Below are 144,179 nucleotides of genomic sequence, written 5' to 3' on the forward strand. Positions count from 1 at the left end.
GGCTCCTGGCCGCAAAGCAATGGAATCTAATCGCATGCCATTCGAGAGTGGGAGTGACTGGTTGTGCTTAAAATGTAACTACAAAAACTTTGGCTCACTCACCATATGCAGAAAATGCTTGGAACCTCGAAATAGAGAGAACCCTAACTTAGTGTGGAGACCCAAAAGGTCCAAATCGTCACTCCCGATGAGGTTTGATGTTTGGACGTTCCAACTTCTGTAGTGGAAGAAAGAAAAAGAAATCTTAAGAGCTGTCTTATTGGGAGTTTGAAATCTGGCTCCTTGCTTTTAGAAGATGTTTGGGCTTGGGCTAAAAAGTTCTGGGGCCTTCCGAAGTTGCACAATCCTTTCGCTATTAGCACAGTGGACATCTTATTTCGCTTTGACTCTGAGGTCCAAACCACCTCTATTCTCCGACGAGGAGGTGAGGCTTTTGCGGGATATCTTTCCTCCCTCCAGCCCTGGTTCCCGGCATATAATACGGGGGCTAGAACAATTCGGTTGCGGTTTTATGACATTCCACTTCATTCATGGTCTTCTGCCACGGTGGAGATTCTTGGTTTACATCTGGGTCAGGTCCTTGAGACCCAGCTTTTAGGAATCACACTCATTGTTTGGCCTTTGCCTCTGCCCTGGTTATTTCTCCCTTGTGGAAATCCATCCCTCAATCCATTAATTTAAGGGTAGAATCCACCATCTATTCGGTGGGAGTTAAGGTGGTGTCTGAGGATAGCATAAATTCTCTTGAAATGTCGGTGACGGGAGAATCCAATAGTAAAGACAATTTGCCACTTTTTGAAGGATCCGATTAGATTCCCATCGATAAAGGCTCACCGACGGCGGTCTGCCCACCGGAAAAGGTGGCAGTGGCCATTAGGCCCGGATCAGAGCCGGTGGTGGACCCCATTTCAAATTTTGAATTGCCCACCTACCCGCCTGCCCCCTTTGAGATCGCCCCTGTCTCGTCAGAAAGTAGGGAGGCTAAGCTGAGGGGACCTATGAGTCCGTCTAATGTAAGGATAGCACCAAAATCAGTATTGGCAGCTCCATGTGGCACAAAAGGAAAGGCGGGTAGAAAAGATGTTGTGGATTCTTTTAGCTTAAAGTCGGCGAAGGAGCTGAAGGCTTTAAAATTAAAAAATAGGTTCGTTAAGGCTGGCAAGAGTGTTGATGTAAAGGGTACACATTCGGTAAAGGCAAATTCAGGAGAGGTCTCGGGCAGGACAGTCGCATCTTGGCTACCCGTGGCGGCCTATCAGTACTTAACAGGAAGATTAAGCGTTTGTATCGAAAGAAGGAAGTCAGAAAGAAAAAACTTGGGTCCAAAAATCACCATTACCTATGAATCCTGCAAAACTCGCCTAGTTCAAGTATGTCTGGTAATGATCGATCTGAGGATACAATTAATCCAACTAAGGGTGAAATTACCTTGGTAAATAGAGACCTTGACCTCCTAAAAAACCTTAAATATAATGAAAAGCTTGCGAGGAAGGAATCGCCTACCCCTGGTGAGGTGTTACTTTCTCCTCTTAAGAAGCAATGGATGAAAGAAATGGCAGAAGTTAGTCGAAGCTAGCGTTTGTCTCCTTCCCAGACCACCTTGAATAGTGAGGAAGAACTTCACACGCACCTTCGCAATTTGCCCATTTTCAACAAGACCTTAGAAAAGGAAAGGCGAACCCGAAGGCGTTTGTGGGAGGAGGAGAAACATCTGGCGATCTTAAATCTGGAAAATAGGCGCGAGACCCTGGGTGATGACCCAGGTCTGGGGCGAGGTATCCCAGAGGTGGAGGATGGTCAGCGATTAGTGCAGCCTAATGAGTCCAGTAGAAATGACAGGAAATGGTGTTTTGTTATCATCGACTCTAGAGGCACCTAGGCACCCAGAGTTGGAGGGTTTTAATGATTTGAGCAATTGGAGATGTTTTTGGGATCTCTTATCATGAGGACCTAGGCAAGACTAGAGAAATGTTCCTTGCAATGCAAGCCAGAGTCGCAGAGGAGAAAATAGAAAGAGTCAAGGAGGCTAAAACAGAACCTGGATTACGAGATTAAAGGATCTTATCTTGAGAGGTTGTGTATTGCTTTCCAAAGATCTTATTTAAGGAGAATTCATTAGTTGTGGAGCAGAGTATTTGACTTTTGGTGGAACACTAATTAGACATGATGCTTCTTATTGTTTTAATTAATAGAGCCAGGTTGGGAAGGAGATGGTTGTAGGAAGCCGGGAACTCAGTATGGAGGTGGTGGAAATTGTGACGCTGGTTTCAGTCCTATAGGTTGGTGTAAGGTAATTTGCTAGAATGAATGATCGCAGGGGTCTCTGCGCTAGGTAACTCCAGATCCCATGGTCTTTCGCTAGTCAAGGCACTTTGGTCTGGGAGTCCCTCTTATTGTGATTAGTCAAGAAAAAGGGAGGTTCAGAAAAAGGGTCTTCAATTCTATTATTTTCTTCATTCCTTCTTAGGCTAGGGTTTGCCCTAGAACTTTTTGTTCGAATCTATGTAATGCAGGCTGGGACTCCTTGTCCCCAATGTAATTTTTATAGTTTCAATAAAATATGTCGTCTTTCAAAAAAAATGGAATCCTAGCGATTTGAACCCAAGACATGCTGCTATGTTCTAAGTTGACTTGTGCTTTGAGCCTCATTGAGCTCGAGATGAGTTTTACGCCATTAAACTTTTGTTGTAATCCTTTATCTCAAACATTGCACCCATTTGCTTTATTTTGACATGGTATTCAACTTAAGGAGGATAAGGATTAAGGATGTGTTTGAATTGCTAGAAAGTGCTAGAGTTGGTATCCTATTCTGATTCCAGCGTTTGATTCAAACAAAAAATATGAACGGAATCAAAGGGCAGAATGACACCAGGGCAGGTTTAAAGGGTGGAAGGGGGATGCTAGAATATGTTTTGTGTCCCAAGAGTTGGTATTCTGATTCCGAAAGATTTATTGAATTTTTATTTTTGGATCCATTCCATTTCCAAGGTGATTGGAATAGGAATCAAAATAGAATACCAATTTCGATTCCTTATCCCGGCAATCCAAACACAGCCTCAAGGTAATCTTTTTTTGTGATTTCAGATATTAAATTGCTTAAACTTTTCTACCAATATCCTGCTCTTGTCTTTGTTTTAGGATGCAGCTGTACAACCTTCACTAGTGATAGTTTACTTTGGGGGTAATGATGCAATGGGACCACATCCATCCGGCCTAGGCCCTCATGTACCACTTCCAGAATACATTGAAAACATGAGAAGGATTGGTAGTCATCTCAAGGTAATCTTTTTCATATGAAAATCACTGGTAGAATAATTTGTAATGCATATATTCTAACACATCAACATGTTTAACTATCAGGGCCTTTCGGAAAAAACTCGCATCATTTTCCTTAGTTGCCCCCCTGTCAATGAGGAAAAACTTCGCGAAACGACAAGGTGTTGTGATGCATCCCTATTCTTTTCATGCTTATTTTAGTTCAAGAATTTTAGTTTTGACTCCTTTCTTTTTTACTGCAAAATCAGTGGTTTCTTCAGCGAGCTAGTTCGGTCAAATGAAGCCTGTCGAAGATATTCAGAAGCTTGTATAGAGCTGTGCAAGGAGATGGACTTGAAGGTCATTGATCTTTGGACTGCAATTCAAAAGAGGGATGATTGGAGGACTGCATGTTTTACGTGAGTTTGCTCTCTTATTAATGATAGATTCAATATTTTGCTCAATCCTCTGGCAATTTATCCTTTTTATCCTCTTTGCTAGCATCCCTATTCATGCAAATATATGACTTAGCTGTTGCAATCGAACATCATTTATTGATGGTTGCATTAGAGTTTGTTTCTTTCTCAGTTAAAATCATAACTGCTCTTCCCTATTTTTTTCCCTCTTTCCTTTATGGCAGTGATATGCATCTCTAGATTTTCAAATTAGTTTAGGATTTACTAGGTAGGACTTCTATATTATTTTATTCTACCTTTTTTTTATTTTTTATCGTGCATGTCATGTGTTATGATCTATCACATTGATAGATCATGGAAGTACAATCAAATGACACTGTTAATTGCCACCAACCAGCTATAATCTCGACGCAAGCTTATGTATATCCCGAGTCTGTAAGAGCCCCCAAGCTCTGCCTCATTGGCTTCTATTTTGTGCATCTTCACAACATATCACTGCCTAAAGAGAAACTTGTTGGAACGAACATAGATGGATGGTCAGGGCCGCACTAGCAAAGAAGAACTACGATGTAAAAAAAGTGTTGAGGTAGCTAATAGAAAAAAAGAAATATTGATTTGTTGCATATTTATATTTATTTATATTAATATTTATATAGCTTCTTTTTTTTAGCCCGAAATTTATCTAGGGACCCGGGCAAGCACCTTAACTTTTATTGAAAAGGTCAAAATATACAGGAGGTGGACGACCCACCTTACCGCAACACCCAAAAGTAAATTAGAATGACTTACATCGAATACTTGGAAGACCCAAGGCATCACATCTTAAAGCACCCCCTAACTTTAGTATTTATATACCTTCTTACTGTAATTCTATTTTTCATGATTCGCAGCTACAATTTTCCATAAATTATCCTTCTATGAAGTAATATTAAATCTCAAAATATATTTTTCCACATTATATCTCTTGACAAACTTTTATGCCTTGTTTTTCAGAGTTATCATATTTGACACATTGTAGCTGTCTCTGATGGCTCGCACGTGGTCACGTGTGTTACTAATCTCTAACCTGTTGGGAAAGTTGCCTTGTTTCCCAACACGGGAAAAAGAGGGCGGTAGAGAGAGAGAGAGAGAGAGAGAGAGAGAGAGAGAGAGAGAGTAGGGTTTTTCTTCTTGGGTTTTCTTCTCGAGTTTTCTCTTTGGTTTTCTCTCAGATTACTCTTGGTGTACAATCTTGGATGAGAGAAGCAAGGAAAGGGTTGCGGGTTTGTGGGTTTTGCTTTAATCCATTGTAATCCTTGTATATTGTTTTTCACGTAGTGGAAGATCATGTTCTCTCTTGTGCATGAAGGCATATTGTCGAACCACGTAAATCTCGGTGTTCATCTTGTGGTTTGTGTTTACTTTTATCTTTTATTTTAATTTGTGTATAATTGGATCAAATTTGCCCGACGGATTTTCTCAACAAGTGGTATGAGAGCTCAGGTCGGAGCGATCATTGAGGCCGGTGGAGTAATTGTGGTTGGATCACGGCTAGATCGATCTTTGAGGGTAGAAAGATTGTCTTAGAAATTCTCGTTCGAAGTGGAGCTTCACATTGAGGGTGATACGAGATGGCGGTAAAATCGAGTTCTACCCAATTCCACATGGACAGATTTGACGGAAAGAGTGGTTTCATCCTTGGCAGATGGGGGTGAAGGACATCCTAGTTCAATAGAGCCTGGCTACTGTGTTGAAGGGAAAGGATGGGAAGGCGGAGAAGATAGCGGATATCGAGTGTATCAAATGCTATCGTCTGGATAGGGACATAATGGCTAATGTTCCTAAGATCTCGATAGTTGGGTTTCTAGGTTGTAGATGATGGCGAGGTGACAGTTCTTGCGATGGGGGGCGATCGGCGATTGATTGGGTGAGTCAACGAATTGGTGCTATACATGTGCATTGGTTGTGTTAATCGAGTCAGGTGGAGTGATCAGAACGAGGATGATTTGATGGTGTGTAACTGGTACTTCAGAAGGCCAATGAGGGTTTGCAGCGACAACGAACCGGTGGCAACATCAACGGAAAATCTTCAGGTGGTTGGGATTGGGCAAGTTGCCTTGTTTCCTAACTCCGATTCCTTTTTGTGGGAAACTAAATTAGCAGGTATTGCTTATAGGTTTATAGAAAACCTAGATATATAAAGAACACGACCAAAAGAGGGTGGTGGCGTGAGAGAGAGAGAGAGAGAAGAGGGTTTTTCTTCCTGGGTTTTCTTCTCGGGTATTCTCTTGGTGTTTTCTCTCGGGTTACTCTTTGTGTACAATCTTGGGTGAGAGAAGCAAGGAAAGGGTTGCGGGTTTGTGGGTCGGTTTTGGTTTAATCCATTGTAATCGTTGCATATTGTATTGTTTCCCTCATAGTGCAAGGTCATGTTCTCGCCTGTGGATGCAGGCATCTTGCAGAACCACGTAAATCTTGATTTTCAACTTGGGGCTTGTGTTTACTTTGATCTTTTATGTTAATTTGTGCACGATCGGATCGGATTTGCGCGGCAGATTTTCTCAACGTGACCATCACAGAAAACATTCCTACAAAGACTTGCTTCTCAAATGACCTTTGTAGCTACTGTCGAAGTTGAACTTCCTCTAACCTACAAAGCGGTGGTACTATGTCATGCATTTTTTACGTATCATGATATTCGTCAAGGCAATTTGAATTCAACTCACCGCAAAAAAAATAAAAATAATAAAGCAATAAAGACTCTTTCAACACAGTAATTCTATATCAAAAAACCATAAATCTTGAAGCATTCCACGCATTACACTATAAATATCTATTGCTTTTCTGCACAGATGACCGGGTGTCAGTGTTTGACCGCACGGCAACTCTATCCCTGCCCTACACAGTCTCATGAATGAATTTGGGCCCAATCTCAAAACTGTATATCCCATTTAAGGTCCATGCTACCAAGGGAAAAGCTATGATTCAATGTAGGGCAAGGTCTCTTTTGCTCTCCAGGAGTGCCTCTATCTCCATAGAAGTTGCGTAAGTTGGGAGTTGGAAGTTGGAGCAATCACAATTTCCTACATCGGCCTGTGCATGTTACAGTTACTAAGGCTCTGTTTCTTTTGACGGAAAATGGGCATAAAATTTGTTTTATGTCTATTTTAAATCCAAAGAAACAGAGCCTAAGGAAAAATATCCACCTTTATTTCATAACATGGCTTGTAGAACCTTGAGAAAGGATCTGAACTGGGAGGAGAGGGGAAATAGAAGATAAAAAAGAAAGACAAGAGTTTAGGGTTAGAAACCAATGTTGCTGGAACACTAGGAGAAGATGAGAAACATGTTCCAGTAACGGTTTATTTTTTCAAAACATGTGAAACGCATTGGAAATGCTAGAGAAACATTGGGGAAATGTTTGTGAAACGTGTCGAAACGGCCTATGAAACGTTCATGAAACTTGCCGTAATTGTGGCTATTTTCATTTCTCCCTCTGGAAACCATGCTTACTGTTACTCAAGATTCGAGCAAATTAGCTTTGCTAGTCTTATCTGTGTTCATTTTGCTTAGATAATTCTATGGTTTGTCTTAGATTAGCAATCTGGAAGTGATTACTATTAGTGGAGATTAGACCAATCTTTCACCACCGTTCCTGCAAAGCCAACAATGATGCTGTGGCATGAGCACTTCTTGTTCCCGTCTGTTGCTCGAGTCTATTATATTCTAATATATAATGTCTCTACTTCCATCTTTATTGCCTATACAAAGCAAATTTGAGTATTCCATTCACATTCAGATTGTTATTTTGATTTGTTGAAGCCCTTTTCTACATTTTGGTTTGAATCAGTGAGTGAATAATAATGTGCATAGTAGATGAAATAGCAATTTATTTCTGAGTTGGAGCTTACAACTACTACTTTTCAGCGATGGCGTTCATTTTTCTGCTGATGGGAGCAAGATAGTAGTAGAAGAGATACTTAAGGTCCTGAAAGAAGCCCAGTGGGAGCCCTCTTTGCACTGGAAGTCGTTGCCAACGGAATTTGCAGAGGATTCACCATATGATCTTGTTGCGTCTGATGGCGAGACCACCGTCAACATATCTGAGTGGACTTTTCACAGGGAAATCCAATGGGACTAGAATGTAAGAATCTTCCTTCACCGCCCCTCGCCGTAATGTGGTTTCTCAGCATGGAATTATAGAACTCCGCATGATCAAGGGGATTCTAGAAATGGATTTATGAATCGATGATTACTTATTATCTTGTTGTTTATTAATCATTTGATGAAATTTATTTGGCACAGACATCGGTGCTTGCACATGGAACTCAGGGGTAGAGGATTAAATGCTTCTTAAGTTTAAAAGTTGAATGTAGACATTTCCATCTTTCATATTTCTTCATTTTCTCAAAAAAAAATTGTCATTTTAGGCTGAGAGGTCAGGCCAGGTTTGGAGCCAAACCCTGATGATGTGAATCAGGACTTGTTCCACTAGCATATTTGGTTGTTCATTGGCCAGGAATAGGAAAAGAATATCACAAGAGGACCTATTTCAATTGAGACTTCAGAAATATCTATGCTTCCCTAGGCAAGAAACCAAAATTATAACTAAACTAAAAATAACTACAAATCTAACACTTCGAATAATTAAGATTCTAATGCAAACTCTCTTTCCCGGCAACGGCGCCAAAAAATTGTTTGTAATATTAAATAACTGCAAGTGCACGGATCATGTAAATACGGGTCGAACTCAGGGAAGAGAAATCTAGTTGTCAATCCTATTCTTGTACCGATTAGAATACTAGCTATGATATAATGTTGCCTGGAATGGACTCAGGATTTCCGTGGACTTGACCTCGGAGCCAACACTATATATAAGCGTATATTCTAATCAATCTAAGAATCAAATTTAACTAAGATCTTTTTAATTTAGGCAAAGTGTACCAAATTTTAATGATCTCTTTTAACTACTTATCTAATTTAATTAGAAAACTAAATTATAAGGGCTTAAGTAAATTGGAAAATTGCAAAAGTAATTTGGAATAGTGTAAAAACCTTAATTCAATATAAAATATTACTTAGGGTTAGAATCCACCATGTGTTTGGATTAAATTGATTAATTAAAACAACTCTTGAATTGGGTTGAAAATTCGATTAACTTGTCAATAAGGAATAAGATCAAAGGGATGTCATTCCTTATAAGTAATTAATCAAATCCTCTCTCCAATTTAATATAATTTTATAGAACTTTATATTTGTTAATCAACAATCATTCATACGAAAGGGGAAAGCCAATGGCATGAATGATTGAGATTTTCCAAACACATAATCCTACACAATTTTTCAATTGAGTAGATTGATTTAATTATAAATATTTCTCCTTCCCCATGGCTTCAACTAAACCCTAAGTAATTAAGATTTAGTTATTCATGAAGAAGTGAAGAAAAATAAAAATAAAAGAGATAGATGGGAGAAGAATTGCCATATAGAACTTGAAAGGAAATGAAACAAAAGCAAATTACTTCTTCACTAACTTGAATTGAAACAAAATTACATCAAATTGAACTTAAAATAAATAACAAAAATTAAATAGAACTTAGTCTTTTTTCTCCTCCAACTTTGGCCAAATCCTCCTCTTCAAGCTTTAGTGTCACCTTGGAATGAACGGTGGATGATTGATCCTTGGTTGAGAGTAGAAAAGAAAAAGAGCATGAAAAAGAATAAGAAAACCTAAGAGAAAGAGAGAGCTTGAGAATGGTGGAGAGAGCTAGAGAGAAAGAGAGTGTGTAGAGAGAGGAGAGCATGGGAGAGAAAAAAAAACTTTTTTTGAGAAAAGAGGGTATATGGAGAGAGAGAGAGAGAGAGAGAGAGAGAGAGAGAGAGAGAGAGAGTGAGAAGAAGTCATGGGCGGAAATTAGAGAGAGGTATATAAACGAGTTTTTTTTTTCAATGCAACCGACCATCCTCTTCTCCTTAGCCTTGTTCGTTACCCAATTGTATGTTGCTGAAGATAGAAAGTTGCTTACTTTTTCAAAGTCCCAAAACAGCCCAATCACTTTCTTTTTATAAAATCTTTCCTTTTCTAACCATCTCTTACCGTAGAAACCATACAGTATCTTCTTAGTGGGTTGTCAAAAGAAAACAAGAGATACTGAATGCTTGACAATTCTTATAATCGAAAAATAAGGAAGTTTTCCTTTTACTTCTTTGACCATAGAAAGAGAATGATGACTTTCCCCTTTGCATGGTATAAAGAAAAGAAATGTTCAAGCTACTGTCCAAAATAGAATGGGTCGGTGGGCTATTTCGCTTGCATGGGATGATAACCCAAAATTGCTATTATTGGTAATATTACCTTCCTTGTACTTTTGCATGGTAGCCTTTATATATAGAAAACATCTTGCATGGTAATTTTCAATATTTAGAAAACATCCCACACACATACCTACTCCACTTTATTCCTTTGCATGGTAGTTTCCAATATTTCCCCCCTTTTCATGGTATCCTATATGACTTTCTAATTTAAATCTAGATGCATCGTCCACATCTTCCTAGCGGGCCCCACTTTGAATGGTTTTCTTGCTTTCTTATACAAAGTTTCCATAACTGCCATTTTCCAAACCCAAGTGGGTCCCACCTCATATGCCAAAACGTGTAATCCAAAATGACCGAACCACCTTTGACCCAATTCAATAGCCCATTAAGTTGATATCCACAACCCATTTTCCTAATTGAGAGTTGCCAAAAATTGCCCAAGAAAAAGAAAGAAACGACACTTGCTTTCTTATATGTGTTCTCGGAAATCCCATGTTTTAAAAAACTATGCATGTATGCATGTCATAAAACTCATGCAAATATAGCAAGTGATTAGTCAAAAATTTCCTTGGATATTCGGTCATTTCTCCATCTTGAAATAGAAACAGTGAGACACCTTGCTATCTTCTCATCATGATGTCACAATTAATCCACCTCCAAATTGGCCGAACATGTCTCTTTCCCAAATTTAATTCATTGCATATTAGTGGACCCCACTATCTACTTCCACCTCCCCATTCAATGCATCACCATGTAGGGACCACCATTCGGTCAACATCTTTCACAAACCCATTTTCATTTGTATTTAAAAATTGATATTGGCACCACTACACCATACAATAAATTAATGTGGGTCCATTATCATGGGTGAATTCCATGGTGTAATTCAATCTAGAAACTAGTGGGCCCACTTAATGCTGATCCAAATCGTCCAAGTGATGGCCACAACATAAATGGGTTGCCCTCCAAAACCGTTCTCATGGGCTGATCTAGACCACTCAATTGATTGATCTAAAATGCTCCATCTAAACCATTTTCATAAGCTAATCCAAGCCGTCTACTTTATAGCCCATCATTTAAATTAGTTGCACTCCTAAAATGATTTTCCAAGGCTTATTCGAACCAACCAATTTATGAGCCACAATGGTGGTGATTCCATAGTTGTTCCATACTTGAATTTTCTTTGGAATTTCTTTTCTTTAGCTCTATTTTCTGTGAAAATCCAGAAAAATCCCTGAAACACCAAAAACAAAGAAAGTACCTTAGTAGTACGGCTCTAAACATAAAATATGCATGCTTTTCCTACCTACTATTCACACATAAATGTGCTCATCAATAGTGTAACCGAGCATGCAAGGCAAAAAAAAAGAATAACCTACTTTACTTGCATGGGGTGGATAACATGCATACAAGTGGCAGCATGGACATTTGATAATAGAAGTTCGATTTTTTTTAGTAACAAACGTGGGACCCACTTGCTTGTTTAAGGATTTTGCAAAAATTCAAAGTACCTTTCAAGGGTAGTCGGTCAATATGGGAAAGCTAATATTTTAAGAATTGTGGCCCATGTGAAGTGGGGACAGCAACTATCCAAATCATTATATTACTAATCCTAATCAATTGCCCATGTGGAGTAATTTCTAATTAGACAATCCAAATAAAGGAATGATGTCATATGTACACGCCATGTCATTAGTGGGAATAGCAACTAAGTTGATATGTTTGAAAAGTTAAGGAAATATTGCCATTTTAAGGGCATTGCAAGTTTGCAAGTTGATTATATATGAGGATAGTTACTACCATATTTGTTCCAATAAAAAATTCTTGACGTCTGCAACTGGAATGGCAATTTGAAATAAACAAGCAGGGGGCTGAATTGATTTTAAGAACAATTTATACCTTTTTGGATTTAAGTTTTGAACCTAAATTGATTTTACTTATCTTGATTAGATTTTGGTTAGTTCAAATAAGATCAAAAATAAAATGAATTGCCAAACCAAAAAATAAGAATGAAAATGCAAGACAAAGAAAGAACACATCGATGTACAGTAGTTCGGGCAAAGCTCTACTCCACTCTTCTTAAGATCGTCCTTAAGGATTTCCACTATTGTGAGACCTCCACGATGCCCGGCTCCGAGGCGATTACACTCTCAAGGGATATTAAATGAGGATGCCCTTGACACCTTTACACCGACTCTCCTTCTTCGCCGAGTTCTAAGCGATACTCCCTAGGGTATTAAGATAGGATGCCCTAGCCACTTTTACAAGAAAAGAAGATGAATAGCTTGGCTTCTCTTGAAAGCTTGATGCACGTTGTAGTCCCTTGAATGTTTCTCCAAAATAGGTTGCAAATGAAAGCCTAAATCCAAACTCAATTGATTTGCAAGTGCAAGGCAAGTTTGGGGAGAAAATCAAATTCTTTAGCTAAAATGAGTTGCAAGTTGTTTGAATGCTTAAGGAGGATTTTCCAAATGTTCAAGAGAGGAGAATAATCCTCTTGAATGTGTATTTATAGCCTCTTGACAAAATATGACCGTTTGGGGTTATAAAAATCAAAAACTAATTTTTAATTCAAAAACCAACGGCTCTATTTTGAGTTGTCGCGACGTTCTCGAAGTTCCGAGAACCATTCTCGGAGTTCCGAGACAAATTCTCTGAGTTCCGAGAGAACGGTCAGAAGAAGAAAAATTCTACTGGACCATTTCTCGGAGTTCCGAGAAAATTTCTCGAAGTTCCGAGAGAATGGCCAGAAGTTGTGAAAAACTACTGGACCATTTCTCGGAGTTCCGAGAAGCCTAAAAATCAGCAGACTCTTTATATTTTTGTTGCTATTTGATTTTGGGCTTTTGGAACTCAATTCCTAAGATAATTTGGAATGTTATGAGGGTCCCAACATGTTGGTCCACCACATAATCATTCACTTAACCATTTTAGTTCTTAAGTGGTTTTTAGAAACTATTTTGAAAACCTTACCTTGACTTAGAAATCTAAAGAGAAAAGGCGTACAATGAAATCTAGGCAACCTTGAACTTCTCTTTAGTCTTAGTCTTCAATTGGTCTTCCATCTTGTGTATGCTTGCTTGAGAGATAATGTGAGCTCCACTTAGCTCCTTTGACTCTTGTTTGGTACATCTTCAAGCATGACCATGTGGAGTGTTGGTTTCTTCAATGATCAACCTATCTTAACACAACACTTCAAGGCAAATTGATTAATATTCAAGAACATAATCAATTATGTTTAGAATCCTCAAAACAAGATAGGAGAGTAGACCCTTGGGCTTACAATCTCCCCCTTTTTAATGATGACAAACAAAATTGATTATGAGGTGTGTGTGTAGTAACATGATAGGCAAGTGAATGCAGGAACTCCCCCTCAATATATGCACAATGATAAATGATAACAGTTAAAAGCATATAGTGCATATAGGCAAGTGAATAGATAATCAATTTCATACTTCTCCCCCTTTTGTCATCGACAGAAAGGGCGAACTAAAATGTATAGCAATAAGGAGTGAATGAAGATTGAGTTAGGTACTCCCCCTAAATCAATGCTTATGGTATAAGATATGTAGCAAAGTAATGCACATATACCTGTTCATGATCGAGATGTTGACATATTGTCAAATTGTTAGGTATTTTAATTAAGGTGAAGGTACCTCTCCATCTTAGAGAACTAAGAAGGCTAAGAGTACCAATTGAGTGATTTTTAAGATTAATGTTTGACATCTCATTCATGCAGATACTACCAAACAAGGATGATATATATATATATATATATATATACTTTATAGATAAGCTGGTGAAAGGCATAAAGTATTTATTTTGCAATTTCTTTTACTTGATCTGCACTCCAAATGTTCAAGGCACTTCGGATATAACATATTCTATCATCACTAAGGGGTTTTGTAAAGATATCAGCCAATTGTTCCTCAGTGCTGATATATTTTAAGCAAATATCCCCTTTTTGTGAGTGGTCTCTAATGAAGTGGTGCCTAATCTCAATATGTTTTGTTCTAGAGTGTTGTATGGGGTTCTTTGTCAAGCTTATAGCATTAGTATTGTCACATTGGATGAGAATATTTTCTATTTTAATTCCATAGTCCATCAATGTGCTTTTCATCCATAGGACTTGTGCACAGCAGGCTTCAGTTGCCACATATTCTGCTTCTGTTGTGGACAGAGCTACTGAATTTTGTTGCTTGCTAAACCAAGAAACAAGAGATTTGCCCAAGAATTGACAAGTCCCACTAGTGCTTTTCCTATCCACTCTACATCCAGCGAAGTCTGCATCTGAATATCCAATGAGAGTAAAGGCAGTAGATCTTTCATACCATAGTCCCAGACTTTAGGTTCCTCTTAAGTACTTGAAGATCTTCTTGACTGCCGATAGGTGACTCCTTTGGATCCGATTAAAATCAAACACGGAGATAGACAGTAAACATAATGTCTGGTCTGCTGGCTGTCAAATAGAGTAAGCTACCTATCATACCCCTATACATCTTTTGGTCCACAGATTCGCCAAATTCATCATTTTCTAGCTTAGCAGTTGTACTCATGGGAATTCTTGATGTCTTACTGTTTTCCATGCCATACTTCTTTAATAACTCCTTTGTATATTTTTCTTGATTTATAAATATCCCATTTTGGTATTGTTTAATTTGGAGTCCTAAGAAGTAGGTTAACTCACCCATCATGCTCATTTCAAATTTATTTTTCATTAGAGTTGCAAATTCATCACACATTTTTTGATTTGTTGAGCTACAAATGGTGTCATCTACATAAATCTGGACAAGGAGGATATCTTGATTTTCTCTTTTGATAAATAATGTTTTATCCACCTTTCCCATTTCAAAACCTTTTTTCACTAGGAATGTGCAAAGCCTCTCATACCAAGCTCTAGGAGCTTGCTTTAATCCATATAAAGCTTTATCAAGCCTGAAGATATGATTTAGATGTTTGTAGTCTTCAAAACCTGGAGGTTGCTCAACATACACTTCCTCTTGGATATAGCCATTTAGGAAGGCACTTTTGACATCCATTTGATATAGTTTAAATCCTTTATGAGATGCATATGCTAAGAGTATCCTAATAGCTTCCATACGGGCAACAGGAGCAAATGTCTCATCATAGTCTATTCCTTCCTCCTGATTGTACCCTTGGGCTACAAGCCTAGCTTTATTTCTAGTGATAATTCTATTTTCATCCATTTTGTTTCTATACATCCATCTCGTGCCAATGACTGGATGATCACTAGGCCTAAGCACTGGCCTCCACAATGTGTTCCTTTCGAATTGACTCAACTCTTCTTGCATAGCCATCAACCAATATTCATCCTTTTCGGCTTCCTTGATGGACTTAGGTTCTAATTCGGATAGGAACGCCAAGTTGTTCCTCACACTTCGATAGTATGATCTAGTTCTTACCGGCAATATGGCATCACCTAAGATTTGGGATTCAGGATGATCTACCAATATTCTCATATCCCTAGGTAATGAGTCATCATCTACACTCTCAACTTCCTCTATAGGTAATGTATTACTTGTAGATGCATGGGAATGAGCATTTGTCTTAGGTAAGAGATGTTCAATAGGTTCATCTTCATCATGTGGCATTTTTTGAGGTGTTGGCTCTCTCTCATCAAATGTCACATGCATGGATTCTTCTACAACTAGGGTCCTTCTATTAAATACCTTGCTATGTGTAGAATACCCTAAGAATATGCCATCATCCGACTTCTTATCAAATTTGTGTAAGTTATCTTTAATGTTCAAAATGTAGCACTTACAACCAAACACTCTAAAATAGCTTATATTTAGTTTCAAGTTTTTCCAAAGCTCATAAGGTGTTTTCTTAGAAATTGGCCTCATATATACCCTATTTATGATATAGCAACCGGTAATAACCGCCTCCGCCCAAAAGTATCTAGGGAGATCATTCTCATGCAACATCGTTCTAGCCATTTCTTGGAGGGTTCGATTCTTTCTTTCTACAACCCCATTTTGTTGAGGTGTCATAGGTGTGCAGAAAAATTGTGTTTGATGCCATGTTCATTACAGTAAGTGTCAAATTGTACATTTTTAAATTTTGTTCCATGGTCACTCCTAATGTAAGATATGGAAATACGTTTCTCATTTTGGACTTGATTACACAACTTAAGAAAATTTTCATAGGTTTCATCTTTATGTGCTAAAAATATGACCCATGTATATCGTGAGTAGTCATCTACAATGACAAACACGTACCTCTTTCCACCTAGGCTACTTGTCTTCATTAGTCCAAAAAGATACATATAAAGTAGTTGCAAGGGGTAAGTGATTGAGATCATATTTTTAGGGGTAAATGAGCTCTTCAATTGTTTGCCTAATTGACAAGTTCTACAAATGTGATCTTTGGTGTACATGAACTTAGGCAATCCTCTAACAATGTCTTTTGAGGAGAGGGTTGAAATGAGATCCATTCCGGCAAGACCCAATCTCCTATGCCATAACCAAGAATCTTCACTAATGGCATTAAGACAAGTTACGTTTTGGAGTCTAAGATCATCTAGCCCAATAGTGTAAATGTTATTGTCTCTAGAACCTATGAATTGCACTTTTCCATATATCTTATTTTTAACAATGCATTTGTCGGGCTTGAAGACTACTTCAAAACCATTGTCACACAATTAACTAATGCTAATAAGATTATGAGATAAGCCATCAACATAAAGTACATCATGTATGGGAGAAATAGAGTTACCTATGGTGCCTTCTCCTTTGACTTTTCCTTTCTTATCATCTCCAAAGGTAATATCCCCACCATCCTTGAGTGATAGGGATGCAAATTGAGTGAGATCTCCAGTCATGTGTCTAGAGCATCCACTATCAAGGTACCATGTGTTCTTCTTGTTATGGCTTTTAAGGCATACTTACATATGAATAGGCAAGTGAGATCCCTTAGGTACCCAAATTTTCTTAATCTTGTTAAGTTCATTTATTTTCACTTTAGAGTTTAATTTGATCTTATCTTGTTTAGCATACATGCAAGTAACTTTATAATGTCCTTCTAGACCACAATAAAAGTAAGTTTTAGTACTACTAGAAGAAGCCTTTACAAATTTACTTTTATAGTTTGACATTGTAGTATTCCATTTATGTCCAAGTCCACTTTTATCATGTGACAATCTTTGAATATCAACAAGCCTATCAAATTTTAGTGAACCATGTTCAAAATTTTCAAAGAGTTTCTTTAACTCATCATGTTCATGAGATAGTTTACTATTTTCATGCTTTAGCTTGTTGTTTTCAATAGATAGTTCTTGTCGATTTCCATTTAAAATCTTGATGGTAGCATTTAAATCATAAATTTCAACTTTATATTGTTCATTTTCATTATCTAAAAATTCATGATCTTTCTTTAACCAACCAAATTCCTTTGTTATGCTAGAAAGAGAATTTTCAAGAGATGCATTTTTATCAAGTTCTATTTCAAGTTCATCATGTGCATTTTGCTAGGAATCAAGAACTTCTTTTAAAATAATAACGTCATTTAAAGTACTTACCTCTTGATTGTCATTTGTTGAGGCCATGAAGCAAATATTTTTTGCTATCAAGCAATCTTCTCCATCATTTGGTTCACCTTCACTTTCATTGTCCTCATCCCATGTGGCGGTCATTCCTTTCTTGCCTTCTCTTCTCTTGAAAGGATTGTTTGAAGTAGGCTCATTGTTGAGTGGACAAATGTGTCCAAGTTTCTTGCATCCGTAGCATCGAGGTTGAGATGATCCGTCACCGAGCTTTTCTTTCTTCTTGAATGGAGGATTGGTCCTTCTATTTCTCATGCCTCCCATATTCCTTTGCAAGAACTTGATCCTTCTTGTTAGGAGGGCTACTTCATCTTCCATGTCTTCCTTTGCCTCTTCATTATCACCTACATTGCAAGCAAAAGCAACATTTTTTCCTTTTTCAATCTTATTTTCAATTTCGGGTGCTTTTGTTTTGAAAATCATCTCATGGGTTATCAAGGACCCTATTAGTTCATCTAAGTTTAAAGTGTTCATATTCTTAGCTTCGGTGATTGTGGAGGTTTTGGATTCCCATGATAAAGGTAGGGATCTAAGGATTTTGGTCACTAAATCTCTATTTGAAAATTATTTTCCAAGTCCCCTTAGTCCATTTACAAGGTTAGTCAATCTAGTGTACATGTCGGCAATAGTTTCATCGGGTGTCATTTGAAAGAGTTCATATTGCCTAAATAGATGATTCATTTTAGATTCTTTAACTTGGTTGGTTCCCTCATGGGTAACTTCTAAGGTGTCCCAAATTTTATTTGCCGAATTTAAATTTGACACTCTATTGAATTCTCCGGGTGACAAAGCACAAATTAGGGAATTCATGGCTTTGGCATTGTAGTTTGAGGCTTGTTGTTCGGCTTCGGTCCAATCATTTAAATTTCTAGTGGGTAATGTATATCCACTATGAATGGCTCTCCACATTTGGTAATCTTGGATTAAAAAGTTTTTCATTTTGGTTTTTCAAAATCCATAATTTGTTCCATCAAAATAGGGTGGCCTAGTGTTTGAGTATCCTTCATGGTGTTGATGGTAGTTTGTCATTTTTAGAATCTTTTCTCTAGACCGGTTAGGGTTTTAAATAAAGTAAAGACTTGGCTCTGATACCAATTGAAATAAACAAGGGGGGGTGAATTGATTTTAAGAACAATTTATACCTTTTTGAATTTAAGTTTTAAACCTAAATTGACTTTACTTCTCTTGATTAGATTTTGGTTAGTTCAAATAAGATAAAAAACAAAATGAATTGCCAAACCAAAAAATAAGAATGAAAATGCAAGACAAATAAAGAACACACCGATGTATAGTGGTTCGGGCAAAGCCCTACTCCACTCTTCTTAAGATCGTCCTTAAGGATTTCCACTATTGTGAGACCTCCACGATGCCCGGCTCCGAGGCGATTACACTCCCAAGGGATATTAAATGAGGATGCCCTTGACACCTTTACACCGACTCTCCTTCTTCGCCGAGTTCTAAGCGATACTCCCTAGGGTATTAAGATAAGATGCCCTAGCCACCATTACAAGAAAAGAAGATGAATAGCTTGGCTTCTCTTGAAAGCTTGATGCACGTTGTAGTCCCTTGAATGCTTCTCCAAAATAGGTTGCAAGTGAAAGCCTAAATCCAAACTCAATTGATTTGCAAGTGTAAGGCAAGTTTGGGGAGAAAATCAAATTCTTAAGCTAAAATGAGTTGCAAGTTGTTTGAATGCTTAAGGAGGATTTTCCAAATGTTCAAGAGAGGAGAATAATCCTCTTGAATGTGTATTTATAGCCTCTTGACAAAATATGACCATTTGGGGTTATAAAAATCAAAAACCAATTTTTAATTCAAAAACCAACGGCTCTATTTTGAGCTGTCGCAACGTTCTCGGAGCTCCGAGAAATTCTCGGAGTTCCGAGAAAACGGTCAGAAGAAGAAAAATTCTACTGAACCATTTCTCGGAGTTCCGAGAGAATGGCCAGAAGTTGTCAAAAACTACTGGACCATTTCTCGGAGTTCCGAGAAGCCTAAAAATCAGCAGACTCTTTATATTTTTGTTGCTATTTAATTTTGGGCTTTTGGAACTCAATTCCTAAGATAATTTGGAATGTTATGAGGGTCCCAACATGTTGGTCCACCACATAATCATTCACTTAACCATTTTAGTTCTTAAGTGGTTTTTAGAAACTATTTTGAAAACCTTGCCTTGACTTAGAAATCTAAAGAGAAAAGATGTACAATGAAATCTAGGTAACCTTGAACTTCTCTTTAGTCTTAGTCTTCAATTGGTCTTCCATCTTGTGTATGCTTGCTTGAGAGATAATGTGAGCTCCACTTAGCTCCTTTGACTCTTGTTTGGTACATCTTCAAGCATGAGCATGTGGAGTGTTGGTACATCTTCAAGAACCTAATCAATTATGTTTAGAATCATCAAAACAAGATAGGAGAGTAGACCCTTGGGCTTACACAATTACTAATTCAACAAGGGACCTCGCTGATTTTGGAATGTGAGCAATTCTTATTTTGGAATTCCATATTTGAAGAGTAACTACTTATATCATGTGCTAAATGGTAACTCTATTATGGAGAGAAAGAAGACTACCCATATATACACAGTGAAGAAAAAAATCATTTTTTCCTCTCCAAGCTGGTTGGGCTATGCAACCATTATATTTTTCTCCTCATTCTCTTATTCTCTTTTCTCTTACAAATCTAATTCTTTGACTCTCCATTCTCTCTTTCTCTCTACTCTCTCTCCCCTCATACTCCCTATTCTCTCTTATTCACTCTTGCACTCTCTCTTGCTTTCTCTCAATTTTCTCATTTTTCTCTCTTCAACCAAGGATCAACCATCTAAGGTTCCACTCTAAGGTGACATCAAGAGACGGAGAAGGACAAGTTGGCCGTTGCTCGAAGGAGAAAAAAACTAAGTCTTCTTTATTTTTATTTAATTTTGTTTCAAGTTGATGTAATCTTGTTATAAGAGCAATTAAAGAAGAGTTTTTTTTTCTTTTTTTATTTATTTAGATGGATATGTTTGTGATCTACATTAATTTCTGGGATTCTTTTCCTTTCTCCATGAGCAATTAAACTCCCTTGCTTTGGGTTTAGATAAAACTATGGGAAGGGGAAAGAATTTTGATTAAAAATCTTTTATGATGCAAATATAACGTACGTATATATAGGTTATATAATTGCTCTATCCCAATCATTCATGCCACCGGCTTTCCCCGTTCGTATGATTGATTGTTGATGAAGTAGATTATATACTCCTATATATTGTTTAAAACTTGTTAGATAATCGATAACAACTAATGAAAAATGACATCTTTCGATCTTATCTTCCATAGACCTTGTTTATCAATTATATAATGAGTTAAAGCAAAAATTTGGTTTAATTAATTATCCCAACCGGAACCATGGTGGATTCTAGCCCCTAAGTAAGTTTTTAATCTGTCTTTTATCTCTTAAACAAATCTTGCTTTTAGTTGTCTTTTAATTCTAAGTTTCAAGTTTGATTTCAAATCTGATTTTTCCGTTTTAATGCTGTTACAGGTAAACGACCAAATCAGGAAAAATCATAAACATAAAAGTTGTAGATCTTTTAAAATCCTTCGAAATGAGTACTTTAAGGTTAAAATTCGAGTTCAGATGAGTGAGATATGACTGCTTTAGTAAACAATGTTTTTAATTCCAGATTCTAAAATTCAGATTTTAGTTTTTGATTTTCTAATTAGAATAGTTTTAATTTGTTTGTTAATTAGAACTGATTTCTCTCATTAATTAGAACTAATTTCCTTATTTAGTAGGTACTTAATAGAATCATTAAATCTTTGGTTCATTTTGCCTAGATATAGAAAATAAAATAATAATCAAATTAAAGTTAGTTTCGATATTTGTTTTGTTTAAGGAGTAAATTTATAGTAAGTTGTTGGCTCCGAGGTAAATCTACGGAAATCCTGAGACCCATGCCAGGCAATAACTTATTATACTTTTATTTTCTAAATAATATAAAGATAGAAAGTCTATATCATCTTCCCTGAGATCGACCCGTGACTGCATATGATTCGTGCACTTGCGGTTATTTTATAAATCAATCAATAATGTCTCAGGTGTTGAATTTTATAGTAGCATTGGTGGACTTGGTAATTTTTTGAGTTTGCATTGTATGTTTCTGGTCATGTTATTAGAATTGGTTGCCTTTAAGAAGTGATGTGTGTAATCTTTACAATTGATATCAGTCATTAGTTAAGTAATGTTATTATAATTAATTGGTATTTTTGAGAATGTTAGAAATGAGATTAGGGTTAGAAAGAGATGAAGAAGAAGAGTGAAGGATGAAGAGTCTCCCCTAGGGAGTTTCCATGTAAGATGATATATATATATATATATATATATATATATATATATATATATAATGGGGGCGAAGTTTCTGAGATATCGCGCAACCTGAGCAACCCACTATAAATACACCATCTCCATATAGTTTGAGTAATCCAACCCATTCATTCTACAGGACCTCACATAGATAGGGTGTTCCTAAGAAACCATCTCCATACCAGAATCCTAACCATTTGATCTATAGGAGCCTAATTGCTAGCCATCCATTTCAAAACCTCCACAAATCATAGCACATAACCCTAATCATAACCATAATCCTACCTGTAACGTACATAATGAATGGGTTAGATGAGTCAAACAACCATGGGAGATGGTGTTTTTAGAGGGTGCAATTTAGATAATAGGGCATCGCGTTCTCCGAAATTCAGCAGCACAACTGCGCTATTTGGACGTAGGGACTTCGGGATTGCTTAGATTTCGGCAGAATAATAGCGCTATTATAGAAAAATAGCTCGTAGTTCTGCGAAATTCGACAGAATAACGGCGCTATTTGAAGGATGTCGCTCCGAGTCTTCAAAAATTCGGCAGAATGCTGACGCCTAGTCTGAGTAGCCTATGAATTTCTCTACTTTCTCTCTTCTAAAGAAAGGAAACTAGGGTTTTCTGATATTCAGAAGGGTTTTTGAACTGAAAAACCAGAAAGGGGGGAAAACTAGAGGTTTTAAAACTAAAAACCAGAGAGAAGTTAAAAAAACTTAAATCTTAAAATCTTTAATCTGATTTTTACTCTTACCCCCTATTAATAGGAGGACGGATCCCAAATTCGCAGAGTGCGAAAATTTCGCACTTTGCGAATTGGGACCTGACACTAACATGTCAGTGTGAGGTCGGCAAGGTTTTGAAAAATGTGATTTTTTCGTCTTTTTTACTTCAAAAAATGTGATTTTTCGTCTCTTTTGACTGGTTTTCGGGAAGTTTCGGCTGACCATAACTCCTCCGTTTGGACTCCGAATTACAAGCGGTCAGATCCATTAGATTCCTCGTTCTGAGGAGATTCCAATAAAACTAATATCGGTGGTTTTCAGAATACGAACTGTTTTTGGGTAAAAACGAATGCTTTTGACCCAAAGCTAACTTCTCAGTTGAAAGGTCGTGTGGAGACGGACCTTTTGGCCGTACCGTGGAAGGCGGGATACCGTGTAAAGACGGGCTTTTGTTTCACCTCTTGGGTAAATTTTGTTTTTAAAAAGTATCCTAATTCATAACCTAGAGAGAGATTGAGAGAAAGACTACAGGTGCTCTAGGACTCGTCATGACACTCTTCCTCGCGACAACCTATCATTAGTTCCAGCTTGACAAAATTGGCTGTCTACAACAAGGTGCAACCCTCTTCGAAGGTGGGACACATTTCTTGAAGACCAAAGCGAAAGACATGATACTAGGGATCCCAGTATGTTGATGCTGCTTTAAGAAGGTTCCGGTCTATTTGGATAGATTTAAACAAAGAAAATGTTTGATCATGGCAACAAAGATGGTTGAACCATACGAAGCTCTTCGACTCACTATAACTTCGAACCCATTCGGACATCATCTCTGCAGTTATGGTCTGTTCCATACAATACCTATGCACATATTTTTATTTATTTACATTTCCTTTTTCTTTTACACGGCCTGTACTAGGCTAAATACAAAGCAAAAGTGGTAAAAGAAAGGAAATCGGTGTTCTTTGCCTCTTGTGCAGACTGATTCAACGTCCGAGAGTCAACATCCTGCCAGCGACCTCTCTCTGCAAGGCGAGGTAGTAGTCTTGTGACACCTCGTCTACTCGGGCTGCAGCAATGCTGAGTATGGGGATGATGTTTCTCTTCTTCCACTTGGAAGCAACTTTGTTAGCCTTCCACTGAGTGAACACTAGTGGTGGAGATAACTGATAGAGAGAACGCCAAACTTCCTGTTTAGCTTCATACTGGCGCATGATGCAATCTTGAATGTAGAAGGAAGTCTTTTCTAAGGCAAGAATTTTGACATGATTGGACTTATGCGTGGTTAGCGCAGTGGACGTATACCCATCTATTTTCCAAAATATGTCTTCAGTGGTTCGGGTGCCTAACCATGAGATCCATTCGAATTCAGTATCGCAGCTCTGACCATAGGCCCAAGCATTAAAGTTGAAGAAGGAGATGTTTATCTAGATATTGGGATAGAAATACCAAGTTTCAGACTTAGCCATATGTATAGAAAAATAGGACATCCTAAAAACGGAAGACTTGAATCTCTAGAAACTGCATCTAGGCCATTAAGGGTTTCACCTAAAATCATAGAAACAGGATTGGCTCCGTCAGAGATTTGATCCATGATGCTGAGGATACTAAGAGAAGCTATCACGAAATTTTGAGAAGTGAGGTACTAAGCGCACCCAGAAAACAAAAGGGCACTGTATCGATGCATCTGATAGATGGAATCTTCTAAGTCTTCATCTGGGCAAAAGGCACGGATGAGGAAGTTGATCAATATACCATCATGATTTTGAAAAGTGGCAGGTCATGATGATCCCAGCAAAATAATCGTTTGACAGATGCTCGGTATCGACCCGTGAGCGTAGGCGTAAGCATAGGCTCGTCAGGCGATTCCCTTAAGAAGACGCAAAATTCTTCAAAAGTGGGACACATCTCTTCTGTGCCAAAATGAAAAACATGATACTGAGGGTCCCAAAATGTGGCAGCTGCCCTAAGGAAATCCCAATCTACCAGGATAGTAGACAAGAGATGAATGAAGTTTTCATTGGGATCAATCATCCACTCGAGGTGTTTAAGACTTTTGGGAGAGTAGAATCGCTGCATCCATTAAATCAACTCTCCTGAGTCCATGATCTACCTACACAAGCAACAGAGAACATAAAACACGGTAAAACAAATGGTAAACCATTCGATAAAACATTTGTTTTGTTTTGTAATTTTTACAAATTTCTCTCACATTTTGCACTAGTCTTAGACATGCGAGGGGTTGAGAGCAAAGTCTGCCCGCGAGGTCTGTGACTTGAAAAACACCCCTGAAAAGATTGAATTTGATTAGGGTTTAGAAAAAGATCTAATCTTGTTTGAGATGACAATGAGACAGAGGTCTGACATTTTAATCATGACAAAGGTCGAGTTGGGCTTATCCTCACATGAGAGGATATATTCCTTTGAACAAAGCCCAGACGCTTTGACCACGGAAAATGGTCGGGATAAGTTTGTCTTCTGATGAGAAGACAGATTGATTTGAGCATAACTCAGGAGTTGTGACCATGATGATGGTCAAAACAAGTCTATCCTCACATAAGAAGAGAGGGTTATTTGGGCAGAGCTTCGCTGCTTTGACCATATTGATGGTTAGAACAAGTATAATCTTTAGAAAAGATTAGTTAGTTTTGAGTAGAGTTTGGACACTGTGACCATAACAATGGTCATGACAGGCTTATCTTCATACGGGAAGATAGGTTGATTTGGACAGAGCTCCACCGCTTTAACCATATCGATAGTCAGGAAAAGCCTATCTTTATATGAAAAGATAGGTTCAAAGAAGGCGGCGACCAAGACAGTCAGGACAAGTCTATCGGAAGATAGACTTATCAGAGAAGAGCACTGCCGTCTTGACCATAACAATAGTTAGGACGGGTCTAAACTCGCTAAACAATAGAGCCAAAAGAGGTTGTGACCAGGATGGTCAAGACAAGTCTATCTTTATACAGAAAAATAGATTTATTTGAGCAGAGCTTCGCTGCTTTGATCATAAAGATGATCGAGATAGAAGATGAATGGGGGGGTCAAGGTTTAAAAGAGAAACAATGACCTTTATTTTAAAAATATGGGGACCATAATGTGGATCTTTTGGTCAAGCGTGTTAACCGTAAGACGAACACTCTTCCAGGGTCCTATGGTTGCTTATCCAAGAAAAATGATGGTTTGGGTTTGCAACCATGACTCTAGACAAAACAAAGGTTTGAAGTAACCCCTAGTTTTGGGTAAAAAATGAATTGTGACTGATGCACATCGGGCTAGGGTAATGACATCCCTAGCAAGAATTGAGGGAACTCTGGGACACCTTTCTAGACTCGCTGGACATGCCCAACGTGGGCCAGAGGTTTTGTGTATCCTTAATTGGGAACATGCTCACATCTCTCGATAGGAACAAGTTTTGGCTTTGCCTAATTCTAAGCTCAGCATGCCTTATGTGGGCATGGTATACATCTACGTGCGTATACTGGGCTTATACATTGTGATGAAGGCTTGAAGGTCCCTCTTGCCGAAATGGGTGAACAACCCTTACCAGGAGGCCTTGGTGCGGCGAGAAGTTCAGTACAGTTTCGTTTTAACAAAGGCGAGGTGCAAAGAGGTGGTGCTTTCATCTCAAATGGAACCGTGACAAACATCAATCCGGGTAATGACATCCCAAACACCACCCATCCAGACCAAGCGCTAGTTACTCCCGAGGGTAGTAGGTATGCAAAACATGGTGTGTGCAGTGTTTGACATAAAATAAATGGGTAAGCCTAGGTGCCTCCTGGGGCATTTTCGTGCGATTGACGGTAGTTTTGAGCATTGGCTCTTGCGATCTTGCAGAACAAGCATATGGTACTGAAAGTAAATCTAACACTTGTTTTATTTTGCTCATGAGGAGCATCCGTAACTTGCGAAGTGTTCGCAACTTACGATTGCCCATGAGTGCTACATCGGGTTAAGGCTAACCTTGATAAAGGCGGAAAAAGCAGACTATGAAGCTCAAGTGCAAATTTAAAATCTTAAACTTGAGATTGAAACCCTTAAGCGTTGTTTGGATGAGAAAACTTGCCAAATAGTTAAATTCCAAACTGAAGCAAGCTCTTCCAAATGTTATGAAGATGAGAAAAGTGAGTTTTTGAAACAAATAATCCATCTTCTTAATGAAAATGAAAGATTAAGATTATGTCTTCTTAGTTTTTAAAATGGTGATAAAATTATTGACATAATCTTGAAAAAGGCTAGTCAAAGGCATAAAAATGCATATTTTGATAAAACTAGTCTTGCAAACCTTTCTATTAGATGCCATTATTGTGGGATCCATGGCCACTATCAATTTCAATGTGCATCTAAGATTAGAGATAGTGGAGGAACCAAGACGGCTTAGGTTCCCAAAGCCCCCACATGATTCTACTCATATTATTATCCTAGTTTAGGGGCTTGCACTTCAATTTGAATATCTTTTAATTAATTTCAAATGCCCAAGGTTCTTCTTTGATTTGATTTATCTTTTCCTTGGCAATTTTTTTATTATCCCCAATACATTCTTTTTTGTCTCCAAATACATGGAGAATTGATTTATGGGGAGCTTGTATATGCTTTACTTATAAAACACATTTTGTTTATTACCCTCCTTGTTTAAAATTATTATATATAATAAGGGGGAGTTTAGATTTGATATATTCCTTGACTAAAGGGGTGTTTATCTTGCATATTGTTATTCCCTTATGTTTAACTCGCACCCCTTCTTTTCGTTGATGACAAAGGGGGAGAAGTTTTGGAACTATGTGCTTATACGTGGAAATTATCTTGTGTATTGTCATCATCTAAAAGGGGGAGATTGTTAGCCCAATGGATCTCACCTTAACAATCTTATATGTTTTGATGATTCCAAACACAAATTGATTTGTGTTGTTAACTCTAATATGCTTGATGTTTTAGTGCTTGTTTTGGTAATCCAATTTAATCAAACACTAAAGTCAAGGAAAGCATGGATCATGGCGTGAACCTATCTTGAAGATCTATAGAAGCCAAAGTAAATATGAAGGCTTGGAGTACTCATGAAGACCTTTTGGAGCCAAAAGAATAAAAAAGATGATCCATGATGACAATGAAGACTTACAGAGATGAAGTCATTGAAGATATCTAGTAGTGTTTGTCAAATCTTAGAATGTAAAAGTTCAATACTCAGCTTAGGATCTATTAGAGACATCAATGAGGCATTAATAAGGTCCTAAAGAATATAAAAGGATAAGGAAATAACACATGGACCCAAAGTCCAAGTGCCAAAGTGAGCCCATATATGAAAAGCATCAATTTGGCACTTGCATGAATGACCATTGGACAAAATCCAATGATAATCAGCTCAAAATATTTTCAAATATTTTTGAAAATATTTTTAACAGATAGATCTCCGTATTCTAATATTCTTAAAGCACAAGAATGTCAAAATCCGATAAGAAACGAAGGAGATATAAATTTTACAAGTTAGTAACTGTAATATGAAAACTAGTTAACGAAATTCTGAGCTCAGAATTCCGTGGAATAACATGGAATTCCATAGAGGCTTCTGGTCCAAAATAAAAAAGGAGTAACGGACTCTATGCGTAGCTTCCGTAATAGCAGTTAGGAGCCCTATAACAGCTAGTTGTGGTCTTTCTTGCCTATATAAAGGTCTCTAACCTTCTTAAATTTGATTCTAACACTCCCTAAGCCTCATTTGAATACATATTGAGTTAAAGAACATACTTGGGACTTTTTTTATTCAAAGACAAGGATTGGATTAGGGGCTTTCATTATACTTCTACATCAAGATTGTAACCCTTTGAAAGGGATTTAAGCTTTCATTCTTTCTTCATCAAAGATCGTAATTAGGCGAGTGTTCGCAGATGCATAGGCTTCTCTGCATGGTGGGGATCGCCACCAAAGTTAAAGCGGTTGGTTGTATTTTTGGCACCGATCTTCGCCGAAGTTAAGAATATCCAATAGTGAAGCCATCAACTTATTTTGTTGGTGGAGTGGACTGGCCTCGTGGGTTTGAGGACCAAACCACTTTAAATCTTTGGTGCACTTCTTCTTACTCTCTCTCTATATTTCTTGCACTTAGATTCATCTTTCTTGGTTTAATTTGTGAATTGATTTTCTACTTCAACTTGGGCTAAAATTGGTTAGTTGTTTTAGAAAGGGTAAAAGTTTTTTAGACACCCAATTCATCTTCCCTCTTGGGTTGCCACCATCATACTTGGGCCTATCGTTGCATTCTCAGGGTCCCACCTAGTCCCTTACCTAGGTGTGCCTAACATTCCACCACCCTTCCGCACCTGCTGTCCTCGGCTGCTCACTCTGTGATGGCTTTCACTCTGGCTTTTTCCAGGTACCTTTTTCAAAGGTTGCCTCTTTCGTGGCGACACACTCAATGGCAACTTCACTATGGCCGCTTCACTCTGACTTTTTTCCAAGTCGTCCTTTCTTGGTAGTCCTCTCCACAGGTCGCCTCTTCTGTGACTCAAACACGGGATATGGTGGTTACTCTGTTACCAAATGTCAAGCACCTTACCAATATGCCAAGAGCTTATGGAACACGTAGTGCGGGGCCCTTTAAATCTGTCCTATACCAGGCTGGTCCTACCTAGTCCATGCCTAGGCAGGCCCCCACTCAGGACCGTAACAATTTTCCTCCAAGACCCCTACATTCAAACATGCCTATCTTTCCATCAGTTCAATCTTTAGTTCAGTTTGCATACTAGCTGCATCTCTAGTGTAACTGAGATCAAGAACATGATTTAAAAATGAAAGAAGGTTCACTCTGCAACTAGCTGCATCTCTAGTGGAACTGAGATGAAGAAAATGATTTAAAAATGAAAGAAGGTTCACTCTCCATGAGCAAGTGATTCAAGTGGAAAACTTAAACCTGTACGTACACGCATGTAGCCCAGCTAAGACAATAAATGATGAAACACTTTAAACATCTATAAACCAAAATTATATCACCATTCAATCAGTAGCAAATACAATATCCGGTTAGAATTCAGAAACACTCGTTAAATTTAATACTGTTATTAAACGTTAGTAAATGATGCTTCGGTGTTAAAAAAGGCACAAAGGGAGATTGGATCTCAACCATGCAACTGATCCAACCATTAGATTTAGTAATCCATCCGATCATACCTGTACTAATGCTGACAGAAGCACCCTAAGATTTTATATGGTGAGAAGGGCAATGGGCCTACTTCACAGGATGATCTAAACCGTTCATCTGTTGAGCCACAACCGAACTGCATGTTATATGGTGGCCCAAAAGATCAACAGTTTAGATCATCCTGTGAAGTGGGCGCCATTGTACCTTCCAAAAAAGTATTGGACTTCACTCTTACTCACCATATAAAATCTCTTTTTATTTACCTCCAATTTTCCACTTTCGCCCCCCGCTATGAAAAGGAAAGAACCTGCTCCCGGCAAGTAAAAAGATTCAAAACTCAAAAAAATTCCCCTCCCTGCAAAAACGTGAACTCTCTCTCTCTCTCTCTCTCTCTCTCTCTCTCTCTCTCTCTCTCTCTCAGTTATATAGATCTCCATCTGAATCCAACAAACCTCTCTATTGCTCAGATCTCTCCGTGCAGGGTACCGCATTTCCTCTCTCTGTTTCTTCCCTTCTACTTATTCATACCTCTTTTTTCATTAGTTCTTGGGGCATTTTTATGGGTTTCTTCGCGGCAAAAATCATACCCTATTTTTCTTGCTCTTTGGGTTTCTTGTAAGTTTTATGGGACATTTTCTTGGTCTATTAACATAGAAAGCACATATCCATGATTGTTTCTGGGCTTATTAACACAACACAGAGTCATGTTTATATGTTTGTTTTTCTCTTTAATACATTGCTTCTGTTTAATCTTTGATTCCCTTAATTTTGTTCAGAGAACTCTTAAAAGTCTTTGATTCTGTCTCCTCTTTTTTCAGTTTTTTATTTTATTGTTGGCTCGAATTTGAGTCAGCATCTCTCATGTTTGATTAAATGTCTACGAGAGATTGCCTATTTTTTTGAGTTGTTTAATCCACTCAATTTGACAAGTTTATCAAATAAGAAAGAATGTATGTGAAATTTAGGTCATTCATAGAAAAAATAACTAGGTACTAGATGTGCATCGTTGGACGGTGTTCAGTAATATGTTTTGTGAAAAAGATTCATTTTTTCATATTTGATATTTGTTAGAAATTTGAATCAACGCATCAACCCGGCCCGAAAATACCCTGGATCGGGTTTAGGGAAGATGGTTTTGGGTAGGGTCGGGTTTGAAAGAGGAAAACCCGACCCGACATTACTTTACTTTTTTGGGATTTTTATATTGCATCGTATATACTGTAGAAGAATGAAGTTGACGTTACTTTACGTTTTTAGGATTTTTATATTACATCATATATACTGTAGAAGAATAAAGTCGATTCTTTTTAGTTTTGTTGTACTAAGGCTTTCATATACCTAAAAAGCCTTCCTAGCTTAGTTATAAAGGAAGGTAGTGCCAAAACAACTAGGGGTACTATGGTCATTTAATGGTTCACACTCACCTGCTGTAGATACCAAGAAAAGAAGTCATTCCCATGTGAGGACAAAGCGGGGAGATCAATGTCATTATTAAATAATTTGATCTACTCTAAATTATTGTAGTACCACTCATACAATAATACAAATGTGCATGGAGAAAATGGTAATATGGTCATTTAGAAAAGAGAATGCCATCAGTTCAATCTAGAAGTGAATCACTACATTGGTAAATCAGTGAGTTTTAGAACTCGATGGCCACTATGGCACGGTGGGCCCTATCTTCGGTTGATCAATTCAAAACCATATATTCATAAGCCTTGCTTTGCATCCCTTATGGTGGAAAAAATAAGTCAATCATCCGACTGTATTGTCAAATAATGTGTCATTTTTGTTGTTGAACATGGACGATCATTACCAATCACCAATGAACTACGTTCAATCAAAAGCACACTATTCGATTTTAGGATCGGCATGACTTTGGTTCATAGGATCTTTAGTTTAAGTTAGATAAAAAATCAACCTATAATTTTGATGCGAAAATATAAAAAAACCCCGACCCGAGAAACTATCTCGCATAGGGTTTATGAATCTTGGGTTTTCCTAAAAACAAAACTCGACCCAACCTGACTCGTGATAATTGCTCGGGTAGGTAGGGTTCTGAAAAATCCGACCCGCCTGACCCGAGTTGCAACCCTAGCGAATATCAAGCAGCAAATCAAAGAAGATCAATTCTAGTGTTGCAACTCGGGTCGGGTTTTTCAAGGGCCTACCCTACGCGAGAAATTATCTCGGGTAGAGTCGGGTCGGGCCGGGTCAGTTTTTCTTTTAATATTTTTTCATCGAAATTATATGTTGATTTTTTATCTAACTAAAACTAAAGATCCTATGAACCAAAATCATGCTGATCCTAAAATCCAATAGTCTGCTTTTGATTGAACGTGGTTAATCAGTGATATGTAGTTTGTGATCATTCATGTTCAGCAGGAAAAAAGACACATTATTTGACAATACAGTTGGATGATTGACTGAATTTTTCCACCGTAAGGGATCCAAAGCAAGGCTTATGAATATATGGTTTTGATCAACCGAAGGTAGGGAAAACTGTGCGGTAGTAGCCATCGAGTTTTAAAACTCACTGATTTACCAATTGATGGCGTCTGGATCCGGGTCTTCGATCGCGCGGTCGGTAGAGGGCCTCCGCGGGGTCTGCAATCACAAACAAAGGGGGTCATGGGGTCCGGGGTGGGTCCCGGACGACCACTTCGACACCCAAGTCAGATCCTTCGACCAATCAATATAAAGAACAGCGAGAGGAGGAAGGGGTTTCGATCAGGGTTACCAGGGCCAGCGCGTGGTCTCTTTTCTGGGTATGTGAATGAGTGGGTCGGAGGGGACTAGCAGGGAGAATAGGATTGAGTTCCTAGCCTCCTCTGTTGTTGCCTCGCCTCTTTTTCCGGTTGTCCTGGCGGAGCTGAGAATGGGGGAAGTCCCTTTTTTAGAAAAAGTGGGATCCGTTCTTCTTCCTTTTCCTCCCTTTTAAAGGGAGGCGCGTGGCCCCTTTCATCATTATGGAGAGAAAGCCTTCCTTTGCAGGATTTGGTCGTCCCCTGCCTTGCCGGCGCGCGTGGCTTCGCCGGCCGTCTCCTTCCATAGTTTGTGATGATGAGGCCTGGGTGGCGACGCGTGTTATGTCTGCATGGTCTTTATCATTTTCCAACGTCTTTCTTCATGATGGCTGGGTTCTCCTCGTGCATGGGCGACACGTGGCGATTTCTGAGAACGACGCCGTATTTGTGTCCTATCATAACTCCCCCTTACTCCTTTGGTCCATTGAATGGGCCAAGGGAATAACGTTTTGTTCGAGCGACACCATGATAAGGGCATTTACGAGGACTTCGGGGTACGAGGAGGCGTGCCGTTCTATCCGGCGGCCGTCCCCGGGCAACGGTAGCGTCGTTAGATGGGTTGCCTTGTTTCGAGGCACCAGGATTCCCTTCTTGAGTTTAAAAGGGGGATTACCCTGGCGCTTTGCAGTAGGTGTCCTTTCGTGCCTTCTTCAACAACATGTCTGGTTTTCCTTCGCGAGTTAGGGGCAAGGCCCGCCTCTTCCAGGAATCGTCGAGTGACCCCGACTTGTCTTCCGATGCGAGGGAGGATCTTGCGGCTCGTCTGAAGAAGGCTAGGAGGAACCCGGGTTCTTCCTCCGGCTTCCCCCCCCCCTTCGCCTTTCCTCCTTGCCCAAGGACGACAAGTCGTCTCGTTTCCGTGTCGCCAGGGAGTGGTCTTTTTTCTCCCGAGCCTATCACCAGGAAACGGAATTACGTGGCCGCATTTTGAAGATGGGCAAGGAGATCGAGGTCTTAAAGCGGGAGAACGATGCTCTACAGAAAAAGGTTGACCTTCTTAATGAGCAGCTGTTTGAATATGAGGTTGACCCCTACTGGAGAACTCCTGGGAAGAGGAGGGGAACCCTTCGGGAGAGGAGTCTTCGTCTGATTAGCCTCCGACTTCTCCTGTCTTTCTGCGTGCCTTTCCTTTTTCCTGTTGGGGATTTTGGGGCCTGCGTGTCCTGCGCTTTGTTTCTTGTTTTCCTTTCTTTTTGTAGGCCTGTGGGCCAGGATGATGTGAATGGGTAATCTTTATGAATTCGCGCTGCGCCTCTCTGTGTTGTTTTTCCCATCTGTTTGATATGAATTATCTTGGTTGTGAGGACCTGTGACGGTCAGTCCGGGCCTGCGGGGGATTTCGAACCTGCTCTGGCGCTTCTAATTCCCTTTGCCAGCCGCGCTCGTGGGTCGCGGCCTCGTGACGGGGCCCCGGTCCTGGTCGCGCGTTTTTCTTTTGGGGGGATTGGGGGTCGGGCCCCTTCTGCTTGCCCTCCTGCCTCCGGGCCCCTCTCTCTCCTTTGGTGGGGAAGAGTCGGGGGTGCTTCGAGGTGGTGAGGTTTGGTTGCACGAGTGTACGGGTGACATGCGGCGGTAACTGAAAGCGGCGCCGTTTTTTATGTCTCGTCATAATGCTACCTTTGGTCCCTTGATAGGCCCGAGGGGGGGCAGGCTTGTTTACCTGGTTAAGGAATATTGTGATGAAAGCATTTATGGGAATCTTGGGGTGCGGGAAGGCGTGCCGTTTCATCCGGCGGCTTCTTCCCGAGGAATCGTGGTGTCATTATGTGGTGCCGGTTGGCCGTCAAATGGGCATCCGATACGTGTAGGCGAGTTGCTTCGAATTCCTGTTCATGGGTCTTTCACAGGGTTTATAAGGAGCGAGTCCTTCTGCTTTGTATGCAGATTACCCTTTCGTTTCGTTTCCCTTCTTTCGCTTTCTTTCGGTCTATTTTCGGGCTCGTCGTAGATGTCGTCGTCTTTCCAGGATCTCTCTATTAGTGGTGGGGGGAGAGTTGCTACTGAGGGGAGTCCTCCCAGTAGTCCTGAGACTAACCCCGACGGGTTGGGGCCCCGGCAAACGATTCCTGAGAGGAACCCGCCTCCAGGGTTTTCCCTGCGCTCTCCCCTTCCTCCACTTTACGAGAGGGAGTCCCATGAAGCTTTTATTCATTGCCACCGGTCGTTCTTCTCCCACGTCCATCGTAGGGAAATGGCGGTTTGCAGCCGGATGATTGACATGGATCGGGAGATTGCGGCCTTGTGGGCGGAGAATGATTTGCTGATGAATCGGGTGCGTTGGCTAAATGACCAGGCCCGATTTGCTGAGAATCGCCGTTGGGGGAGTTCTTCGGAGGGGGAGCAGAGTGATAAGGAGCTCTCTGATGCGGAGAACTCTTTTAGCGGCCAGTCGCTCTGAGCTGGTGGTGGCGGGAAGAGCAGGGTTTTGGAGGAGGCCTCATTTTGTTGGGTCCTTGGGGGCCCAGACCTGCGTGCCTTTTTGTTTTTACTCCCGCCTTTTGTAGGCTCGTGGGCCAGAAGGAAGTAGTTTATGAATGGCTCTTTTTTTGGTTTATGACTTGTATCTTGCGTTCGCTTTTCTTTCGCTGTGCTTGACATATCTTTTGTTTGGTGGTATTGCCGTATGCTGTATTTTCTATCTTATGGATTCGTATGCCGGGCCCTTGTGAAGGGTTCCGAGGCTTTTACCATCGCACGTGGCCTTTTCCATCTTGCGGATTTGTATGCTGGACCCTTGTGAAGGGTTCCGAGGCTTTTACCATCGCACATGGCCTTTTCCATCTTGCGGATTTGTATGCCGGACCCTTGTGACGGGTTCCGAGCCTTTTACCAGTGGACGTGGCCTTTTCCATCTTGTGGATTTGTACGCCGGGCCCTTGTGGAGGGTTCCGAGGCTTTACCATCGTACGTGGTGAGGGTTTTTAGGGATGGCTTGTTGGGGAAGTCACTTAGCAGTAGGGGTAGCGACGTCTTTTCGGTATGGCGCTTCGACTTTTGGCGGTTCCCTTGGGTTTCCCAATCGGCGCCACGTGTGCGTGTCCCATCGGATTAGAAAGGAAGGGAGATCAATCGACGCGTGTCGAAACCCTAGTCCTTTTTAGAGTCTTTTGGGGATTTCTTTCTATATCTTATTTCTTCGTCTTCCTCGGGTGAAACGGGTTTTCCTCCGCGGCGATTATCGTGCGTATTGCATCTTTTATTTCATTCGACATTTGATAGTTTTACGATGTCTGTCGCGACTGTTCCTCAGAGTCCCTCTTCTGAGTCGGTGGAAGTAGTAGAGAGGGTTCTGCCAAGAAAAAGGAGGCGGCTGTTCGTGGAGGGTGGAGGCGGAGTCTCTCAAGATGTACAGCAGCTTACGGAGCTGAGAGATAGCTCCGGGGCTTGTGGGTCCTCGGTGGGGGTTGCTCCTTCGGAATCTCCCGCTCGGGTTTCTTCTGCTCGTGAGGCGGAGATTAGGGACATTCGGTCTGATGCCGTTATTCGTCCCGGTCGGGTAACGTGTTTCAGGAACACTTTGGGAGAAGGGGCGGCGGAGAAGATTAGGAGGAAGTTTCACATTCCTGATGAATACGGGATTAGGGTTCCCTCTTTTAGGGAAGGGGTGTGCGAGGGTGCCACGGAGGAGGAGGTAGCTTTCTACGTGGAGGCTTTCCGGGCGGGGGTTAGGTTCCCGCTTTTGGGCATTATAGTAGAGGCCCTTGAGTTTTATCGGGTGGCCCCCTCCCAGCTGGCGCCTAATAGTTGGTGCACTCTCTTGGCCTTTGTGGCCAAGGCGGGTCTTCACAAGGTTCAGCCTACCCTTCCGCTGCTCCGGGCCTACGTTGCCCTTAGCCCGTTGGTGAAGGGGGAGGACAGCTGGTTATATCTGACCCAGCGTCCTCAGGTGAAGATCGCGGCGAACTTGCCTTCTTCCATCAAAAAGTGGAAGGAGGAGTATGTGTTCATCACCCCTCCATCGGACGCTGGCTGGGATTTTCCTCGCTCTTGGAGGCGCTCCGTTGAGTGGCGAAAGAAGTCCCTCCCCGACGAGTCTGATTACAGTAAGTTTGACTTGGGGAAGCTCGCCTCTGGGGAGGCTATTGACGTTTCCGAGTTTAGATGGGAAAGGGGCCTGAAGTGGCTTGGCTTGCTGGGAGCTGTGGAGAGGAGGGCCCGCTGTATGGGTGAGGGAACGTGGGAGAGTTCCGCCAGCCATCGCGGTGAGCCCCCCCTCCCCTTTGTTGTTGTGTTTTTTGTTGTTGTTGCTGTTCCCCTTTGTTCTGAGCGGTTATTGTTCACCCGTCTTTGGCAGGAGGCATGTCTTCTTCTGGTGATGCTGGTAAGGGAAAGGAGGTTGCGGCGGCGACGAAGAGTCTGGTGAGCCGCAAGAAGATCCCTTCTGACTTTATGGCCGCGGCTAGGCTGGGCCGGTCGCAAGCGAGGCTTCCGACATCCGTGCCTTCCAGACCCTCTGGTCGAGTGGTCGGAGAAAAGGGGGCGGCTAGGTCTTCTCCTCCGGAGTCGGAGCCTTCTGCTAAGAGGGCTGTCCCTCGTGGCGCTCGACAGGGGGAAGCTAGTCGGGCGGCGCATCCCTATGCCTTTTTGGAGGACGCGCCAAGCCGGATGGAAGGTGCGGTCATGACCAAGCTTCTTTTGGAGCGGGTGGAGCTTCCGCCGCAGAGCTTCCAGGTGCGAGGGGAGCTGTTTAAACCCGACTGGAAGATTGGCGTTGATGACAGCGTTCTCGTGAATCCCCGGGTTGGGGTGGAGCTAGGAGTGACCACTGCTCTCCCTGGCGACGAGACTGAGTTGGAGGGCTTCGGTCGTAGGGCCCTGGGGGCTCAGTATTTTCAATCAACATCTTGCGTAAGTACCGGGTGGCCGGTTTTTTTTATTGTATTTTCTCTCTTTGTTGTTTTTGAGACTGTGCGTTGAAAATTTTCTGATGGCTTGCTTTTGTAGTCCCAAAGCTATGCCAGGAGGATGGTGCAGTGCCTGCTCGAGGATGAGGCTGAGATAGGTACTTTTGAGGAGCGAGTCCGGCAGCTGAGCGAGGACTTGGACAAAGCCCGGGCAGAGAAGGCGACCCTTGATGATACTGTCGCTCGACTTCGGGACGACCTCCGGACAACCATGGAGGGGAGAAGTCGTGCGGCGGACAAATTGGCGGTGGCTCGACGAATGGATGCCCGGGAACTGGCGGAGGCGCGGGAGGAATGGCGTGACTCAGTGGAGTTCCTTAAGGCTGCGGCCGCGTTCAGTGTGGACGTTGAGATCGATGCTTTTGCTGAATGCCGGCGGCGCGTTCAAGAGGTCGATCCTTCCTTCCCTCTCAACAAGCTGATGCACGAGTCTGAGGTCGATCCTTTGCCGGTACCGGCGGAAGTAGTAGAGTCGGCTGAGGACGGGGTGGCTGCCTCGGTAGATCGTGTAGTTGCCGAGACTTCTGAGGGGGCTCAGTAACGTTTGGATGCCTTAGGAATTTTGCTCTTCCTTTTTTTTTTTGGTCTTATTGGCGCATTTGGTCTGTAATAACATTTGAACTATCTTTCTTTTTATATATGATGTGCTGCGAGCTCTTTGTGCTTTTGCTCTTTGGGCGCACCCCGTAGGGCGTCTTTTTGTGGAAGGACTATCTTCCCCTCGAGTGATCAGTTCGGGGTTAATGGGTCCCGCCTGCCCTTAAAGGGGAGGTCTTTTTTTCATGGGGAGCGTTTTAGGGTATTCTCGGGGGAATCGGCCCCGATGCTACCTCTGTCTCACTCCCTGTTTTTCATGGGGAGCGTTTTAGGGTATCTTTGGGGGAGGGGGGTGGGGGGGGGGGGCGGCCCTGGTGATACCTCTGTCTCACTCCCTGTCTTCTTTCGGGTCCCTTATTTATCACGGGCCGGAAAGTGGAGATGCGTATGGCTCAGATAGAAACGCTATTCCATTGATTTGTTAAGGAGGAAAATACATCTTTGCTTCTAAACACAAAAAGGAGACAAACAAAACACATCATATTTTTAAAGGAAAACATGGGACCTACCCTACCTTCTTACTGGTAAAACTTTCGGAGGTTGTCCATGCTCCAACTGCGAGGGACTGGAGTCCCGTCGAGGCGTTCTAGCTGGTAGGCCCCGGGGCGGAGTGCTCGAACGACCCTGTATGGTCTTTCCCATTTGGGCGCGAGCTTCCCGGCATTGCGAGGGTCGGATACCTCCGCCCGTCGTAGTACCAGGTCTCCGGGTTTTACCGAGCATTTTTTTACTCGGGCGTTGTAGTACCGTGCCACCCTCTGCTGGTAGGAGGCGGTTCAGATGAGGGCCTGTTCTCTTTTTTCGAGTATGAGGTCGAGGGTATTCCGTAAGAGTTCAGAGTTTCCCTTTTCGTCATAATTCTCCGTGCGGAAGCTGGAGAGGCCGATTTCTAGTGGAATGACCGCTTCGGTTCCAAAGGTCAAGCTAAAAGGGGATTCTCCAGTTGTGGTCCGCGGCGTCGTCCGATAGGCCCAGAGGACGCTAGGGAGTGCCTCTACCCAGTTTTTCCCGGCTTCTCCCAATCGCTTCTTGAGGCTCTGAAGCAAGATTCTGTTAGTTACCTCCACCTGCCCGTTGGCCTGCGGGTGTGCCATGGAGGCGAAACGGTGCTTGATGTTTAGGCTATCGCAGAATCTACCGAATTCAGCACTTGCGAACTGGGGACCGTTGTCTGTTACGAGTGTCTTTGGGATGCCGAAACGGCAGACCACGTCGTGGTAAAAGAAGTTCTCTGTCGCTTTTGAATTGGGCTTTGCTACGGCTTTAACCTCGACCCATTTGGTGAAGTAGTCGATGGCGACATACAGCATTGTACGCCCCCCGGAGGCTTTTGGGAAAGGCCTGAGTAGATCCATGCCCCACATGGCGAAAGGCAGGGGCCCTGCCATCGCGGTGTATGGCGTGGCCGGTTGACGGGGGGTGGTCGCGTACCTTTGGCAAGGGCTGCATTTTTTGACGAACTCCTTGGCGTCCCTGAGGATCGTAGTCCAGAAGTAACCGTGCCTCACGATTTTCTGAGCCAGAGTCCTGCCGCCTCCGTGATCTCCGCAGATCCCTTCATGTACTTCTCGTAGCACGTACTCCGATTCAGAGGGTACCAGGCATCGGAGGTATGGCCAAGTGTATGACCGTTTGTAGAGCCTGGGCCCGTGGATCACGTAGTGGGCGGCTCTTGCGGTTAGGCGCCGGGCTTCTAGCTTGTCCGCGGGCAGTACCCCGTCTTTCAGGTATCGCATGATGGGGTCCATCCAGTTTGGTCCAGGTGGAATCTTCAAAACTTGCACTTCGTCGATGCTGGGGTGGGGCAGGATTTCTGTGAGCACGGTGCCGAAGTCATGGGTCTCTTCGGCGGCCATTTTTGACAATGCATCCGCTTGATTGTTCATGTCTCGCGGTACCTGGAGGATTTCTACCTCTCCCATTCTTTGCAGTTTTTCTTTTACCTTCTGGAGGTATCTCTTCATTCTGAAGCCTTTGACTTCGTATGTTCCGTTCACCTGGTTGACGACGAGCTGGGAGTCGCTGTGGACTTTTAGCTTTTCCGCACTGAGCTCTGCGGCTAGGCTTAGTCCTGCTAGCAAGGCTTCGTATTCGGCCTCGTTGTTGGAGGCTTTGAAGTCTAGCCTGAGAGCGTATTCCAGTGTGAATCCTTCGGGGCCGCGGAGGACCACTCTCGCCCCGTGCCCTGTTTGCCTGCTGAGCCGTCAACGTGCAGGGTCCAATGGGTCTCGTCGCTCGGTTCTGCTGAGCTTGGCGAAACGTCTTTGCGAGCCGTCTGCTTGGTGGGGCCCTCGCCACTCTCCGGTGTTGCTGGATCTGCGGCCAGGGCCGTGGATTCCACTATGAAGTCGGCGAGGGCTTGGGATTTGATAGCTGGCCTCGGGCGGACTTGTATGTCGAATTCTCCCAACTCGACGGCCCAACTTACCATCCTGCCTGAGGTCTCTGGCTTTTGGAGAATTTTCCTCAGGGGTTGGTCGGTTAGCAGTACAATGGGGTGGGCCTGGAAGTAGGGGCGGAGCTTCCGAGCTGCGCAGACGACTGCGAGGGTGAACTTCTCTATGTTTAGGTACCGGACCTCTGCACCATGGAGAGTCTTGCTCACGTAGTACACCGGATGTTCCCTCTTGTCGCTTTGCTTGGCTAATACCGCACTCACCGCCGTGGGGCTGATGGCCAGGTACAGATATAGTTCCTCCCCCGGCTCAGGTTTGGCGAGTACGGGTGGTGTCTGGAGGTATTGCTTTAGGGCATCAAATGCTTCTTGGCAAGCCGGGGTCCATTCGAATTCTTGTATATTTTTCAGTTGTTTGAAGAAGGGTTGGCATTTCTCCGCTGACTTTGGCATGAATCGGCCGAGGGGCGTGATTCGACCTGCAAGCCTTTGTACTTCTACCGCTGTTGTCGGGGGCTCCATGTCTAGGATGGCCTGGATCTTTTCAGGGTTGGCCTCGATCCCTCTCTGGCTAACCATGAACCCTAAGAACTTTCCGGAAGTTACCCCGAAGGCGCATTTGGTGGGGTTCAGCTTCATCCGGGCTCGCCGCAGAGTGTCGAAAGTTTCCCGAAGGTCGGAGATGTGCTTGGAGGCTTCCAGGCTTTTTACTAGCATGTCGTCTACATATACTTCTACGTTCCTTCCGATTTGCGCCCGGAATAGCTTATTTACGAGCCGCTGGTAGGTGGCGCCCGCGTTTTTGAGCCCGAATGGCATAACGGTGTAACAGTAGACCCCCTGATCGGTAATGAACGCTGTTTTTGGGATGTCTGGCTCGTGCATTTTCACCTGATTGTAGCCCGAGAACGCATCCAAGAAGGTGAGGAGTTCGTGTTCGGATGTGGCGTCGATGAGTTGGTCTATGCGCGGGAGGGGGTAGGGGTCCTTTGGGCAGGCCCGGTTTAGGTCCGTGAAGTCTATGCAGGCCCGCCAGCCTCCACCAGCTTTTTTGACCATGACGACGTTAGACAGCCACTCAGGGTACCCAGATTTCTCTGATGAACCCAGCTTGTAGCAGCTTCTCTACTTCGGCCTTTATATGGGTTTGACGTTCTCTCGCGAAGTTCCTCTTTTTTTGCCGGACGGGTTTAAGGGCTGGGTTCACGTTTAACTTGTGAACGGCCAATTCCTCGGGGATTCCGGGCATGTCCTTTGCGGACCATGCGAACATGTCTTTGTTTGCTCTGAGGAAGGCGATTATCTGGTTTCGTAGGGGGCCTTTCAGTAGAGAACTTATCCGGACTTGTCTCTCCGGCCGGTCTTCGGCTATTGGGATGGAGTCTAGCTCCTCGGTGGGTTCTCCTCTAATTGTCCGGGCCCGCTGCCGGGGGTCTTCACTACCGATTGTGAAGTTTTCGGCCGGAGCATTGGTTCCTCTTAGGCTCGCTGCGTAGCACTGACGTGCTATCATCTGCTGTCCCCGGACCTCCCCCACTCCGGTTGGGGTGGGGAATTTCATCTTGAGGTGGGGGGTGGAGACCACTGCCCCCAAATCTCTTAGAGCGGGGCGCCCAATGATGGCGCTGTAAGTGAATGGTATATCTACGACCATGAAGGTGGTCAGAATGGTTTTTTGGAGGGGGTACGTCCCAAAAGTTACGAGTAAATCGATCTTGCCGTCGACCCGTATGGACCACCGGAGAACCCGTAGATGGAGTACTCTGCGGGTCCCAGCCTCTCTTTACCTAGTTTCATCTCTTCAAAAGTTCCGAGGTGCAATACGTTGACGGAGCTTCCTGTGTCGACCAGAATTTTTCCTATGTCGAAGTTGGCGACGACTAGTCTGACGACTAGTGCGTCGTTGTGCGGGACCTGCAGCCCGTCGAGGTCTTCGTTGGAAAAAGTAATGATCTGGTCTTGTCGGGGCCGATCCGTTCGGGCCTTTTTGGAGGGCATATCCATGGAGGACACCCGCTCTGCATAGGCCCGTCGACCGGCCGTTGTCGGCCCTCCCATTGCCAGTCCTCCCGCGATGATATTGATTTTTCCTATGATGGTAGGTGGCTGTTCGTGGGCCTGTGGTTGTTCGGGGGGCTCGTCCTTCCGGGGGCGTTGATGGCGGTGTGCGCCGTGCCTGCTGCGGGATCGATGTCTGCTTCTGGAGCGATGCCTGCTCGGGGATCGGTGCCGGCTAGTGGATCAGCGGCGGCCGCTGGACCGGCGCCTATCGGGTGACCGACGCCTGTTTCCGGGCTCGTCGGGTGGATGCTGGACCGCGCGCGAACTTTCGCCAATGGTCAGTTTCGTGGCCGTGATCCCCGTGGAATTCGCAGAATTTTTTGGCGGACCGCTTCTTTGGTCCGTGGCCATTCGCTTGGGGGGGGGGGGGGTCAGGAGACCCTGATCTCTGATGGCTAGCAGGACATGGGAGAGGGGAACCTTTAGCGGGGCGCTTCCTAGTCTTTCGAAGACGGGGATGGGGTTCCGGCTTGCCTGTTTCTCCTCGGCCCTCGGCCTCGGGATCCTTCGGCCGTCGTTGTTTTTTCTTTCATCGGGGCCGGGCTGGTTCCGCTCTCGGGTGCAGGCTTCCTCTGCCCGTACGAACTTGTCAGCCTTGGATTCAAGTTCCTGTAGGCCTCGAGGCGGCGTGAGGGTGAGATGCAGCTTGAGATTTGGATCGGTGGTGGCATGTTTTAGTGTGGCGACCGTTATTTGGACGTCCATGTTAGAAAGTTGGGCCAATTTGGCGTTGAATTTTAACATGAAGTATCTTAGGGTCTCGTTTCTCCCTTGCCGGAGGGCTAAGAGGGCGTCCGCTGGATCATGGCAGAGGCGGTTGTTGGCGAATCTTGCGCTGATCTTTCTCCCGAACTCATGGAAGGATGCGATGGAGTCGGGCTCCAATCTCATGTACCAGTCGTTAGCGGTCTTTCTTAACAGAGATGCGAAGGCTCTACACATGAATTTGTCCGACGCGCCTCGGAGCGTCATTACCCTTTTGAAGGTTTGGAGGAACTCGAAGGGGTCAGTGCTTTCGTCGTACAGACCGAAACGGGAGAGATCTATGCCAGGGGTCTTAAGACTTCCGCGGTGAATGGGGATGCCGTTTCCCTTTCCCATTCGTCGAGGATGCCATGGGCGTAGGGTTTCTTCATTTCTAGTTTTACCTCTCGAATCTGCCTCTGTAGGTCGGCTATTGGATCCACGTTGGGCGGTTGTGCCGAGGTTGCCACTTCTTCCGCCCGAGCTAGGGGCGGTTCCTGGAGACGGGCAGCTTGGATAGGGGGAGCGCGGCTTAGTGTAGCCTGCTTCTCGCTGTCTCGCTGGCGTCCCCTAGCTGCGGGGGGCAAAGGGCTATTTGCTGATGGGGACGACGTTCGGCGAGTCGGTGCTCGCTTTCGCCGGGAATGACGCTCCCCTAGCTGTTCCTCGTTGCCTTTGTCGTAGGCTTCTGTCTGGTTCTGCGTTGTCTGGGGCCTCTCCGGGACCGGAGGAGGCAAGCGTTGGAGTAGTTCCCGGCGGAGTTCGTTGAACATTTCCATGGTGGGGACCATCTGCGGTGCGCTAGAGGAGGGCTCGTGTCGGCCCGAGAGTGGTGAGTTGGGCTCTTGGGAGCTTGAGCTGTTGGTTTGCGCGGGCTGAGCCTGACTCTTGGTGATTACCCCTGTTTCCTGCTGTTGGGTGTGGTTTCTCATCGCCATGCAGCGTTCAGTACTCGACGAGTCCCACGGATGGCGCCAATATGATGGCGTCTGGATCCGGGTCTGCGATCGCGCGGTCGGTAGAAGGCCTCAGCGGGGTCTGCAATCACAAACAAAGGGGGACAGGGGGTCTGGGGTGGGTCCCGGACGACCACTTCGACACCCAAGTCAGATCCTTCGGCCAATCAATATAAAGAACAGCGAGAGGGGGAAGGGGTTTCGATCAGGGTTACCAGGGCCAGCGCGCGGTCTCTTTTCTGGGTATGTGAATGAGTGGGTCAGAGGGGACTAGCAGGGAGAATAGGATTGAGTTCCTAGCCTCCTCTGTTGTTGCCTCACCTCTTTTCCCGGTTGTCCTGGCGGAGCTGAGAATGGGGGAAGTCCCTTTTTTAGAAAAAAGTGGGATCCGTTCTTCTTCCTTTTCCTCCCTTTTAAAGGGAGGCGCGCGGCCCCTTTCATCATTATGGAGAGAAAGCCTTCCTTTGCAGGATTGGGCCGTCCCCTGCCTTGCCGGCGCGCGTGGCTTCGCCCGCCGTCTCCTTCCATAGTTTGTGATGATGAGGCCTGGGTGGCGACGCGTGTTATGTCTGCATGGTCTTTATCATTTTCCAACGTCTTTCTTCATGATGGCTGGGTTCTCCTCGTGCATGGGCGACACGTGGCGATTTCTGAGAACGACGCCGTATTTGTGTCCTATCACCAATGTAGTCATTCAATTCTAGATTGAACTGATGGCATTCCCTTTTCTAAATGACCATACTACCATTTTCTCCATGCACATTTGTATTATTGATGAGGGGTAATACATTAATTTAGAGTAGTTCAAATTGTTTAATAATGACATTGATCTTCCCGCTTTGTCCTGATGTGGAAATGACTTCTTTTCTTGGTGTCTGCAACAGGTAAGTGTGAACCATTAAATGACCACAGTACCCCTAGTTGTTTTGGCCCTACCTTCCGTTATAACTAAGCTAGGAGGGCAGTTTAGGTACATCAAAGCCTTGGTACAACAAACTAAAAAGAATCGACTTTATTCTTCTACAGTATATATGATGCAATATAAAAATCCCCAAAACGTAAACTAACGTTGACTTTATTCTTCTACAATATATATGATGTAATATAAAAATCCCAAAAATGTAAAGTATCGTCTGGGCCGGGTTATCCTCTTTCAAACCCGACCCTACGTAAACCCCATCTTCCCTAAACCCGACCCAGGGTATTTTCGGGCCGGGTTGATACGAATAAAGTCAACGTTACTTTACGTATTCACTAGGAAAATTGTAATGCTAATATTCAACGTTACTATGAATAAAGTCAACATTACTACTTGCCAACGTTACATTTCGGGCCCAAGTTGCAATCCTAATATTCACTAGGAAAATTGTTGTTTTGTCTATGAATTGAGATTTAATGGGTCAGACTTGCATTGTTGAAGTATGATCTTTTTGGCAAGTAGTTTGTGTAATGCTTGATTAGTTTGATATATTAGAGCTTTGCCTTTAAAAGTGGTGAAATTGTGTTTTATTTTCTGCACTTCAATTGGAAAAAAATGAATTGGTTTCTTTGTCTTTCTTCTTCTGATGGATGGAAAAATTTCTTGAGTTCTTCAAAATTTGATTCCATTCACACCATTTGAAAGCTGTTGATAATGTTTCAGGTGTTGAATTTTAAAGTAGCATTGGTTGACTTGGTAATTTTTCGAGTTTGCATTGTATGTTTCCAGCCATGTTATTAGAATTGGTTGCCTTTAAGAAGTGATGTGTGTAATCTTTACAATTGATATCATTAGTTAAATAATGTTATTATAATTAATTGGTATTTTTGGGAATGTTAGAAATGAGATTAGGGTTAGAAAGAGATGAAGAAGAAGAGGAGTGAAGGATGGAGAGTCTCCCTTAGGGGGCTCCCATGTAAGATGATATATATATATATAGCAGAAGTGAAGAAAATTTTTTCTGATTTATTTCAAAATTCTGTCAATTTAACACATCAACATGGTGGTTTTTTACTGTTTAATGCCCTTGCCATATGTATGTCCAAACTAATTATGTGAGGGTAAACAAGTCATTTATTATTTCCCCCTACTTTTTTAATATGAATGTGTCATGAAAGTCAACATTGGCAGCCTTTCTATATGCAAAATTACGGAAAGTTTGTAGTAATTACATGATATTACGAATTCCGAACACCTTGAAAAAATATTGACGAATTCCGGGCAGCTTAAGAGGAACAACAATTGTGGAAACCTCTATAGATTGGAGGGCTAGGATCAGCCTATGGAAATGATTTTACGGGCACAACCTATTTATGTTGTGTTCTATCACATGGACGGTTTGGATCAACCTATGATGTGGTCCATACAGTTCTTTGTCGGCCCGTGCATCGCACGGGGTTTTTTACTAGTGTATATATATATATATATATATATATATATATATATATATATATATATATATATGAGGAAAGTGTTGGTGAGCTTAAGCTCACCAAACTTATGGTGAGCTTAAGCGCCCCAATCACATGGGTCCCACATTTTCTGTGGTGATCCAAACCATTAATTTGCAAGGCCCTATCATAGATAGGGTGTGTACCAAAAATCAGCTCCATAGGATCATCCTAACCCCTCCATTTGTGTAGGACAAAAATGGGCAGATTTGTGGACAAATAATGTCTGTCCATTTTGACCTCCACAAATGGATGGGTTAGGATGATCCTATGGAGCTGATTTTTGGTACACACCCCATCTATGTAAGGGCAATTCAAATGAATGCTTTGGATCATCCTAACAAAGTAGGCCCCAATGTGATTGGGGTGCTTAAGCTCACCATAAGTTCGGTGAGCTTGGGTCCCACATTTTCTGTGGTGATCCAAACCATTCATTTGCAAGGCCATATCATAGATAGGGTGTGTACCAAAAATCAGCTCCATAGGATCATCCTAACCCCTTCATTTCTGGAGGACAAAAATGGGCAGATTTGTGGACAAATAATGTCTGTCCATTTTGACCTCCACAAATGGATGGGTTAGGATGATCCTATGGAGCTGATTTTTGGTACACACCCCATCTATGTAAGGGCCTTTCAAATGAATGCTTTGGATCATCCTAACAAAGTAGGCCCCAATGTGATTGGGAGCTTAAGCTCACCATAAGTTTGGTGAGCTTAAGCTCACCAACACTTTCCTCTCTCTCTCTCTCTCTCTCTATATATATATATATATATATATATATATATATATATATATATATATATATATATATATATATATATATGAGGAAAGTGTCTCTAGTCTGCCGACTAGAGATCATACTCTAGTCCGCTAACCAAAAACACATGGGTCCCACATTTTTTGTGGTGATCTAAAGCATTCATTTGATAGGCCTTATCATATATAGGGTGTCCACAAAAAATCACCTTCATAGGATCATCTTAACCCTTTGATTTGTGGAGCTAAAAAAAGGATAGATTTGTGGCGGTTTATAGCCGTCCATTTTAAGCTCCACAAATCATAGGGTTGGGATGATCCTATGGAACTAATTTTTTGTGGACACCGTCTCTATGTCAGGGCCCATCAAATGAATGCTTTGCATCACCCAAATAAAGGGGGACCCATGTGTTTTTGGTCGGCGGACTAGAGAATGATCTCTAGTCGACTGACTAGAAACACTTTCCTCTCTCTCTCTCTCTCTATATATATATATATATATACATGTATATATATAATATATATGGGAAAAGTGAGTATGAGCGGCCCCTCATATAAGCTTTATATGAGGTGATGGCTAGAAACACGGTGGGCCCACATTTTGGGTGATCCAAACCATTCATTTGATAGGCCCTAACATAGATAGGGTGTGCCCAAAAAATCAGCTTAATAGGATCATCCTAACCCTTCAAACTATGGAGGTGAAAATGGGCAATTTTGGGCAAATTTATACCCGACATTTTCACCTCCACAGTTCGAACGGTTGGGATGATCCGATAGAGCTGATTTTTTGGGCACACCCTATCTGTGTCATGGCCTATCAAATGAATGGTTTGGATCACCCAAAAAATGTGGGCCCACTGTGTTTCTAGCCGTCACCTCATATAAGCTTATATGAGGGCCGCTCATACTCACTTTCCCCATAATATATATATATATATATATATATATATATATATATATACAAATGCTACAATACTCCTAACTACTTCAAGTAATGTCTAAACTACTGGTGCAAACCTAGAGGCTCGAGAATAACTACGACGATGTTAGGAGCTCAATGGGACAAAATATTCATATCCATATAACCATCCGTAACCCATAAACAAATAGAGAAACATTTAATGATAAATTTCAGCATAAATAAAGCATGAAATGAACTGTAAGCAACGGACCATCAATGATAAATACTTATACTTCAAGCAGTTGATGAACATATCAAATAAATGACTTAAAGATAGGATTTTAAGGCACAAATAACTGATTTTTTCGCTGATTCATTGCTGTCCATAACATAAAAGAAAGATCTAGGGCCCGAAAATTTATTAGAAAATGACAAAAGGCTCAAAATATGCTAGGGTAACTTATGGGTAAGGTTCCTACGGTTTCCAAAGGCAAAAGGGGTCCTAAAAGGGCTGAAATCAAGGAAAAATATCACCATAAAAAAGCAGAAGTCTTTTCACTTTGAATCTTGCTAGCAAAGAGACCAAGAGAATGGGGAAGAAGCCTGTGGTCGCGTGCCAAAACACCGGACAACAGTGTGCCTCCAAGTAAGGGATGAAATGAGTATGAGAGGAGAGAATAAGAGAAAGAAATCAAGAAGAGAGGAAGGTGACGAGATAAGAATCAAGAAATTGTATGAAATAGAGGGAGAAATAGAATTAGAGAGACCAAGAGGGAAGAGAAAGAGAGAGTGCGAGATAAAGAGAGAGAGAAAGGTAAAAGAGGGGGTTTGAGTGAGAAAGAGAGAGAAAAGAGGTAGCAAGATCGAGAAAGAGGGAGAAACAGAGAGAGATAGGAAGAGGGGGCGAGAAAGAGAGAAACGAGAGAAGAGAGAGAGAGAGAGATCGAGGAGAGGAGGACAGCGAGATCGAGAGAGAAAGGTCTGAGAGAGAGAGAGAGAGAGAGAGAGAGAGAGAGAGAGAGAGAGAGAGAGAGAGAGAGAGAGAGAGATGAGGTAGGGAAGAAGAGGCTACCTCGAGAGGGGAGAGGGGATGCCCATGGCGTGGAGGAAGGGGAGGCGGGCGGCTCCTTTTTTTGTTCTCTCGCAAATTCTATCAAAACTAGGGTTTCCTCTCCCAATAACTCATATTTATATATTTTACTGGGCCCTCTTTGCTAGCTTCACTTAATATGAGGTGAAAAGACCGCCTTGCCCTTAAAACAAAGAGAACCATTTAAACACATAAGGGCATTTTAGGGAAAACAAGCTAAAAAAAAGAAATATGGGTAGAGTGGTGCATGCGAAGGTCTAGATGATGTGGACATTCCCCACATCTAGAATAATCTAATACCGCCAAATAAGTTCAATAAAACCAAAATAAATAAGTGCAAACATAATAGGAGCTTAGGTGTAGTTGCAGAAATTAAAGTAGAAAAGAAGCAGAAGAAGAAAAAGAATTTTGAATTTCTGAGAGAAAATGAAATTTACCTGGCTTTGAAATACAAGTGTTACAATCCAAGAGGGGGGGTGAATTGGTCAATTAAAAATTTTAGGCTTAATTAGGGTAGATTAAAAGTTAATTCATTAATTAAGCACTAATTACTCTAACCCTTGTTCAAATAGGCATATTAATCAAAGCTAGGGTTTTGACATTCTAATCATCCACATTTCCTAGCCCTCGTTCAAATAAATATTATAATGCAATTAGGGTTTAAACATTTTAACCAATTGCATTTGCTAACCCTTGTTCCATTAAAGCATAAACAAGTTAGGGTTAGAGATTACCAATCACCACACGTGCAAGAGAGAGAGAGAGAGACAGAGAGAGAGAGAGAGAAGCAAGCATCCACAAGGCACAAGATTTATAGTGGTTCGGTTTATCACAAGACCTACTCCACTCTTCTAAGTTTACCTCCTTGGGATCTCCACTAACATGATGAAGCCGTACACCCGACTCCTTCATCTCCGAAGGGAACAAACCCTTTCTGCACGAAGCTTTGTGAGGGGACACGCCCTCTTACATTCTTCACATTTCTTAACGGACCGAAGAGAAGACCCTCCCGTCTTCACCTTTCTTAACGGGCCGAAGAGGAGACCCTCGTCTTTACAACTCTTAACGGGCCGAAGAGAAGACCTTCATCTTCACAATTCTTACCGGGCCGAAGAGAAGACCCTCAATGAAGAACAAAATAAAATAAAAACTCTCAATGCCTCTTAATAGGCGGATTACAAAGTTAATAGCTCACAATCACTCCGAAGAAATAAGCAAAGAAAAGCCTTATGGAGTACCTCTTGACAAGATGTAGAAATACAAGTTCAAAGAGGTTTTGCTTTTGATTTGAAAAGTTGAAGCTCAAAGAGAAATGGAATTTGATCTTTCTCAAATGGTCAAAAGCTAGTTTAGATAGATTTAGATGATGTGTATATAGCCATTTGAAAATATGACCATTTGGGGGTAAAACCGTAAAAAACTGGGTTTGAAAAAGTCAACCTGCAAAAGCCCCAACGGCTTTGCCCGACCGGCGCGATCGACCGAGCTACGGCGGTCGCTCGCCATTATCGGGCGCCCTTTTTAATTTCAAATTTCTTATCGCAGCAGTCGACCGGCCCCATGCAGGTCGTCCGGCGAGGGCTACCTGTCTGATTAAAATTATGGTCCATAAACCTATCGCGGTCGACAGACCCACGGCGGTGGCCCTCCCAAACCATACGAATTGTTTCTCTTTCAAAACAGAAACATATCCGCGGTCGCCCGGCCCGATCAAATTCCGGATGCCCTGGAATTCCAGGTGCAATCCTGCGGTCGACCGGCCTTGGTAAAAATTCCATTTTAACTTTAAAGTATAGGGGCTTTTGGGCCATGGTCTTGGGCTTAAGTCCTAGGTTTTCAAACACATTTTAGGGTGTGTGTATGATTTTCAAAGATGTAAAAAGTTAAGTATGAAAACCATTTGAAAACCTTTTGAAAGTGCATTTAAACATAAAATCAAGAGGACTCTCAATACATTCTAAAATGATACCGTTGAGTCTTCTTGGAATGTATTCGCTCCTTTGCACTTTCTTGGACTTCTTTGGATTGAGTGAACATCTTGACCTTGTCTTGGCTCTTGTGACTTGTCCTCCAATCTTCAATGCATGTTGAGGTACATGAGGTGTCACCATGGCATGTTTAACTTAAGCTCCTTCTTGACACATGCTAGGAACTTGTGGGATCTTCATGTTCGAGCTTCTTAACTTGATCATCTCCAAATGATGATAACGTCAATGTAGGTGCAAGCTTTTTGTTCCTTTGCTCCTTGGTCCACAAGCCATGTGTTGTGAAGAGTTGTGTAATGACGATTATGACATAAAATCCCTGTATACAACACAATACTTCAAAGCAACACATTAGTCCATAAATGCTAATCAATTTGGTTTGCTAGCATCAAAACAAGAAGGTAAGGTGAATAATTAACCCTCGGGAACCCTTGGGCTTACACTCTCCCCCTTTTTGATGATGGCAAACATATTGATTAGGGAGGCAGGAGATATTATACAAATATATGAATAAGCATTAAATAATATTCAATAGAGCATTAGCTCTCCCTCACTATATGCACAAGTGTAATATGATAATGTAAAGCATATGGTGCATATACAATTGGACTACCTAATCAATTCCCAAAATTCTTTCCCTTTTGGCAACAACAAAAAGGTAGGGATATACAAGTGTGAGTGCAAGTGGGGTGTCAAGGTGAAGAATAACTCATATGAGTTATTCAAAGTGTATATGATATTACATTAAGGCTCATATGATGCTTATCAAGATAGAAATGCATGATAAGCCAATTTTTTATTTATTTGTTTGTGCTATAGATTTGCAAATTAAGCACAACTTTAGGTGTAATGGATCATGTGAGCATATCATAATGATCCATATAATTATGAATATATAACCATTTGGCTCTCCCCCTATGAATTTGTCATTGGCCTTTGATAAACCTATAAGGCAAGGCATGACAATACACAATGGCTATTGATGTGATGTATAGCCATTGGATCTTATGATGATGAAAAATGAATTTACTTTCAAGAACACATGATAAGAGACTACTTCATAGGTAATGGGATGATCATCTCAAGCACCATCCTATGAAGAGAAGTTCTAGAGATTTTCAAACTCTAGAACAAAATACTTATCATTGGAATTGATGATATCATATGAGTCAATCTAAGATAAGTATAAAGCCTAAGATGATATGTCATTAAGGCACAAGCAAGGGGATTTTGTCACAAATGAGAGATGATCTAAAAAATATAAGCATTAGACAAATCCCAAACTCAAATGAAGCAATGAAGCTTCAAATGAGTGCACTTATCATATGTAATGTGATACCCTTATCTAACTACATATGATAAGATGGAAATGACAGATATAAATGTAAAGCTCCCCCTTTGTTAGAGAGTCATACATGGTATGAATCCAAAGGGCTGTCCTAACACAAAAGCACCGAGGGATTTAAAGTTGAATGATTTACAAATCACCCATGGGCTACAAATGCATGATTGCTATAGGTAGTCATATGATATCAAAAGAGATGACAACCTAGCAAACCATGCTCCCCCTACATATGTGCATAATATATATGAGGAAACTGTTGGTGAGCTTAAGCTCACCAAACTTATGGTGAGCTAGCTTGCCCAATCACATGGGTCCCACATTTTGGGGAGTGATCCAAACCATTCATTTGCAAGGCCTTATCATAGATAGGGGGTGTACCAAAAATCAGCTCCATAAGATCATCCTAACCCCTCCATTTGTGGAGGACAAAAATGGGGCAGATTTGTGTCTGTCCATTTTTGTCCTCCACAAATGGAGGGGTTAGGATGATCCTATGGAGCTGATTTTTGGTACACCCCCCATGTATGTAAGGGACTTTCAAATGAATGGTTTGGATCATCCTAACAAAGTGGGCCCCCATGTGATTGGGCAAGCTAGCTCACCATAAGTTTGGTGAGCTTAAGCTCACCAACAGTTTCCTCTATATATATATATATATATGAGAAAACGGTTCCTACACATATGTGTAGAGAGTTCTCTACACACTAGCTTAAAATACAGTGGGGGCCCACATTGTTTGGGTGATCCAAGCCATCCATTTTAAAGGCCCTCACATAGATAGGCTGTCTACAAAAAATCAGATCCATAGGATCATCCCAACCCTACGATTTGTGGAGGTAAAATGGACGTGTATAAGCCTTCACAAATTTGTCCATTTTTTTCCTCCACAGTTCGAATGGTTAGGATGATCCTATGGATCTGATTTTTTGTGGACACCCTATCTATGTGAGGGCCTTAAAAATGAATGGTTTGGATCACCCAAATAATGTGGTCCCCATTGTATTTTAAGCTAGTGTGTAGATAACTTATCTACACGTGTGTAGGAACCCTTTTCTCTATATATATAGAGGAAACTGTTGGTGAGCTTAACCAAACTTATGGTGAGCTAGCTTGCCCAATCACATGGGTCCCACATTTTGGGGAGTGATCCAAACCATTCATTTGCAAGGCCTTATCATAGATAGGGGGTGTACCAAAAATCAGCTCCATAGGATCATCCTAACCCGTCCATTTGTGGAGGACAAAAATGGACAGACACAAATCTGCCCCATTTTTGTCCTCCACAAATGGAGGGGTTAGGATGATCCTATGGAGCTGATTTTTGGTACACCCCCCATCTATGTAAGGGACTTTCAATTGAATGGTTTGGATCATCCTTACAAAGTGGGCCCCCATGTGATTGGGCAAGCTAACTCACAAACAGTTTCATCTATATATATATATATATATATATATATATATATATATATATATATATATATATATGAGAAAACGGTTCCTACACATATGTGTAGATAAGTTATCTACACACTAGCTTAAAATACAGTGGGGGCCACATTATTTGGGTGATCCAAACCATTCATTTTAAGGCCCTCACATAGAGAGGGTGTCCACAAAAAACCAGATCCATAGGATTATCCTAACCATTCGAACTGTGGAGGCAAAAAATGGACTAATTTGTGAAGGTTTAAAGACATCCATTTTACCTCCACAAATCGTAGGGTTGGGATGATCCTATGGATCTGATTTTTTGTAGACACCCTATCTATGTGAGGGCCTTTAAAATGGATGGCTTGGATCACCCAAACAAAGTAGGCCTCCACTGTATTTTAAGCTAGTGTGTAGAGAACTCTCTACACATATGTGTAGGAACCATTTTCTCTCTCTCTCTCTCTCTCTATATATATATATATATAACACAAGGCACATATGGCTTATCATGGATAAGATGTTGGCTAGAAGCCAAAGTAATTAGATGTTTTAATTAAGATGAAGGTACAATCTCCCTCTTAACTGGTAAGAAGGCTAAAAACACCAATTGAGTAGCTTTTAACTTTAAGGTTTACCATATTTACCATGAGCTAATACTATTCAGGAAAAATAACTATAGATGATATATACATATATCAATTAAGCACAAATCTATAGAACTCAGACAAAATATGAATAGTCTATAGAGAACAAGTCTGAGAGAGACATCCATGGCTCATGCAAGTGATAATCTATCACTTATGGGTAAACAAGAGAAAAATATGATATTTTTAATCCTCCATGGATAGTCTACCATGATTGGACACAAGGGTGTATGGTCCAACCAACCTCCATCCACAAATAATTAGATACAAGTTTACTCTATGCCAAGCAAAGTTTGACACATTTTAACTTTTCTAATTGTGGATGCTAAGTGCACAAATATTGTGATTTTGCACTTAGGTGGATTTTTAATAAGAAAAGAATATGATCATTAAAGCACACTAAGAATATAGATACATTTCAATTAAAGATTTCACCCTTATGGTATCTACATTCAGGATAACAAAATATATCAATTAAGCTCAAATATTCTATATACAAAGAATAAATCAATGAATTGAGGTATCTAGAATGAATGTGAATGACACAACAATTTAGCACAACCTCTAAACTAACACATTCACTAATTAGTTTAGATGAGATCTTTGAACCCAAATCCCTTTGGTTCCATCCAAGTTTGTTTGTGGGAGTGTATCTTTTCTTATCCAAACAAACTTGTTAGATTTCACAAATCTAAGCTTACAATTAGATTTGTGATGCCCAAATCTACCACAATAAGTACATGGGTAATGATTGGTAGATGAGGAACAAATAGAATCACAGGACTTTAAAATTAAGCAAATATGCTTATCTTTTTCTTTTTGTAGTCTCTGATTCTTAATGGAGAGTTCTTCATTTATATTGTTCTTCATTTCCATAAACATGTTTATATTTTCAACAAATTCAATGTTTGTGATTCCAAGGCTTTTAATTTCTTTTTCAAGGAAAATAATTTTAAATCATTTTTAGTGCATTTCTTTGAAAAAGAAATTCCCTCTTCAATGACATCTAAGATGCCAAAGTCAATGGATTTGAGATAGGCTTGCATTTGCACTTCCTAAGCTCCATAATTCGTTCCATCAAAGAATGGAGGAATTGAAGCGGATTGGCCTTTCTCAAAATCTATTTGGATTGTCACAGATCTTTTCTCTTGTAGGTTTTTGTAACAAAAACCTCTTTAAGAGCCTAAGCTCTGATACCAAATGAAATATAAGTGTGACAATCCAAGAGAGGGGTGAATTGGTCAATTAGAAATTTTAGGCTTAATTAGGGTAGATTAAAAGTTAATTCATTAATTAAGCACTAATTAGTCTAACCCTTGTTCAAATAGGCATATTAATCAAAGCTAGGGTTTTGACATTCTAATCATGCGCATTTCCTAACCCTTGTTCAAATAAATATTATAATGCAATTAGGGTTTAAACATTTTAACCAATTGCATTTACTAACCCTTGTTCCATTAAAGCATAAACAAGTTAGGGTTAGAGATTACTAATCACCACACGTGCAAGAGAGAGAGAGAGAGAGAGAGAGAGAGAGCATCCACAAGGCACAAGATTTATAGTGGTTCGGTCTATCATAAGACCCACTCCACTCTTCCAAGTTTACCTCCTTGGGATCTCCACTAAAATGATGAAGCCGTACACCCGACTTCTCCATCTCCAAAGGGAATAAACCCTTTCTGCATGAAGCCTTGTGAGGGGACACGCCCTCTTACATTCTTCACCTTTCTTAATGCGCCGAAGAGGAGACCTTCGCGTCTTCACATTTCTTAACGTGCTGAAGAGGAGACCCTCGTCTTCACAACTCTTAACGGGCCGAAGAGAAGATCCTTATCTTCATAATTCTTACTGGGCCGAAGAGAAGACCCTCAATGAAGAACAAAATAAAATAAAAACTCTCAATGCCTCTTAATAGGCGGATTACAAAGTTAATAGCTCACAATCACTCCCAAGAAATAAACAAAAAAAAGCCCTATGAAGTGCCTCTTGACAAGATATAGAAATACAAGTTCAAAGAGGTTTTGCTTTTGATTTGAAAATATGAAGCTAAAAGAGAAATGGGATTTGATCTTTCTGAAATGTTCAAAAGCTAGTTTAGATGATGTATATATAGCCCATTTGAAAATATGACCGTTTGGGGGTAAAACCGTAAAAAACTGGATTGAAAAAGTTAACCTGCAAAAGCCCCAACGGCTCTTTTGCCCGACCGGCGCGGTCGACTGAGCTACGGCGGTCGCCCACCCTTATTGGACGCCCTTTTTGATTTCAAATATCTTATCACAGTGGTCGACCGGCCCCATGGAGGTCGTCCGGCGAGGGCTACTTGTCCGATTAAAGTTTTGGTCCATAAACCTATCACGGTCGACCGACCCACGGCGGTCGCCCGCCCAAACTATACGAATTGTTTCTGTTTCAAAACAGAAACATATCCACGGTTGCCCGGCCCGACCGGTCGACCGGTCCGATAAAACTTCGGATGCCCTGGAATTCCAGGTACAATACCGCGGTCGCCCGGCTTAGCCCGGTCGACCGGCCGTTGTAAAAATTCCATTTTAACTTTAAAGTATAGGGGCTTTTGGGCCATGGTCTTGGGTTTAAGTCCTAGGTTTTCAAACACATTTTAGGATGTGTGTATGGTTTTCAAAGATGTAAAAAGTTTAGTATGAAAACCATTTGAAAACCTTTTGAAAGTGCATTTAAACATAAAATCAAGAGGACTCTAAATACATTCTAAAATGATACCATTGAGTCTTCTTGGAATGTATTCGCTCCTTTGCACTTTCTTGGACTTCTTTGCCTTGAGTGAACATCTTGACCTTGTCTTGGCTCTTGTGACTTGTCCTCCAATCTTCAATGCATGTTGAGGTACATGAGGTGTCACCATGGCATGTTCAACTCCAAGCTCCTTCTTGACACATGCTAGGAACTTATGGGATCTTCATGTTTGAGCTTCTTGACTTGATCATCTCCAAATGGTGATGACTCCAATGTAGGTGCATGATCTTTGTTCCTTTGCTCCTTGATCCACAAGCCATGTGTTGTGAAGAGTTGTGTAATGGCGATTATGACATAAAATCCCTGTATACAACACAATACTTCAAAGCAACACATTAGTCTATAAATGCTAATCAATTTGGTTTGCTGGCATCAAAACAAGAAGGTAAGGTGAATGATTAACCCATGGGAACCCTTGGGCTTACAGGCTTCGAGGTTCCAGTTCCTCCTGTTACAATGAAAAAAAAGAAAATTCTACACAACATTCTCTTACTCTGTTTTCCCCCCTCTTTCCTATTTGTAATGTTGTTGAGATGATAACTACTCCTTACTGTTATACCAGTTTCCTAACTGAATTTGTTACTTGTAACTTATCTCTTAGCCTTGCTGGCACTCCCCTCTTCCTATTGCTAACTCTCCTCGTATCTGATACCTCTGTCTGTCTCGTTATAGTTACCTCCCCATGAAATGGAACCTTGTCCGCAAGGCTCAAATCAGGATGATCGTGCTTGAGGATAGAGAGGTCTTCCCAAGATGAAGCTTCAAGTGGCAACCCATCCCACTGGACTAGTAAATGGTGAATCCCCTTTCCTTTTCGCTGAATCACTCGTCGATCAAGCATAGCTAAAGGCCTGCAAAGTGGTTGTGTTCCTGTTGACAGTTGAGGTAAAGCAACCTGTGATACAGACGGGTCCCCTGTAAATTTTTTAAGCAACGAGACATGAAAAACTGGGTGAATATTAGCTTCTTCAGGAAGTTGCAATTTGTATGCGACAGAACCAATTCGTTGAATCACCAAATATGGACAGTAAAATCTTCGACCAAACTTGTTGGAGCGTCATTGTGCTACAGAAGATTGTTTGTAGGGTTGGAGTTTGACAAGCACATAATCCCCCACATCAAAATGTTTATCTCGACGATGTTTATTAGCTTGATTCTGCATTCGTAGCTGAGCTTGTTGCAAATTTGCTTTGAGCTGTTGGAGAATGGTCTCTTTACAATAACTCATGGTCTAGAGCTTCCAATTGTGAAGTGCCCTGTTCATACTGTAAAATTGTAGGTGGTGTCATCTGAGCAGCTGAATGAAAAGCTGTGTTATACCAGAATTCAGCCCAAGGTAAAAATTTGGCCCATTGAGAAGGACAATCACACACATAACTTCGCAGGTACATTTCCAAACATCGATTCAGGGCTTCGGATTGCCCATCAGATTGTGGGTGGTACGCACTACTCATGGCGAGAGTAGTCCCCTGTAGTTGAAATAATTCTTGCCAAAATCGACTGAGGAAAGTTGGATCCCTATCACTGACAATTGATTTGGGAATTCCATGGAGTTTACAGATATCATTCACAAAGGTGTTAGCCACTGATATAGCTGTAATGGGGCTTCAAAGTGCACTCAAATGAGCATATTTGCTCAACCTGTCAATGATGACCATAATGACAGTTTTGCCAGAGGAATTTGGATGTGCAGTAATGAAATCCATAGCCCAATCTTCTAGTATTGTATCAGGAATTGGGAAAGGTTGCAAAAGACCTGCTGGGGCAAGATGTTGTGATTTGGTTTGTTGGCAAATGACACATTCAGCTACAAATTTTCGAACATCCTTTTTTAAACCTGGCCAATGGAAATTGAGAGCTATTCTAGCCATTGTTTGAGCAACACCTGCGTGACCCCCTACATGGGATGAATGGAATTCTTGTAATTGCTTTGTCTTTAATTCCGAATCAGTTGGAATAACTATTCTATCTTTGCAAAATAGTAACCCATGTCGCCAAGTATATTCATTAGGAATGGCTCCTTCGTGTGATGTCCCCTGATGAAGTTTTCTGATAGAAGGATTAGAAGCATGTTCAATTTTAAGTTGGTCCAGTAATTCAAATAATGGAACTGATAGAGTCAGACATGGAATGTCCTCTGTAGTTTGCCGAGACAGAGCATCTGCTGCCAAGTTCTCCTTTCCTGGCTTGTAGTGAATATCGTATTGAAATCCCATCAGTTTTGTCAACCAATGTTGCTGTTCTGGTGTCTGAATAGTTTGATCAAGGAGGGACTTGAGACTTTTCTGATCAGTTTTGATGATAAATTTCTGTCCCAGTAAATATTGTCTCCATTTATATACAGCCTCTGTGATTGCAAACATCTCTCGGACATAAGTGGAAGCTGATTGCATCTTGGAAGAGAGTTTGCGACGGTAATAGGCAATAGGATGGCCCTCTTGAGACAGCACATGAATCGCCATCAATTAGCTCCAATCTGGACTCAAACTATTGTCTATCCCTAGTCTGTGTAAGATTCCCCTACCTCTGCCTCCACATCTATTTTGTGCATCTCTAGAGCATATCACTGCCCTGTTGCATATTTTATGGAGTAGCTCGTTGGAAAAGAGTATCTTGTTGGATAGACATGCTGGACACCCATGTTAGGGGACCCTAGCTACATAGGGACATGTTGTGAGATGCATGTAGCAGAAGTTAATAAGTCAGAGGTAAGGGACTTCTTTTTATTTTTGTGCGTACTGAATGCGCATTGAGGTAGCCTTCTTTTATTTGAATGGAGAATGGAGAATGAAGAATGGAGAATGAAGAATGGAGAATGGAAAATTTTATTTAAAAAAATGAGTGGAAAGGATCTTTGACCTAGATGGTCAGGTTTGCTTGAACAAAGAAGAGGTACAAGATAGAAAGGCATTGAGGTAGCTCTTAGTTAAGCAAAATCTTGATTTTTTACCCTTTTAATGTTATTTATATTAATACTTATATGGCTTCTTATCGTATGTTTATTTTTCTTGATTCGAAGCTACAGTTTTCCATAAATTATCCTTCTATGAACTAATATTAAATCTTGTTTTTCGGAGTTATTTTATTTGACACATAGTAGTGATCTCCGATGGCACACGGTGTTCACATGAGCTACTAGTCTCTAACCCTCGAAGAAAACACTCGAGAAATGCTTGCTTCCCAATGACCTTTGTAGCTACTATCAAAGTTGACCATCCTCTAACCTGCAAGTGGTGATTCTATGTCATGCATTTTGGCGATATCACAAGAATATCCTTTGAGGCAATTTGAGCTCCCATAAAAAAAAAAAAAAAAAAAAAAAAAACTAGAGACCCTTTCACCACTGTAGTTCTATATCAATCAACCTTTCATCTTGAAGCATTCCACTATAAATATCTAGGGATTTGTTGGGGACTTTCGCAGAATGGCATTTTGCGACTGGCTGTTTCTGAGAGAGCAGCCACACATGCTCACTTTTCAACAGATTTTGTCTTGTTCATTTAATCCATCTGAAGGGGCTGCTCTCTCATATAACAACTATGCAGATTGTAGGCCCCATAAGCAGCATATGTGCTCATTTGGACTTTTACGGATTTATTTTCATGTTATTTAGTTTCTATAACATTTATTTTCATGTTATTTAGAGTCAGGGATTTTGTTTTCATTGAATTTTATTTCCATTGCCAATATAGGCCACATGTATTAGAGATTTTAACTTTTGATGAATTAAGTGAGAATACATATTTCCCCCTATTTCTCTTCTTTTTCCCTTCTCTTCTTTCTTTCGTTTTTCTCATTCCCCTCTTTCTCCTCTACGTACTCTTATCCTTCTCTTTCTCTATTCATCTTCTCTTCCTCTTCTTCCCTCTCCCCCTCTTTATTCTACTTCTTCTACCTTCGTGAACTCATCACGGACATCTTCCCATCGACTAAAATGAGGCATGCCTAAGTCACTGCGCTTTAGCAAGAAGTGTTTATATTTCGACTTGTCGTTTCTGCATAGTATATCCTTTGACTCAATGAATGGTCATTTGATGATCATAACCATAGTACTTTATGGTATGCATTAAGAACCTTGATCCATTGTAGACACGCATCATCAAAACCTCCATAGGGATATTAATAGTAATTGTAACCATAGAAATATGGAACCCATGGTGCCGTCATTGTGGGGTGGGTCAATGTCGCATGGCCCAGATGGAATCTGGGAAAATCAACTGTCAGATCTGTCCGTGATCTTGAAAGGAACACAATGCCTTTTGCGGATCTCAAACTAGACTCCCGGATGGCTTGGATCGGCGGCCGGACCAAAAATGATGTGACCTAAGGGAGGAGGAGTGGAAGAAAGAGGGGAAAATAGAAGAAGAGAAAGAGAAGAAGAATAGAGAAAGGGAAGGAGAAGAGTAGAGGAGAAAGAGGGAAAGAAGAAGAAGAAGAAGAAGTAGAAGAAGAAGAAGAAGAAGAAGAAGAAGAAGAAGAAGAAGAGAAACATGAGAGAAATATGTATTCTCAATTAATTCATCAAAAGTTAAAATATCTATTACATGTGGCCTATATATAGGCAATGGATATAAAATTCCATGAAAATAAAATCCCTAACTCTAAATAACATGGAAACAAATGTCCTAGAAACTAAATAACATGAAAATAAATCAATGATGCACATTGCAGGCCCCATAAGCAGCATATGTGCCCATTTGGACTTTTTCCGACTTATTTTCATGTTATTTAGTTTCCAGGACATTTTTTTTTGAATGGTGATTATATTAATACAAGGGCTGGAGCCCAAAAAAAAGATCATAAAAGAATAGATACAATATGAGAATAGAGAAATCGAGGGAGAAAGTCAAACAATTGAATGCTATCCCTAATGACTCCATGCTTGGCTAATTTGTCTGCCACACCATTAACAGATCTTCTTACATGGTATGCTAGGATACTAGACTTGTCAATGATATCTTGAATCTCATCAAACCACCTAGCAAATCTCCAAGGAAAGGAATGCATTTTATTGAACCAACTGATCACGTTCTTAGAGTCCCCTTCAATTTCTACTTTAGATAGATCCATGGATGCTAATAACTTGATTTTTTTTAAAAATGGGACGCTAATAACTTGATACCATGATGAATAGCACGCACCTCAGCCTCGTTAGAGTCTGACACACCAATAGGTCCCGAGAAAGCCCATATAACACGGCCATGTTCATCTTTCAGAACACCTCCAACTCCTGATGGTCCTGGGTTCCCCAAACTTGAACCATCAAAGTTAAATTTTAACAATCCCTGAGCAGGAGGTTCCCAAACCTGATCCACAGTAGTGGCTTCCTTAGCTCTGGTACAAATCACATTCCAGCCATACCAAAGGTCATATGCCGAAACAAAAGAGAAGTTGGAGATAATTCTAACCCAAGAGATAATGAGTGCAATGATTTTATTAAAAAAAATATCGTTCTTCTTCTGATCCCTTTGAAGACTTTTGCATTTCTTTCTTTCCATAGAACCCAAATTGTAGCAAGAAAGGACACCTTCCAAAGAATTTTACCTTTGCCTTTCCAAGGAGTCACCCCCCAGTTATCAAACAGCTCCTCTAGTGTCGCAGGAAGAACCCAGGCTACTCCAAACCTGGAGAACAATCTGTTCCATAATTCTCTTGCAACCCTACACTACAATAATAAATGATCCACCGATTCCCCCCCACCTCAATGCACAAAGGACAGTGGTCGACAATCAGAAAGTTTCGCTTTCTTAGGAAGTCAACAGTTTGTATTCTGTGTTGAATGGCCGCCCATGCAAATGATAGAACCCTGAGAGGAGCTTGGATTTTCCATACCTTGGCTACATTAGAGGATGCATGGCATGGCACCAAATGATGGTAGAAGGATTTAACAGAAAAGTCCCCTCCCGAGTTCCATATCCAAATCCTTTTATCTTTGCCAGAGCGTTTAATGTGAGTCTCTTCCAACATTACTAAAAGCCTGTCAATTGATTCCAATTCTCGGTCAAAAAAGTTTCTTCTGAATGGAGTCCATATTATATTGTTTTTCCTACGCTTAAAACACTCCTTCACTAGGACATCTCTGTCAGTGGCCGCCACAAACAAGTCAGGAAAGATTTCTCCAAGAGGTCTAGCATCCCACCAGGCATCCAACCAGAATCTAACCCGATCCCCAGAATACACTCTGAATGTGATACCTTTTTCAAACTTTGGTTTTAATTTCAAAACTTCCCTCCATATCGTAGACCCCTTCTTTCTAAATTTGTCCTCACACTCCCAACCACCAGCCTTAGCATTATACTTGCTATCAATCACTTTGGCCCACAATTAAGATTTTTCCTCTCCAAACCTCCACAACCATTTACCTAACAATGCTTGATTATTTTCTCTGATTCTTCGAATCCCAAGCCCTCCTGCCTTAATCGGTTTGCATACCTTATCCCACCCGAGTAAATGGATGCCATCCTTTTCACTCGATCCTCCCCAAAGGAAACGTCTTTGAATTCTTTCAATTCTTTGCGCCACACTTACGGGACATTTAACTAAAGATAATTGGTATATGGAGATGTTTGCTAAGACAGCTTCGATCAAAGTGATTCTACCCCCTCTGGAAAGCATATTCCTTTTCCATGGATCCAACCTGCTTCCCATCCTTTCAATAATTGGTTCCCAACATTCTTTCTTAGGACAGTCCATTCCAAGTGGTAGTCCTAGATAGGATGAAGGCAGGGAATCTACCGTACAGCCCAAAATGCCAACCAACTCAGATATTGCTTCTTGATTCATATTAATACCAAACACCTTTGATTTATGAAAGTTTGATCTTTGCCCAGTGATCACTTCGTAGCATCGTAATACAGCTTTCAGATTTGCCACATTCAACAAGTCAGGAGAACTAGAGAACAATGTGTCATTAACAAACTGTAGATGTGTGATCTCTTCATTTTTTGCCCCTACCATAAAACCTTTAACAAGACCTTTTTCTTTTCCTTTCACCAAAAGCCTGCTGAGAGCCTCAGCTACCACCACAAACAAGAAGGTGGATAAAGGGGTCTCCTTGCCTTAGACGCTTGTTGATTTAAAAAAACCATAGGGAGAACCATTAATAAGGATAGAGAACCATGCAGAAGAAATGCACCTTATAATCCAGTACCTCCATTTCACCCCAAACCCCATTCTTCCAAGCATGTAGTCAAGGCAATCCCATTCCACCCGATCATATGCTTTCTCCATATCCAATTTACATACCACCCCCTAGAGACCCATCTTCATATAAAAATCAATCGACGCATTCGCAATGAGGGAACAGTCGAGGATCTCTCTCTCATGGACAAAAGCACATTGGTTTGGGGATATGATCTTATGCAACACTCTCTTCATGCGCTCGGCAAGCACTTTAGCTAATACTTTGTAGAGGCACCCAACCAAGCTGATAGGACGGAAGTCTTTCACACTAGTAACCCCCTTGACTTTAGGAACAAGAGCAATGAACGTCGCCCCCGTTCCTTTATCCAGTTCCATGCCTTCATGAAATTTATTGAAGAAATTTATGATATCCCCTTTCACATATTCCCAGCATCTTTGAAAGAAAGCAAGGCAGAAGCCATCAGGGCCAGGTGCATTATCTTTGCTCAATGAAAAGACCCCTAGTAGAATTTCTTCCTCATAGAACGAGCGTTCAAGAACCTCACTATCCTGCTGCTCAAGACACCCAAAGTCCACCCCATCAGGTAGCGGTCGTAGGACTCCTTCCGACGAGTAAAGATTTTTATAGAACTCTATAATTTCTTTAGTGATAGCCTCCTTTTCTTCTGTTAGGGATCCGCCCACATCAAGCACTGCTACCCTATTCCTTCTCCTTCTGACACTAGCCATAGGATGGAACTAGGCCGTATTCTTATCGCCTTCTTTGATCCACTTCACTCTGGATCTCTGACGCCAATAGATTTCATTTTGCAAGATAATACGATTATGTTCCTCCTTTAGTTTACCAACTTCTTCTATCCCATCTTCACAGGCCTGACCATCCTCATCCTCATCCTTTGCGATAATCTCTTTAATGCATGAAACTAACAACGCTTTCCTCTCATTTGCTACTTTTGCATTCTCCTTACTCCAATCCTTAAGTTTTTGTTTTACATACCTAAGCTTTGCTCCAATGACCACATCCGCGTTGCCAAACACTGAATACTCTTTCCACCATTCACCCATCTTCTCCACCATTTTGGGAATTCCAAGCCAGGCCAATTCAAATTTGAAGGGCGATGGACCCCAAGAATCAAGTCTTGGGTCCAATAGAATCGGACAATGGTCAGTGATTGTATGGTGAATAGCACTTTGACAAATGTCCGGGAAACTCTCAAGCCATTCAGGGAAGAAGAGGAACCTGTCAAGTCTGCTCCTGCTTTCACTTCTAGACCATGTGAATTTGGCACCCATCAATGGAATGTCAATAAGTTCATGTCTGGCAACGAAATTGGAAAAAGCCCTCATATTGCTGCTGGACCTAGTACAACCTCTTCTTTCCTCAACCAATCTTATTTCATTAAAGCCCCCACCCATACACCACTGGTAAGGCCACTTTCTTTTGGTCTCTTCCAACTCCTCCCACAATAAACTTTTTTCTGCTCTTAAGACCGGTCCATATATGCCAGAAAATGTTCAACATGCATTCTTTTTAGAGTCCTTCAGGACAACTGATAAGGAGAAACTCCCCCACCAAGCATCAATCAGCTCCAGCATGTCCGCATCCCATGCTATGATAATCCCTCCAGACGATCCCACTCCATCTCTGGAAAGAAACTCCCAGCAGCTCGGAATCCCCAAACTCTTGATAGCAGCCCTATTCACATTTGACCACTTCGATTCCTGGATCGTAAGTTAGGTTTGTACTTATTTAAAAGGTATTTGACTTGGGCTTGCTTGTCAAGGGTGCCCAACCCATTACAATTCCAAGATAGTATCTTCATGGCAAACTGCTGGCACCCTTCACAAATCCCCGTGGAGTAATAATTCGGCCTCCGCCATTGTCTTTAATCCTGGTAGCACTTTTAGAGCTTCCATCGTAATTGATATCTGATTTAAGCCTGGCTAGTTCCCTCAATACTTTCTTGGACACCTCTTTTGTGCCGGATCAGAAGCATCGCGAATGGATAGTTCTCTTTTTTTAGCCTCCCTAAACATGCTTTCCAGTCTACTCACAAGCCCAGAATATGATAAGCCCAATTCTAAACTCGTTTCCATCACATGATTAACAAATGTTTCCACAGATGTCTCATTCAACCCACTGTTGTTGATAGGACCCACTGTGTCTACACCTTGCACCACTATTCCAACTGTTCTCATTCACCCCATTTATATATACATCTTATAGACATTGACTATCAACAGCTCTTGTGCTCTGGGTCAGATTGTTTAACGGATCTGGACACTCGCGAGAGGGACCGTTATGGAGTGAATCATCATTTGGAGAGCATACCTCTACAACCTGCAAGGCAGCAAAAGATGGATACATGCTATTATCATAAGATAAGCTGATAGTACCTCTACTTGGTCCCCATCTGACTTGTTGTTGACATTGTCCATCAGATCTCCCAGAGTTCAGCAACTTTTTTGATTTTGAGGTAGAAAGCGTCTCATCAATTCCGCGAAAGATGGTTTCTACTGGAATCTCCACCGGACAAATTCGTCTACAATCAGTAGGAGTTCATTCCGTTGGGCTGTGAATCTGTGATGGTTCATATCAGTTTCCAGGACATTTATTTCCATGTTATTTAGAGTTAGGATTTTATTTTCATGGAATTTTATATTCATTGCCTTTATACAGGCCACATTTATTAGAGATTTTAACTTTTGATGAATTAATAGAGAATACATATTTCAGAAAAAGCCAGATCTAAACGAGAGAGAAAAAAGGGTGAAAAAATGGTGATAAAAAAAGCTCCCTCCCTAGGGTGTTGACCTAGGGAGGGAGGTGGTTTCTCCTCTCGTCTTCCTCTCTCTCATCCCCTCTCTCTCCCACATCTTCCTCTCTCTCATCCCCCTCTCTCCCTTTTTCTCTCGCTCGTTCTCCCTCTCTCTCGCTCGTTTCCCTCTCTTTCCCCATTGCCAACCCTCTTTTTACCATCTCTCCCATTGTTGGCAAAAGATGAGCCGCGGAGGTCAAATCGGGATCCGTGGAGCCCAGATCTGGAGCATGACTTTTCCGTGGTGGCTAGATCTAGGGCTGTGGAGGCAGGATCTGGGTCCGTGGAGGCTGGATTGGGAGCCGCAGAGGTCGGATTTGAAGCCATAGAGGCCGTGAAGTTGGATCTGGAGCCGGGGAAAACCGTGAAGGTTGTCAGTGGCCGTGAAAGGCCGTGGGGTGCCAGACCTGAAGCCGTGGATGGTTGGAGGGGCAGAATGCCCGGAGCTGAGCTCGAGAAGGCCGGATTTAATGGTGAAAGGGCCGGATCTAGTTAGGGATGATGGAGAAAGTGGGTGGGGGAGTCGTTGGAGGCTGTGGAAGGGGCCGATGTAAGGAAAATGGTGTTCGGATTCAGGGGAAAATGAGGAGGTTGGATATGGAAGTGAGGTAGGTTGTGGATAGCGGCAATGAACTTTGTAGGGTTAAGAGTTGGAGGAGGAGGGGAGTTTTAGTGTTGTTAAGGTCAGGGCTGAATGGGGAAGGTGGTGGGGACTATTATAGTCTTTAGGGTTATCGACTAGGGTTAGGGCTTGGAGTATACTTTTGGATGGGATGATTTTTGGGTTAGTGGAAGTAGGTTTTGGAGGGGATGGTAGAAGAATTTGATATATTTTTAATGGGGAGCCGTCGGTGTTTGGTGGTGGTTCAAGGTGGAGGCCGCCGAAGATTGGATGATGATGTTGGGTGGTTGGCTATCGTGCACGGTTAGGGGCGCACAATAGCTCTGGGCCTTCGAGCGGGATTTTTGAAAATAGAATTTGCCAGTATATTGTAGTGGAGAAATCGGTGTGACGTGGCAGGTCACGATCTTGACTTTGGGGGTCCCACAAATATAGCACTTTTTGCTGGATTCGATTCAATTGAGGCTATTGGGTAATGTAAGGGGTATTGGGTTTTTCTTTTGGGCCAAGGAGAATACTCCTGGGAAATTCATACTATGTAAATCTAGTGGGATTACTGCCCCCTTGTAATTTTGCTGGTATGAATATATTTGTCAATTCTCAAATATATTCCCCTCTTGCTTCTCTACTCTTGTCCTTCTTTTTTTCTATTCTTCTTTTGTTCCTCTTCTTCTTCTCTTTTCCCCTCTTTCTTCTACTTCTCCTCCCTTGGGTCACATCAACAACTAGCCGTGAATGTAAAACTGTGTTTGTCCAGATGGCAAGTAAATCCCTGCGCTACACAGTTTCATGAATGAATTAGGACCAAACACAAAAAATGTATATCCCATTAAAGGATCATGCTACCAAGGTGATGGGGACCATCATAAGTTCCAAATTTTAATTTTTAGGTGTCTTTTAAGTCCCTTTATAGTAGGGGTACCATAGTCTTTTCCTATTAAAATCACTTCAGCCTTTTGAATTATGAGTGTTTTAAATAGGCCCCACATGTATTGTGAAAATTTTAAGCGGGACATTGCAGGGTCTTTTAGTTCAAAAGTGTTGGTTTTTTGTTTAGGTTTTAAATCTGTCCAGTTCTCTTCGTTTTCTTATATATTGTAAGCCTCGAGGTACTTTTCTTTAATGAGTGAAGCCATGTTGGAATGAATGAATGAAAATGATTGTTCTTTCTTGCTTTGCAAAATTTTGGGTGTGAAGTCTCATCCTCAAAGTGTGATGCCTTGATCTTTCCTAAGGTGCGAATCCTCAGGATTGCTAGTGTGATTCTAGAATAATCTTCTTCATCTTTAGTGAGATGCCAAGGAAAACCCTTGGTTGGATGTCTTGAGATAAGTATCTTGTTTCCCTTACTTGCAATCTATATTTCTTTTCTTTTTTTGGTTTTTTTACACAGAATCAATCTGCCTGGGAACCCAAAATATTCCTCTCCCTTTCTTAAAACCTCAAAACCCCAATTTTCTGTTCTTGTTTTTCCTATCTCATCTCAACCTAAACTCTGTGTCTCTTAATCTTTCCCAAAACTCTTGCCTGTTCCTTCTCAACATACGTCTACAGCTTCCCATGCGTCTACACTTTCCCGGCACATGTCTACACCCTTCTAAACCTAACCGAAGCCTAGTAGAAATATTTTTTCCAATTTAACCACAAGTTTTAGGACTCGAAACCCTATTTTTACCCATTATCTCCATCCCTAATATCTCAGCTCGGTATCAAAATAATATATTAGTCTTTTCTTAGATCGTCCTGCTTCGCAAGGAGAAATCAATGATTCGAATGTTGCGCAAGGTCCCTTTTGCTCTCTAGGAGTGCCTGTGTCTCCATAGAAGTTGTGTAAGTTGGACCAATCACAATGCCATTCAAAACAAAACGTTGGAACAATCACAATTTCCTACGTCAGTCTGTGCATCTTACAGTGACTTAAGAAAGATATCCATCCTTATTGCATAATATGGTTTGCAGAACCTTGAGAAAGGTTCTGAAGGGGTTCATGAATGTGAGTGACTTCAATGGAATAATAATCAATCATGCTACTGGTGGCTAAACTGGAGCTTTCACACATATATACTCGTTCAGAACTTGTCACAATCATGGCTATTTTCATTTCGCCCTCTGCAAACTATACTTACTGTTAATCATGATTCAAGCAAATTAGCTTTGCTAGTCTCGTCTCTGTGTTCATTTTGCTTAGATAATTCTATGGCTTGTCTTAGTTCCGCAATCTAGAAATGATTACTATTCGTGGAGATTAGACAATGGTTTACCACTGTGCTGATCATGCCATCTGCTGCAAAGCCAACAACAATGCCACGGCATGAGGCACTTCTTAAGTTCTTATTACTCTCTATTGCTATTGTCTTTATTATATTCTGATATATAATCTTAAATTGCTTTGAGTTCTCTACTTCCATCTTTATTGCCTATGCAATGCAAATTTGAATATTCCATTCACATTCAGATTGTTATTTTGATTTGTTGAAGCCCTTTTCAACATTTTGGTTTGAATCAGAGAGTGAATAATAATGAACATAGTAGATGAATACCAATTTATTTATGAGTTGGAGCTTACAACTACTACTCTTCAGCAATGGTGTTCATTTTTCTGCTGATGGGAGCAAGATAGTAGTAGAAGAGACACTAAAGGTCTGGAAGGAAGTTGAGTGGGAGCCATCTTTGCACTGGAAGTCGATGCCGACTGAATTTTCAGAGGATTCGCCATATGATCTTGTTGCATTTGATGGCAAGACCACCATCAACATATCCGAGTTGAATTTTCACAGGGAAATCCAATAGGACTAGAATGTAAGAATCTTCCTTCATGCCCTCGCAGTAATGTGGTTTTTCAGCATGGAATTATAGAACTCCAGGTGATCAAGGGGATTCTAGAAATGCATATATATGGCTACTGAAAATTGCTAAAAAGCTCTCAGAAGCCACTGACAGTTGCTTAAAACATACAAGACAACTATAGACTGTCTCATTATCAAAACATGTTTGTGTCCATATCGGTCATTTATACTCATTTTCATCATTTTTCAAACTGTCTTTTCCAAAATAACTGCATTTTAACCTCCCTTTGTCAGTCTTTTCAAGAAAAGGCAAGCAAAAGGGGGTGGAAATGTCATTGCCGTATATTATATTGTGGGATTTGCTAGGGACCATCACATGAAGTCATTTTGCGGTTGGCTGTTGCATGTGGGAGCAGCAGCCTCAATGGATTAAATGAATAAAACAAATCTGCTGAAAAGTGGCCCTGTGTGGTTGCTCTCACATGCAACAGATAGCTGCAAAATGCCTTTCTTTGATGGTCCCTAGCAAATCCCAAAATGGCAAAAAAACAGGTGGAAATATCATTTCGTTTCCGTATATTATCTACTAGGAAATGGAAAAAGAGATTTTTTTTATTAACTGTCGATTTTTCTCCTTCATTCTCTCTCATATGTTTTTACCATTCAGCCCCTTAATAATTCATATCTACTACTATAAGCTGGGAGGAAAAGCCCAGGCTTTTCTGATTTTCTTGAAAATTCTGTGGAATTTACACCTCAGCTGAAACAGGTAAATGCCTTATATGCCCTCAAATTCATACTTCTCTGAATTTTAAATACCTCATGTGCCCTCAAATTCTTCCTTTATTATTATCGTGCATTTCTGCCCTCATTCATTTCCCTCCCCAAAAAAGACCGTTTTTTCTCCCCTTCTGAAGATTCTCTGAATTAGTTAAGATTTTTACCCTTTTTTTTTCTCCTTTTTAGGGTTTGTGTAGAGAATATGGAATCAAAAGCACTGAAAGGGAGTTTTTTAAGACCGGAAAAAATGGCCGGAAATGGGGTGTTTTCCGACGAAGTTTGGCCGGCGGTGAACGGAGAAAGGGAGGATTTTTTTGTGAATGATTATTTTGATTTTTCTAATGAAGATTTTGAAGGGTTTGGTAGAGGAGATGAAGAGGAAGAAGAAGAAGAGAAGGGTTTTAGTGGGTCTTCTTTTTCTGATTTGAGAGATGAAAGCTCTAACTTTAGTGTTTCTGTTAAAGAGGAATTTGAGTCTGAACTTGATGTTCCAGTAAGTTATTTTTCTTTGTAAAAATTGCATTTTTGATACCTCTGTTTTTTTGTTTATTTTAATATTTGGGGTTTGATTTCTCTTTGTTAAAGACCGCATTTTTCTTGGGTTTTTGTTATCTGGGTTTGATTTTTCTCTGCAAAAACCCCATTTTTTTTAATGGCAAAAAAATATTTAAATAAAATAAAAAACTAGGATTTTTTAATTTTTTATTTATGTTTGGTGTAGCTTCTGTTTCTATTTATTTAGGATGTGAATTATGCTGGGGATTTAGGTCTTCCAAGAGATTTAAGGTTTTTCTGCAAAGGGGATTTAGGGTTTTTTCTCTTTTGAGAGGATTTAGGGATATCCTGAGTGTCTAAAGTTCGATTCTGTTAATCAGAGCTACAGCTGCTGGTTTCACTCAAGCTAACCATGCACACACGATCTGTGATGAATTTAGGTAAAAAGCCTGTGACAGATTAACTTTTTTTCTATTATTTGCAAACATATAAAATGCCTATGATAGATATGGCTTTTACAACCTTCGTGATTGTTTCATCTCTGTTAATAATCTACAGAATGCACTTCAGAGCTTATTTCTGAACTGTGGCTGATCTACATGGGCTGATCTTCATGAGCTTTTATGGGCTTATAAACAGGAGGAAGAGCCAAAAGGCTTGCAAGTATTAGCTGACCTCAAAACGGATCCTAAAAAAAAAACCTTCTCCTCCAATTGTGGTTCTTTGCTTCATGTTAGATGTATGTACGTCTCTCATTCATTTTACTAAGTGTGGGTTGTTCATGTATTCATTCGTTTTCTCAGTGATTGATTTTCTTTTAACTTCCTAAATATGTATAAAACAAACCATATTATCTTCTATGATATTTTATTCATGAACCTGTTCAAATGGTGTGACTTGCTTTACAGGATGAAGTTGTTATCACCTCATGCGCGTGCTATAAGAGATATGGAGGGTGAGGAGCTGCCAAGTTTCTTCTTAGAATTTCACCATGGCAAGTAATATCCGATGATTGCTTTGCAGCCTTTTGATTAATATATTGTGTTTTGGCCTAGCCTAAAAGTCTAATGTTGGGTTTTTTTTTTCCCGCGATTTGTAGTAATAATTATTGGAAGTTCGATTGGAGATGAGCTATTCTATCGAGCAATTATATAGGTTTCGCCTCATAAATGATAACCTTCAATTGCTTCTACAGTTTAAAAGCACGTACTTATATGTTATTTATTTACAGCAATAATTGAGAGATCTTGGATAAATGAAATTTACTTGAGGCACAGAGCATGCTTGATTTGCTTTACTTTTGCATTGTACAACATGTAGTGCAAATTCATAATGCTTAGTTTTGATGCTTTCTTAGTGTATATGTTTTTTTAGTTATTTTCTATTGCCTCTGATTTAGTTAATTTCTATTGCCTCTGATTCTTGCAATGCAGCACATCTTGAGAGAGTCAATGTGCTTTCATTTATAGTTTTGTTGTTTGATGATTTTGCTAAAGTGCCAATTTCTACATCAAAACAATGACTCTTAAGGCCATATTTGCCGACCATGAAATTTTACATCACCGAATATCACCTTACCAAGTGTTGATAAACTGTTGAGAAAGGGAGAGGGAAAGAAATTGGATGGCATGAGTGAGGAGATGGTAAAAAGTGGCTGGGAAAATAAATATAGCAAATTGTTTTCATCTCTTACCTTTGTTGGTTTATTTGTGCTGAGAGCTATTGTTAATACATCTTTTGCAATGGAAACATCTTTTGTTCACAGGAACTATAACATGGGTTGCATGCCTTGGACATATTTGAAAAGAATGCATCTCTTGAACTTTGCATTGACAAACTTGCATGATAGATGTCTTATTGCTATTATCCATTCAGTGTTTTGACCAATTAGAAGCTCAAAATACCCTTTCTTTTTCCTTTTATCCTTCCTGAAAGTCTGGAATTTTCCTTTTGATTAAAAGCACCACCTTTAATGTTGAGTAGTCACACGGTTGAGTCATTCTGCGACTTTAGTATCTTTTTCTTCTTCTCCTTTCCTTTGTTCACCTCTTTTTTCTCCCTCGATCAACTTAATTCTATATTTAGCCTCTTCGGGTCATGAATCTAGCTAAATTCATGATTGTTTTTTAAATTCAGTTCAGGGTTATTTCTTAGGAATCCTGGATATTGGCAGGGGGAGTTTTCCCAAACAGACGAAACAGACTGAAGACTTGGATGATTCTTAGATACCGATGTCGAGGTTTACTACGAAAAGAGCACCGATCCTGCAAAAAGACATTAGATATCATTCTACATGTTCAAATAAATGTCAAATTTGCCAATGAGTCATCCACTGCTTACCCTCAAAATTACCCTCAAAACTCAGTTACCTGATTGCAAATGATAATAATTCTTTAAACTTCTTTTTTATTAGGCATGTCGCTGCAAATGTCCCCTCTCTAGATCACTTCAAGTTGTGCGGAGCTATTCAATAGAACTTGCCGAATTTGATTAAAAGATTGCGAAGTTGTCAAACATGATGGCACATAAAATTTTCTTGGTGGGCTTCCTCTATTGTAATGTTTAAAATTCTTGCTTCTATCTGCATTTTGCAACATGCTTTTTTTAACTATTGTATTTCTCATCTTCTTAATTTTTTTTAACTATAAGCCGTATAACAATGTTTTCTCTTTTCGGTCTTATACTCAGTACATTTTCAGTTTGTATTTGAATTGATTCTTGGGTCACTCGAAAAATATATAAATTTTCATGCCGCCCCGTGCATCGCACGGCGGGTCTTTACTAGTATATAAGATTGTAAATGACTTTACCACATGGTTTTAAAGCTCCACGTGTCTCTCTCTCTCTCTCTCTCTATCGCATAGTCTCCACCGCCTCTCACTCTCTCTCTCTCTCTCTCTCTCTCTCTCTCTCGATTTAACACGTCCCAGCCTTTCCATTCTATCCATCTACCTCTCTACAATTTGACAATTCCTCCTCCATCCCAATCTACACGTCTCTCTCTCTCTATTATGGGTAATATCGTCCCTCCCAATTTTGCTACTTTTTATCAATTCCTTTCTAACGCGTGTCCTCTCTATCGTCAGAGATATTTTGTATACTTTTGTCTTCTTCTAGATTTCTCTCCCTCTTTCTATCACAGCTCAAGAGACTCGATGGCTCTCTCTCTTTCTCTCTCTGGAATTTTGGAGCTGAAAATCTCTCCTACAGGTTTATTCCTCCTCTCTCTCTACAATTTTCCAAACCCTAACCCACTTAGTTTTACCACTCATCGAACCCCTCTGCAAGACCTACGCCTCCACAGCTTTAGATACCAAGGTTAGGGTTTCCTCAACACTTTTCCCAATTCTCTCTGCGATTCCTTTATTTTCTTAGGTTTTTGTATCCTCTGTGTTTTTAATACGAATTTTGAACACTAACTTTCTCTGTAAGATTCGTGAATTCGCATTATCTGCCCATCTTTTCCAATCTAATGGTTTGCTTCTTTTGAATCTGCTTTATTTTGGAATATTGGAATGATGGCATCCTAGAGCTATTAAAAAGATTGATAATGATGATGAACCCACAAGCTATCGATAAGATTAAAGATTAAAAGCCCAGGTGATAATTTGCTATCAAACACGTCATAAAATTCCTCAACCAATTTTTTGTCTAAGTTTTTCCTTTTTAATGTCTTCTAAAGTTCTACCCCATTTTCCCCAAATCGCTCAACTTTTTGTGAAGCTCTTTCAGTTCTGGAAATGGGTTCTTCTTTGTATTTCTTTAAATAAATTATTTTAATTAGTTTAGATGCAAATCCAAGTTTATCATCCATTAATTAGTTTAGATGAAATGATATGGATGACTATAATTATTGGGTATGTAATCTCAGGGGTTCACTTGGTTTGTTTCTTACATGCACTTCATCAAACTTATTGTTTGTTTTGCCTTTGATTTGAGGTTCGACAATGGAATTTTGCGAGCCTCAGTAGTTTTTAGGGAGTTGTGTATTGTAAAGGTTTGTACACTCTTTCAGAATCTCTTAACCTTTGTCGCTATTTGTTTGGTACCTTCTTTCTTAAGAAATTTATAATAATTGTGCCATCCTTGAATTTCCAAGATATAATTTCAGAGCTTTATATTACATTTTTTTATTGGAAGCCTGTGACAATTGTATTCTTCCAAGCGTGTATTGTGTCAATTTATCTGTACTAAGCTTATACTGATTTCAACCAATTTCTTGGATGTATTGATGCATCAGCTAAGGACTTGACAATTTTTTTCTTTCATTTTGTGGGAAAACATAGTTCCTGGGTTTCGAATTTGGGCTACTATCGACTCCGGGTGCCTGCGCACATCCCTAAGGAATAGTCCCGCCCTACAAAGTGGGGTGGGGATACCCTATGGCAACAAAAAAAAATTTGGGCTACTATGATTTTGGCTGTTATAACCACGGTGTTCTGCTTGCTTTTCATGAAGTTGATAATGTAAATGGAACTCAGAGAACACATGGCTGGAAGAAATGTACTTTAGGTTTTGCCCTTCACATTGGTGATTACTATATGGCATGTTCGTAAAATATTATGACATCCGATTGTGGGTGCCAAACAGATTGATGAAGTCAAATTTATACATAACTATGAGTCCAATTATTAGTTTGGCACTCACAATTGGCTGTCATAATCATAAACGAGCAGGGCCTTATGCAATGAAATGCCGGCTCTATGCCATCATTTTCTTAAAAGTTTATATTCTAATAGTTTTACATTTACAAATAATTCACTTAATCTTTTTACATTTTGTTTTTTCTTCCTCGCCATTTTTTTTAATTGGAGCATTATTTTCCATCTCTCAACCTTTTTTTGGGTGCCACTCCACTACATTCAGAGGAAAGAAATGAGATAATAGATTATTCCCTTCCAGTAGTTTTGCCTTCATAATTTGTCTTTTTGGTACTTTTATTTTGTGTATGTGTGCATGTATATTCTCCATTTGAGATTCTTTTAAATCTCTTAAGCATCACTTAAGACACCCAAAACCTATTTGTTGCTCTTTAGTAATTGTAAAGACTATCCTCGTTAAATCTATAAAATTAGAATTTAATTCAATAAATTCATGAAATGGCTGCTAATTATAAGATTTTCTTGGAAATTCTTGTATATGGAAAATCAAGTTAAAAATGAAGAATAAATGGCAATTAAGAGAGTTCCACGTTTTCCCTCTTGTGGGAAAAACGTGTGAACTTTCCTATTTTTAAAGATCCATCTTTATAGTAAGTCTGTTATCAAATTGATCTAATGTTTTTAAAGCCATTCAATATTCATAGTTAAGGAAAGTAATTAGGATTAATTGAGGATTAAATTAAGAAGGCTAGTAACGTTAAAAAAAAAAAGGAAAATTTCTATATAGATCATTTAGTCTGTGGAATCACCCATTCTTGCTTAGAAAACCTTAAAAAAATTCCACCCAAATCAATTACATACCTTATTGTTAAGATTAAAAATCAAGAGAAGAAGAGGGGAAAGAATACAGTGAGAGAGAGAGGGAGAAAGAGAGAGGCTCGGTTGCATCATCCTCGTTCTTGGCCGGGAAACCCATCTCGATTCTTCAACTTCCTCATTCACCAGCAGAAAGGTATGTTCATTTTGGTCTTTCTTGAAATCCCTTAGCTTCTTCTTCTTCTATTTTTGGAAACCATGGAACGGCATCCCCAAACCATGTATGCGATGAAACCCTTTTGTGTATTTCTTCAAAACCCATCTCATTTCACGATTTTTCCTTGCCCAAATCTCCAACTCCAAAAACCTGCAGAAAACCGACATCTACGTTAAAATGAATTTAGGGTTTCTACAACTAAGAAAGCAAGATACAAAAAGGAAAATAAATAAATAAATAAATAAATAAAATGATTTATACATTACCCATTTCGTTTCCACGTTTTTCTCCATGCTCAAATCTCACGATTTCATCACCTGCAAAAACCCAATCTGTGTTAAAAAGAAATACATGGATTTTATAATCAAAGGAAGCAAGATGCAAAAAGAGAGAAACAAATAAAGTGATCTATCCTTACCCATTCCATTCTCGATTTCTTCATGCTCAATTTCATGTTTCCAAAACTTGCAAAAACCCTCATCTATGTTAAAAGAAAAGAAGACTGCTGTAAAGAAAGAAAACAAGATACAGAAAGGGAGAAAATAAATAACGAAATATGTACATGCTTATGCCCCTCGTTTTTACCTTGAGACACCCCCCTTATTGTTTATTCGTTTTTTTTTTTAAAAAAAGAAAAGAAAAAAAAACAGTACATATGTATGCGTATAAATGTTCTTTTGAAAAGTAATGCGTATAAACTAATATATACGTAAAAATCTATGTATAATAATTAAATAGACATGGTACAGTTTTGATGTATAAATTAGTGTATAAACTATGTATCTCATCCTTGCCAGGTTATCAACCTTCCCACCTTCTCTAGGGAGCTAGTCAAATTTTTATCCACAAAATCTAACTGGAAGGCAGGTGACAGTTAGACCTTGCCTTGTAATAGTTTTCAATATAAATTGTCTATGCAATGTAGCTCTGCTTATAAATTTTGCCTTATTAATACCTGCTTAGTTAATTTATACTTGCTTGCCTGGAATCAAATGAATTGAAATGAAAAATGAATTGTTCTAAAATCTTATGCGAAGTAATGCAGGAAGGAAGGCAAAGGTAATGTACTTAAATTCTTAATTGCATATCATACATGGGGGAGAGTGAAGGGGAACTTAAGGGTGTGGTGGTATCATCCTGGGACCTAAGGTTTAAAGGCCAACGCGAGAAGCGTGTACAGCCTTTCGTTGGCAAACCATCCAGAAAGGGATAGTATCCCCGAAACGGCTCGGTATTAAATGCGAGACCGAAATCCGAGTCCATAACGCCACTACCTTTAGACAGGGGTAGTGGGTAGTCGTGCGGCAAGGACACCGGCAAAAAGAAAAAAAAATGGGAAAGCCAGAAAAGAACTGACAGAAAAATAAACTGGGGAAAAGCCGGATGTACCTGGGGAATGTGCTGTCTCAATTTTTATAAAATTGTTGCATACATAGTATAAATTTGAATAATTGTCACTCATTTTATTTATATTGCCATGGATATTGTAATTTATTTCAGTCTTTATTATTGTTCCTAGATATTATTAAGGATGTGGATTATATTGTATAAGCTGTTTATATTGTCTCCTTTACTCTGCTCGGTCTCTGGAGGACCCTGCTCTGACGTTGTTTCCTCCACCACAGGGGTTGAGGCATTAGATGGCGGAGCATTTGCAAATGAAGGAACCTTGGGATAAGGGACTGTGTGATCAGAGAGTTCGTTTCTGGAGTCTTTGCATTTTGACGTCCTGAGTCATTTATTTTTTTTATTTCTATCAAGATTTTATTTAGCTTGGACTTTGTGGATTTAAAACTTTGCTTTTCTTTTGAAGTATGAGTATTGAAATTGTTATGGTAAGACATATTTAAGTTGGAATAAGATTCTATCGTGGTTGCTGCTTATAAAAAAAAAATATTTCCATGATTTTTGCATTCTTTTGCTTGTAACGACTTGACGGAAATCGGGTCGTTACAGTAATAGATTTTTGTTTAATTCTTTCCCTTTTGGCTTTTGCTGGTATTTCATTTTTCGTTCATTAAAATATTTCTACTCACCTCTTCTTAGGCAGCTCCTCCTCTTTCCTGTCCTTTTCTTTCTAATAATATTGTATGCTTCTGAATTTGTAACATGCCTCATAGCTTTACTATTTGTAGCTGGAAATTCAATGGGCTAAAAGCCTCAAATCTCGAATTGTCCATTCAACCCAGATATTGCCGTGGGGTTTGGTTTCCTGTTGACTTTTTAAAAATTTACACTTCTATGCTATCTTTTGTTCTTTTACATCAATTAGAAAAGAAAGTGTTCCCAACCTTATTTATACTTGGATGTTATTTGACAAGAAATGATGCTCAGGAATCAAATATGCAGATTCATAAAGCTGTAAGTTTTAATGTGATAGAATGTGAGTGTTTAGTACATTTTGCCAATGGGATAGCTACTTTCAAACATCAAATTGAAAATTTTCTACTTCATAAATGATTTCCCTTTTTCAGGTTACAGTCTATTGACATCTCAATTATACTGGGTTTCTCCAATAATTTATCCTACAAAGGTCATTAGTTCATGTTCTTAGATGCCTAGAACCTGTTTGTTTCGAGTCCAATAATCAATTTTGGCCTCATAATCAGTTCTCAAAATCCAAAAGAAACAGGCCCAAGGCATGATTCTCTCATTCCTTGGATATTTTTGTAACTTTATGTTTTGCAATGCCAAAGTCTTCAAGCTTCTCGGTCATTTTTAGAACTCATAGATCATTTTTTATGCAACCTTATGTATGCTTAGATGTTATTTGACAGGAAATGATGCTCAAGAGTCAAATATGCAGATTCATAAAACTGTAAGTTCTAATGCGATAGAATGTGAGTGCTTAGTACATTTTGCTAATGGGATAGCTACTTTCAGACATCTAATTGAAAATTTTATACTTCATAAATGATATCCCTTTTTCATGTTATAGTCTATTGACATCCCAATCATACTGGGATTCACCAATAAGTAGCCATCACTTCATATTATAAATCACTACTCATAAGTACATTAACTATATTTTCCCTGGTTCAGTTTTTCTTCATTTTGTAATTTAACAACGTTGACATGTGAATTTGAACATGTTTGGTTTTCTTGATTAATATTTTCTTTGCTTACTCTGTTTTAATTTTATTTTTTTAGGAGGAAAAAAGATCATGGAAGAGCTTAGTTGATGTTGCAATTTCAGGCTCTATTGGAATGACATCAAACCATTTACTTTTCAAAGGATTTATTATAATTTGATGTCATTAAGATGCTAATGTTCAGAATTTTCACATTACGTGAAAAACTACTCAAATATTTTTTGTTAACAACTCTACTACTTTTGGTTTCCTCCAAAAATAATATGACTCAAAAATTTAATGTAGTAATAGTGGCAATTTTCAACGTAATGGGATCGGGGTTTTGGTTGATTTGTATCATTGTATCAATGTGGGCTTCATTTTTCTTTTTCTGTTGTTGAACCAGATTTTAAAGTTACAGTAAAATACTATATTTCTATTGCTTTGCAGTTGCACCAAATTCTACATTTAATAATAATGATATTTCTTTTTTAACATTGAATATTTCTTTTCTTTATTTCTTTTCTTTATTTCTCTAAGTGGTATATATTTTATAGTTATTTCTTTCTATTATAAGTTTGAATTGAATTGATTCGTTTGTATTGCAATATCTTATTTTTGGTTTACAAATGCATTTTTTTTAATTTTTGGAAAACTTTAATCGTCTTTTATGACACATTAATTTTTTGGGCTGTCCGCGGCATAAATGGTTTGAATCCCGCAACTTGCTGCGATAGGATGATCCGAACTGTCCATTGAATGGGTTACAATGTATATTGATTGCACCCCCTTAAATTATTCTCAGGGTGTGGGCAGTGCAATTCAAGGATTGGAACCCTCTGATGTTGGGTTTCATCGAATGAATAGTTCGGATCACCCTTTAGTAAACAAGAAGGAATCTCTCGATGGGTTCTCCGATGATGTTTTGAATTCAATCCATTTACTTGAGTAAGGAAGAAGTAATCTCTCTCGCAATCGACCCATTAGGGAGAAGGAGGTCGTGGAGGCAGAATATTTCCTTAGGTAATCTTTAATTTTTTTTTACATTTTTACACCCTTTTCTGATGTTTGATTTATGATCTTTCATAAGGTTTGCATATATCTCCTCTCTCCTTTCTTCCATTCTGACGATTTGAGGTATTTGAGTGAAGGATCCCTCATTCATGTCTCTATGCTTCTTTGGGGGATATTTATTAAGCATGCCAAGTGTTTGTGGAATTCTTTGTAAAGATAATGTCTTTCTTTTTTTCAACCTTTGTAGCTAACATCATTCAACTCATGTGTTTACTAAATGTCCATATTCTTTTGATCTTTTGCGTTTCGCTCCATTTTTAAAATCTATTGAGGATGAATTTTTTCAGGAAATAGTCATGGCCTTATTATGGTCTGGAAACCATTTGACTTGTACAGCTTATTAATAGCCTTTAAAAAAAAAAAAATTTACAAATTACATTTTTTATATCTGTCGTTAAATTTACCCCATTTTTAGGACAAATTGATTTATAGATTACTTTTTCAGAAATTTAGTCCATTTTAGGGACTGTTGAGGATGATTACTTTCAGGAAAGGGTCATGATCTCATTCATTTTTCCATGTACTCTTTCTTCTTCTTATGTGCTCCATGGCCTTCTACACATGTATGCGGCTTAAAGCCTTAAACAGATAATGGATTGCGTAGGTACCTTTTTTGGATTTCTATCTATAGTTCGTGGTAAAGTTTTAATGCATTTTGTCCTGTTTTTGTTTTTGTGTGGGTGTTAATGTATGGTTTATGGTAAGTCTCCATGTGTATCTATCTTTTTGTTACTTCTTTTATATGGGATTTAATATGCATTGCTCATTGAATCCAATGAAATGGTGATACATAGCAATCCTAGCCCAAAGAATCCAGGCTTTGTTGGGCAAACTTCCAAGGGCAAGTTCAAATCACCTTAGGCAGATGCTTCCTTATTTTGTTTGGGTCAAACCTCCTTTGACAGTTCTCTATTGTCACTTTTCTTTGGTTTTTGAATCATCTACTTTTCTTGCCTCTTCTCATTCTTATTTTTATGTATATAAATTGCTTATAGTCCTGCCTTTCCTTATTCCTGTAGCTATATATCATTGTTTTAGGGGCTGATGTCTGCACTTTGTATTACACTAATCATTCTTTAAGGGGTCATGTTTTCCTATTGTTTTGCACTTCTTATTGGTTTTTTCAGACTCCCAAAATCTATAAATAACCCATCAGTGGAGTTCATAAGACAATTTTTTGGCATTTATTACGGATTTTTTCTCTAAGATTAATCTCTTTTCAGAGTTTTTTTGCCACCCATTGTTCTCTATATTCTGAGTCTCTCTCTTGCTTTGCTATTGAGATAGTTGACTAAAATCATTTCATATTTAGAAACTTCAGAACAAGTAAAATAAAAAGGTAATAACCTTAGATGTAATCGACGACATACGAACGCCCACATTATTTTCATCACCTACACATGTTTAGTCGATTGAATACTTATTCAAGTCATTTTGTTTAGTTTGGAATTTTAGAATGGGACATTTGTTCATCATCATTTCTTGACTCGACCAACCATTTCTGTACTCCATGAATGCTGATAAAAGGAAGGCAGAGAACATTGCCGGACAAGGATTTCCGGCCTTTCTTTCCCTTCCTAACGTGGCGCTTCCTATCTACACCACTTGCTGTATTTATTTCATGAATCAGGAAAAAATTTGAAACTAAGCGTTTTTTTTTTCTCACTTTAACTGATGTATATATAGAAATGTTTTTCTCTATCCAATGCTGTTCTCTGCTTCCATATTATCTGCTTCAAAAAATTTTAATTTGTGCCTTGAACTTTGTACTCTTTAATGGATTGACTTCACTGCATTTAGACTCTTCTGAGTAATGATTGTCTTCAACCTAACTTTTCATGATGATATCCATGGCAGAGATGGAATGCAAATGAAGCTGATCATGTAATTCATTTCCATCTGTTATCCTTGCAGAGTAGTTGTTTACTTCCAAAGTGAGAATAAAAAGCTTAAAGCCAATAAAAATCCATCGTTTTTTTGTTCTTACTATATTGTATTTTTTTGTTCTTACTATATGATTTTACCTGTGTTCTACTCGAGTATTTTACTTATCTTCTTTCATTTCTTCCTTGGATTTCAGAGCATGTTGGTAAACACTGCAGACACTTCCGTCAAACCACCAATCATCATTGTAGACAGCGTGCTATAGTTATAGCCCATTGATTATCTCGCTCACAAGTTTGTTTCCTATGATTCAATCAATGTATGCTCACCCATCACCTTCTACTCCTTGGTTGAAGCTCCCAAGTTTGCTATCATGAGGATTCCCTTCATTGTTGAAAATTTTGTACTGCTCATTCAACATACCTAGAAGAAAAGGGAAATGCAAAAGGCTAATGAATTTTTTAGCACAAGGGGGATATTTGGCCCGAGACTTTAATTTCACTTTACTTGCCCTTTTTTGTTTTGTAAATATTGATGGGTTAGGAGGAAGAGAATGCTCTATATTTTGTTTGATGAAGGTAATAAATGGATTCGGTTTAATCATTTCATGGGTTATCATTTATTAGGACAACCGTCCAAAATCCAATGGAGTGTATGTTTTGTTGGCTATATAATATAATCCATGTATGTTCTAATATAAGCCCAATAGGTAATGGATCAGGTGTAGTGGGCCCATTTGGGCTGGAGCCTATTAACCTCTTATAACCCTAGTGTATCTCTATATATAGGGGCTGGAAGCAACAAACTTGGTATTCCAAATTAGATACCTTGGGTGTAATGCTTTAAGCATCGTTGCTTTAACCCTAATTACACTAACAATCTTGAAGTATTGCAATTTTTTTTTTTGGGTTTCTTACGGCCAAAAGCAAGTACGAAATCTTTCGTTTTCTCTCTTGGATCGAGTTTTTTTTTTCTTAGAGGTGCGATATTGGGTACCTCACGGAAAATCTCTCGCCTGTGATTTTGGGGTTCCAAGATTCTGCTTGGATCGAAATCCTTACTCCCTTTTCTGAAGGATTTCAAGATTCGGTTTTGTAGACACCCCATTTTGACCGAACCCCAAATAGCCCTTAAACATCTTGGTTTGAATAATTTTTCTCTAAGTGATGGAATTAGCATCTCAAATTTTGCCCTAGCATAGTTTAGAACCTCAATAAGGTGTCCGCGAAATTTCATAAAAATCGGGTCAAGTTTATGCAAGTATCAAAGCGAGGCTTTGTGAGGTTATTTGTAAAGGGGAGGGATATATCTAACAATGGGTGTGCCAATACCAATCTTAAATGCAATAAAGGAAGAGCCAAAATGACTCCCCTCATATTTTACCCGAGCGCATCCTTTGTAGAGAAAAGGGTAGTCATAATGTGCTACAAAAGGGGTTGTCCTGGGAAGCATAGGGGGCAAAATATGGCATTTCCACATATATATAAACACCTATCGAACTAGGGTTTGGAGGGAGCCCCATTTTTTCTGAGAAAGAGGGAGAGGGCAGCCGCAAGAATAGCAGCAGAGGGAGAAATACAGAGAGAGAAACATCTCCATCTCCACCCTAACATTTCCCCCTCTCATCTTCTCCGGTTGAGCTCCGGCCGTGCTCCGGTCAAGCTCCGGCCGGCCATTTGCAACCCCCGATCATCATCCTCTTCCTTTCAGTCACCATCTAGTTTCTACCCTCATCTACCTCCACCATCTACCCTAACCGAGCCACTACCCCTGCCCGTTTCTAACCCAAAACCCACATCATCCACCTCCATTACCCATCGGAGCTCTCACCCAACCCCATCTGCTCCGACCGTTTAGCACCACCACCTACTCCATTTTTTTTCTTCTCCACCGGAACTTCACCTACCCCATCTTCTCCGATCACCCTAAAACCATCTTCCTCCCCCTCTGCAACCAATTTCCATTTTCATTAAAAAAAAAAAAATTCCAAGAGAAAGTGCAGAGAAAGAACGAGAGAGAGAGAGAGAGAGAGAGAGAGAGAGAGATCTGAGAGATTAAGAAATAGAGAGGGAGAGGCCGACCCCATGAGCTTCTTCGCACCCTCATCGCTCGGCTCAACCCACACCTTCCCACCGGCGAGTTCTTCCGACCCACTTCTTCTCCCCAACAGAGAAGCTCATCTTGGCAGCCACCAATGAAAAAGCAGAGTGAGAGAGAGAAGTGAACTCACCGCCATCCATTGACCCCATACCTGGCAACCATCTTCCCTTCTTCACCTCCTCTGTAAATCCGGCCTCCATCCTCCAAACCCATCTCAGCCGTCTTCTTCTAACCCCTATCCAAATCATCCCTATAAACTCTAAAGAGCATTCCATATTGTAGACACCCCCATTTTGCTACGCTTTAAAAAGCAAAAGATTCGGTAGTTTGTCAAGTCTCGAGTCTATATTCCGCAATAGATTAGGCATCAATGCATTTTAGGGTAGATTTCATCTCATTTTAGGTGTTTGGAAGTTGATTCGCAATCCTAAAGGTTTCTAGGGTGTTCCAATGGTATCTGGAAAATGAAAGTTCAAGTTTTCAAGCAAGTGAAAAAACCTGCTATTTTTAGAATTTCCAGGGTTTCCCTCATTTTTGCCCATTTTTGCACTTCAGGGGTATTTTGGTCTTTTCCTTTGTTATTCTTTTGATTCTCGAAATGTGTCTGAGAGATTATAGATGATTTCATGAATTTTGGAAAACCTGCTAAATTTAGAATTTCTCAGGGGTTTTACTTACTTAGATATTTTATGTGCGAAGGGCATTTTAGATATTTTCAGGGGATACCAAATGATCATGTTTGATATTGCACACCAAAAGAAGCAAACTTAAAAACTTTCTATTTTTTAGGTTTGACCATGAAGACTTTCTATTTTTAACTTTCCCCTTTGGGGGCAATCCAATTTAAGGTCATTTTGGTCGCTTTTGGGTGTTTTGATCGAATAAGGGTATTTTGGTCCGAAAAATTATTTTTCTAAAGGGGATGGTTCGACCATATGTCGAGGGTACACCATGAATGTCATATGGGTTGAGTTCATCAATGAAAAAATTTGAATTTAAAAGATTTTATTGAATTTTCATTGAAAAAAAACCCGAAATACATGTCATATGGCCCATTGGGCTAAAGCCCATGAGGTGGGGGTCCATGTGGACCTACCCATGTGGGTTGGCCACATAAGTGGGTGCCCCACATGGGGAGGCCACATGCAAAAACGTCCAACATGGGATGAGGTGGTTGGTGACATCATATTTGCTTTAAAAAAATAATAAAGAACAGAAGAGTTATAATTAGAAAGGGCTAGTAAAGTCAGGTTAGTAAAATTGCCATAACTTTTTACCTTCTCATTCAAAAAATTCGTAATTATACTTGTTTCGAACGTCTCGAAAAGATCTACAACTTTCTAGTTTATCACTTTTTCTGAATCAGCCCCTAAATAAGTCGAAAATGAGCTCAAACGTGGACAGCCCTCTTTGGACGAAAATCATTCATAAAAGCTAGTTTCCTATGTGAGAAGGCTTCTAGATTAATCTTGAAAGATCTATATTGTGTAATTTAGCATGTATTATTTAACAAGAAATTAAGATTAGAATCTAATTAAATTTGGAAACAAGAAAGAAAGGAAGCAAGAAGCACAAATTGGAAACATGCTAAAGAAAGAAGCTCTCACATTGGAAACTACTAATTTTCTCTCAACCCTAATCTTTTCTATAAAAGCAAGCACACACAACCTTTGGCCTTCTTCTTGAAACTTCATCCAACCCTAGGGGAAGATCTGAAAATTCATCCATCTCTCTTGCTCATTTCTTGGAATTTTGTTCCATTCTTTTGGTGTTCATCTCTTCTACTTGGTTCTTCAAAAAGAATTCTCATATTTCTTCGATATAATCAACATATTGGAGATATTCTTTGGGGTTTTCTTTACTAATTGAAAGGGTAAGACAAAGCGTATATCCGAGGATTACTTACCCTAGAGACAAGGAGAGCTAGCAAGGTTGGTATTCCAAAACCCTCTTTCATATATCTTAAACTAGAAGCATGCTAGGATTGAATTTGTGATTTTTTTTTAAAAGTCATGAATATTAAAGAATTTGAATGTGAAATTTTAAGGAGATTAGATCAAATTTAAGTTATTTCATAATCTGAAATTTTTCTTGGAAAATCTATTTTTTATATTAAAATTGAATTTTCGGAAAGAAAAGGGTTTAAAATCCAATTTACAAAGCAATTATAACAAACCTTTAAAAATTTTTGAATTTTTCAATCTCTGAGTGTTTTGCACATTAAAAAGTGTAGAAATCTGGAATTTCGAAGAATTTTGACTTCGTTTTGACCACGATTTGACCTTTTGAACTTTACCCTCAAAGGGGTAAAATTCTAAAGATTGAATTTAAAAAGATGTCAAAACAGATCCAAAATCAATGAAAATTTCAACATAACATAATTTTAAGATTTTAAATTAGTACGAATTTTTTGATGAATTCTTGATTTGATTTAAAGGGTTTAAAAATTCATTTAACTCTAGGGGTATTTTTGGAAAAAACCAATTTTCGAAAAATCTATAAGGTTTTCGAAAGTGAAATTTGAATGAGAAGCAAATTAAATCTAATCTAATCTCCTGTGAAGTTTTCAAGATTTTTGGTTGCTGTTGGATATTTGTTTATGATTTTTTATGTCAAATCATGCATGCTATATTAAATCTGAGAAAAATAGTAAATTGCAATGAAAACTTCTGAAAATATTTGTTTGATAATTATTACTGGACTTACATGTTTTCATAAAGTTTAAACTGATTTGAATTTGATTTACTATGTGTTTCTTTGTTAATTCATAATCTGGATAGATATTTGTAAAATCGTAAATTAATAGTAAATTATTCTTAAAATTTATGAAACTTTTACAGTAATCCTTTCTGATTGTAATAACGTTACTGTAGAAATTTCATCTTGTTCTGAAAAGATTTGCTATATGTTGATGTGTAAATCTACAATCTGAATTGAAACCTTTTAAAATCCTTAAGTAAATCGAATTAAAATCAAATTGTTTTAAAAACTTCCAGATGATCATAATATTCCATCACATATTCAATCATTAAATTATCAAAATAGAAACCTTAGGAATCACTGATTTCCTTTGTAAAATCCTGATGCTGTGATAGTTTAATTGTTGAAATCGCATTCATAATCGTATACTAATTGTGATCAATCCTTGACAATTTGAGCATGTAAATTATAATACGATATTGGCTCCGAGGTCTACTGTCCACGGAAATCCTGAGAAACATGCCAGGCAATAACGTACTATAACTTAGATGTTAAATTGTGCGAGGTGAGAGCGCACGATTCCCTTTCATGAATGCGATCTAAGCATGAATTTTATCAAGCCTTAGAGCCTTTGGTATTCCTTAGATGTTAGGAATCAAAAACCTTTTAAAGAACTGAAAATCTTTCATTTCAACAAACTGAATTGATTTAATCCATGTCTTTGGAACTGTTGGATTGCGGTCTCCCATCGTAGGATCCTTTAGAGCCCCTTAGGAACACTCACGTCACGTTGTGTCCTAGGTTTTAGGGAGTCCTAGAGTTAGGAGTTCAGCCTCATCACGGACGTTTGCTATGTATAGCAACCGTGCCATAGGTCTAGTTACACTAGTCACCCAATCTTTCCATAGGACAAGCCTAGTAAACTAGGATGTAGGCTAACCTGCATTAGTCTAAGGAACAACTTGCATTTAGATAAGAATCATATAGCATCTTAAATGAAATCCTAAGATAATAAAATCCTCAACTTGAATTAAATAACTTCTCCTAAAACTGTTGAAACAGTCAATCCCGTCTAGGTCGGTGTCTTAGTTGAGTTAGGCATAAGTAGCTTAGCTTAGGTGCACCGAACTACGTCGACTCTGATCCCAGTGAGGCTTGGGTACGTAGGCAGCTTGGATGTCTGATGGCATACCAACCGCGAGTCGGCACTACAACAAATTGTGGTGTTTTGTATATTAATTTTTTTGTAAATGTTTAATCAAATCACTTAGGATTTTCCTGAAATTAGAATTTTAGGAGAACTTTCACTTAGATTGAACTCAAACAAATTAAGAAATCAAGATACACATTTAGGATCTACATTGAAATTAGATCATAGGATGCATGTCACATAGTTCGCACGTTAAAAGAGAGTTAAATGAGCCATTTAAAAGGAATTTAAAAGAGTTAGCTTTTGGAATCGAAGACCGATTATCGGGCAGGAATGGTGCATGTGGTGGATAACTCCCCATACCTTCCATTCTTGTAACCAGGTAGCGAGTCTAGATTTCTGGTTAATTATGGGTCCTAGATCCCACATCTAGGTGGCGACTCTGTCACTCTCTTTTGTGTGGAATTCGGATTGCCTTAGTCATCCTAAGTTCACATAAAAGATGAATTAAAATCAATACTAAAAAGGCACACGCCAATCGCGTGGGTACGAGAGACCAAGAGAAGGCGTGGCGGCTCGCGCCCCACCCCTCTGCATCATCTCCCTATGCTGTCTCGCCATAAGCTGCTCAAGTCTCTCATGATCAGAGGTTCTCTGAATTTCTGCAGTCGTAAAAGCAGTAGAGAGTGTATTAAAACCAGTTGTGAGAGTGTCCATGCCGGTCCTCAAGGATGCAATGTCTCTGGCTAGCTCCTCATATGAGCCAGTGGTGGAAGCTTGACGCTGCTTAGCCTGTCTCTGCTCATGTGCTCTAATATTGCCCTGCATTTGAGCCACGTGTTCTGCTTCTCTCATGGCCTCATCAACCTCATCAGTTATAACCCCACTAGGACCAACTCCACCCAGGATAGGAATTCTCATGCATGTAATGGTGGTTTGATTGAGCACGGGATCAGGGTTCTTGGAAGACTCTTTCGATAGATCAATTTTTCTATTTCATAAAAGCTTGGTGATAAGCATTCCAAAAGGTAGACCTTCCTGTCCTCTCTTGACAGCCTCATCCATGTATCCCATAATGATATATCCCAGATTCAATTTAATTTTCTTCATGATACAGTAAATCACAAGAGCTTCAAAAGGCTTTACTGTATCAAAATTTCCGGCTCTAGGAGTGATGTTGTAGGCTACAATCTTGTGAATTAATCTCGCAGTAGGATTCATTGAGTGAGCATTGATATTTAATTATCTTCAGGAGGGGGGACGATTCCTAAGGTATCATAAACATCTATCATGATGAAATGATTTTCGATTTCATTCTTACCCCAAAAGAAGATCCTCCTACCATCATTGTGAACTCCAATCCATTTATAAAAATCAGCTAAGTTTAGCCCAAACTCTCCCCGAAAGTATGTACTCATCACAACACCCTTATGAGTAATGTCAACGTTTGCATAGGAATATCTAATCAGGTCAGGGTGAATTATAGCACCATATTCAAGAAACAAAACCCAACCTTGAAATGCGAAGAGTGAGGTAAGATCAAACTTTTCAAAGTCCTTGAAGATCACCTTTCTTCCTGAGATGATTACTCTATTTGAGAATTCATTGTAGCGATCCATGGCTTTCTTGTTGAAGAAATGTTCATCGGGGAACACTTCTTCTTCCGGTTCGGTTCGCGCCTTTCTGCCCTTTTGTGCGATGGTTTTTCTTGATGTCAACATTTTAGAGTCTAGGGTTTTGAGAGGGATAAGAAAAATACAAGGAAAATGAGGGAAAGGGAGAGTAGATGAGGAAGATGAATAAAGAGAGAAATCGGTGGATTTGGGAGAGATATTGCGAGAGGAATGAGGATTATGAATAAAGAAGAGGAACGAAGAGAGAAAATGAGAAATGTAGAAGGGAAATGGATCAAACCTCACTCAAATGCTTAAACTTGAAGCTTTGGCTCTGAAAGATGATTTAGAAATAAAGAGGAGCAAAAATCCTAAGAGAAAAGCAAATGGCGAGAGTAAAAATGAAACGACGGAAACCTTTTTAAAGCAGTTTTAGATCGTCACGGTCGCCGGCCGTGACGCTACTGTTCGTTTTTATTTTTCACTCGCGACCATCCGCGGTCGACCGGGTTCACACGGTCGTCCTCCTCGACGCTACTGTCCATTTTTCAATTTTGTCCATATTGCCTTCCGCGGTCGCCCTCCGAGGCTCGGTCGACCGCCACACCCCTGTTTTCAATTTCTTGATATTTTTCAAGGGATTTTGTGGACAAATCGATTTTCTCCTATTTTTCTCTTATTCATGGGATTATAATGAACATGTAGACTCAATCCCTAGGCTATGGGAGGGCTCCTAAAAATTCATTTTTATTTTTCTATCATTTAAGTTCAACTGGATGAATGGGCATATGTTTTCAGTAAGTCCTTTTTTGGATGCACTAGATGAATTTTGCTAGATACATAATATGATATATGTTGATCTATATCTAGCAATGTTTGACATGTTAGTTCATCTAAATGTGGATCCTAAGTACATATTTGTATATTTTTGCACAAATTAAAGCCTACACCTAGATTTGTGATGCCCTAATCTACCACAATATGAACATGAATAAGTGTGGATAGTTGAGGAGCAACTTGTGGGACCCGATCCCGCGAGAGGGGAATGGCCCGTGAGCCGCCTCCCTCTCTCTTGGTCTCTCGTACCCACGCGGTTGGCGGGTACTTTTTTTTATTTAATTCATCTTTTCCGTGAACTTGGGATCACTAAAGCAATCCGAATTCCACGCAAAAGAGAATAATTGAGTGGCCACCTAGATGAGAGATCTAGGACCCATAAGTGACCAGAAATCTAGATTCGTTACCTGATTACGAGAATGGAAGATATGGGGAGTTACCACCACATGCACTATTCTTGCTTGATAATCTGGTCTTCAATTTCAAAAGTTAACTCTCTTGAATTTCTTTTAAATGACTCATTTAAGTTTATATTAATGTGCGAACTATGTGACATGCATCCTAAGATCTAATTTCAATGTATTCCCTAATGTGTATCTTGATTTTCTTAATTTGTTTGGATTCAACCTACGTGAATATTCTCCTAAAATGCTAATTTGAGAGAAATCTTATATATTTTAAATAAGAATTTATAAAAAAAACTAATATATAAAATCCCACCATTTGTGTGTGGGGCAGACTCGGGCTTGGTATGCCATTCAAGCATCCAAAGTTGCCTACGTATCCCAGCCTCACTAGAATCAGAGTCGATCGTAGTTCGGTGCACCTAAACTAAGCTACTTATGCCTAACTCATCTATGACACTGATCTAGACTGGATTGACTGTTTCAACAGTTTAAGAGAGATTATTTAGTTCAAGTTGCAGATTTTATTATCCTAGGACATCATCTAAGATGCTATATGGTCTTATCTAAGTGCAAAACATCTCTTAGACTAATGCAAGTTAACCTACATCCTAGGTAACTAGGCCCGCCCTATGGAAAAAGTGGGGTAGTGTAACTAGATCTATGGCACGATTGCTATCCGTAGCAAACAGCCGTGATGAGGCTGAACTTCTAACTCTAGGACTCTCTAAAACCTAGGAGACAACGTGACGTAAGTGTTCCTACGGGGCCCTAAAGGTTCTTACGATGGAAAACTGTAATCCAATGGTCCCAAGGACAATGATTAAATCAATTCAGTTTGCCGAAGTTAATGATTTTCAGTTCTTTAAAAGTTTTCGATTCATAAGATCTAAGGAATACCAAAGGCTCTAGGGCATGATTAGGAATAACAAGATATGGATGATTGTAATTTACTGGAAGAGTTTAATGAATTTTCCTTAGGGTTTACTACCAATTTTTTATTTTTCAAAATTTAAGTCAGATTGTAGATTAACACAGCAACTTATAGCATATGAATTTTAAATTAATCCAAACTTTTATAGGATAAAGATAATCATGAGAGTAATCCACTGTAAAAAGTTCATGGATTTGTATTACAATTTGATACCAGTTAAAATTCACACACAAATCAGATGAAATCAAAGAATCAATTAAAAGTCAAACTTAATGGAATTCTAAAATCAAGAAAAAATTACATATGATATAAAATAGGTTATAAGAATTTTCAACAAATTTCCAGAACCTAAAAATTAAAACTCCTCCATAAATAGATTTTTAAGTGGAAAAGATCAATTTATTTTCTATGAATCAAAACCCGTTTATTAAAATAAATTACAAAACCATATCAAAACTTTGCAAAACCCATTGACATTTTTTCTCTAATATTCCAGTTACTGGTTTGTAAAGAAATTTTTTGAAAATTCATTAGTTTGATATGAAAAAGAATTACGGCACGCAAAACGGAGGACCGGCTAGAAAACAGTAAAGAAAATATCTTTTATAAAATTGTTTTCCATGAAAAATTCAATTTATAATTAAAATTGAATTCTGAAGAGTTTCATCAATTTTCAAAATCTCTTGATATTTATTAAAAATAGGCCGAATTTAAAATAATTTAAATTTGGATTAAAAAATCATTAAAAACCAAAAATTTTAGGGTGATCTAGAAATCCCAAAATCGGTTTGGAAACAAATTTTCATCCAATTTAGACTTGATTTGACCTGTTTTTCATTTTATTCTTCAAGAAATAACGCTTTGCTGGGTTATCTTTCGAAAAATAAAACGGAAAATGAGACAGTCAAACCGTGGTCAAAGATCATACTTTCCAGTAGTTTTCAAATTTTTATTAACCTCAAAAAATATTGGTTTTTGAAAAAGCCCATGTTTTCAAACACTTGCTTTGAAAATCCAATTTAAATCCATATTGAATAAAAAAGAAAGAAAATCATTCTTGATATGGAGGAAATTTAATTTTTTGGTGAAATTTCAGATTTTGAAAACTTATTATCTACCATATATCATACTGAAATAAAAAAAAAAAACTCATTGATTTGATCCATCAAGAACAACACCCTAGCATGTTTTTCTACTTTGCAAAGGCGAAGAATCCTTAGCGTTGATTGCGATCCTTGTCTCTAAGGTTGGTAATCCGAGATATACGCTTTGTCCAACCCTTTTAATCGCCAAAGAAGACCCAATGAACGATCCAATGATCCGCAATCCGCCGTATGTTGAAGAAGAAGAAGAAAGAATTCGAGTGCACTTTGTGAAGAGCACTTGGAAGAGAGGAAGAACCAAACACACTGGAAGAGGGGAGAGTTTTTTTTTTCTTTTTTTCTTTTTTTGGGAGGAGAGAGAAAAATGACAAATTTCAGAGCTTTTTTTTCTTTTCTTTTTTATCCTTCTAATGGTTGTTTGCTTTAATTTTTATATAAAAAAAAACTAGGGTTGTTTCCAAATTTGAGAGCTCCCATCTTTGGCTTGTTTCCAATTTTTTCCTCTTGCTTTTTTTCTTTCTTGTTTCCAAATTGGATTTGATTCCAATCTTAATTTCTTGTCAAACAAGACATGCTATTCCCATTCCACATTGCTTCTTTGGAAAACCTCTTTTAAGCAACCATTCCTCTTTTCCTTCTTTCCTTCTTTTCTTTTTATTCTTTTTATTTTTCTTTTAACCAATATGATTTCACTAGCCATGTGGACTGCCCACCATGGTGGTCAACCCACATGGGCTCCATTATTGCGGGCTTTAGCCCAATGGGCCATTTCACACAGGTTTCGGATTTTTTCCGTTAAAATTTAATAAAATCTTTTTAAATTCAACATTTTATATATAGACCAAACCCATTTGACATTTATGGTGCATCCCTAACACATGATTGAACCATCTTTTTTGGGAAAATAATTTTTCGGACCAAAATGCCCCTATTTGACAATTACGCATCCAAATGTGACCAAAATACTCTTAAATTGGTTCACCCGTAACGGGAAAAGTTAAAAATGGAAAGTCTTTGTGGTCAAACTTCAAAAATAGAAACTCTTAAAGTTAGGTCCTTTTGGTTAGCAATATCAAACAGGATAATTTGGTACCCCCTGAAAATACCCAAAATGCCATTGACACATAAAATTTCCAAGTCAAGCGAAACAAACTCCTGAGAAACTCTAAATTTAGCATGCTTTCCAAAATTCATGAAATGATCTAAGATTCCTTAGACACACCCTAGAGGTCATATGAAACATATTGGAAATGACCAGATTACCCCTGAGGTACAGAATTTGGTGAAACTAGGGAAAACCCTGAGAAATTCTAAAAATAGCAGTTTTTTCAAAATTCATGGAATTGCTCAAGATTTCTCAGACACAACTCGGGGGACAAACGGGACATATTAGGATGACCAAAATACCTCTAGAGACCTTTAGGATCGCGGATCAACTTCAAAACTTCTATAACAAGATGAAATCTACCCTAAAATGCATGGATGCCTAATCTAATGCAGAATACGGACTCAAGACTCGATGACACTACCAAATATTTTGCTTTTTAAAGCGAAGCAAAATAGGGGTGTCTATAGATGCCCCTCTTTGGTAGAGATGACGTAGTCATCGAATACCAAAGCAGAAGTGACAGAACCATTTTGCGTAGCTTTAATCAACAAAGATATTTGCTACACACAATGCAACCTAAATGCAAACAGCTCCTAAATGCAAGACCCTAGATGAAGTCCTAGAAGTAGAATCAAGATAATTATTCTTACCATCATGAGCTGGTAGTTCAGAATAATGGATAAATGGATTCAATCCAAGAGCGAAGATCGTGCAGCTTATAACGAAAGATAATTTTGAGGCAGCGCTGTTTTCAAACGGGCAATGAGGAAATGAGAGATCATTTTCGAATGGATACTGCTTTCAAACAGGCTCAACAGAAATGAGGCACTATAATTGTACAGGCCAAAGGGAAATAAGAGATAGATCCTTTTCGAATGGACTCAGAGAGAATGAAATACCGTATTTATACAGATTCCACGGAAATAAGACGTCATATTCATATGGATCCCAAAGAGGAACAAGATACTATTTTTAAATGAACTCAGATAGAATGAAATACCGTATTTTTACGGATTTCAAAGGAATGAGACATCATATTTGTATGATGTTCAAAGAGAATTAAAAGATCATTTTTGAATGTTCTCAGATAGAATGAAATACCGTATTTTTACGGATTCCATGAAAATGAGACATGATATTTGTATGATGTTCAAAGAGAATTAAGAGACCATTTTTTAATGAACTCAGAGAAAATGAAATACCGTATTTATACGAATTCTAAGGAAATAAGACATCATATTTGTATGATGTTTAAAGAGAATTCAGAGACCATTTTTTTAATGGACTCAGATTGAATGAAATACCGTATTTTTACGGATTCTAAGGAAATGCGACATCATATTTGTTTGATGTTCAAAGAGAATTAAGAGATTATTTTTGAATGGACTCAGATAAAATAAAATACCGTATTTTTATGGATTCCAAGGAAATGAGACATCATATTTGTATGATGTTGTAAGAGAATTAAGAGACCATTTTTTAATGGACTCGAAGAGAATGAAAAACCGTATTTTTACAGATTCCAAGGAAATGAGACATCATATTTGTATGATGCTCAAGAGAATTAAGAGACCATTTTTTAATGGACTCAGAGAGAATGAAATACTGTATTTTTACGAATTCCAAGGAAATGAAACATCTTATTTGTATGATGTTCAAAGAGAATTAAGAGACCATTTTTTAATGGACTCAGATAAAATGAAATACCGTATTTTTACGGATTCCAAGGAAATGAGACGTCATATTTGTATGATGCTCAAAGAGAATAAGGGACCATAGTTGTATGGACTTGGAGAGAATGAAATACCGTATTTATACGGATTCCAATGAAATGAGACATCATATTTATATGATAAAGGACCATAGTTGTAAGGACTCGGAGAGAATGAAATATCGTATTTATACGGAGTTCTTGGAAATGAGACATCATCTTAATGATAAGGGACCATAGTTGTATGGACTCGGAGAGAATAAAATACCGTATTTATACGGATTCTAAGGAAATGAGACATCATATTTATATGATAAGGGATCATAGTTGTATGAACTCGGAGAGAATGAAATACCGTATTTATACGGACTCAGAGAGATTTAACTTGTTTGCAAGCGGGATGGGAGATCAAATTCAGATTGCTTGGTTGATCAATTGTTGATTAATTGATGACTTTGACGATGGAGAATTTGGAGAATTTTCATGAACTTGAATTCGATGTGAAGTTGAATTTGATGAACTTTAGTTTCTTGAAATCAATGAATGATGAAATCGAGGACAACAGAGATCGCGCTCGATGAAGATATTGAAAACTAAGACTTGGACGAATGACGAGACTACAAACCTTATGAATGAAGAAGCATGACTAACGAGAATGGTTTATGAACACTTTCAGGAAGTTTCAACAAGATTTTTCGCAAAGAGACAGTTGGTCTTTTCTTCTGGGGATTTTGATAACTGAAACCTTGATCTAACTACCTAGGATTGGTAATCTAGTACAACAACTCTCTTGGATACTAAAAATTGGGAAGTGGGATTTTTCCTTTGACAGATGTTTAAATAAACATTTCTTGACCAGGATAGTATTCAACTGACTGGAAGAAAATTATGAATTTTAATAGTCCATCTTTCTGAGAAATTGGCCTAACCTCACATATGAAATCCTCCAAGCCTCAGGTGCCTTTCTGGGGCATGGTCATCTTATGAAAACTGCACTTCCCGATGTTTATACTCCAGAATGCTTATGAGCTAATCTTCTTTAACGAAGCTCTTTGACTGGATTCTTGAGATCTTTCCTTCAGGATTAACTTGGCGCAGGTACAATCGTAGGGAGCTGACGATACCGGGCCTCTTTCACCGAGACAGTTGCATAATTTGGATACAAGGACGGCAGTTGACTCTTCGTAAAGATGAAATTTGGGTAAAGGACACTATTCAAAGGATTGAGAAACTCTAAAAGAGTGGACTTAGAATGACAAAAATTAACTAACTACACTGACAGACACAGTGATGCTTCTGACTTAGTTAACGTTTTGTTCAGTAAGTCTAGCCTTTCAAAGAGTAGTTTCTCAATTGATAAACACTGGATTTCTTCTTTAAAATGGTAAAGCCTCAAGGATTTGATTACAATTCCATGGATGGCTTGGCTTCAATGCCCCCAGTTTTGAGGATGACACTTGAATTCGCCTGAACTTCTATTGATCTTCAGTCTTGATTCCGGCTGTAGCCTTCTTATAATGATTCTCTTTCCGTGACCAAGTCACCTCTTCGGGGTTTTTAACTTGGCGGACCGTGTTAGCTTTAACTTTGGCCTGAACCACCTTTCTATGTTTTCGATCCAGCAGGCTATCCCGTTAGCTTTTGCCTAAGCTGCCCTTTCGGATTTTCAACTTAGTAGGGGAATGATCTTAAATTTTGCCTAGACCGCCCTTTCAGGTTTTCAGTCTAGTAGATCTTCAAACTCCGTTCTTTTCTTTATTTTTTTTTTCAGTTTTGGATCTTTGATTCTAAACATCTGAAGGACTTTACAGGTAGGATATGACTTTTCAAAGAATGGCTTAACGTTCAACAAAGATTTCGACCGAACCTGTGAATAGGTTGCCTACGTATCCTAGGGTAGGAATCAGGTCATGCGTAGTTCAGGGCGAATGCCCCTAGTTTGAAGGTAGATTGTTCTTTTTGTTCTTTCTCTCTTTTTTGTTTCTTTTTGTCTTCTGATTGCTTGATTTTTCTTCTAGGACTTTGTCCTTTTTTTCTTTTAGAACCTTGTCTCTCCCTTTTTTTTTCTTTGATTCTGAAACCATTGAATCTTTTCTTTTGAAATGACCGAACTCGGTTTTACCGAGCTGCCTACGTACGCCAGTGTAGGGATCAGGCTGAGCGTAGTTCCGGGCGGATGCCCCTAGTTTGATGGGTTTTCAAGAAAATTTCATTCAGGCTTAAAGGGTTTGGAAACCGGTATTCTTTTGACACTGGGTTATGATTTTGAGATTTATTCGGCCAAAGGAGGCCTCCCGATGTTCAGATTGGGAATCGATCTAGGTTACTAGAGTCCCTCTGGTACTTATTATTTATTTATTTTTCTTTCTTTTCACGGAGTTTGACAACATTTTCCGGTAAGAGATAATGATTCTTCTTCCTTCTGGATATTGATAAATACTTTGACTTTGAGAGTGCATAATGGTATTTTTTTTTGACATCCTTTCATCCTTGAATCGGTGACTCTTGATATTTTGATGATCGCTCTGAGATGATTGCTCCTGCACTTTTCATATTCAATTCGATGGCTTTACATTATCACTGGTGAAACCAGTGACTAAGGCCATTGACTGGAGATATGAACGTTGTTTCCAATCCATGCTCCTTGTATAGCATGTGACATTCACTTCTTTCATTCTTTCTTGAACCTTCTATCTAGGTCTTTCTCCTGGCATTAGTGGTAGCGCTTACTGGACCATCTCTTTATCCTCGAAATGGGCTTACCAATTCTTCACACTCTTCAGAGGGCAATGTATTTTCAATAGGCATTTACTGAATCAAAGTTTCAGTGCCAATGTTTATCATTTCAATTTCCTCTTTTAGAGGTTGGGCTCGGCGCTCCTCCTCTTGTTTGAGCATAGGCTGCAACTCAAGAGGAGTTTCGACGGCATTTGACGGCATCTTCTTCCTTATTCGAGGAGGGAGTATTATTCTCATTGTTTATTAAAGTCAGAAGCACACGTTGAAATGTATAAAGAAAGCAAGTTTCATTGAATTGAAAATGACTACATCTGATAAGAATTATCCTGAACAGACTCAGGATTCACATTCTTGACTCAAAAATAAAAGTAAGAAAAGACTCAACTGGACTAGAAATTTATTCAAACTTTTAGAAGACTGCACTTGATAACTGGACTTGACATCATGACTTGACTTAATTAACATAACAAAAGGACTATGGCTGCTACAAATGTCTGGCTTTGGAGGCTCGGCGAGGGCTGGCTCATAACTAGACCTGTTCTTTTTGTAAACCCTGGGTCGTCTAAGCATCGAGATCATCTGGCGACAGGGGATCAAGGAATCCTTCTGGCAACACTACGTTTAGATCTCCTCCGGCATCTGAGTCACTGTCATCGTCACTGCTACGACTAAGCTCGATTATCGAATTTGGTTTGGATGGTCCTTCGTGATCATGCTCATGAGTCAGAGACTTAAGTGGTTCCTTAGAGCTTTAACTGGCCGAGTTCCATTTAACAAAACTCTGTGCTCTATCATCTTGGAGCTTGGAGTCTTGCGGTTGGAAACAATTGGTCTGCATTGTTGCTTCATTTGATGAATCTCCTACGCGAGAGCGGCCACTTGTCTAGAGAGATTCAGAATCAATCCTTCAGAACCCGTGGCCATGGAACTTTGAGCATGCCCATATGCCATGGAGAAGCTAGGGCTTTTGCCTTTAGAGGTAACATTAGCTGAGCCAAATATCTCATTCAATTAAGCCCTGATGCAGCGATTCTCTTCTTTAAGCTCTTGCAATTGTCGGAGGATAAGAGCCAAGGTATCAGCAGTGGTATTGGACCGGGTATTTCTCGAGCTTTCCGCCATAGGAGCTGACAGAGGAGGTGGTGCAGAATCTGGATCAACAACAGAAGGTTGTGGAGAGCCACGCCTCATTTGTAATAATGAATTGATCTGGACCCGAGAAATATTAGACATGGCTATGACAATTCCTTGAATGGAAACAAGGAATATAAAATGTAAGCTTGACATCCAAGGTGTGCTTTCTGCTTAATGACTGAAAGATGATTATGGGCTAAACAAGCAATTGAAATGACAGAATGAATCTTATAATGACTGAGACACGATGATGGCGACACGAATGCACTAGGGAATGCTCCTACTTTAAGTGTCATGGGAATAGACTCTGAGGGGCTTATCGAAATAATCTTGAAAAAAGGTTACCCCTAGAGTAAGAAGAGACCAATGATATGAACAAGATTGGATCATCTAGATCGGGTATGATCAGATCATCTAGATCAGGTATGATCGGATCATCAGGATTGCATAATCAAAAGATTGAGACTTTGTCCTGCCAGGTATGAAGACATGATCGAATGGTACGATAGAAGGATGAAAGACACACGATCAAATGATTAGATGAGATTGCATAGGATTACTTTCAATGGGTAGATCAGGAATGACTAATCCTACAAGATCTTGGAAAGATGAGATTTATATCTTAATCCCAAAAGGAAAGCTTTTAATCTTCTTATATTTTAACAGGTGCTACCTAAAGGCATCAATCCTAATCCTAATCTAGCGGAGTGGAGAAAGGATCTCGACTCATGACTTTGTTTGTGTTCCTAATAACTGATCGTAGCTATTAGAAGATGGACTACGGCCTAATCTAGACACAAATGGGTAGGATATCCTAAGCTACGCTCACACACGTGATGCACGTGTATTCTTATACTATATGCATGTGTGGGTTAATCTAGGGGTAAGGCCAAGAGTTCCCTTAGCGCGAATCCATGTTCGATATACTGTACCAGTATCCGGCGTATCAGTACATGAACAAGAGATCCGTTTATGCACCATAAAGGTACTAGGCTAAGAGTGGAATGCTTCTCTGGCACAGATGCACTAGGTGATGAAATCCCAGTCAACCATGCAAGATAACACTCCAGGTTCCTAAAATAGGATGTGTGTGCATGTAAGATGCAAGGGTTTAGATGCAAGTGATGTAAGTGTGTGGAATAAGTTTGCGCAATCTATGATGCCTTCAGATTTTGTTAGATTAAGTTTGAGTATGATGTGATGAGAAAATAAAATACACAAACTAATCTATCAAGCATATAAGATAGAGTTTTCATGAGCCAATTAAAATACATTCAAACGAATTATCCTTTGAAATTTTAATGAAGTTAGGTGATCCCCAGCAGAGTCGTCAAACTGTGGGACCCGATCCCTCGAGAGGGGAATGGCCCGTGAGCTGCCTCTCTCTCTCTTGGTCTCTCGTACCCACACGGTTGGCGTGTACTTTTTTTATTATTTAATTCATCTTTTCCGTGAACTTGGGATCACTAAAGCAATCTGAATTCCACGTAAAAGAGAATAACAGAGTCACCACCTAGATGAGAGATCTAGGACCCATAAGTGACCAGAAATCTAGATTCGTTACCTGATTACGAGAATGGAAGGTATGGGGAGTTACCACCACATGCACTATTCTTGCCCAATAATCCGGTCTTCAATTTCAAAAGTTAACTCTCTTGAATTTCTTTTAAATGGCTCATTTAACTCTATATTAATGTGCGAACTATGTGACATGCATCTTAGAATTTAAAGGAATATGGTGAATTTCTCCACACAAACAAAAATGAAATTTTCTTTTAGGGGAGGATGGGCTGGATGAATTTTCAAGAGAGCTTCAAAGGTTGATTTGATCTCTTTTTTGTAGAGAAAGCTAGGGCAAAAACAAGTATAGCAACTTCCCATGTGAGAGTTGCCATTCTTGTTTTCTTTCTAATTCTCTCCACTAGCTTGCGTTTCCCTCTTGTTTCTTAATTGTTTGTGTTTCTAAATTCATCATTAGAAGCTATCTTAATTTTCATGACATTCTATTTTGTATAAAAAAAGGCTTATCATGACTTTTTTAGAAACTTCTTCATAAGAAAGCATCTTTTTCAAATATTCTTTTGGAGATTCCCGTCCAAAAAGCACTGCCCAACTTTAAAGCTCATTTTTGACCTATTTAGCGTAAGAATCGCGAAAAGTTGTAAACTACAAAGTTGTAACCCTTTGAAAGATCTTTCCAACACATATTTACACTTTAAATGTGGCCAATCGGTTAAAGAGTTATGACAATTTTAGTGGGCTGAAATTTCTGTCCAAATGGCACTGCCTGATTTTAAAGCTCAGCTTTTAGTTGTTTCGTGGAAGAATCGTAAAAAGTTATAAACTAGAAAGTTATAGCCTTTCTCGAGATATTTTCAACAAGTACAGCTACCAAATTTTTGGGCAAGTGGTTAAAAAGTTATGACTGTTTTAGTGATATGATCATATTAGCCATTTTCTCTTTCTCATCTTTTATTTTTATCAACCAAATCTATTCAGTATAGGGGAAGCCCATCATGTAGGGACCACATGTGGGGCGACCCACACATGTGATCGAACCACACATGTGGTTCCCACATGGGCTTTTGCATTGCAGGCCTCTTTAAGTGTATTATGTATCAGACCAACTCTTTTGAATTTTATAATGATGGGCCCACACTATGTAATGCACATGGTGGGTCCCACACACATGGCCAAACCTCTCTCGTCCCTTGAGAAAAAAAATCATTTTTGCACATGTAGGCCCAATTCACCCATCTCACATCAAAAGTGACCAAAATACCCTCAAACCGGAATATCCTTTAAGGATGAAGTTAAAATGGAAAGTATATGAGAGTAATTTTCAAGAATAGGAAGTATTGAAGTTCACTTGGTATGGTAGATGACATCAAACATGAACATTTGGATCTCCCTAGAAATGCCCCAAATGCCCCCAGGATACAAAATTTCCAAAAGAGATAGAAACCTTGAGAAATTCTAAAAATAGTAGGTTTCCAAAAATACTCGATTTCATTAATAATTTTTTAGACAAACTTTCGGGATAATATGGAACACATCGGAAATTACCAAAATACCCCTAAGATGCAAAAAATGATAAAACTGGAGAAAGTCCTGAGAAATTCTAAAAATAGCAGGTTTTCACACTTGATTGGAAACACAATATATCATTATCTGGAGACTAATGGAACCCACTGGAGACCTTCAGGATTGCGAATCAACACTGGATCTGTTGAAATGAGACGAAGTTTATCCTAAAATGCAGGAATGCAAAAGCTAATGTAAAGAGACTGACTTGGGATTTAATGGACTTATCGAACCCTTTTCTTTTTTAAAGCATAGCAAACAGTCTGTGGGACCCGATCCCGAGAAGGGGGCACGACCCACCTCCCTCTTGGTCTCTCGTACCCATGCGAATGGTGTGTGCTTTTTATTATTTATATAAATCATCTTTTCCGTGAACTCGGGATCACAATAGAAATCCGAATTTCACTCAAAAGAGAATGACCAGAGTCGCCACCTAGGTAAGGGACCTAGGACCATAAGTGACACTGCAATGATCTGCGATCCCAGAAGTCTAGATTCGTTACCTGATTACGAGAATGGAAGGTATGACGGATTTCCACCATATGCATCATTCTTGCCAATCTCTGTCTTGATGTGGGCATGTCGCTCTACTGCAAAGTTTCTCTTCTTTTGCCTAACCGGCTTGTAGGCTGGGTTTACGTTCAACTTGTGAACTGTAACATCTGGAGATATTCCTGGCATATCAAAGGCAGACCAAGCAATAACACTTTCACTAGCCCTTAAAATTCAATAGTTTAGAGCATAATGTACCTGTCAATAAAGAACCTATCCGAACAGTTCTGTCGGGGTGAGCCTCAGATATGGGGATTGAATCAAGTTCTTCAATCGGCTCGCCTCTAACAGTTATGGCCCGATCTCTGGGATCCTAGTTGTCGATGATGAAATTCTCTTCTGGGGCATTGGTTCCTTTAAGGCTAGTATAATAACATCTCCGTGCAACCATCTCATATCCCTGTACCTCTCCCACACCCTCTTGGGTTGGGAATTTCATTTTGAGGTGGGGTGTAGATACCACTGCTCCCAAATCTCTCAATGCTGGTCTTCCAATGATAGCACTGTAGGCGAAAGGCACGTCGACGACAAGAAAGGTCGTCATGACCGTTCTTTGTAGAGGATAATTCCCGAACGTGACAGGGAAGTCGATCTTGCCATTGATCTGCACAGACGCTCAAGAAAATTCGTAGATGGAGTATCCGCCACTCCCAATCTGTCCTCGCCTAGCTTCATTTCTTCAAATGTTCCAACATGCAAAACATGTACTGAACTGTTAGTGTCGACCAAGATTTTGCCAACGTCAAAATTTGAGATAATCAGTTGAATAACTAGGGCGTCATCGTGCGGAACCTACAATCCTTCATAATCTGTCAGAAAAAAAAAAATAACTTGATTTACCGTAAAAGAATCCACCCAAGCCTTTTTTATGGCATCTCAAGGGAGAAGACGCGTTCAGCATAGGCTCGTTGTCCTGCAGTAGTGGGACCTCTAGTCGCGGGTCCCCCGGCAATGATATTAATTTTCCCAGCTATGGTGGGAGGCTGATCGGGGTCGGGCGCGTTATGAGGGGGCCTATCCTAACGATGTCCTCTCGGGGACCAGTGGCGTCTAGAAGTATGAAGGCGATCACGGGAATGATGCATGTTTCGAGACCGCCGGGGAGAACGGTGTCGACTTTTCAAGCAGCGGGGCGGGGAACGGTGATGTGCTTCCGACCGAGTACATGGTTTTCTATCCTAGTCGGGCTTCTGAGGTATTGATTCAATTGGCCTTCTTCAACCAATTTATCGATTTGTAGCGTGAGATGATAGCAATCATCTGTCTCGTGACCATGGTCCGAGTGGAAATCACAATATTTTCCGGAGAGGCGCTTCTTAGGATCCGTTCTCAATTTCCTAGGGGGGGTTAGAAGACCTTGGTCCCTTGTCGCAAAAAGGACGTGCGATAAAGGAACATTATCCCAATCTTTCAAAAACTGGGACAGCATTCTTAACATCTAGCCTATCATCCGCCCGCAACCTCCCAAGTGGCCTCGGATCTTCTTTCTTTTTATATGTGGGATCAGCCTGATCCCTATTCCGATAGCGACTATAAGCTTTCTCTGCTCAGATAAGCTTGCTAGTCTTAGATTCCAGTTCCCGTAAGTCCCTGGGCGGTTTGAGTGTCAGGTGTACCTTTAGATTTTGATCAGTTGTAGTATGCTTCAAGGCAGCAACCGCTAACTGAATGTCAATCTTGGTGAGTTGGGACAACTCAGCATTGAACCTAACCATGAAATTCCTTAAGGTTTAATTTCTTCCTTGTCGGAGCGCTAGGAGGGCGGGCTCATGGAAAGAACCAATGGAGCCGGGCTCCAGGCGTAGAGACCATTCACTAGCACTTTTTCTTAACAAGGAGGCAAAGGCCTTACACATGAATCCGTCTGATGCGTCACGAAGAGACATTATCCTCTTAAAAGTTTGTAAAAATTCCAGCGGATCGGTGGTGCCATCATAACATCCAAACCGTGTTAAATCTATCGTTGCATTGACCGAAGCCCTGGTTATTTATGAAGTAAAAGGGGAGGAAGTCTCCCTTTCCCATTCATCCAGAATGTCATTCGTGTAAGGCTTTTTTATTTCTCGCTTGACCTCTCAGATCTGTCTTTGGAGTTTGGCAAACTGGTCCAGACCGAGCATTTGGGCAGAGGTCGCCACTTCTTCTTCGCGAGTAGGAGGCGGCCCCTAGGGTCGGCTTACACGGATATGATTAACATGATTTAATGTAGCTGGTTTCGAAGTGGGTGGTCGACCCTTGGTCTAACGGGCTCCTTCTTTGAGAGGTGTAGAGCTGTTGGTAGAAGGAGAGGCAGCATAATCTTGTTCCCGCTGTCGTTGAGGGTGGCGATCTACCTGTGATTCCCCGCTGTCCTCCTCGTATACTTCAGTACGTCCACGAGGGGCAGGGGGATTTTCCGGAGCTGGAGGCGCAGGAGGAGGAGGCAATCACGAGAGGATTTCTAAAAAAAATTCATTAAACATCTCCATGGTAGAAAACATTTGAGGGGCACTTGATACGGGCAAATTCTGCCCCAAAGCTCGCGAAGCCTACTCCCTAGAAATGGAAACATCAATGGTCGCTAGCTGAGCTCGGCTCCTGTGGACCCCGATCCTGAGGAGGCGGCGAGGTACGAGTCCCCCGTTGGTCCTTTAGGATCTCCACATGAATGAGAGCTCTACCAAAAAACTCTCAAAACAGTGCCACCTTCATAGCATAGCACGAGTGGCGATAAAAATGAGATACCTCTTGATCCAAGGATAAATCCCCAAACCAAGATGTACCTAAAACAAATCAGAGTCGCCATCCATAGATAGGCCATGGAACCCAAAAACAAATCCTCTGATAATGGGTGTGATATAATTACTACTCCAATTGATTCTTGTACTAAACCTACGTCAAACCATTGATCCGACAATCACCATGGATTTTTATAAGCACCGATCTATATTAGAATTTGATCCACCACTAAAAAAGAGGCATCTTCGACATGTATAATTATACTAGCCAATGAACACAGAACGAGTGAACTGAACCCAAGAATCATAAAAAAAAAGCCGAAGAAAAATGGATTTATAGCTTTCAGAACAAAAACAAAGCCACAGGAAATTAATCAAACACCTTAAGAAGGAATTCAGGCTTCAAATGCTACGGGGAGCTACATTAAATGGAATGTAGGTGGAATAAAATGGCATTTATCTCCCTAATTAATTGAAAAATTACCCTAGCAAGGCAAAATCCATGACAACCCAAGGGTATCATCAACAGACAAATCACGAATCATGAAGAACAAAATTAAAACTGTAGGAGTCTCGTTTCTTCATCTAAAGAAGGCTGAAAATGGATGCTAATCTGATAAATGAAGAAGAGCTTAGGAAGATGAAGATCAAATCAAACATCAGCTCACAAACATAGAGTTTAACCAAATTGATTTGCAGACCAAAATCACTTCGCCATCATAGATTATCTCCTAATCAATTCGTAATCAAAACTGAAATCAACCTTTAAGCTACAAATCAAGCCACCATCAAATTCATGGACCAAACACCCTCCAATTAGAGAAAAAATTAAGAGGAAAGAGCACAATTACGTTCACAGAGGACAGTTAAGATCATTACCTATATCCGTTTGATATTTCCTCGCTTCTTCTTCACTCTCAATCTCTCAGCCCCTCCCTTGATCTCTTAGCTCTTCTCTTTGTGCAATTTCCCTATGAATTCTCTCTTGAAACTCTTAGATCTAGAATCTTCTTCTTCTTTCTTCTCTACTCCTAGCTAAAATCTCTCTCTCTATTGATTTTCTAGAAAATCCCCTATGCTCTCTTTAATTTCGCTGGACGGAAGTGGGTTTATAGGGTTGATTTGGGTAGGGGTGGTGGCTCGGTTAGGGTAGATGGTGGAGATGGGGACGATGGAAGAGGGTTTGGAGAGGAGAAGAAGAAGTAGAAGAAGAAGAAGGGGAAGATGAGGCAAGGGCTTGGGTGATATTGGAGATGGTGGCTGATTCCTCCCCTCTCTCTGCTATTTCTTTGTGTTTCTCCTCTTCACAGATCCGAAAAATGAAATAGAAGAAGAAGGTGGTGTGGTCAAACGAAGAAGACGAGGTTTCGCCGGAGAAAATGGTGGTCGGAGCTGGGAGCTGGGAGCTGGGATCTTTTCTTCTCCCTCTCTCTCTCTCTCTCTGTTTTTCTCTGTTGGAAGATCAAGGAGAACCCTAATCGATGCAATATAAAGGGCATTATATTTGCCCCCCTTCTTCTTACTTGGACAACCCCTCTAGTATATTCATGCCTACTTCTTTTACTCTACCAGGGTGGTTTGGACAATTGCAATAGGGTAGTATTTGGGTCCTGTTATTTTTTCTACTATGCATGGGTTGGTATTGGCACACCTATGCTGGATGTTTCGCTCCCCTCTTCGCACCATAAGTCTAACTCGGCTTGCCTTATTCTATATTTGCTATCCGATTTTCTTAAAATTTTACACTGACCTACTTGAGATATTAAACTAATCTAAAGACAAATTTGGGACACTAACTCACTACTTTAAAAGGGTTTTTATTGAAACAGGTTTATTTGGGGTTCGGTCAAAATGGGGTGTCTACAGATGCCCCTCTTTGGCAGAATGTGCTTGTCACACGAATGACAAAGCTGACAAAACAACACATTTTGGCCGACCTGAAATAAAGAAAAAGCAAATTTTTGGGTTTTAGTTCTAAAATGATATTCAAAATAGCAAAATGACTTTTGAACAAGACTAACTTTGAAATCATTGGTGAGAAAGCCTCTCTCCGACTCTTAACTCGGTATAACAAACCATATTGGTGAAACTACTTTTCACCTTAAACATTCAAAATAATGGGGAAACTATTTTCAAACAAACATTAAAGATCAAAAGGAAACTAATTTTCACACAAACATTCATTACCAAAAGGAAACTATTTTTCATACAATCATTCAAAACGACGAGAAACTACTTTTCTCCAAATCTTCTTAATCAAGAGAAACTACCTTTCTCTCTTCTTCATATGCCTGAGAAACTACTTTTCTCCCTTCTCTTCATATCATGGGAAACTACTTTTCTCCAAAAACTCTATCTATGATAAACTACTTTTCTCCAAAATCTCTATATCTGAGAAACTACTTTTCTCCAAAAATTTCTATTCATGAGAAACTACTTTTCTTCAAAAACTCTATCTCTGATAAACTACTTTTCTCTCAATCTTCCAATCTAAGGGGAAACTACTTTTCGTCCGATCTTCCAATCAAAGGGAAACTACTTTTCGCCCAATCTTCCAATCCAAGGAGAAACTACTTTTTCGCCCAATCTTCCAAATCACGAGGAAACTACTTTTTTTCCAAATCTTCCAATCCATGGGGAAACTACTTTTCGCCCAATCTTCCAAATCAAAGGGGAAACTACTTTTCGCCCAATCTTCCAATCAACGGGGAAACTACTTTTCGCCCAATCTTCCAATTCACGGGGAAACTACTTTTCGCCCAATCTTCCAATCAACGGGGAAACTACTTTTCGCCCAATCTTCCAAATCAAAGGGGAAACTATTTTCACCCAATCTTCCAAATCAAAGGGAAACTATTTTTCACCCAATCTTCCAAATAATGGGAAAACTACTTTTCGCCCAATCTTCCAAATCACGGGGAAACTACTTTTCGCCCAATCTTCCAATCAACGGGGAAACTACTTTTCACCCAATCTTCCAATCAACGGGGAAATTACTTTTCACCAGGCGATAGTTATACAGACCATTGTTGAAAATCCATCTGTTTAGCTATCCGGGTAACTTTGACTCCTCTCTTTCATGGTAGCGAATCACCCAAGATTTATATGGTCCTGCCAAATAGTTCCATATAAATCCACGCAGATATACCTGACTCCTAACTCATTATGTAGTGGTACATTGTGAAGCGACAATTAAACAGGTCATTACTTGACATTTCACTGTTAATTGCCAGGGCGATGATTGGACAGGTCACTACTTGACATTTCACTGTCAATCATTAGGGTATTCGAATATTTGATGAAACTACTTCTCTCCCAAACATTCAATACCGAGGTGAAACTACTTTTCACTGAACGACAAGATGCACCACTACTTGGTACTTCACCGACTAGCAATAAAAAGATTTTTTTTTTCTTAAAAAAATGCCATTTGTTTGGGTTTAACAAAGAAAAAGATTTTTTAGGCCCAAAGGGTTTGCAAACATGATTGATGGATTTATCGATCTTATATCAAGTTCATTGTTAGAATTTCTTTCTCCTGCCGAGAATAAATGGGAGTGCATGATCAATGCTGAAAACCAAACTCAAGTAACTTGAAAGAATTTTAGGGTATTGACTTTTTTAACAAGGGAACTATATTCTGCTGGGTTTGAAAACTGCAAAAGTGGGTTCTAGACTCCGCTGGGGACTGGAGTTTCTAAAACTTTGACTATATTGGGAAACAATTCAATTAAGAAATTTTGACTCAAAGAGTGTTCAAGCGTCTCTTGCTTCTATTTGCTGAGAATAGCTATCTCAATTATCTTGTTTGTTTGATATATTTTATGACGCAAGTCATAAAAGATGCCCCTAGTATGAGGTACTTCCATGATAGGATTCATAGGAGAGCAAAACCAGGATAGGTAAAAAAAGTTCAAGTTTGCATGGGTTATTTCTTGGGTATATGAGTAAAAGGATATCCACAATAGCTGAGTCTAAAAATTATTGCTTTCACTGCTCACTACTTGAGGATTTGATGTCCCTGGCAAGTTTGAACAAAATGTGTTTTGCCTTTCTTTGATTCCCAAACCAGTATCTACTTTAAATTTTCTTCGCATTTTGGAAGGTGTACTCTTGCTCTTCTAATGCCAGACACTTTGGACTTTGAGAGGAAATGAATATGAATGAGGAATAGACTCACAAGGACTCTATCAAAGAAAATTGACATTATTCAAGGGTCTAGACTCAATTTTGATTCACCCTTAGATAAAATGTGTCATTTTTATGGTAAGGTTAGCCACTCTTAAGGTAATCTTGAAAACAATGTCAAGACGCTCTAATTTTCTCCATCAGGACATCCGTCATGGTTATTACCCCATTTGGATTGCTCAGTCTTAATGCCCCTAGTTTAAAAGGGTATCAAAGCAAGTATCGCCGACACTACTCGGATTCCGGGATCCTGCCCTGTGTAATGATTGTTTCTCCACTCTGTGCAGGAAATCACAACTATTATTACTTGAACTTAAACTTTGGAATTCTTTGTAACTGAGGAACTCCTGTATCTCATCAACTCTCTCTTCATAGGAGTTCTTTGCCCCTGACTAAATTGTCTCTTCAAGTTTTCAATCCAGCAGACCATTACCCTCACTTTGCATAAGCCAAATCCTTTAGTTGTAGACTTAGCAAGAAAATGGTTCTCACTTTTCTCTAGGCCGCCCTTTCGGGTTTTCAACCTAGTGAGTCTTCAGACTCTCATTCTTTTCTTTTCTTTCTGTTTTTATTCTGTTTGCCTCGAACCTTTGCTTGCTTCACCAGAAGGGCTTTCTAGGTGGGCTTGGGTTCAAAAGGGTAAGATGTTGTGGACCTCGATCCGAGAGGAGGCGGGGGACGGGCCCCACACTGTGTCTCAGGATCATCCACATGAATGGAGAGCTCTCGAAAGAAGTGCCTCTCACAGCATGAGTGGCGATATAAAAGGTGAGATACCTCTCGATTCGGGGACTAGCCCAGATTTGAGGCGTACCTTAAACAAAGAAGACTCGCCATCCAAGGAAGTGGGCCGAGGATCCCATACTATGCTCTGTTGCAACGGATAACCAGAGATTATAAAAAGAGGGTTCGTGCCTGGTTACGAATTTGGAAGGTCTAAAGAGCACCTCATCCGCCCAAGTGTAAACACCTGGTCTCTTATGCCATTTATTTAATGATTTTGAAGAGTTTTTGGCAAAAGTCATATGAAATGAGAATCAATATCTCCGAGAAGACGTCTATCTAATCATGCATGTCTCGGAGATGAATAATAATCACACATAAAAGAAATGAAATAAGTGTCACCTAAGAGTAGCTAGATTCTGAGTGACAAGCCTAAAGAGCTAGGTTATGAGTGTCATACCTAATTGGTGTCTGAGTTCTGATGTGCAAACACATGCATGCTGCAGCTAAAGGTATAGGATCTGTACATGAAACTAAGAAAACACAGCAAAACACACAACACAATTCAATTCTATACATGACTGGACAAAATGAGTCCTAACTCTAATGCGACCTGACTCGGACCAAGATGGCCGTCCATCCCAGCTGCTCTACGTATCCCGGCCTCGGGAAGAATCGGAGTCAACATAGTTCGATGCCCTATTCAAAACTACTATGCCTAACCATCTAGAACCGCTATCCTAGACTCGATCCATTAGACTCAACTGATTTTTAAAGCTTTTTGTACGATTGCTTAAGTTCAGGTGAATTGTAATTTTCAGGACTCTCTATATGTTCTAACTAATGCAAGTTGATTAGCCTTAAGCTAATGCAGGTGGGCCCTACATCCTATGTGTAACTAGGCTATGCATCCTAAAGAAAACCATGGGCTGACTATATGCTTCCTAGTCTAGCCATCGGTTCGACTAAGTGTCTAACCGATCGACTCGAGGCCTCCTAACTCTAGGGACACTCACACGACAGGACACACCATATCAATACAAATCAGGACAGACTCTTAACTTTAAAACACCTAAACGGCTAGAACAGACTCCTAACTCTAGGGGAAGATCTTTTTGAAAAAAGGTTTTCGAAGAATTTTTTATTTTTGGAATGTTTGAAATGTTTATTTTTAAAGGTTTGGCTGGACTTGGGATAAAGATCCCAAGCTGCACTACGTACCCTGTTGAAAGAGATCAAGCCAACGTAGTTCGAAAAAGAAATTCCTAGCTACTCCTAATGACTCGAGATTTTTGAGATTTTTGGATTTTAAATGTTTTGAATTTTCAAGTGTTTTTTACTCAAGATGGCAGAATTCCTATCATCATAAGAGTATGACAGACTCTTGAATATCCCGCAAAGGTTGGACAGCATCCTATGCTTTGCGGGGGAATGAACAGAATAACAACTCTGCAAGGGTTAGACAGCATCCTATACCTTGCAGGAGCGGATAAAAATCACATGATTTGATAAGAGGTTGGAAAGAAATCTAACCCCTATGATGATAGGACTGACTCTGGAAATTCAAGGACTGACTCTCTAACTAAGGAGAGACTCCTATGCTAAGGACTGACTCTGAAATTAGAAGTTCTAAGAAGGAGGTGCTAATGAGACAAAGCCTGTCTCCTAAAAGAAAATGAGATAAAGAAGGGTGTTAGTGAGACTGTGCAAGTCTCCTAAACACAGAGGTGAGCTCCAAGAGAGGTGCTGACGAGACATGGCATGTCTCCTAAGGGTGAAGTCACTAATGAGACAAAGCTTGTCTCTAAAGAGTATAACTTTTCCTACACGAGACATAGCCTGTCTCCTAAAAGGGGTTTGATTTTTCTGATGAGACATAGTGTGTCTCCAAAAGGGGAGTTGACTATCTGAGACATAGCTTGTCTCCTTAAAGGGTGGGCTCGAGATGTCTCTTTCATTGCCTTTGCAATGAAAGGGACCTAAAGTTTAAGGAATGCACATCTAAAAGACTAAGCAAGTCTTTTAAACAAAAGAGGGGAGTGCTACTTGGACTGAGCAAGTCCCCTAATGATGGGCTTGGGCTAGCGCCTTCATCGCCCTTGCAATGATAAGGGCAAGGGTTTAAATGATGGCTAAAAGACTTGACAAGTTTTCTAAATGAGAGGGGGATTACTACTAAGACTGGGTAAGTCTCCTATAGGATGGGCTTGAGATGTCTCTTTCATTGCCTTTGCAATGAAAGGGACCTAAAGTTTAAGGAATGCACATCTAAAAGACTAAGCAAGTCTTTTAAACAAAAGAGGTGAAGAAATTTATTATTATTTTTTAACATATATATAAAAAAAAAGGAAGGAATAGGGCTAACTCAAGAAATATTCCTTCATCAATCTCAACTCACAAAAAAATAACTCTCATAAATCAATGGATAGCATCTTAAAGTATCGAGAGTAATTCGAAAAGGAGAATAAAAAGGTGGAATCATTCCAAACCAAAATAAAAACTCTGACAAATCAAGTTTAACTAAAACTCTACTTTATTATCTTACCTAGCAACCTTGTAACTACACAAAGTAGAACCCTAGTCCAAAAGAACAATATGACAGTACACCTCTTTGGGAAAGGACACTACCAAAATATGCTTCAAAACTCAAAAGGAGCTCACTTCTTTTTACCATAGTCTTATTCATATCCTTTTATCCAAACTCAATTCCAACATGCAATTTAACATGAGTCAAAGCGCTATACACGAGATGAATTAAATCAACTAAGCCCAACTTTCATTTCCTTGGTAGTTAATATATACAACCCCTACTCATTGACTTTACTGAACATGATAAGCATGCATAAATTGAATCAAATATACAATATTAAGCTTTCTTACCTTAACATTCTGTTCATTTTTATGAAACCACATACCCTGTGGTAACACCATCATAATTCCAATCCAAACATGATTGAGTGAAACCAATATTACCCACGACCAAAATACACACTCAGATAGTACAAAATCTATGTCACTTAATTGTATTATCATGGAACTTCAAAATATTGTAAATTAATTTTCACACAGTAAGGATTATTTGGAGTCTTACTCTAATTTCTGCCGACAATAGCACTAAATACTAGAGGGAATGAACTAAATGACCCAAATTATAAACACAACAGCAATTGCCCCAAAGGGAATAGCAGCCAAAATCCTATAGAATATAACAGATGCATAACCATTCAAAATAGAACTTAATGTACAAGTAAAATGAGTATTTTATCATCTTAGAATTAGGCACAAATAATTATATATCTTTGAACTAAAAATATGGGCAGCAGTTTTATGTAATAGTGGACAGCAATTATGTATCTTTGAACTAAAACCATGGGCAGCAATTATATGCAATAATAGACCGCAGTTATGCACTTCTATGCAAATATGTAAACAAATTGGAGAATGATAATGATCAATATCAAACACACATCCAAACATGTGTAAGGGGAATAAACTATGGATAATGAAAAGCACATCTTAACCCTTACTTTCATGCATACTACCTCTATTAAGACCATTACTTAAAATTATTCCTATATTTATGCCACCTATGCAGCCCAAACTGGATGTACTAACCAATACAGAAAAGTAAATAACTATAGCTCTTGTCCTGTGGAAGTGAACAATAGCCCCTTCTGTTATATCAACACAGCAATGTTCTCAACTTTACAAATCTAAAGAGTGAAAAACAATTAAGAGTTCACATTGCAATTTTCAACTAGATGGAGTAATTCCATCGGGCAATATTGTTCATAGTAAAGCCTTGGTGCCACATCATCATTAGAAAGACCCAATTTTTTTTTATTGTTAATCATAGTAATATGGGTGTCAAAACAAAGAGACAGTCTAAACATATGTACACTAATCAGTTTCAATGCTACATTATTTAATTTATCTTTCCTCATTTAAGAATATTCAAATAACATTATAATTCTCAAAAAAAAAAAAAAATTCTTTCAAAATAATTCACAGAGAAAAAATAAAAAAATAAAAAAATAAAATAAAATTAGTAGGGTCCCTATGAAGACAACATCCATACAGGCAAGTAAAGAAGAAATAATAATAATTATTATATCTTAAGAACTATTTCAAGGTAAATATCTAAATCATCATAGTTTCACAGAATGAGAAACTGATTAAAGTTGCAACTAGTGAGCTGTTTTCACACTTGTAAAAAAAAATAATGAATACTTCAATATCTGTATTGTAAACATTATTGCTCCCAACCTATGTGATCATGATAACTTTTTATTTTTATTTTTTTACAAGACCAGAGATGTAAAGGGAACATAATATGTATGAGTATCCAGTCAAACAAATATTTAGCATCATGTATTGACTCTCACCATTCATAGTAACTCGCCTAACATATAAATCAATCAATTAAACCGCAGGGCGCAAAACAGTATAACAATGCCGTAATCATGACAGAATAGAGCAGATATCAACCATCTAACACTGCCTTAAAACAATGATATTACTACAGCTATATATTCCAATAATTTACTAACTTGTTTTATCCCTTCCATCCAATATAACCACCAATATTATTATAGATATCAAAGTGGAACTTTTATGCAATCATTATAACAAAAGGGAAAAACAAGCTAAGCTCAACTAACACAGTCCTTTCCTGTTTCAAAATTCTCTCTTACCTTATCTCAAATTTCACTACCAAATGATCACCCAAATTGTTTTAGATCTCAAAAACCAGTTGAAACATAGGAAGGTTAATTTCAAAATCATTTTTGCAACAGATAATGTGAATAATAATGGCCATAAGTAATGAGATCTAATATGAATCTCATATCAGTGACATAAAGTAGGGAAAACAAGGATGGGTTTAGCATTCTGAGCCGATGAAAATGCCCATTGGGTTGAAAAGAGTGCTTTAAACTAAAGCTTATGGGTCATCAAATGTTAGCACAGCTATATATTCCAGTAATCTCTCTCTCAACACTACTTAATCAAGTAAGAAAGTTAGAAAAAATACATTGATGATCATATTCATATTAAAATGCCAAAAATCTGTAGTATACTTTAAATTCTTGTAATTAAAGCCAATCAACATTTATCAACCATTGCAACAATAGCATGTTATTATTACTTATGAAATAGAAAATAAAGAACAGGGCTTAATGTGAGAATGACATTTAAAGCTCTTCCCAAAGACATATATATAATTCAGAAATTCAAGTCATGGACATTATGCTTCAATCCAAGGTCATGGAATAAATAAAATTGATATTACTAATTGTGAAAACAAAGAAAACACTTCGACAGCTATGTTATTCTAACGAATACCTCTATCATTCAGTACATCAGCTAACTACTGATACTCACAAATTTTCATACTGCCCAAAATTCTTAAAACAAAATATTAATCAATCCCCCCCCTTTTTTTTATCCATGCATGAGAAAATTATAGGGGTTTGAGAACTTCCCGCGTATACAATTGTCAAGTCTAAAAGAGGAACTGAAACAAGGCTGATTCAGAACAGAAGCTGAAACAAAAATTAACTCAAAACAGATCCAAAACAAGGACTGAATTTATGCCAAAACAGGGGTTGATTCGTTAAGCTGAATTATCAGAGGCATGGGGGCTGTTATCATTAGAGGTATGGGGGCTGACTCATCAAATATGAGGGCTAATATATCAAGAGTGAGGAGACCATTATCAAGGTTACAGGGGTTGTTAATATCAAGGGTATATGGGCTGTCATTATCCAAAAGAGAATGGGTACAGGAATGACATAAACATTTGACACTAAGGCATTTTGTCTTTCCATGCTCAAAGGCTTGTCAAATAAATTTAACAGCTTCTTGGCCTTCACAGGGAAATGATTTCAACACATACATCTTAGTATTTCCATAAATCTTCCAAATGCTATCACAGTTCATAAAAGGTTCTAATTAAGTCAATCTAAAGGAAAAAATATAAATCAGGTCATGCAATAATCACAAACCACTAAACAGCCACCAAATCATCCAAAAGCATTTGAGGACATCAACAGTGTTGAACTCACACTACTTAAGACATAGATATTAGACCCAAATCTCATATGCAACACTATATTATAGTTTCCACTAAAACATAAACCTAATCTAAAGAAATAAATTAGCATGTCACAGTAAGAGCCACACCAAAGAATTGAAATATAACAAGATGTTTCTATTATGTTATCCTTTTTATTGTAAACATTTCATCCCATAGCAATCAAAGGCATCTAATCATGAATAATTAATAAAAATTTGCACCATAATATACTGACACTTATCCTTTTGATAAATAAAAAAAAATTTACTATATAGGATATATGAAAGATCGGCGTTGCCAAACAATAGCCAAGATGTAGAACCTGTTATGATGATTTGCTTCTTCTTTTTTATGTGTGATGCTTACTAATAAAAAAATTGCAATAAAAACTCATTCATTCACACTGATTGTGTTAAAAAATATTTAAAATCATAGTTGAATGAATTATATATTAGATAGGGAAAACAAAGCTTACTTGCAATCAGTACATACATATTTGAACATTCAACTTAGTAAAGTATTTTTTTATTTTTTTTATTTTTCAGAGAAGATCGACTAGTTTATTTTTTATATATATGGACATAATAGATCATTCAAACACAAAATTTAAATAGATCATAAAACAAATCATGCAAATAAATCTATAACATGTACAGAATCATTTAATTTTTAAGTTAATAATTACAATTACTAAATATATATATATATATATAATAAATGAGAAATTTCTGAAATATTGATTTACAATTAGACACATACCTGATAAAATCCCCCTGGGGATAAAGCCTGCCTAATTGATATAAATTGAGAGTGATGTTACGGCAACGTGATATTCTGCTTGCTTAAAGCTCTCCAAAATCATCAAAATTACAGAAATCTCACTCAAATTGAGCAGATCTAAGGTTTTATATGAGTTAGGGTTTCGGTTCGGTTTTCTCTAGGTTTTGAGTGACAGATCTAAGGAAAAAATGAGGAAAGAACTAGAGAGATCTCTTGATCGGAACTGTACCGGAGCTAGGCCGGAGCTGAGAACTTCGTTGGAGAAGAAAGAATAGTGGAAAAGTTAGGGTTCCAAATGAGGATTTGAGAAGGATATAAACTCTTGTTATGACAGCAGGGATAAGATCGGGCGAGGTTGAGAGAAGAAAAGATAGAGAATATGATCGGGGGTTGCAGATCTTGCCAGAGCTCCGGTGGATCTGGCTGGAGAAGATCAAACGGAGAAGAAGAACGGTGAGATCTACTTTCTCTCACTGGGTTTCTCTCTCTAAAATGAATTTCTTTTTCTTTTTTTTAAACAAAGCTTATGCTGGTATTTATACGGAATTTTGGGGATTGATATCGGCACTCCAGATTTGATGGGCGCGCGGTTGCGCGAAGAAAATGATAGGCGCACGATTGAATCGTGTCCCATTCGGCCCAGATTTGGCACCGCTCCAGGATAATTCACCCCCCTTTTCCAGTTACACTGCGGACACTTTTTTCCGGATCGTTCGCTAGGCAAACGTACTCGGATTTCGACAAAATTTTACAGGGAGCTAGATGGGACCCTAAGCTAGCCTAGAGTGAAGTTTGGGATGCTAACTCATTGATTTGGTTGGGTTTTTGCTCAAACAGGGGAGGCTCAGGGTACGGTCAAAATGGGGTGTCTACAGATGTTTCGTAGGTTCAAACGATTTGGACCGAATCTGGTCTAACCATACTGCCTAAGTACCCAAAAAAAGGAGGATCAAATCCGCGTATTTCACTTTTTGGAGTTTAACAAAGAATGGTTTAGCTTTTAGCTTCAAAAATTTGAAAGGATAATGATTTAGCTTTTATCCCCAAAGGTTGACCGAACCTGAATAGATCAAGCTGCCTACGTACCCCTGAAGAGGTGGGGATCAAGTCCGCGTAGTTCAGGTGCATAAATGCCCCAGGTTTATAATGTGTTTGAAAAGAAATGGTTTGATTTTACTTTTCGGCTCAAAGGGTTTACAAAAGGATTTTTTAAACGTTGGATTTGGCTATAAGGCTCAAACGCCCAAGGATGGCCTCCTGGTGTATTTGGCATACAAGCTCTTTTGCTTAAAGTTCAAAGACTTTGAATATATACATATATTTTTTTATCGAAGAGTCTTGTGGCATGTCAGGCAAGACTTCAACCACGGTCCTCCACTCTCACCTCAGGATCTTGAATTTATGCTTAAGATTCTTCAACTCTCATTAGTCTTCAAATGCTGAAGACGATTCCCATATGCAATCCATCTCATTGATTCCATCATCTGGATCTTGAATGTTTTTAAAGAGTTGTTATAGGGTCACATTCCCTTCTCCTTTTCTTTTTCCTCATATTCTTCTTCTCTTTTTCTTTTTTTTTTGCTTTCAGACATGTGGAATGTCCTTACTCTTGAAATGTTCCACCTCGGAATCATAATAAAAATATGCAGCCCAAGTGTTTTTTTTAGGGCTCAAATATATGACTTCATTTTCTGAAAGTCCTCTCTCAACTCCTTATCAGCTCAACTGAATGTCTGATGCTTCTCTCTAAAAATTTTCACTTTCAGCTTGACGTCTAAAGATAAAGGAGTTTTGCTTTGCACATCAACATGGCATTCACCCGGTTTATCCTTGTAGGATCAAGCAAGAGTAACCCGAACCCCTCTAAACAGGTTTATCAATTCTTTGCACTACTCGGGAGATACAGTTTTGCCAATCCATCTTTCTCGAGATTTGGATTTCGATACCACTATCAATAGCTTCGATTTCTTCTTCAAGTGCTATGCTAGACACTCTTCCTCTCGTTTGACCTTTTCAGATCTCGAGGGAAATTTCGTCTGCATTCTCATTCAAGAAGGGTATCTTTAGTTATATAAAGATTAGATCTAAGAGTGAATCATAAAACATTGAAGATACAGAACCAAATGCTTTATTGAATTGAAAACATTGAAGTACATAAATGACTCATTGACACGCCTCTATGGGCTTTACATCAGATTCGACAAAAAATAAAACATTGACTTTGAATAAGAAAGACTTGACAAACATGACACACTTTGTTTTTTTGGACATTGACACTACAAGACTCACCAACTTTCAACCTAGGAGTTGGTATAAACTTGACAAAGAACAAATCTTGAAACAAGATACTTGACAAATGATTCTTGAAACATAACACTTGAACAAAAGCAAGGAATTGGCACTGAAGTTCACAAGTAACACGCCTTCCTCCATGATAATGCTAGCTAAGAAGCTCGACCTTAGTTCAGAAACCTTGGAAATGGTGGTCCTCTGAAGTCCTGTTGACTTGGTCCAAACTGCTCTTGAAAACCCGTTGGTGACATCACCTTCTCTGCCTGAACATTCTCAAGATATTCAAACTCTGACATTTTTCCTTTTCCCTGGCTCTGGAGTAACATAAATGATGGGATCTCTGGGAGGTTGAATGGTTCTTTCAAGTGTCTGATTCATAAAAGCATGAATTTCGGGAAGAGCAAAAGAGTCTTTCTCTATCCGGTTCTGGATTGCATGTTTCAAAGCTAAACAATTCTTCGTCAGGTGACCCGGGCCTCTATGATACTCACAGTATTGATCCATCCTCCAATAGTTGGGGAGTGGTTCAGGCACAGGTTTAATATCTGGAAGTCTCAGACAACCTTCACTGACCCATTTTTTCATGATGACTATAAGAGAACATGGCATGTGGGTGAATTCCCTTCTCTACACTTCTCTTTTTAGGTTTCTCACTTGGTAAACCTTAGGCCTTTTAAGTTGATCACAAACCTTATAAAATTAATGAAGCATGGACCACAAAATCCAGCCGTTGGATCTTTGTCTATGCCACATACGCTTAGGATAAAATCTAACACCATGCAGCAAAATCCGCTTCCGTTTCCACTTAAATTAAATGTTTTAGATCCTTGAACAAGTGGCCGCTACTTGAACTAAGACATGCATCATATAAACCATGAATATGGAGACACACTTAAAATTAGACACAATGTTTTAGTTATGTCTCCTGGGAGAAAAAATAGAAGCAAATCAAGTGAGATGAACTAACATGATGCAAAATGACAAAATTTATGGGTTTCAACTATCAACATTTGTTTTTGAAATGGTGTAAACACCTAAATTTTAGTAAAATATCTTAAATTCAAACAAATAATATAAATAATATTATCTTTTCTTTACTATTTATCTCACTTTCTTTTTTAAATCCAACACAACATTTTAATAAAAAAAATCCAATTTCTTTCCTTACCTTTTAAGAAGCCAACACACACTTGCCTTTCTCTCTCACATTTTAAAATTGACTATCTTACTCTAGCAAAGAATATTTCTCTTTCTATCTCTCCCAAAAGGTTCCCAAAAAATCTAAGAAAACATGATCTTTTCCCCAAAATGTTGCCAATCCCCAACGTCTCATTGCTCTTCCCCATTCTCTTTTTTTTCATATACAAAAGGGACATTAAAGCTCCAACAAGGACACTATTTCACACATCATTTTCTCACCTTTCTACAAACACTTCTACCACTTTCTCTACACGCAAGACAAAAAAAAGAGTCTATTACAAACCCCATTCTCTCTCATACTCTCTCTTCCAATTTCTACAAGACACCTCTATTACACTTTTCTCTCTACAACTTTGTCTTTCCCTCTTACACACGAAGAATTCACAAAAAAGGAGTACAAGCTCCTCTCATTTTATATATATATTCCTCTCATCTTTTCCTTCATCTTCAATCATTCTCTCTTTACTAAGAGACAAGAAAAAAAACCCTCGCATCTCAAATCTCTTTTGCATCCCCAACTTTCTATACTTTAATTATCATTATTTTCCTCTACGATCACACCGGGGCAACACCGTCGCATCATTGGCATCCGTTAGCGTGATCTCTACATAGGGTCTCCACGACCCGCCACACTTCTCCCTCCATTTGTGACGGTTCCTCCATCTCACACGCGCAGGGGAGTACCAAACACTTCTCATTTACTATTTTTTATTTGCATTATTGCTCTTTACTTGCTTATTATTTCTCTAATCTCATTTATTTGACCCAAGCATTTGTCTTTTTAGTACTTATTTTATTTTCAATTCATTTCATTTACGAAAAAAAATGAAATATATTTTTGTGTTTTCAATTTGGCACGCCCGAAATCCCCCCTTCGCCTATTTATTAAACTCAATATACTTAGTCTTTAAAGGAATCAACCTTTCATTATTGCACTATTTGATCACATAATTGTGTATGCGTTAATTTTCTTTTCTAATTAGCTCATGCCTGATTCCTAGTAGACACTTATTTATCCATTTATTCGCAGACAAATTCTCTCATTATTATTATTTAACCGACTTATCTAATAATTTTTATTACATTGCACTCATTAATATTCTCTTTTGTACCGTATAGTCATTTCACTAGCATCAAACATATTGCCCTTCACTTCTTTTTATACAGCCGCGTGATAATGTAGACACCCCATTTTGACCGTACCCTAAACCTCACTTGTTTGAGCAAAACCTAACCAAACCAATGTTTTAAAACTCCAAATTTCACCTCAAGGTAGCTTAGGGTCCTAGCAAGGTCCCTGCAAAATTTCGTCAAACTCCGAACGCGTTTACCTAGCGAACGAGTCAAGCAATGTCGTGGTGCAAGTTTGCAGAAGGGGTGCATTTATCCTGAACGGTGCCGAGTGTGGGCTATATGGGACACGCAAAATCGCGCGCTCATCAACTTTTGCGCAACCGCGCGCTCATAAATATTAGTAGTGCTAATATTGTACTCCTCTTTTTTCTATAAAGTTGAAAAAATTCATTTTAGAAAGGGGATCTCATTTTCATAAAAATCCGAGAGAGCGAGAGAGAGAGAAACACAAACCCATTTACTTCGATCATCTTCTCCGATCGATTCGGCCAAGCTTGCCGGAGCTCCGGCCAGATTTACATTTCATCACCTTATTCCCTATTCTTGCTACCTCAGCTGCTGTGATTTCCTTTTTCCTTTCATCATTTTTTTTTAGAAACCCTAACATTTTGCTTTGATCAAGGCCATTTTTTTCGGTCATCTTCTCCGGTACTTTAATCGGAGCTCCGACCGAATTTCTTCTTTGCCTAATTACCTCATTTTCTGTGATAATTTCCATTTTACATTTCATCAAAGCCTTTTCTTGCAATTAGAAACCCTAAATATTCTTATTTTAGTTAGATCAGACCTTGAAAGCTTAGATCTAAGCCTAGAAACTCGATGTTCTCTCATTTTTGTAAACCTTGGAACCGATTGTTCTTGTGCAATTGTGTCTATTTCGGATAGTAAATCTAGGTTCAAAAATCTTAGATCTGTCTTAGACAAGATTTGGAGATTCTCAAGTGCAATTTAAAGAAGAATAAAGAGGAGAAAGATAGGTCAGGGAATCAATTTAAGAGGAAAAGTAATTCCAGGTATGATTCATTTTTTCTCATAGTTTATTGATTTTTTTTATATATAGTGTATTATGATTTACAGACATAATTCGAGCATGATTTCCTTAATTTTTTTTTATGATCTTGATTGCCCTGATATTTGAAGCCAGGTGAAAATTGGAAATCTAATCTATGCTAATGTTTTCGTTAGTAATTTCATAAAAAAAAAAACTGGTAGTGCTGTTATTAAAACATAATAGTGTTGGTGTAAGTTTTAGTTATGGATGCTATCATTGTCCAGTTTTAACAATTGCACACAATTTCTTTGCTTTGCTTTAAGTGGTGTAACTGTTAAATGGATGATGCTTTTTTTTTGTATCTCTTTTAGTTGACTGAAAATTTGTATTTGCCAAGCTTTAATCATTTTATTCAATCAACTTCTGAATGTCAAGCTCAACAGTGACTTCTCTTGAAGCTAGGCTACGCTTTAATAATCATATAAGATTGATTTTTTTTACAATGGGTTCCCAAAAGCTGTTAGAATATTTGATTATCTAACTCAAGAAAGAAGAGATAAGCTGATCATGTGCCATAGGGTGGAAGTAATGTCATTCCCCTTTTTTTTAGGTGGCTGATGGTTATAATATTATATTTTGATAAGGGCATTACTTTGAATTTTGTTGGAGATGCTTTAATATGTTATTTGTAATAGTGAATTTGACGTGTTCTGTGATCAATAATTGTTCTTAGATCCATCGTTTTCATAGATGTTCAGTAGATAGGGTATGGTTGGTGGATATCATTTTTCTTGATTATTTGAGAGCTTTTTGAATTTTAAAAGAAAGGTGTTGTAGTGGGGATCAATTCTTCTTGCTTGATTGATTTAGATGAGTTTCAGGGTTTATATGTGTAAGCCCAAGGGTTCCCCATGGGTTCATTCAATCACCTTGTTTTGATGATTGACAAACGCAAATTGATTAGTCGTTTATGGACTAATCATCTGCCTTGAGTGTTGTGCTTTAGACAGGTCCTACACAAGTCAAATCATACTAGCACACACCTTGTTGGCCTATGCTTGAAGATGAACCAACCAATGGACAAAGGAGTTAGAGCATTCTTGGACAAATCACACCTTGGAGGATCCACCAAGGAGAAGCTCAACATCATCCATATCAAGCATTGAACATACAGAGAAGTTCATGAAGGCCAAAGCTGGAGGATCAAGAACTTAATGCAAAGGACCAAGGAGCCTGTACCACAACCTGAAGATGTCAAGCATGGAAGCTCAACCATAGAAGATCCCAGCCATAGAAGATCCCAGCTCAAGAGAAGATTTCAAGAGAGTGATAGAAAGGGTAGAATGTATTCCTATCTTTCTTGCATTTCCTCTTGTCAAGGCACATTGTTTAAACCCCTAAAAATATGTTTTTCAAAGAGACTAAAACACCCTTTAAGGACTTAAATGGATAAGTGAATGGCCATGGTGGTGTACCAACATGTTGGGATCCATATGGTATTCAACACAAGAATGAACAAAACAGAGTTCCGAAGCAACAACCTGGACCAGCAACTAAATCCTATCAAAACTTATTTAAAAAATTTTCAAATATTTTTGAAAATATTTTTAAGAGATAGCTCTCATTTTTCTCATATCCGTAGAGTATAAGAACATCGAAATCCGACCAGAATTGAGGGAGATATGAATTTTTCAAATGAAACAGTGTTTGCTGGAAATCCAGTCTCGGAACTCCGAGAACATTCTCGGAGCTCCGAGAAATGGTCCAGATTCTAAAATTAAAAGTTCTGTTTGAATTCTCGGAACTCCGAGAATTTGCTTAGAACTCCGAGAAATTCTCGGAACTCCGAGAAATGTTTTTCTTCAAAAAATATAGCCGTTGTGGTGCAACGGCTAGTTGAATTTTTGACCCAGTTTTGACTGTTTTACCCCCCAAACGGTCACATGGAGTTGCGACTTTATATATACCCATTCAAGGGTCCAAAACACAAGAGAAACATTGTCCAACTCTAATAAACCCTAGAAATCCATTTGTGAATCATTTTTGGGTTAATCTCTCACCAATCCTTCATTGTGCCTTGACTTTGGGAAAATCCACTTGAGATTGGTTAGGTTTAAACTTGTTTATCTTTAAGAGCATCCTTGGAGCTACAACTTGTAATCAAGCCTAGTAAGAGGCTAATACTTCTTCTTATTTATTCAATCGGTGGCAAGGGCATCCGTTGTTTTTAATTCCCTTGGGTGAAGCGCTTAGAACTTGGCAGAGAAGGAGAGTCATTGTAAAGGTGGAAGGGCATCCTCATTTAATTCCCATGGAGTGTAAAAGCCTTGGAGCTGGGCGTCGTGGAGGTTTCAATAGTGGAAATCCTCAAGTGCGACCTTGAGTAGAGTGGAGTAGGCCGTTGGCCGAACCACTATAAATCCTTGTGTCGCTTGCGTTGGTATTTCTCGATTTCTCACTCCCTCTATCACTCTCTTATTTGTGCTTGTCTTATTATTTAGAATTGAGTGAGTTAGCATTGCCATCCAATGTGAATATCTTTACATTGCTAATTAGCCCACTAAATCTCCTAATTAAGTTGGTTGTTTAAACAAGGGTTTTTAAGCTTATATACATTTGTGGAAATTGGTTAAGCTTAACTAATTCAACTTAATTAACTTAGGGATAAAACTAGGGTGAAATTAGTAAAAGTTTTCAAAAGGTAAAAGTTTTATAAACATCCTATTCACCCCCCTCTAGGTTGCCAAACCAAGTCTCTACTTGGATTTAAATATGGTTTCAATTCATCCCCGTTTTAGGAGGTCCAAATATCAGCACTCCTGCTATCATTATGTTGTTAATGTCCTCCTCTGCTTGTGTTATTAAATAGAGTCTCATTTCATTACATTTTCATGTTGTTTCCTCCATAGTGAGGCTTTGAACGTGAGGGAAGATAACTAAATTATCATTATATAGCAACTCATTTTATTCTATACAGTAAATCTAGATTATAGAATAAGCTTTGCATTCACATGACATAGGGCTAATTGCAGCATAAAACATGGTGACATAGTGCCACTTGCTAGGATCGATTCTCTTAAGTCTGCCAGAAAGCATTAGTTTTATATGTTCTGTTGATTCATATGATATTACAAGGTGACAGTTTGAAGTAATAAATTTATTGGCATACCTTGGTAAGTAATCATCTTGCATAGGAACAAAGTGAACAATGCATGTTTTGTTCAGAGCGTTACTCTACTTTATGGCCAGCAAATACTAGTTATGATCATTATCTTTATTTTGATGAGTAACTGAAGGCTTAGTGACTGAACTTTTGTTCCTTCTCATATTTTTTCTAACTTGTATAATGAGAATCGTTTCTTTTCCCAAATGTTTCAGCCATAGTTTCTATGTGATTTGACTCATATTCTTTGTTTCGACCACAAAACTATGATGATCGATAAAGCTTTGGCAATTATTATGATTTTTTTACCAAAGATAAGTAAGAATGGTATTGTTTGCTGGAGTATAATACCTATATTAAATATCAAAGTCATAACGTAATAGCAGCCCTTACCTTCTTATGATATTAGCAGCCCCACATTCTCTTGATAATAACAGCCCTCATCAATTGGATATTTGACAGCCATGCCCTCGATAATTATAGCCCTATGTTCTTGATGGTAACAGCCCTTGTACTCTTGATAATAGCAGCCCCAATGCCCTTGATAATGGTAACCTTTTTCATCTTGATAAGGACACCCCTCATTTCATTTTTGATATGTACATCCATCTTTACATTTTGATATTGGCAGCCCTCATTTTGTTGTTTGGAATAGAATGATGACCATAGCAGCCCTCATTTATGGTGTTAGAACATAGATTTGCTTATGGTAGTCCCCCTAGTTGTAGAGTCATGGAAATATTTATACTAGCCCTTCTTGGATGAGTCATGTAAATTGGGTTTCAAATTGTATGAGATTAGTAAATCGGATCGGATATGGGAGAGGTGGTGTGAGAAGTTAATAACCTAGCATGTTTTTGCCCCCATTCATTTTCTCTCTTGAAATATCTATAATTTTAGAGTCCTGGACCTTTGTGCTGATTGTAAGATTAGGTTGGCTGTCACATTTGTGAAGGTTCGTGCTTAAGAAAATGCTGTTATTTTTTTTGTAATATGTGCAGAGTTTAGCGCTTAAGGGCATTTTTCTCTTCAGTATATGTTAGTGGTTACTTCTTTGGTTTTTAATTATAGATGAGGTTTCAGTGAACCTATTCCATTATTGTGCTATTTTTTATTAAAGATAAGTGAGCCTTGTAAAGATTTTGTCCATAGTATGAGTTTTTTATTCTTTCTTTGCAAAGGGCGATGAAGGCACTAGCCCAAGCCCATCCTTAGGGGGACTCACCATATCATGGTAGTACCCTCTTTCTTCTTCTTCTTCCCTCTTTAGGTAGAGAATTGCTTAGACATTTAAACACTAGTAGCCCTTTCTTTGCAAAGGGTGATGAAGGCGCTAGCCCAAGCCCATCATTAGGGGACTTGCTTAGTCCAAGTAGCACTACTCTCTTCTTTTCAAAAGACTTGACCAGTCTTTTATATGAGTATCCCCTAGATATTAGGTTTCCCTCTATCATTGCAAGGGCAATGAAAGAGTCATCTTGTGCCCACCCTTTAGAGAGACATGCTTTGTCTCATAGAAAGTCACATCTTTAGGGAGACAAGCTATGTCTCAGCAGAAAAGTCAAACCTTTTGGAGACAGGCTTTGTCTCTTTGTTCATAGTGTTCTCTCTTCTAGGAGACTTGCCTAGTCTCACTAACACCCTTCTTTGTCTCATTTTCTTCTAAGAGACATGCCTTGTCTCATTAGCACCTCCCTCTTAGAATTACTAATTTCAGAGTCAGTCCTATCATCATAGGGGTTAGATTTTCGTCCAACCTCTATTCAAGTCATGTGATTTTTATCCGCATATAGGATGCTGTCCAACCCTTGCAGAGTTGTTATTCTGTTCATTCCCCCGCAAAGCATAGGATGCTGTCCAACCTTTGCGGGATATTCAGGAGTTTGCCCTACCCTTATGATGATGGGATTCTGTCCTCTTGAGTCAAAACTCAAAAAAAATCTAAAAACCAAAAATCTCAAAAATTTTGAGTCATTCAGAGTAGTTAGGAAAATCTTTTCCGAACTACGTTGGCTTGATCCCTTTCAAAAGGGTACGTAGTGCAGCTTGGGATTCACATCCCAAGTCCAGCCAAACTTTTAAAAATAAACATTTCAAATCTTCCAAAAATACAAAAATTCTTCAAAACCTTTTCAAAAAGATCTTCCCCTAGAGTTAGGAGTCTGTCTTAGCTGTTTGGGGCGTTCTAGAGTTAGGAGGCCTCGAGTTGATCGGTTAGACATTTAGTCGAACCGATGGCTAGACTAGGAAGCATATAGTCAGCCCATGGTTTTCTTTAGGATGCACAGCCTAGTTACACATAGGATGTAGGGCCCACTTGCATTAGCGTAAGGCTAATCAACTTGCATTAGTTAGGGCATATAGAGTCCTAAAAATTACAATTCACATGAACTTAAGCAATCATACAAAAATCTTTAAAAATCAGTCGAGTCTAGTGGATATAGTCTAGGATAGCGGTTCTAGATGGTTAGGCATCGTAGTTAGAATAGGTCATCGAAATACGTTGACTTCGATTCTTCCCGAGGCCGAGTTACGTAGAGCAGCTGGGATGGACGGCCATCTTGGTCCGAGTCAAGTCCTGCATTAGAGTTTTAGGATTCATCTTGTCCAGTCATATATAGAGTTGATTTGTGTTGTATGTTTTGCTGTGTTTTCTTACTTTCATGTACAGATCATATACCTTTAGCTGTAGCATGCATGTGTTTGCACACCAGAATTTAGACACCAATTAGGTATGACACTCATAACCTAGCTATTCTCAGGCGGCACTTATTTCATTTTTTTTATGTGTGGTTATTAATCATCTCCGAGACATGCATGATTAGATAGACGTCTTCTCGGAGATATATGTTCCCATTTCACATGACTTTCTCCCAAAACTCTTCAAAATCAATAAGTAAATGGCATAAGAGACCAGGTGCTTGTACTTGGGCGGACGAGGTGTTCTTCGGACCTTCCAAATTCGTAACCAGGCACGAACCTTCTTTTATATCTCTGGTTATCCGTTGCAACAGAGCATAGTATGGGATCCTGGGCCCACTTCCTTGGATGGTGACTCTTCTTTGTTTAAGGTACGCCTCGAATCTGGGCTAGTCCCCGAATCGAGAGGTATCTCACCTTTTATCGCCACTCATGCTGTGAGAGGTACTTCTTTCGAGAGTTCCTTGGTAGAGCTCTCCATTCACGTGGATGATCATGAGACTCGCGTGTGGGGCTCGTCCCCCACCTCTCTCGGATCGGGGTCCACAGGCTGGCGACTCTGCTGGGGAGTTCTTGAGATATTGCCTAACTCTGTTAAAATGCCATTTGTTACTAACTTTGAAGAAATTTGGGCTAAAATCATTATAAATGGGAATTTAATCGCTTAGAATCCAGGGGCACCAAATAGGTGTTTAAAACAAGGGATTCACACACTGCACAACATATATCATTTTATTTTTATTATTTATTTATTTTTTTCTCTCTTTTATTGATTTTATTATTATTGGCTCCACGGGATAGATACAATGCATGCCAGATGAGATGTCATTACCCTGCTGGTGCTGTTGTATCTATTTCCAAGCTATGCGCCTGTAGACACCCCATTTTGACCGAACCCAAGTTCGCTATGCTTGGGCGAAACCCCATCCAATCATTTCCGCCATGTTTTGCACTTTTCCGTTGAGTGTTGAGAGTGGTTATTCGCGAGAATCAAAACAAGAGAGAATTTGGACCCGTTTGGTGGGCCCGCATTGAACATAATTCGAATCAACCAAGGGGCCCACATTGTTTTGATAAAAAAATGAGTTTCGAGCCTATGTCGATCCAGTGCATAAAAATGCCCATCAAGGGAACAATCAGGATTTCAGGGAGGTTACCTTAACAACCGAATTCTGTTGCGATCATCAAGTTGAGTTACTCGGATCAGCCCCATTAAAATGATTTAGGAGGACACAACCTACTTAGGTAGGGGACCCATCAATTGGATGGTCTGGATCGTCATAAAGGAATGATCTAAGGGGGCACAACCCATTTACATTGCGACCCACCATTTGGACCGGTTGAGATCATCTTACGAAGAAGGTTTGAGGAATACAAATTGCTTTTATTATAGATCAATAAATTGGATGGTTTGGATCATCTAATGAAGAAGATCTATAGGGTGTGAGTAATCTATTGGATGGTTTGGATCAGCCCATAGGATTGATTAGTGGAGCACAAATTAAATGACATTGTCGCCCATCAAATGAACGGTTCGGATCATACTTTGAGTGAGGCATATGATTAGTCACAATTGGGAACTTGGTCACATATGGGACCCACTTGGATTATCTTTTACCTACTCAAAAGGACTTTAAAAAATATGCATGGGGCCACACACATGTCAAAATTCAAACATGCATGGAGCCACCTACCATGGAATATGTCCACAATGGTGGCCACCTACCATGGGATAAGTCCACAATGGTGGCCACCACCCTCCCATTCTTTTGCTATAAATAGTTCAATGAGGAGAAGAAGTGAGGAGGAACAAAAAAAAAGCCCTCTCTCTCCCTCCCTCTCTCTCTCTCTCTTTCTCCCCATTCAAAGTGAGGAGAGCAAAGAAGAAAAAAAAAGATCAAGAGGAAGAAAAGCGGAAGCGATCGCACATAGGCGGGATTTTTGAGTTTTTTCGGCTTTTGGATTCAGCGAGGAACTCATCACAGGTAGGTACACTGTTTTCGGAATTTTTCAGAATTATTTGGTATATTTTCGGATTTTTGCATGATTTTTAACGAAGAAAACTAAAAGATATACTAAACAGATTCCAAATATAATGACATTTCGTGAGAAAATAATATGATAATGATACATTCTACCATGAATTTGTGAGAATTTTTGGATTTTGTTTGGTGTATTATTTTACGCATTCTTTGAAAATTATCAGATTTTGGGAGAATTGTTACTGACGTCAAATCACAGATAAAATTCTCCAAATTTTTACAGTAGTCTTAAATTCTATACTTCTTGCTTCTGTAAAATTTTCAAGTGATTTGGATCTTGTTTCATATGAGCTGTAGTGTTAATTCATAATCTGGTTTAAAATTTGAAAAATCCGAAACTGATAGTAAATAGTTTTCTAAATTCATGGAAATCTCACAGCATGCTATTTTCACTTATCTCTTACTAGTGTAAACATTTCATGGAATTTAGATTTCTATTTCTAGTAGTTTCTGTGTTATTTTTGCAACCTGGTCAATTAATTTTTAAATCCAAATTAAATATGAGTTTAATGTAAAAATCTGTAAAAATCTTCCAGTAAGTTACATCTCATCATATCTTGTTACTGGAGAAGTTTCAACTCATTTCGAGTTCGTTTGCAACAGCTTCACTTGTAAAATCACTCATATGATTAAAATTGATAAAATTCATTGAAAATCCGAAATTAATTGAAATTCATCTGAAAATCTCTGAAGAACCTTAAATCTCTGTCACATATTAACTCTTTAATCCTTTAAAATAGAAATCTTAGGATCATTAGATTTTTCCGGAAAAATGGCCAGTGCATCCATAATCGTATCCCAATTGCAACCGATCTTTGACAATTGGAATACTTAAGCTATAGCATGTTGTTGGCTCCGAGGTTACTGTCCACGGAAATCCTGAGATATGCCAGGCAATAAGATGTTATAACCTAAGTATTAAATTGCGCAAGGAAAGAGCGCACGATTCCCTTCCTTGGATGTTATTCTGGGCCGAAATTGGTGAACCCTAGAACCATTGGATTATGGTTTCTGTCATAAGAACCCTTAGAGCCCAATTTAGGAACACTGGTGTCGTGTCGTGTCGTGTCCTAAGTTTTAGGGAGTCTCTGACTCATTTATCCTTTAGTTGGTATTAGTGGAGTCTTTGACTTGTGTTTTCATTTCTTTTAGACAGTCTTTGACTCATTTATCCTTTAAATTGGTTGTTTTGGAGTCTTTGACTCGCATTCCATTTCTTTTAGAGAGTCTTTGACTCACTCGTTCACTTGGCTGGTATTAGAGAGTCTTTGACTCACTTGTCTCTTAGTTGGTGTTATAGATAGTCTTTGACTCATTTGTTCTTGTTAGGGAGTCTTTGACTTGGTTGTCCTGCTTATCAGTGTTATTAGAGAGTCTTTGACTCATTTATCCTCTAGTTGCTTTTATTAGAAGAGTCCTTGACTCATTTGCTCTTATAATGGTATTATTAGAGCATAGTTTCACTTATTCCCCCTAGGGTTTTGCTTTGTATATTCCCTCCGGTCTTTGGCCAAAAGGGTGAAAACATCAGAAATTTTAAAATCCATAAACATTGAAATCAGTAAAAATCTCAAAAACATTAGAAATTTAAAACATAAAAAATATTTGAAAACCTCTAAAAAGCCAAAAGTGTTGAGTGTTTTAGAAATAACAATTAGAAGAGTTCGTTTCGAACTACGTTGGCTTGATCCTCTTCCGAGGTACGTAGGGCAGCTTGGGATTTATATCCCAAGTCCAGCCAAACTTTTTTGTAAATAATATTTTAAACTTTCTTCAAAAACCTTTAAAATCTTGTTTTCAAAAGATCTTCCTTTAGAGTTAGGAGTTTCTCCTAGATAGAGAGTTTTAGAGTTAGGATTTTTCTTTTGATAGGTTGTTTGATTGTTTGTTTGTTGTGTGCTTGTTTTTAGAGTTAGGGGTCTGTCCTAGAGTTATAGGAGCGCCTCCGTCCGGTCAGTCGGCAATCCACATCGCCGAGTGATGACTAGAGTAAGATACGCTAGTCCACCTTTGGTTTTCTTTAGGAAATACAGCCTAGTTACACATAGGTTATAGGAATCACCTGCATTAGCTTAGGGCTAATCTGCATTTAGTTAGGGCATATAGGGTGTCATAAAATCCACAATTCACTGAAATTTAAATAATCGTACAAGAAACTTTAATAACCGGTTCGGTCTTTTAGATCGAGTCTAGGATAGAAGTCTAGGTGTCTTAGGCATCCTAGCTTAGAATAGGCGCGAAGAACTACGTTGCCTTGATTCTCGTGGAGGCGGGGATACGTAGGCTTCTTTGGATGAATACCAGACCATCTGAGGACTCGGGCTAATCACTTTTAAAACTGTTGAAACAATCAAATCACTTAGGATTTTCCATTAAAAATTAGAATTTTAGGAGAACTTTCACTTAGATTGAATCCAAACCAATTAAGAAATCAAGATACACATTTAGGATTCACATTGAAATTAGATCATAGGATGCATGTCACATAGTTCGCACATTAACAGAGAGTTGAATGAGCCATTTAAAATGAATTTAAAAGAGTTAACTTTTAGAATTGAAGACCGATTATCGGGCAGGAATGGTGCATGTGGTGGATAAATCCCCATACCTTCCATTCTTGTAACCAGGTAGCGAGTCTAGATTTCTGGTTAATTATGGGTCCTAGATCCCACATCTAGGTGGCGACTCTGTCAGTCTCTTTTGTGTGGAATTCGGATTGCCTTAGTGATCCCAAGTTCACATAAAAGACGAATTAAAATCAATAATGAAAGGCACACGCCAATCGCGTGGGTACGAGAGACCAAGAGATAGTGCGTGGCGGCTCGCGCCACCACCCCTCTCGCGGGATCGGGTCCCACAGCGCCAGAGCTGCAGCCGTAGACACTAGGTGTGCTGGTGTTCTACAGCAGCCGATGAGCAATGAACATACTCTGTATAATGCTGGGTGTGCTGGCATTATACATCAAGGGTATGGTCATAAGCATAGTACCCTGTAGAAATGCCTGGGTCCTACTTTTATTTCATTATATTATGTATATATATATATATATTAGTTGCTCTCTTTAGAACAAAATTAGGGAACTCTTGCTAGGACACTATATATATGTATTCATATAGGACGAACATGTGTTGCTTATACATGTTGGAGCCTAGATTTAGAGGCCTTATCCTATTTTTAGACTAGGGTAGCTCACTTTATGTGGCTACAGACGCAGTCCTAGTACACTCACATGTCTGTCATTGAGTCGAGACTTTCTCGACTCCACTAGATTAGAATTAGGGCTGGTGCCCCTGGTTAGGGTGTATATATATGTATATATACCTATTTATATTGATTATTAGATTAAGGCCTTATTCAGTGAGGTTTTCTTATCTAAATTCGATCAATTCTATCGATCCATCTTCAAGATTTAGACCTGGTCTATGACCTACTTCTGTCATTTTGTGGTCGTGGTCTTCTTTCTGATCTACTGATCATCTCTGATCATAGATGAAAAATTCAGTATTGCCTATTATATCCTTCTCCTATGATTGATTCTGATCTGATTATATTCTACTTGTTTGATTACGAGTTTATCTTGCTGACATTCATTCGAGTGTGTATTCTTGCTGAGAGCCTTACTTTATCTTAACCCAATTGGCATACCCTTTGTGATTAGTAGCTTTAGACCCTCTCTATATAGCCGTTATGCTACCGAATTTTCTGCAAATACCTTGAGTTTGGTCATTATCCTGTAGACTTGTTGACAAACTCTATGGGCTTATCTTACCATATCTCTTTGCATAGATGTTATGCTGCTGGATTTTATCCATGGGAGGATATATTCGTATCGTCTCTTGTCTCAACTTGCATATGAGATTTTCATTTGATTACCCTATATTGAACTATAGTGTTTGTCAATTCCATGGCGGGAGTCTGACCTTGTTGACTTCACTCATTTGCAGTACCTATTTCTATTCAACCCTCACCTGTTCTACGCGGTTCTTACTAAATGGCTGAATCTGAGGAAACGCAAATGGAGATAATAGACATGATGAAGACTCTCGTCCTGCAGGTAGCAAATATGAAAGAAGAGTTGACCCGTTTGAAGGCTCAAGAAAAGGAGAAGGCACCCATGATTTCTGAGAATCTGCCTATTTTAAACTCTTATCTAATTACAAGCCTGGACCAGTCTGAGAAGTCATTAGTGCATAATGTTGATAATGGACCACATATCAAGGAGAAAATTTGTGAACATAAGACCAAGTTAGACAAAGGAAAATTATTACTAGAAGAGCTTGGGATATCGGATTGCGATGGTGAAAATAAGAGGGTTTAGAACAAAAAGAAGTTTGACCTTAATGACTATGTCCTTTTTCCAGATGTTATTCTCCCTCCTGAATTTGAAGTTCCTAAGTTTGACATGTATGACGGGATGGGATGCCCGAGGAGTCATTTGAGGTCATATATTCCTGTATTAGAAATGAAAGGCCTATCTCCAGATCAGATAGCCAAGTTGTTTTCACTCTCTTTAACTGGTGAAGCTAAGAAATGGTTCTTCACTTTAAACTTGAGGGATATCACAAGTTTGAAAGATTTAGCTGACAGGTTTCTTGATCGGTTCTCTTATGGAAATATAAAGAAAATCATCCATTATGAGCAAAGGTCATCCAAGTGGAAACCAGATGGAATGAAATCCTTTATTGCTGAAAAGGAAATGAATTATAGTGGAACCTCCCTTCAACCTTTAAAGAGACCTTTTGTTCAAAGAGAAAAACCAGCCAAGGAGTTGAAAAGAAAAATTTCCAGATTACCTTGTACACAAGTAGCAGCTCTCAAGAAGTTGGTCAGAATGGGAAAGTTAACCTTACCGCCGTGTTCAAATCTGTTGAAAAACTCAGAGAAGTAGAGTGATGGTAAATGCTATTGTTTGTACCACCAATGTCTTGGCCATAGTACCAATTATTGTGTCGCACTGAAGCACAAGATCCAATACTTGATAGATAAGGACCCCCATATTCTACTTGAGCTCAGTACTTATCAGAGACCTCTGAGACGGGATGCGTATGTTTTGAAGTCGGATGAGGATGATGGATTCATTCAGCCTCTCGCAAAACCAGTTATTTCTACCTCCCACTTTCCAGGGTCAAGTGAACCGAAGCATGTTCCATATATTCTGAGAATCGAAGATGATGATCCTGTTCAGCTGTCTGCAAAGCCAACTGTTATTGCTCATACCCCGATACCGAGTGGCAAACTAGTTGTGAAAGGAAAAGAGTTAGTGTTTGAGATTCGGGAAAGTTCTGTCATGACTAAGGAGACTTCGGGGAGATCAAAGAGTGGAGATCAATACAAGCCAGGTCATCCGGACTTTGTAGGGTTACCCTTTCCAAGATTCTTACTCCGGGATCAGACTCAGTAGTTGTCATTATCATGGAGGAAGGCATGCTACTCATGAACATCAGTGCTAGTTCCTTGTCTTAGTTCAAGTGTCATGTTTCAAATGTCATGTGTCAAGTGTCATGTTTCAAATGTCATGTGTCAAGTGTCATATTTCAAGATTTATTTTCCGTCAAGTGTATACCAGCTCTCGTATTGAAAGTTGGTGCGTCTTGTAGTGTCAATAAAAATGTGTGTCATGTTTGTTAGTCTTTCCCATTCAGAGTTAGTGTTTTATTTTCTGTCAAATTTGATGTAAGGCCCATTGAGGCGCTTCGAGAATTATTGATGTAGTTGAAAGTTTTCAATTCAATAAAAGTTTGATTTCAATGTTATCAGTATTCTTATGATTCACTCTTATGATTCACTCTTAATTGGGAATTCCACAACTAATTCCTCAACTTCGATCAGCACATTGCAATGAGTCCCAGCATGGGCATTCATCACTCTGTCCCGTGTAGTGTCCTATGTCCCATACCAAAAGAGTTCACCACAAAGGCTTCTCTAGTTAAGTATGCTGCATACACACTATTGTAATCAAATGCACGTAATTCAAACGTATTCCTGAAAAATGTACATTAGCCCAATTCCGTCGAATTACTTTCCGATTCCTCGCACATGTGTATATTTCCACATGCTGTGTAAGTACTTTCTAGTGTACGACACACCAACGCACGATCCACGTGTTTCCTCAAACACATAAGGGCACCAGTCTTCAAGAGCTGATCCGTTTAGACAGACCCTAGCGGAACATTCCAAGTACTACATTCAAGGCTTAATTCCATCGGCAAGGCTCATGGTCCTATCACCATTGCCCGATGTATTCTGTGGTTTTGTCCCGGCACCAATTTGGTCAATACACATTCCTTTCACCCCACTCACCGTGGAAATATAGGTCCAAACCGTCTAAGGGGATTTTCCAAGATTCCATCAATAACATGATGTACATTAGAGTACTGAGTACAAGGGGAGGAAAGTAGATTATTGGCAATAAAATGGTCTTGCAAGGCCACACAAAATGCCATAAGTCCCAACAAAATCTACACCCATTGAGCAAATTCTTGCCTTCAATGATGCAAACCATTCATTTGTTAACTAAAATGGATCTCTATACGCACAATACTACACCATCAAAAGACTTGATACCATTTTAAGGTTAAGAGAGACATATAACCACCCTCCCTTATGCCCCAATTGTCAAATACTACAGATCGATCAGAAGTTACGCCATCACGCCATGATGCAATTCTTCTCCGTGAGAAGCCTTGTGATGGCCAACTATACTTTCATTAAAAGTCGAGATACTTTCCACAGTCCTATCACCACAATTCGGTTTGTTTGGCATAACAGGACCTAGTCTCACACTAGAAATATTATCCTCGTTGTACCTCTTGCACGGAGATGTCCTCCACATTTTTGGCTTGAAAAATGTATGGTTCAAAACAATAAGAAGGTTGCTACCAAAATGGGATCCTGTGTTTTAAAAAAGCACCATATCCTTTACCACAAACAACAAACATACAAAAAAAGAGAGTGCATATTCCTACAAATGCAAAAATGTATATAAAATTTGCCTAATCGATCATTCATTTTCACGCCTTTTATATTTTTAACATGAGATCCTGTTTTAGAAGTGTTTTCAAAATAAAGAGGCAAACGATGCAAAAAATTGGAGGGTTTCGAACTTTCGATTGTTTGATGCCAGAGGTTTTTACTATAACCCTTGAAGCAATATCTTACAAATTACTTGGCAGAAAAATTCAACCAAGCACTACGATTAAGTGGTCTGATTTTCTAAGCGAAGCCACATAACCAAATCTGTCCATAGACTGATAACCAAATCTGTGCATAGACTGATAAACCAATCTCGACTTGTTGAGATATTCAAACCTCTAAGATCAAAGGGTTAGAATCATTATATGGAGAAGACTTTTCACACATAACCTATTTACGGCAGGGCCCAACAAACGAGCAGTTTGGATCATCCAATAATGTGGATGCCACAGAGTTTTTTTTATAACTTGGATGTTATAAAAACTCTAGAAATCACATCGAGCCAAAATGGGTTCATTACAAGTCACTAATCACTATCATTTGGTAGGACGATGTAGACTGTCCATATAATGGGCCCGATGGGTCTGCAACAATCATTTGGACTTTTCATCTTTTAAAGGAATGGGTCCATAGGCAAAGGCCCAAAAACAGGCCCAGCCCATTCAACACTACTTTAGAGCTAGACCACGCTCTTCTCTACGTTTAGGAGAAGCAAATGGACATTGCTCTCTTCTCTCCGTCCTCGCTTTTTGCCCAAGATGAAGATCCTTCTCCAGGTAAAATAAATCTCTCTCTCTCTCTCTCTCTCTCTCTCTCTCTCTCTCGATTGATTTGTTGACCTTTTTTATTGAAATAGGGGAGGATGGTCTGAGAGAGACAGGGACCCACCAGAGCTACGTGGAGAGAAGCCATGTTTTTCCTGGAATGGTTTGCTCCTCCTTATCTCCTTCTTTATTAACTTTTTCTCTATTTCAGTACTAATACCCACAAAGGAAAATGAAAGAAGAAACAATGAACCTTTACATTTGAACATGTAATCTTTTGTGGGTGTTCTCTTTTTAGTTCATAAACTTGATGATTATAATGATGGCGTTGGTGATTGATCAAATATTCATAATCTGGCTCTGTTTGGATTGCAGGATATTTTTGGAAAAGTTTGGAAAGTAAATATATTTCTAAAAGTTTCTCCTTTTTTTACACATGAAAAAAGATGAATTGAACTAACCCTATTCAATTTTTACTTAGAGGGGCCTTCAATTTATGATAATATCCCTTAAAATTATCTATAATCATATTATTTCCCTCTAAATCGTGGAAAGAAAAAAAAATTCCATCATAAATGTTTTTCTTGCAATCCAAACACAGCCTTAGACGGAAAAACCCCTCTCATCAAGCTTTCTAAATTCTCACATTGGCTGTTGACAGTTAGGAATTGAAACTGCCTAGGTGAGAAGTTTGAACTTTGAAATCAAAGTGCCAATATAAAAAATGAGGGGATACAAATAACAGCTTCATGTGCCCAATACCCATGAATTTTCGCTCAGCCTGTAGGTTCTTTCTGATTTCTTGGCATATGATGATAACTCTCCATTTGATCGTTTGAAGATTATACTTCTTACAGCTTTTTTCTTAATTTCTTTGTACCTTCTTCAGGACTTACTTATTCGAGAATTTTCATTTCATCAACTGAATGCCAATTTACTATGGCCTGGAACCTTTGCTTTTGCTGAATGGTTAGTCCAAAACCGGCATTGGTTAGAAGGACGTCGCATCATAGAGCTGGGCAGGTTTGTTTCACAATCAAAATGAGATTTATTATTGTTTATAGAATGCTAGTACATTTGCATGTCTTAGAGTAACCGTTTTGCTCCTTGATCTTTTGGTTAATCCTTGCATATCATTCTAAACATCCATCTATGCTTCCACATTTTTTATAGTATCCTAACCTAAGAAGCACGGGTACTCTCTGGAGTCCCACGCACCCGCATCGGGTGCGCGTGCGCTTGGGTGCGCACCCGGTTCGAATTAAATCGAAAATTACATATTTACAAAAGAGGGGCTGTCCCAATTAACAAAAAGGGGGTGAATATATATATATATATATATATATATATATATATCCCGTAATTAAAAACCTAACAACTTAGAAGTAATATTAGATTTTGGTGATTTTATTGTTATTTGATTGTTCTCCAATTAAATTGTTTGAATTCTTTAACAAAATATTTAATTTTTTAATTTTTATAAATATATAATAAAATATAAAAACATATTATATTCAGCGCACCCCCAACGTACCCGAATCCTTTTTTTTTTAAATCACGTATCCACGTACCCGTACCGTGTCGTACCCACACCCGTATCCGTGCTTCATTGAACCTAACCATTATGCATTAATATGTGCAGCCTAACCATGCTTTGGTTGCATAGATTTGAATGATCTAATGATCTCTCTATAATTTTTGGACAAGTACCTAAGGTTTTGCTATATTTAGACATTGATAACTATGATATTATCCATATCAATTTCTAGTTCTGTTTACACACCGTAGTCAAGGTTTCAGATGTCGGTATTGGTATGGACGAAATTTTGTAAACATTATGGATGCTTATGAAAGTCCATGGAAATGATGTAAATTTAAGATGAAACTTCAGAAAATACTAAAAGAAGCACAACTACACCATTTTCTCTGCATTTAAATCAATTATTTTCGTTGTTGCTCTTCTTGGCTAATTGGTTCACTGGTGCGGTGGTGCCTTCTCTGCCGACTGCGCAGGTAGTGTTTCTCTAGACACACTAAGATTGGAGTTGTTGGCATTGTTGAATGCTGGCCTAGGAGCTCTCTCCATATTTGATTTTCTCCTAGCTATAGTTTCTCTTTCGGTGTTGAACTTCCTTATAGTGGACTGCCTATTGTTCTTAATCTTGAAGGTCATTTGGAAGGTATCTTCTAGATCATAGACCCACATAGTAGTGATCTCCTTGCGAATTTCAAATCTCAATTCAGTCTTAAATCAAGAGAGGGTTTGCCTTGGAAGTTTCATACCCGAATAGATAACTCATTAAACTTGTGCACATACTTGGTAACAGACAGGTCTACTGGGCACAACATAACTGATGTAAATCCATGACATTCAAGAGAAAGAATGGATAATCAATATCAAGAGTAAGAAAGATTAAGATTAAGAAAGATCAATAAAGATCCAAATCATGAAGATCATGATCAAGAAGAGATCAACCATTCAAAAAACAAAATGGTCAAGAAGAGATCAAGATCAAGAACATATCAAGATAAAGAAGAGATCATTAAAAGAAAAGAAGATCAAGATCCAGATAGATCAAGATAAAAAAAAAAAAAAAAAAAGAGGGAATGAAAGTCATGGGAGAAAAGATAGGGGAAAAGGGGAACAATTTATAAACCCAATGGGAAGGGTGGAGTTGAAAGGGGAGAAAACAAATTTAGAACGTAAGAAGGAAGAGAGGGAACAAATGTAGGATATAAGATGGGAGAAATGAAAAGAAAGGCAAGCTGCATATGAACCCAATCAGCAGGGGTGAAGAAGAAAACAAGAAAAAGAAGCGAAAAGAGAAATGAGACTAGAAAGAAAGAGATGAGAAAAGAGAGTGGAGATGAGGAATAGAATGTAAGGAATCAGATTGATGAGAAGGTGTCGCCTTATAATCCCAATCGAGAGAGAGAGAGAGAGAGAGAGAGAGAGAGAGAGAGAGAGAGAGAGAGAGAGAGAGAGAGAGAGGAGAAGAAGACAATAAAAGAAAGAAAGAAAGATCAGAGTTTAGGGGCAGAAACAAACATGGTATGAAGCTCAGATCTTTATTCATTCCATCATAACATATCATGAAAGAAAAGTGTCTGGAGACTACTTATTTAAGAAAATAAAGAGAATTAGAAAGTTCTAAGTTCATATACAAAAACCTAACACTTTTGGGCTAACATATCCTATAATAACTTAAAGACGCTCTCTCACTTAGAATCTTTGTAATACATGTGGGGAGCCTAGTTAAACCACTCATAAGTCAAATAACTAAGTGACATTGATGGTGTTAGATGCCATAAGGGCAATTTGATCATTTCATTATATAAACATATATATATATATATATATATATATATATATATATATGAGGAAACTGTTGGTGAGCT

General features: G+C 39.3%; 2 protein-coding genes and 3 long non-coding RNA genes across 7 annotated transcripts in view; 4 read left to right on the plus strand and 1 right to left on the minus strand.

The window, feature by feature from the left end:
• LOC143856344 (SGNH hydrolase-type esterase superfamily protein) overlaps positions 1-8,044 on the plus strand; it is an 11,890-nt gene extending 3,846 nt beyond the window's left edge. Inside the window, exons 4-7 of the mRNA XM_077366538.1 lie at positions 3,139-3,279; positions 3,361-3,437; positions 3,525-3,674; positions 7,578-8,044. Of these exons, the coding sequence (XP_077222653.1) occupies positions 3,139-3,279; positions 3,361-3,437; positions 3,525-3,674; positions 7,578-7,791 (582 nt within the window). The 3' untranslated portion in view covers positions 7,792-8,044. The remainder of the gene's footprint in view (positions 1-3,138; positions 3,280-3,360; positions 3,438-3,524; positions 3,675-7,577) is intronic.
• Positions 8,045-30,024: 21,980 nt separating this feature from the next.
• Positions 30,025-73,479, plus strand: LOC143856802 (uncharacterized). Of its 3 annotated transcripts, XR_013238365.1 has the most exons (4): positions 30,025-30,215; positions 70,727-70,943; positions 72,845-72,944; positions 73,114-73,479. It is a non-coding gene; the product is annotated as an uncharacterized LOC143856802 (long non-coding RNA). The 3 variants fall into 3 exon arrangements; XR_013238364.1 differs by lacking the exon at positions 70,727-70,943; XR_013238366.1 differs by lacking the exons at positions 72,845-72,944; positions 73,114-73,479 and adding an exon at positions 71,897-72,196.
• A 4,133-nt stretch (positions 73,480-77,612) lies between these two features.
• Positions 77,613-78,314, minus strand: LOC143856549 (uncharacterized). The gene is made up of 3 exons (XR_013238270.1): positions 78,258-78,314; positions 78,106-78,156; positions 77,613-77,989 (listed from the first exon to the last, which is right to left on the minus strand). It is a non-coding gene; the product is annotated as an uncharacterized LOC143856549 (long non-coding RNA).
• Positions 77,619-84,465, plus strand: LOC143856548 (uncharacterized). Its single transcript, XR_013238269.1, has 5 exons — positions 77,619-77,818; positions 79,465-80,657; positions 81,716-81,933; positions 83,842-83,918; positions 84,065-84,465. It is a non-coding gene; the product is annotated as an uncharacterized LOC143856548 (long non-coding RNA).
• Positions 84,466-140,668: 56,203 nt separating this feature from the next.
• Positions 140,669-144,179, plus strand: part of LOC143856711 (S-adenosyl-L-methionine-dependent methyltransferases superfamily protein) — a 20,831-nt gene continuing 17,320 nt past the window's right edge. Inside the window, exons 1-3 of the mRNA XM_077366980.1 lie at positions 140,669-140,792; positions 140,873-140,943; positions 141,670-141,803. Of these exons, the coding sequence (XP_077223095.1) occupies positions 140,732-140,792; positions 140,873-140,943; positions 141,670-141,803 (266 nt within the window). The 5' untranslated portion in view covers positions 140,669-140,731. The remainder of the gene's footprint in view (positions 140,793-140,872; positions 140,944-141,669; positions 141,804-144,179) is intronic.

Source organism: Tasmannia lanceolata, unplaced genomic scaffold, assembly GCF_043159265.1.
Source record: "Tasmannia lanceolata isolate RefF3 unplaced genomic scaffold, GAP_Taslan_0.1 ptg000023l, whole genome shotgun sequence".
Classification (NCBI taxonomy): Eukaryota; Viridiplantae; Streptophyta; class Magnoliopsida; order Canellales; family Winteraceae; genus Tasmannia; species Tasmannia lanceolata.